Here is a 125,210-nt window from a genome sequence, read left to right on the forward strand (position 1 = left end):
CTGACTTTCAAATTAATAAGTCAAATAAATAAATAAGTAAGAAAATTCCCCACTTGGATTGCACAACTTCACCTCGTGGATGAGTTAGTATAGTGGTTGGTTATTCGATGACCCTGAGCACCTGTTCAGGGTCAGGCCCTGCTGTGAGAGCTGGAGACACAACAGCAAGTTAGACACAGTGTCCCTGGGGTGCACATAGACACAGAAGGCAGGGCGGGGGCTGGGTCACCTTGGGGAGAGGGGAGGGGAGTAGGAAGGAGGTGGCAGTCAGAGACCAGAGGGCCAGGACAGCATCTGGGAGACCAGTGTCTGAGCCAAGTGAGCAAGGTCCACAAGGAAAGGGCTCTCTGGGTGCTGAGACCACCAGTGCCAAGGCCTGGGGCACGGCTGCCCTTGCCAGGCTGAGCGCAACCTGTAGGGGTAACTCAGGTGTTCCCGTGGAAAGCTGTATTTATGGAGGGGACTCTTCCTGCTGTAAATGCACACTTGCTCTCCACCTGTGACCTTCACTGCATTCCTGACACACTCCTGTCTCCTCACCCCACCCCGCTCCCACCAGCTCCTTCTCCGGGGGCACTCTGGGGTTGCCTCCAAGCCTCCAACTCAGTTTGTCCCTGTGGCAGTCACCCCCAGGGCTCATGTCAACACTGGGCTGGCATCTCTTTTGGTTGGACAAATGAACTCACAGGCAGGACCCCAGATCGAATCCAGGATGCAGCCGAGTCTGGAGGGCGCCAGCGTGCCCTCGCCTACTCCCCCTCATAGAGAACCTAGGGGGCAAAGGCCACTCTCAGGGTTCCCCACCCGCCACGTGCCTCCTCCCCCCCACCTTGGGCCTGCCTCCCTCCTTTAGGTCACCAGGACACTGAGACAGGGGCCATCTGGAACCCATTAAGATGGCATGTGTCCCACACGGGGATGTTTTGACTGGGCCCTGGGATGGGATTCCATGTACATTAACCGTGTTTATTTTCCAATAAAGCCTCTTAAGTCAGGAATGGCTGCCCAGCCCCTTTAAAAGGGGAGGTGAGGTGGGGAGACCGTGCCTCTGACCCAGGGATCTCAAGTCTCCCAGTGTGGATGGTGGAAGTTTCCAGATGTGGTGTAGGCATGGTCAGATCCCAGGGTTCTCGCATCAAAAACCCTGTCTGTGTTCCATGTAAAAAGAAATGCAACTTTCCTGGTTTTCTTGTAGTAGTGCCTGTGTTCTAGCAGCAGGTGACATGCAATGTGTTGTGGGGAATGACCCGCTCATTCGTCCCACCAGTCACTGGGGTAAGGATGGTGGTTAGCTCTGTGGGGTCATGGCAGAGTCCTTGCACTTGATTCTGATTATGGACAGGAAGCCATGGAGAGGTTAGGGAGCAGAGGAGAACACAGCTGACTTCCATCTTTAAAAGACCGCTGCAGGAGTTGGCATTGAATGTGCCAGGGAAGCCGCTGCCTGGACACATGTGCATCCCCTCTCAGGCAGCCTGGTTCAGTTCCCATTTCCACTTCTGAATCCAGCTTCCTGTCAGTGAGCACTCGAAGAGGCAGCACATGGGGCCTGGAGCGATAGCTCAACAGGCTGTTCCTCCGCCTCCAAGCACCAGGATCCCAAATGAGCACCAGTTCTTGTTGTGGCTTTTCACTTCCCATCTAGCTCCCTGCTTGTGACCTGGGAAAGCAGCTGAGGATGGTTCAAAGCCTTGGACCCTGCACCTGCATGGGAGATCCAGAAGAAGCTCCTGGCTCCTGCCTTTAGATCAACTCAGCTCCGGCCATTGTGGCCATTTGGGGAGTGAACCAGCAGATGGAAGATTTTTGTCTCTCCTTCTTTCTGTAAATTTGACCTGCTTTTCTAAATAAATCTTAAGAAAAAAAAAAAAAGGCAGCAGATGATGGCTCAAGACCTCGGGTCTCTACCACCCACAGGAGAGACCTGGCTGAAGTTTGCAGCTCGAAGCCTTTGCTGGCCCAGCCCTGACCACTGCTAGGGTATGAACCTGCAGGAGAGTGCGATTTCTGTCTCATCCATTCTCTGCCTTTCTTTCAAATGATGAATAAAACACATAGAAAATTTTAAAAATTATCCCAGCAACCCAGTGCTTTAACGGCTTTGGGAGCCATGGAGTGAGAGCCGGTATTAGAAAGAACAGTTTGGAGGCCTCCATCACGGCCCAAAGAGGGGACAACGACAGAGCAGAGTTGGGTAGCCGGAGTGGGAGTGATGACAAGTGGGCAGGGGTCTGAATGGTACTGCACACACCTGGCACCGAGGGAGCTGTGCCTAGGGCATAGCAGAGGCCTTGAAGAGATAGCAAGACACCAGAAGACAAGAGGCACTAGGATGGGTGAGTGGTCCAAGCAGCTTGCACCTGTCAGCCTGAGGGGGAGCAGCTGCCAGCTACTTGTGAGGCCAGGAGCAGGGTTCCAACAGAGCTGTGTTTGTAGGTGTCCTGACCACCGGGGAGCCCCGTGACAATGGGGCCAATGACAAAGCTCTAAGAAGGTGGAATTTGAATTCCATTAAGTTCAAGATCTATAAATCTCAACATGGTCTTGCAGGTGTATTTGTCAAAGCAGGAAGAGAAAGAGAAAGCATGTACAGGCTGGTGTTGTGGTGCAGTGGGTTAAGCTGCCTGTAACATGGGCATTCCAAATAAGCATGGGTTCAGGTCCCAGCTGAGCCTTGGGAGAGCAACCTGCAGCCAGGGAGATGTGAAGGCCGAGAGAGCTGGCACAAGGACTCTACACAGACCCCAGCAGCAAGGGCAGCCCTGAATGGTGTGGCAAGCACCACAGAAAGTTAACACTGACTAAACACCTAGTGTATACTATCCTCCATGGTGGGCACTTTTGCTGACCACATATTTTTCTTGAATTATGCTGAGTCCAGGGTTTGCTGCTTTATTTTCATTAAGCATTTTCCTGTGATCTACATCCCACAGGTTGGTAAGCAACTGGGCAAACCACATTCAGTCTTTTTCGAGAATCTCATGCAAGACCAGTGGTCTCACACAAGATCCTGAGGTCTGGGGTAGCTTGAGTCACACAAGGTCATTCTTAGCAATGCATAGTCCCTATTCAGTGGGATGTGTTGCTTCCCTTGGTCCCTTCATGCCTTGGTGGGATTACAGGTGCTCTGACCGGGGCCTGAATTCTGCAAGTACAACACATGGCTATCAACTCTCTGAGTGGAGCCAGGCTACACAGGCTACAAGTTATTAGCTGTGCAAACGTAACAACTTCCTTGTACGCTTCTGTCTATGACAGGAAGACAAATAGCTCCTCTGGGGAGTTAAATGAGCAGAATCAGAGCCTGGCATGGACTCTGTGCTGATTGGACTATCGGCTTGAATGCCCACCAAGGCACTGGTGTTACAGGCTGGGTCCCCAGGTGGCGCTGTCGGGAGCAGGTGCAGTCTGGGGCTGGGGAATTCCTACTCCTGCCAAGGGCCATTTGGATATTTATAGCATCAGTTGCAGGTCACACAAAATGATCAACTTAGACTTTTGCCTACTACTCCTGTACTGAACTTACTGCAATTGCTTTAGCAGGGCCACACCGAATGACCCCCACTCCCTGCCCCCAGGCGTTATTTGGCTGTTATCTGTGGAAGGTGGCTCCCAAGAGCGGGCTGTCCTAAAGTCTGTGCGTGCTGCACTCCATCTCCCTTTGCTTCTGGGCTCCCTACAGCAAGCCTGTACACACGCTCCACATCCCTCCTCAGCCTTTCACTGCAGTTCTCTCACCAGAACCTGTGCCGAACCACTTGGACCTTGAACCTGCAGTTCTGTAAACAAGACAAACTTCTCTTTACTTCAAAGTGGTGCCTCAGATTCTGAAAGCCAACCGCTGTGCTACGCGCCCAGTAAGCGGCAGGTGTCACTAGCCAATTTCCCCGCTTCCCCTTTCCCTTTCTCGCGTCTCTGTGCCACCGGCAATGGGCTGCCCACGCAGGGAGGGGTTGGGGAAAGGGTGTGTAGGGAAGAGGGCGGGGCACGATGCTGCACCCAGTTCAACAGAGGGTTCCGTGCAGGTTTACAGCATTGTCCTGCTGTGAGAACCATGGGCGTTGAGTCCTGTCTGTCCCAGAATTGAGCTAAAAAGCATCTGGTTTCGTGAACCGAGGATGCACGGTGAAAGGGCAGGAGCAACAGAGGGTCGCCTTGAGTGCCCAGCATCCAGAGAGCAGGAAGGGAGGTGTGTCTCCAGCTTTGCTGGCCTCTCAGGTCTTCTGTTGCCTCTCCACCCCTGCAGCTGGCTTGTCCACCCCAAGGCCTCTCTCTGACCTTGTCCACCGACCCCTTACTTCTTGTGGACCAAGGTCTTCAGCCAAGCCGTCATACCCATGAGACGAGCCAGGGGACACAGTCTCTCCAAGGAGCTATCCTGTGTCCTAAGTTGAACAGAGGGCAGGTGCAGAACAAGGACCCGAGTTTCCCTTCTCCTGGGCTCATGCCGTGTACCCTTGCCTGGCCTGAGTTTCTGCCTGGGCTGATGAACCAGTGTGGGGTCTGGGCATGCAGCTGTCCATTCTGGACAAGCGCACAATGCCTGAGGAACACCTGACAGTGTCCTGGCTGGAGGCCAGAGGTGTCCCCATCATCTGCTGGGGGGCAGCCGGGATGCCACTAAACATTACAGCTCCTGCAGAGCAGCCAGCCTTAGCCACAAAGAACCAGGCGGCCTTCAAACTATGGGTTGAAAAGCAGTGGGTTAGAGCCACTACAGCACTGACCTTGGCATCCGTCTCAGAACCAGCTCTCTTCCTGTGAACTGACAGTGAGACCCCAGAAGAGGGCATGGGTGGGGCTGGAGGATTTAACTGTCCAGGGCCGAGGAAGAGCCGAAGCTGGTGGCCGGCGGGAAGTGAGCGGGCAGAGTGGGGAGGGGTCACCTGCAGGTTGCTGTTCCCTCCGGGTCTGCACCTGCAGCCATCCTTCCCCTGTCCCAAACTCCAGCAAGGGCCCTGCCTTTCAAAGCCTGGAGAAGCAGCACCCTCGGTCTAATAGGATTCTGAGCTCCCACCCTGCTCCCTGTCATCAGTGTGGGAGAATTCTAGTGTTAATTTAAAAAGAGAAACTGCATTACCTGTGCCGCACGCAGCACTGAGCTTCCATTTTAATTTGGCTTCATTATCTCTTTCTCTTATTAAGAATGGTAAATCTGTTTTGTGTTTTCATTATTCCATTAGCTCGAGGAAGCTCATCAGGAGCGTGGAGAGGTGCCAACATAAATAGCACAATTTCCATACAAGCAATGCAATAATTGACTTAAATCGCTCTTCAGCGGGGGCCGAGGCTCACAATTAGAGAGAGCGGTGTGATTTGAAAACGAGTTACAATTGATTGGATTTCAGAGGAAACCAGGTTTGGAATGTGTTAATTGCATTCTGCCTAAACACCAGGCCTAAATGAGGCAGCCAGAGATTTAAGGAAATAACAAAATCTGCTCTGGAAACAGCTCCAAATTGCTTAACAGGATAGGAGAGATCTGATTAAGACGCGGGGCTAATGGCCTGCCTGGGTTTCCGGGGTGACGGACTGAACCAATCGGCCTGGCAATTCCTCGAGAGAAGGCGATGACCACTGGTCAACCTGCTCCACAGCCAGGCTGCGCTCTCACGCCACCGAGGGTCTGCTGATAAACCTGACTTCAGAGGCAGCCAGGGGCATCAGTCTCCTCCGCTGGCACCACCATGGTGCCAGCAGGCCACCATCACACAGCCTGGACGGAAGGTGCCAACTGCTTGCGGTCTCCTGGATCTTTTGCTTGCCCCAAAGCTGTCTTCTATAGAACACTCAGAGACTCCCAGAAGAGCCGGTATTCGACAGGGTCCCACCTCTTCTCAGGTCCTGACAGGGACTCCCATCCCGCTCCGAGGGGAGACAAGTCCTCACCATGGCTTGTAAAGCTCCTCTGTGGTCTGATCTACAACCCGGTTCCTCCCTCACCAGGGATGCCCACCGTCCTTCGTGGTCAGCTCGGCTTTCTGTTCTCATCTACTGGCTGTTTTCACCTTTCACTGCAGCCGCCCGGAGCCACTTAGGGTCCCTGCTGATTCCAAGCTGTGCCTTGTCACAGGGCATTTGCACATGCCATCCCAACCTCGCTCACCTCACTAATTTCTAACGTTCATCCAGACTTACTTGGCTAATGCTCCAATTCTTCCTCCTCAAGTTCATAGGAATTTGGAGCAAGTGTAATACATGGGAGGCTGTAGCCTAGGTGCCAACCCCAGTCTCCAGTCACCACACATCTCCTCTCCTCCTCTCAGCTGCACAAAGTGGAAATAGGAAGACTTACATCCAACAAGCCAAGTACAAACTTCCTGGGCACAGGTGATTGGTCCAAAGTGCACAAAAGTTTTCCCTAGGAGCTTGGAAAGTGACAATGATGCCTGTTCCCATCTCACTGATTTTTTTTCTATCTCTCCTTTGCTTAATCTCCTTTTCCTTTTCTGAGATTTATTTATTTTTATTGGAAAAGCAGATCAGATTTACAAAGAGAAGAAGAGACAGAGAAAAAGATCTTCCATCCACTAGTTCACTCCCCAAATGACCGCAACAGCCGGAACTGAACTGATCAGGAGCCAGGAGCCAGGAGCTTCTTTCAGGGTACTGAGATCCCTGGCAGCCTCTGGGTCATCTCAGCCTGCTGTGTGACTGGGGCCAGGTGCGGCTCTTGCTCTGTGGCCATGGAGTCATCAGGCTCTGGAGAATGGCTTGGTCAAGAGTGCTCAGGAGCTCGGAGCATTTGCTGCCATGTCCCCCCGCGTGCAGGCAGAACCTTTGTATGCCCTCATTCCTACATTAACCCAGCACCCACTAGAGTTGCTGAGCCGTGACCATGAACAGAACCAGCCCTTTTCCTGGGCCCTACCCAAGAACTCGCCTAGGTAGCTGCAGGCACTCTGGGGGCTGCTGCCAAGGTGCCTGAGCAGGCAGGAACTGGGGAGAAGCCACAACCCCCAAGGTGAATCTGACTTGTTCCCACCACAGTCATGACAAAGCAGGTGGCCCTTGGCTGGATAATACCAGTGTGCTGGCTGCACCTCTCAATCCCTCGCCCGGGGAGGGTCCCTGGTCCCTGGAAAAGAAGCCAGAGTCCTCAGCAGGGTGGCACTGGGTGCCACCCCTGTCCCTGCCCCCAAGAATGTGTCACTCAGTTTCATCAAGCCTTGCTTGTAGAAGTGGCCACAGAAGAGCCAGGCGGAACTGGCAGGTGGCACAGGCTCCTTGCCGAAGCCTTCGGAGACAGAGCAACACTCAGAGAGCTTGTGCAAATGGGGTGTGTGCTGAGAAATGCGGGGTGTGGGTGGCCAGGCCTCGGCCGCCACTGCCCGGTGAGAACTTGGCTACTGTGAGCAGCACCTGGCTCACAGACAAGGAAAAGGAGCTCAGAAGGGTCTCCTCGCCCATTGAAGGCACCTGTGCTCACAATCGGGCGGGGCTTGAGTTCGTCAGATGTCAATGATAAGAATCACTTTATATAGCGAAGACTCCCCAAGGGGCTTACAAAATGGAACTTTCTCTGGATTAACCCAGTGACAATATCCTGGGTGGCAGCTCAGGGCTTCTGGGATGAGCACTCCACTTAGACTTGAGGTGCTTGGCTGAACAGTCTCCACCACCACGCCCTGCCCACTATGCCTGTGTGCGTGTGTATCCACCACCACGCCCTGCCCACTGTGTGTTCATGTGTGTATACACATGTGTGTGTACATTGTGTGTGTGTATGTATGCACAGTGGGACCTTCTCAGAAAGCTTTCTTAGCTTTTTTGATAACGGAGGTGCTCTAAGTTGAACTCTGCCAGTTGGTCAGTGTCTGTTAGTAACCTTGATCAACAAACTGGGATGAAACGTGTAGCACCAATTCCCTAAAAGGCCAAGGGCTCGGCCGCCTCTCTCTTGCCCGCTCCCCAGAGCTGCTTTGGGTGGGAACTGGCAGAGGTGGCCATGGGTCCTGGAGCCTCTGGTCCCTGAGAGGGACCTCAGGTCATCAAACAACTTTCCTGCTCCCTGTCAACTCCCACCACGGATAATTAGCAAGGCTGCTATGGGACTAGCTCCACTCATTTTTGCAGTTTTCTCTAAGGAATTCTTCAGAAGATTTATTTTATTGATTTGAAAGGCAGAGTGACAGAAAGAACAAGATCCCTCTGCTGGTCCACTCCCCAAATGGCCACAACACCAGGGCTGGCCAGGCTAAAGCCAGATCCAGGAACTCCATCCACGTTGCCCACGTGGGTGGCAGCAGCCTAGCACTTGGACTATCTGCTGTTGCTTTCCCAGGAGAACAAGCAAGCTGGATCAGAACTCAACCCCTTCTCTGGTATGGGACCACAAGCAAAGGCTTAATCCACAACGCTACCCCTCTATTTACAATCTAACCCATCCAGAAGTAAAACAGAAAAGCTCAAATTTAGAAACAAAGGTAGCAGGTAAATGTACTAAATGCGACCATGGTTGAAGATAAAGGAGAAGTAAGACTTCTGCTGCCCCTCCTATATGCTTATTGACAAATCTCTGTCAAGCTAGGCCTACTGTGTGCCTGGTGCTGTTCTGTGCCCTGAAGACAGAGCAATGAGCTGAAAATGCCCAACACACCAGTGGGTGCTGGCAGATTGGGGACTTTGCTGGGTTCAGGGCATCAGTGGTGGTGGGCAACTGCAGGTGCAGGTGGGTGGGGTGGGGAAGGCCTCCTTGGGAAGTTGAGGCTGAGCACAGATTGGCGGGAGGAGAAAGGGCTCGGGCATCTGGGGGAGCAGCCGGGGGTGTGGCTGGAGCATGGAACATGGGCAGCTCAGCTGTGCTTCCTTGGGGCCCCACATTATCTTGGAGGGATGTGGGATGGGTAGGCAGCGGGGCATGAAACCTTCTCTCATATGATGGCTTTTCTCTCCTCACTCAGCTCCACCACAGCAGGTAGCTCCCATACCCGGGCGGGGTGCTTGCAGGCACCCCAAGCTTCCCCTCTGTCTATCGGTCCGTGCCTCCGTGGTCCCGTGAGAGCCACTATTGTCCATGGGTTGAAAGCAGTGTGGTCTGTGGTGTGGGGGCACTGCGTGACAATGCATAGTTCTTCCTCCCAAGCCCCGCCCATCACCCACCACCCCAAGCTGACCCCCGGGGCCCCCGGGTGGTGGCTGAGGCCAGCCTAAGAAAGATTCACCCAGAGATGCAAGACTCCAGCAAGGAAGTGTCAAGCTGTTACCTTTCCTCAGAGAGAAGGAAAACCCGATGACTCAATTACTCGGTAAGGTGAAACGGAAGAATGGAGGAGTCGCAAAGGACAATCTTTTTAAGACAGCTTAGGGGCCGCTTCCAGCTGACCCCATGCATTAGTCAGGCAGGGAAGTCTTTTCCTCAGCTTTTCCCTCCTGTGTCCTTAATAGCATCAAATAAAAAGATTTTAGATAAGATTTCATTCTGTGAATCAATTGGCAAACCACTGGAGGCTTCGCAGGGCAGTCTGGCCTCAATCTAATGGAAATTATTATTTTTTTAAAATGAGAATATCAATACCAAATTGGACCCTGTGGCAGAAAGCATATACAAAGATTTTATTTTCACTGACTTCCCCGGCTGCTTCCGAGCTCTGCTTAACTCAGCACCTACCAGTGTCTCCGGCAAAGCTCGGGAAAGTGGCTGGGATGAGAACTGGACCCGGAGTCCTTGCAAGGACCCCACGGCCAATTCCAGCCCTTTGCATCTTCCAGGCTTCCCGGTTTGCCCTGGTCCTGGTCCCCTAGGGACCATGCTGCAGCTCACCCCAAGACCATGCACCAGCAACACTTCTTCCGTGGCCTTCCCTGCACCCTCCCTTTCCTGGATATGGAGTCAAACTGCCCTTGAGCTCACACCCTGTCCCCTGTATTTCCTCCTTCTGAACCCTTGGTAACCCAGAGTTGTGGCTGTCATTACTGACAATTTCTTTCATGTTTCTGCTAAATTCTGCATAGTCCGGGGACAATGATGTATTTGATTTATTTGAAAGCAGAATGAGAGACAGAAAGAGGTAGAATCTCTGATCTGCTGAAGTCAGGAGCCCATGTCGGGTCTCCCACACAGGCGACAGAGACCCAGTCAGTGAAGCCATCACTGGCTGCCTGGCAGGGTGCCATCAGCAGGAAGCTGCAACCAGCAGGGGGACCCAGGCTTCTCTCTGACACAGGATGGAATAAAGACCCCAGTCCGGGCCAGCATGATGGCTCAACTGGCTAATCCTCCTTCTGCAAGCATCAGGATTCCTTATGCACACTGGCTCATGTTCCAGCTGTTCCACTTCCCATCCAGCTCCCTGCCTGTGGCCTAGGAAAGCAGTGGAGGATGGCCCAAAACCTCACGACCCTATACCTTCTTGGGAGATCTGGAAGAAGCTCCTGGTGCTTGGCTTCAGATCGGCTCAGCTCCAGCTATTGCAACTACTTGGGAAATGAATCAGCAGAAGGAATATCTTTGTCTTTGTCTCTCCTTCGCTCTGTGAATCTGCCTTACCAATAAAAATAAATAAATATTTAAAAAAAGGAAAAGATCCCATCCAGCAGGACAGCTCTGCTAGCCAGAGGGCCCACTACCAGGCATGATGAATGCTGGAACCTAGGGGTCGCTGGTGGCATTTGTGGCTGAAGACTGGCAAAGCAGATGTCAGAAATGGTTTCTCCTCAGTGCCATCTGTGCCATCTGGGGGAGAAGAGTAGGAAGCACTCCCTGCCCTGGCATGAGCAGTGGATGGGAATCCAGGCTGGGCTAGTGCCGTGGCCACCATCACATGGCAGCCACCTCAATGTCAGCAAATTAGAGCCAGCTTGGTCCCTCGGGCTGCATTCGGGACCAGCAGTTTGTGTTCTGAACACGGCCAAGTCCTGGGGGACACAGCTGCTCCAGGGAGCCCCACCCTGAGGGTTGACATCCTCATCCTTGTCCCCCAAAGACCAGGCCCTGCTCCCCACAGATGTTAGACGCATCTGGCTGCTGGGTCCCTCCCTTTGTCCCTTGCCTTGAGCCGTGTGCTGAGCGTTTTCTGAGCCTCAACCTGGACAGAAGTGTGGCAGCCACTGGGTGTCCCATCGGGGCTTACACTGCTTTCTGTTGCCTGCTCGAAGTGTGGCTGGGTGCCGCCCGAGACTTGCCTGCACGAACCCATGGCTGCCTCTGCCCCGATTCCTCTTGTAGTCATTCATCAAACACTCGTGGAACACCCCACTGTGTGTTGTTCACCCCTGGGGGTGTGGGGGCACAAGGCACAGTGCGGGTGGACCCCCTGCTCCCCACACTCTAGATATTTGGTACAACGTTTAGGGCAGGGAGAATGACAGCAGCCCAAAGACAATCAGACAACAGGGTGACAAGCAGGGTGACTAAGGACTGGGTGGAGGGAGCGTTTGGGGGACAGACAGAACACAGCAAAGCCACTGTCCTTCTTGCCGAGATCCCTGCCCCCTCCAAAGGTTCCAGACCGGCAGATGGCAATCTTGGAAGAAAAGGGCGAGTACGTTGTTCTGGCCCTGTGACCTTAGCAAGGGTGGCTAGGTGTGTATGTTCCCATCAAACTCACATTTTTTATTGGGAGCTGCTTCCAAAAGATCTGGAAGTTTCAGTGGGAAGTCACCTGGCCCCTGGGCCTCCAGCGTGAACAAGCTCCCAGTCTCCAGCTCTTGGGCCCACGGGACTGGACAGCTTAACAACATGTGCATGAGCAAGACGGAAATTGACTCAGGCCTCGTGCTCCGAGCAGATGTCATCACATCTTTATTATTCCCACTCTGCAAAAACCACATTAAGGCGGCATTTATGAACCTGGGATACCACGTGCAGCGGCTCCAGCCAGCTCCAAGGCTTGACCTTCGCGACCAATAAGAAAAGCGACGGCGGCGGAGGATCCCTTACGCCCTCTACAGCTCATCATGTGCAACTGCAGCGCAAGGCCCAGGCTCTGCCGAGAGCGGACATTGGGGGTGATGGGGCAGGTGTCTGGTGAGGACACAGGGGATCCTAGTGCCATCAGTGGATGGTAAGAGGGGTCCCAGCAGGCTCCTGCAAGTGCCCCTCACCCTCTGTGGAACGCCCACCTCTCCTCTTTTCCCGATCCCCTCCCTTGCTCTAGGAATGACAGGTGTGTAAGGACTGCAGGGTCAGGTTGTCTGTCCTGGTTCTAGGTGCTGTGTAGCCCTGGACCTGTTAACTGACAGTTGTAACACCGGCCTTTGTCATCTGTACAGTGGGTGAGAACCCGGTTTTCGTAACCTCAGTGCTGCTCCCAGCGTGACTTGAGTCATTCTTTTGGGGGAAGAGGACAGGTGGGCAGCACCCCAACCCAGCCACGACGACCCTGAGTGGCTCCTGGGGACTGATGGCCCCTGGTGCCCTTCGTGTAGAAGGTTCTGAAAGAATACCAAGGTGCACACCCCAGGAGGAAGTCGGGGACTGCATGGCCACCCCTGTCCCTGCTGGAGTGACCCGGGGACCAAGGGGTAGAGTGGGCCTCCCAGGGCCTCCCTGCTGCCTGGCCTGCTGTATTTGGCATGGTCCACGGGCCTCCGCAGCGGCAGGGAGAGGAAAATGCATTCAATTAACCGAAAAAAACAGCAATGCATGGGTGAGGGCCAAGGGGCAGAGGGAAGGTGTTGGCAAGACGCTGGCATGACGCTGGTGCCAGCCGGCTGGGAGCTGGGAACTTGGGATGTTGAGGACGGGGTTAGCCTGGACACTGCAGGTCCAGAACCTCTCAGGGCCCCAAGGACATCCAGTGGGGCCATGTGCCCATGTCCGTGGGTCCCCAGCTGGGAGGTACTCCTTGCCTTCCCTGGGGTCCAGGGCTCAGGCCACCCTGGCCATGGGCTCTCTCTGCCGCTCCCTGCAAGAGCCTGTTTACATGGGTCTTCAGAGCCCCAGAAGCACTCCAGTGCCTATCCGTGGAGCATAAGTTTCTGAATCCCTGCTGTGAGCCAGGCTCCTTGCTGGCGGGCACAGACTCCCTGGGGGAAATTAGAAGCTTATGGGCAAACACCTGGGAAAGCAGTCGAGGACGGCCCAAAGCCTTGGGACCCTGCACCTGCATGGGCAACTGGAAGAAGTTCCTGGCTCCTGGCTTCAGATCGACTCAGCTCCAGCCATTACGACAACCTGGGGAGTGAACCAGCAAATGGAAGATCTTTAACTCTCCTTCTCTCTTTAAAATCTATCTTTCCGATAAAAATAAATAAATCAACAAAAGAGAAAGAGTGACTTTAGGGATGAAGGACAAAAAGACTTTGAAATCCACACACAGGTTTCCTGTGAACTTTATAAAGCACTCTCATATAGAGGGGATACACAAACAACTGTGTGCTGAGCCAGGGTATGCAGCCGAGTAGGACAGATGTGCACAGGTGGGGGGTGGAGGAGGGGATGACCAGGGAGGCAATCAGGGTGGGCTTCATCAAGGAGGCGCCCTGGCCAGAAAGCGGGCAGCCTCGTGGATCTCTGAGGAGGCCTTCACGGGAGCGAGTGTGAGGTAGGTGGGAGACCAGGCCGGGCTGGTAACCATGTCTGAGTTGCTCTCCGCCCGGGTCGCTGTGTGGGAGGCCTGAGGAAGAGCTGACACAGGTTCTTGCTGCTGAAAGGGTGGCACCGCGACACCCACACGTGGGGAGGCCAGGTGTGGGAACCGACTAGCCGAGGTCTCTTGTCCTCCGCAGCTCCACCTGAAGAGGCTGAGGTCAAGTAGGAATGGCTCCCTTGGCCAAGGCCGTGGGCAGGCTGGGATGGAGCTGTGTGTCTGTCTGCCTCCGGCCAGGCCCACCTGCAGGCGCCTGCCCTGAGGAAGGAAGCAGCCAAGTGCAGTGACACACAAAACGAAGCCCCTGAGCTTGCTGGGTTCTGCCCAAGGAGGCCTTTGGCTGAGCCTCATGGTGTTGCTCACAGGCCTGGGGTCATCCATCTAACCGCCAGAGGCAGGGCGTAGAAGCCAGTTGCTGGAAAAGGGAACGACCTAGACTGTCACGTCAACCCCTTGGGGCTAGGAGCCGAAGCCCATCACCGTGAGCTGCTCTGAATACTCTCCTGTAAGATGCCTGGTGCGCCCTCGTGTGTCTCCATGCTGTAATAACACGGTGGCGTTTTCAAACCCACTGGACCAGCTACAGTGATAACAGGTTGCTGACTGAAGTGACAAATCAGGCAGTCCCAGGCAATCCACAGAGAAACTGAAAAGTCAGATTTGAGGGGGCTTTTTCAGCTTTATTTTATTAAAAAAAAGATTGACTTTCATTAGAAAGATCTACAGAAAGATAGAGACAAAGATGTCCCATCTGCTGGTTTATATCCGCAAGAGGCCGCAACGGCCGAAGCTGAGTTTTTCTGAAGCCAGCAGCCAGGAGCCCCCTCTGCATCTCCCACATGGGTGCAGGGTCCCAAGGCTTTGGGCCATCCTCTACTGCTTTCCTGGGCCACGGGCAGGGAGCTGGATGGGAGGTGGAGCTGCTGGGACACGAACACTTGTGGGAGATGCTGGCACTTGCAGGCAGAGGATCAGCCACTTGAGCCATGGTGCTGGTCCCCCAATTTTGTGAACAATTTTATGAAAAATGATAAAATCACAGAAACACCATGCAGGGGTGGAGTGGGCAGGTGGGAGGAACATATTTCTATGTTAACCTTGCGTCCACAGGGTCACAGGGTACGCCTCCCCTCTGCCTGGCTTTTCACAGGTCTGGGCTGGGACGTGGTCACACAATCCCACCCCAAGCCCAAGGTGAGGAGAGTACATCCTGGGGAAGGGGTCATTTGATTGACAAGTGGGCAGACTGTGTCACATAGGACAGGAGAGGTGTGGCTTCCTATTTATGAATTTAAGCTTGCTACCTGCCTGTTCCACTTCCTCCCTAGCTAGGATTTCTGACTCCTCTTTGTAAGAGTTTCTGGAGTATGTAGGTTTATCTCTAGCTGGTTGCTGCTAATTAGGGGCCTGCGCCTTGCATGTCCTGAAATCTCACCAAGGTAGGCGCTGGGCCACAGGCTCCCCAGGGGACCGCTGCCCAGGGATAGCCACCCCCAGCATCACTTAGACTGCTGCACTCAGAGGTGGCCAAACAGGTATGTAGGGGAAGGCGGGGGTTCCTGGAAGGCCGAACTGCCCTGTGCTCAGTGTGGGACAAGTGCATGGGAAAAGTCAGATATCAGCCCCGGGCGCCTTGGGGGAGGCAGTGAGGCCACTGCAACCTGCACAGGCTCCTGGCGTTGTGTCTTGCGGGGGCACCACAGGGTCAGGAATGGAAGAAGCAGGCAGCCCCGTGCAGGGAGAAGGCAGTAACACCGGCAGCTGACCGCATGGGGTTGCCAAGGCCACCTTCTCAAGAGCTGACAGGTGATGGACAGATGGGCCAAGGGAACATGTTTCAGATGGTTTCCCAGCAGGCGCCAACGCTGCCTTAGGAGGGCATCACACCCCAAATCTGGAAGAAGTTAGCAGCTTCATGGAGCCGGATCCAGAGGGAAATACGCACACGGAGAAGCCAGAAAAGCATAGGGTGGTGGAGGGAAGAAAGAAAATGGAAAGGCTCTATTTCCACTGGCAGGGCCAGCCTCTACCAGCAAAGCTGGGATGCCCACGTGGGACGCACGAAATTCAACTTCTGCACTCGGAAAAGGCCAGACGCGGGGAGGAGGGCTGAGAGCGCGCTCAAGGCTGGCACGTTGGGCTTGGGTGAAGAGCTTGGTAAGTCCCTGCCCTGGCTGCTCCGCCCACCCGGGGCATCTCCATGCCTTGGAAACAACTGCATGTCCTGCCGTGTCCTGGCACCAGGGTCCTGGTCAGCCCGGCTGGATGGGTCGACACACGCCAAGCTGTTGGCAGAGCACGGACAGCTCTCATTCTGGGCCTTTCTTATTGTCAGTCCTTTCTAAAGGGTAAAAGTCTTTTGAAGTGATTTGTTAGAGTCTGGCTACTCCCTTCGTTACTGAAGAACTCACATAGGCAAGGGCAGAAAACTATAAATGGGGAGCTAAAGTTCCTGTCTGCCCTCTGGGCACCCCAGACCCCGTGTCCTGGGAGTGCGCTGTCTTTATTTTGCACAGTGTGGGTTGGTGGGGTCGACCCGCCAGACTCTTGGTTGGCATCTCTCATTCACTTGCTGACAGTTAGGTCTGCATGAGGCCTCTCAGGCCTTGCAGGTCCTTGGGCTGGGCTGGGCTGGGCACTGGCATCCCTGGACTATAGGCTACGTCCTATTAGCCAGAGCAAGTCACATGACCCACTGTGGCAAAATGTGCCTAACCTAATCAGGTTGTTGTTTGGAGTGATTTTTATCCTGGTCCCTTTCAATTTTTATCACCCATTGCCCTGAGTTCTGTTGACATTTTGATACCACAGAAAATCATAATCAAAATAAAATTTCATCTCATTTCATAACCTGGGGACAAACACTGCTATTACATGGCCAGATAATGGACAGAGAAGGAAACGGACAGACACGCCAGCAGGTGTGGGCCCCGGTGTTCAGCAGGCATGGCTGCTTGGCTTCGTTAGCCTCGGCTTTTGGAACATCAATGAGACAGGGCCCACTCTGTCGCTCCTTCTACTGTCCTGAAACTGTCAACGGAAAGTGCATCACCCGGCAGGCGTCCACCATGCTAGCAGGCAAAACACACATGCTCCTCACCTCCGGATGCGACATGTAGGCTTGGAAAAGCTCTAACCACTGTAGATGCCCCGAAGTCGGGCACTCTTCTCTTTGCTTTACATGTGGAGAGCCTATTGGGCAGCTACAGTGTAAACATGTGGCAGGTGACAGAGAGTTGGGGACCACAGCTCAGCCTGTCAAACTGGGAGACGTGGGGTGACACTGAACTCCAAAGCTGGAAGAAATTAGCAACTTGGGAGTGCCAGGTCCAGTGAAAACACACATACACTAATCATGAAATCTGTTGATTCACTGTGCAAAAGCGATCGTTAAAGACTCAACATGCTTTAAAAAGAGTTCTAACTACTAAGTGCATTGATTGGGTAATTTTGGAACACCTAAATGTGAATAAATAAATGTGTTCGCTTAGTAAAATCGAGTAAATGTGCAGTACATTTAGTAAAATTAGTAAAGATTTAGTAAATGTGTTCATTTGGCAAAATTAAAGAGAACGAATCATAACTTTGAGATTTGGACACTGTTCTGATGTGCCATCAGCGGTCATGCTGTAATCATTTTGGAGCATGGAGTTGGCATTTCAAGTTAATTCATTTCATTTAGAGTAGGAGATTCGGGGAAAGCGACAACTTTCTTGGGAATCCCCCCCACCATTTCGTGAGAATCAGTTAAAAGCAGAATGTCAGCTTTTCCACCGCAAAACTTCACAAGGAGGAGAAGCTTCTTGTGCCAAGCCCGCCCTAGTAAATTAGTTTCTGTCTTGGCTGGCACCCAGCCTGGGCGGGGCTGCAAATACTTGCCGAGGGCGGCTCTGTGAAACTGGGGTGTCATCAAAATTCCATTCTCCTGCCATGCCACAGATGAAAAAATATTTGAGCTGGAAAGTAAAATGAACAAATATGGAAGCCGAGCCTGGCGCTGGGTCCAAGCCGGAGCTGGGGACAGCCCTTGTGGGCCAGGGCCAGGCTGTGTGGGTGCACCGGCTCCTTCCAGCTGGGAAAGTGATTTTCCTTTCAGAATCTCAACAGATCCTCCCCAGCAGCCTTGGCAAGGATGCATCCTGTGCCCTTGTTCTCATGAATCAGAAACAGAGGCTCAGAGGGGTCATGCTCCTGGTCCAAGATCACAGATCTAGTCAAGGAGCTGAGGTGGGACCCAGTTCTGGGTCTCCAGGCAGCGCAGGCTGGGTAATGTAGAAACAAAAGATGTTTCTTTGGCTCCAGTCCTGGGGGGACCACACTATGTGTAGCCAAAGCCTTAAGTTGCTTCATATGTGGCTTATGGTGGAGTCAAACAGGACCTGAGACTGAGAGCAAAGACACAACAGTCCAGCTGGCTTTCCGGCAGTCTGCTCTTGCGGTAATAAACGCGATGGGGCTGCAAACACCACTGTGAAAATTGACACAGGCTCCAGGGGGTGGCATTCATTCCTCTGAACAACCCATCTTTCCTTAAAGGCCTCTCCCCACAACCCTCCACAGTGAGCCCTCATGGCTCCCATGGTGGGACTGTATGATGGTGAGTGGACAGCCGTGGGAGAGATGGCGGACAGGCCCGTCGTCTTGCTGTGGCCCATGGTGCTCGCTATAAGGAAGCAGCAGCTTCAACAAGACAGGAGTTGCTTCCCTCATGTGCTGCTCTGAGACGTCAACAGTGTTCTGGCTCTGTAGAGCCTGATGCCATGCCATCCCCACGACGTTGTCACTGTCTGAGGGTCCACGGTGGCTTCCCCAACCCAATGAGAATGGGCAGGGCCCAGGGGAGGGCATAGCCTGTCCAACCAGGACTAAGACTGTGGAACCAAAAGGGACCTGTGTCAGATACCAGCAGTCTAGGGACAGCAGGTACATTAACTCCAGACACCCTCCTCATGGTGACAGCTGACCACCATGGGCCATTGCTAGAACCTCCACCTGGTGGGCTGACCACAATGGGCCCCTGCTGGACCGTCCACATGGTGAGCTGACCACGGTGGGTTCCTGCTGGGACCCTTGGCGTGGTGGACTGACCACAGTGGGCTCCTGCTGGCCTGCAGCAGGGGAAGGAGCCATCACACAGCATAAACAACTCCCAGAAGATGCACTTTCGGCTACTGCTCACCTCCCATTGGCCAGCACTTAGTCAAATGGCCCTGCTACTACAGGCAAAGCTTGGAAATGGAACCATCACCCAATAGGAGCCTTTCACCCAGTAGGCCATGTGTGCAGCCATAGCACAGGGGTGTCTACCTCTAAAAGGAAACGCAGGGGAATGGACCAGTCTTCTCTGCCACAGGGCTTGTCTGGATATGGAACACATAAATTTTACCCACACATAATGGTCTGTACTTGATCACATGGCCATCTGTGACTGCAAAGGAATCTGGGAAATACAGTGCTTAGCGTGGACAGCCACGCACCTAGCACAAAAAGCTTCAGTATTCTCACCAGACAGGGAGAATGATCCAGAAACTGAGGTTGAGAGACCAGGGGCCCACAGAAGTGCAGCAGCACCCACGGGTGTAGGCACAGAAAGTCTGGAGCTACTCAGAGTCTCAAAGCACTCACAGGAAAACGTGATGAAAAATGCTAGGATTTCAACATTGTTTTGCACCAAAATAATCTGGATTTAAAAGAGACAGAGATCTTCCATCCATTGGTTTATTCCCCAAATGCCTACAACAGCCATGTTGGAGCTAGGCTGAAGCCAGGAGCCAGAAACTCCATCTGGGACGCCCACATGGGACTCACACACCTAAACCATCACGGCTGCCTCCCAGGGTGAACATTAGTAGGAAGCTGGACTCCCACCAGGCATGCCACACAGCATCCTCACTGCTGCTCCAAATGCCCACCCAGGTTGCCTTCCATGTTCCCACTGCTTTTTTCAAATACCCTTATCTGTTAGTTCTTTGCTGTGCTCAGCCTCCAGGGGTACATTTCTTCTCAGGGTGTGACCTGTGAACCTTGGCTACTGCCTCGTATCCCCCAGGTCACCCCTTGAGACTAACCCTGCCCAGTGTCCCAAAGGTAGAGTGTCTAGGACCTGGCCAGCTGATCATAACCAGCTGGCCATCCTCCTGAAGGGAGAATGGGTTACCCATAATTATCCTCTTCTGCTGATAGTGAAAGTGAGGCTTGAGGGGACAGGTGATACTGAGAGCCCCAGGCCCATGCCCTGCCTGCACTGCTCTGGCTCCTGCTGCTTCCTCACACACTGGATGGTTCCAGAGGTTATCATCTGCACAACTCTAGGATCCTGTCTTTCTTTTCAACAAATCAAAACTGCACAGAGGAGCCTCGTGGGCTCCTGAGAATGCATGTCCTGTCCCCAGCCTTGGGGATTCTACCCCACAGGAGTCAGAACACACCTTGGCAATAAGCTGGTCCAGTCCTCCCCTCATACAGACAGGGGATGCTGAGGCCCTGGGTCACCCAGCAATGACCCCCATGGGATCAGGACTAGAGTCTCCCAGCCTTCAGAGTTGCTGGTGATACATAAATAAATCCTGGCAAGAGAATGTGAGGGGCTGGGCAACGCGGAGACATAAGAGTTGTGCCGCAATCTGATCTAAATGTCCCACCTTCGGGCAGGAAGAGCTGAAGGTGCCTTCAGCTGGATTTTGTGGTGACCTCAAAAATTATGTCCTGCCAGGATCGGTCCCTCCAGGCTGGTAGGGAAAGCAGTGGATCTATGGAATGGGCCCATTATCAATACCGCAGAGGTGTGCCAGGTCTGTGGGCAACCAAGGTAAGATGTCAGGGTCTCAAACTTGCATCCTTTCTCCTCCTGTGAGGCAGAGGCAACTCCCAAAGGACCCTGCTCCCCAGGACTAGAACTCTGGGAAGCGGCAGTCTGCAGGCAGGGATGGTTAGCTGTGTCCTGGGAGGCAGACCCCTCAGGAGGCTACATGGGCCTCGATGCGCCTGTACTGGATGCTGGTGGAGTTCTGCCAGGGGCGGGAGCTCAGGGTGAACCTGCCAAACAGAGAAGGGAGGGGTGAGACAGTGCAAGCCTGAGAGAGGGGAGATGGCAGGGGTCCACCCCGGGCCCTTCCCCAGTCGCATCCTCACTCCCAGCCAGACTCCTCCAACTTCTTGGTGTCAGGTACACTTCTACACTCTCTGGAGCCCAGGGGCTGGCCCATGCTCCCCCATGGGATCCTGTTCCCCTAGAGCCAGCCTGATACACTCCAAGTTGGCTTCCACCTGTCTCTCTGTTCCTTGGTCCCAAAGGCTGGGTCTGGAATCTTCTTCCGAGAAAACCAGCAGCTGGGCAGCTGTCCACTAATGGAGCCCTCAATAGTTAGTCAGACAAGTGGTTGCCCAGCTGATGTTTTTCAGCTGCCCTGGTAGGCAGGTGGGCGAGGCCAGGTTCTGTCCAAAGGGATGTGGTGGCCACCAGCTTAAGGAAGACATCTTCTCCTTGCTCCCCTCTCCTCCTGCAGGAACATGGTGGGTGGGGCCCTTGCGGGCCCCCATCTAGAGTGTCCACTGGCCCACAGAGCACTCTGGCTGGAGGTAGGGCAGCTCAGAGGCTTTCACAACGGACAAGTCCCACGTGGCTTTAGGGGCCAGATTGGTGTGGGGGCAGGAAGCTGTAAGAGTAGTTCCAACTCGGTGCATCTTCTGGAGCTTTCAAGGAGGAGACCAGGCAGTCGGGAGGCGGTGCCTGCACTTACACAGGAGGCAGCCAGAGACTCCTTCCAAGCATGCATCGGACGGAGCACCGGCAGTCCCTTCACCTCCGTCTCCTCGCCCATGTTGTGGACAGCCTGAGGCCTCGGGATGCTGTGAGCTCCCGGCTGCCACTCAGCTGCTCTAATCTCTTACCAAGCCTTCTCCCTGCTTCCTCTGTCCCAGCCGCACTGGGTTCCTTTCTGGTCTGTTGTTAGAATGTTGTGCTTCTCCAAGGTTCTATGGCTTTTAGATTCTGTGGTTTAAGAATCTACCATTGGAGGCCCAGTGCAGTAGTCTAGTGGCTAAAGTCCTCACCTTGCATGTGCTGGGATCCCATATGGGTGCTGGTTCACATCCCGGCTGCTCCACTTCTCACCCAGTTCCCTGCTTATGGCCTGGGAAAGCAGTAGAGGATGGCCCAAAGCCTTGGGACCCTGCACTTGCAGGGGAGACCCAGAAGAAGCTACTGGCTGCTGGCTTCAGATTGGCTCAGCTCTAGCTGTTGGAGCCATTTAGGGAGTAAACCAGCAAATGGAAGATCTTTCTCTCTGTCTCTCCTTCTCTCTGTAAATCTGCCTTTCCAGGAAGAATAAATCTTAACAAACTTCTATTCTAACCTTCCATGATTCCATAATCAAGCAATTCAAGAGTCCCTGTGAGCTGGGCCTTGCAGTCTGTTGTGAAGCTACTGTAGGAAGATGCGAAGTAACTTGAAGAAAGCAGCGTGTGTGTAAAGCCAGCACAGAGCTCACGGGCTCAGGGGGAGGCAGGGAGGCAGGAAGGGAGAGAGGCAGGAGGGGAGAGAGGCAGGAAGGCAGGAAGGATGCTCTTACAAAGCCAGGGAGAACTAAGCTGCTGAGGTGCTATGCCTGGGTTTGATGTGACTGGTTTCCCCCACCCCCGGCCCACGCTGGCCACCCAGTACCGTCTCTTCTGGAACTGCTGGTCTATCTCTGCCAATGACTGGCCTTTTGTCTCAGGAACGAATACGTAGATGAAGCCCAAGCTGAGGACAGCTGTCAGTCCATAGAGCAGGAAGGTCCAGGACAAGCCGATGGCAGCTGGGGAGAGGAGAGTGGGCGTGTGAGTGGGGCCAGGGGCAGGGTCTAGGTCCAGCACTGCAAGTCAGCCCATGGGGACCTGGCACTGCAGCACAGCACATAAAACTGCCACCTGCAACCCCATCATCCCACACAGGCAACTGTTCGAGTCCCAGCTGTTCCACCTTTGATCCAGCTCTCTGCTAAGGTGCCTGGTAAAAGCCGCGGAAGATAACCCAAGTGTTTGGTCTCCTGCACCCACGTGGGAGACCTGGGTGAAGCTCCTGGCTCCTGGCTTCAGCCTGAGCCACTGCTGCTGGAACCACCAAATGGAAGATCTCTCTTTCTGTTCCCCATCTCCCTACAACTCTGAATTGCCAATAAGTAAATAATGCTTTTGAGAGGAGGGTCACCCCACCTGAAGTCCAGACTCTAACCGTTCAACTTGCAGAATGACCAAGATAATCATTTGTAGGAAAGACCATGTGCAATACTCCAAAATCACCCTGAAAATCCCTGAGTGGGTCCTTGGGTGAGCTGGCCGGGGCCTGCCTGGTGTGGTCTCAGTGGTCAGCCCTTAACAAGGGAACAGGTGGACACGCCTATGACCAGTCAGAACACTCCTCTTCAGGTCTTACTAATTCACTGAGAGAAATGTTTCAATTCCGAGAATCTGAAGCTTAAATTTCCTAGGACTGCAGGTGGGACACAGTCATGGCAGGGGAAGTTCTACTACCTACTTGCCCATGGTGTCCCAGGGGTGGCTGTACCTGTGTGGAAGACACTTAGCCACAGTAGGCAATGGCCAATGCCCCCGAGAGTCATGCCCTCGGGCCCTTGTGAATTAGTGTATCTGTCTAGCCCAGCCTCCAGGCACTGTGATTGGCCCTTGGATGGGTCATAAGATCTTGCTGAACCATCTCTGCCAGCTGGGGTGGAAATGAAACCGCCGCATGGGAGGCAGAGTTGAGGGAGTGAGAGATGGCAGCCACGGTGTCGGTGAGTCTGGGGAGGTGGAAGGAACTCAGGGTCAGAACGCGAGGACTTACCGATGAGGTGGAGGAAGGAGAGGCTGATGAGGAGGTTGGTGGCCCAGTTGAAACTGCTGCAGAAGGCAAAGGCTCGGCCCCGGATCTGGGCTGGGTAGATCTCGCTGAGGACAAGCCAGGTCACTAAGATGGAGGGTGGGAGGAGGCTCCTGGGCTCAGGCCGGGCCCTGGGGCCCTACACCAGCCACCCACGACATATAAGCCAGCCCAAGTGTCAGGCTCCTGAGCCCAAGTGCCGCTCTGCTGCTTCCCTAACCATCTGAGGAGTCCCGTAGGCTCCCTCAGGCTTGCTGTGCCCGAGACTGGGGGCCTGCTGAGATGGAACAGTTGCGGGCCAATGGGATGGCTGCTCCCTCCTTCCTTATTACTCTCCTGTGCCTTGAGCCCTCCTGGGGCAGATCCAGGTGTTATGAATCTTAGAGGATTTGAGAGGGTGGGCCTCCTTTGGAGGGAAAAAAAAATGACAGACATAATGCTGGGCCCTGGCCCCAGGAGGCACACAGGCAAGGGTGAAAGTCTTGCAGACTTCAAGGCCCACTACCCAACTTTGGTGCCTTGGTGACCCTGGCTGACCCAGCCCCCCACCACCCTACCAAGCAAAGCAGTAAGCTTTAATGTTACCCGCAGGAAACTTCACTTAGGGGTGGATGCTGCTGAGCAGGCAGCTAAACAACCTCTTAGGAAACCTGCGCCCAATTTCAGAATGCCGGCTTGAGTCCCAGCTGCTCTGCTTCCAAACCAGCTCCCTATCAACCAGTGTGCCTGGGAGGCAGCAGGTGCAACCACATGCGAGGCCCACATGGAGTTCCTGGCCACTGGCCTTGACCTGGCCCAGCCCCAGCTGTTGTAGGCATTCAGGGAGTGAACTAGTGGCTGGAAGAGTGTTCTCTCTCTCTCTCTCTCTTGCTACAATTGTGCATTTTAAATAAGTCTTTAAGAAACAAATGTCAAAGGAAGGAAAAAGAAACCTCACTTACCCGGTCCAAATCCAAACGAGAAGGCGCTCACGAAGGTCATCAGGCAGAACAGCGCCGCCCAGCGGAGCAGTGCGCTCCCTGGGGCGGGGACAGGGGGCGCCAGAGAGGCGGTGCCCACGGCCTGCATGGGCTTGGCTGTGGAGTCCCCAGCACCTGCTCCCAGCTTGGTTTCCTCAATCCTTAGCAGCACTGACTCCCTTTCTGCCTCCTTGGTCCTTGGCAGTGGAGGGGGAGCGGAACCCTGGAGCAGGTCTGAGTCTTCAGGGAGGCTGGTGTGCCTGCTGGCATTGGGCCTGTCCAGGCAGCTTGGGCCCGAGTCCATGGGCACGGCAAAGCTGACAAAACCTATGCCGCTGACCGACAGGGCCATGAGGGCACAGCCAGCGAGCAGCAGGGTCCTGCGGCCGGCACGGTCCACCAGGCCCATGGCAGCAAGGGTCGCTACCACCTTCACCACGCCCAGCCCCACAGAGGCCAACACAGCTGAAGACCCTGCACGGAAGCCGACTGAGTGGAAGATGGTGGAAGCGTAGTATAGCACGTTGGGCTGGCCTGTGAGCTGCTGGAACAGCACCAACCCCAGCCCCACTACGGTCCGGCCTCGCATGTTATCCCGTGCCCTGAAGAGGTCCAGACAGGAGTAGTGAGGCCTCCCCAGCTCCGGCTTGGTGGCCTCCCTTCCTTGGAGTGGGATGAGTGCTTTGTGAGCTGTGGTCTCATTTGTAGCCGCAGCGGGGAGGAAGAGGAGGCTGAGGGACTGTAGGAGAGCGGGTGCCACGGCCCAGCCAAACATGTGCCTCCACCCCCAGGGGGCTCCAGCCAGGGCATAGTTGAGGGCATAGGAGAGCAGGATACCCACGGTGATACCTGCTTCATAGAGAGACACCAGAACCCCCCGCTGCCGCGGCCCCACCAGTTCGGACACATAGATACAGCAGGCCATGGAGGAGAGGGAGATGGCAAAACCCACCGCCGAGCGGCCCAGGACCAGCCAGGCCAGGGAGCGTGCCAGGCCTAGGCTCAGGCTCCCTGCCAGCAGCACCAGGTTGCCTCCAAGGATGGCCTGCTTCCTGCCGTAGCAGTCAATGAAGAAGCCCCCGACCAGCGAGGCGAGCAGAGCGCCTAGGAGCAGACTGCCCACCAGGAGCTCCTGTTCCGCGCAGCTCAGCCCGAAGGCAAGCTGCAGTGGCAGTAGAGCACCCGAGATGACCGCCAGCTCATAGCCAAAGGTCAGGCCGCCCAGCACAGACACGGAGGCACACAGGGGCAGGACGGGTCTGGGACAGGCTGGAAAACAAAAGTGACAGCGGCAGAATTCAGAATGGTTCCTTGTCAGTGTCCTCATCCACCCAGCATCCCATCTGTCCACCCCTCCCTCTGCCTGTCCCTCTATCAACCACTCATCTCTCCATCCATCATGCAACTATACCTATTGAGAGCTGAGCCAGGTCAAAGCCAGGAGCCCAGAATCTAACCTGGGTCTCGCACATGGAAACAGACGCCCAGTTACTGCAGCTTCCCAGGAAAGCTGGGTTAGAAGCGCAGCCAGGACTCAGACCCACGCACCTGCTTCAATATGGGACATGGGTACAACAGTCTTCAGGAATAGATGATTCTGGGTAGAATGAACATTTGCCATTTTTTTTTCTGCCGACCTAAAAATTTTCCTTGTGGGAAGAGTCCCTTTTTCACTGGTAGGGCTGCCACATGTCCTCAGCACCCACACGGAGTATTGGACAGTGGCAAAGCTCTGTAAGCCCCCAGGGAGATCTTGAATCTCAGAGTAGGATCTGTTCCGCCAACGGAGGTGAATTCATTCACGTTTAATGCGATTAAGGGTAAAACTGCTTCTGTCCCTGATCTAGGGGTCTTCCCTTCACTGTCCTCTCAAAATATCTTTTCTCTCCATTTTTGCTTTTGATGGGCCAATGAAGCGTCCTTGGTTCCACTTGGTCCTGCCGATTCGAGTATCACTATCATTTCCGCAGTGACAGAAATTCCTGTGTCTCAGTATAGCATACACAGTCGCTAAGCACTTGTGGATATTTCACGTTGTTCCCACGTAGGTACTTTATTTGAAAGGGAGAGAGATAGAAATATGTACTGTCCATTGATTCAGTCGCCCAGGTGCCGGCAGCACCTGGGAACTCAGTCTCTCATGGGGGTAGAAGGGCCTCAAGTATCTGTATCCTCCCAGGATACACATCAGCAGGAAACTACTTCAGAAGCCGAGCCGGGACTTGAACCCAGGCACTCTGACATGGGATGCCGTCATCACCAGCAGCATCTTAACCCCTGTGCCAAATGCCAGTCCCGCATGTTTCTGGAAGCTTCTAGAATAATCCAGAGCAGCATCTAGCTCAAGAACGCCTGAGATATGTGTTAGATTTACAGAGTGCTTTCTCTAGACCTAGTTCTGCTTTGAGCGCTCAGCTTAATAACTCATTTCATGCTCAGCACAACGCGCAAACCTCTGTGTTATTTACAGATGAGTGAACTGATAAGCCTAGAGGTGCAGATGCCCAAGGTCAAGAGCCGTCTGGGGCTGAATTCAAAGCCAGGCAGCCGGCAACCACAGCTCCCACTGCTCCCCGCTGATTGCGAAACTTGGCACAAGGTGATTTCTCTCCTGAAATTGCTTCTTTCCAAACCTGTTGGGCCATTTTAGTTACAATTTTAGTACATGTGCTACCCACAGGAGCAACACAGGGGCCGTTTTGGTGTGGAGGGAGGAGTTTCAGGACTCATCCTCGCACCTCTGCCTGCCCTTCCTCCCCACACTCCTACCCCGGCATTCTCTGGCAGGTTGGTCTTTCCCTCCTGGCGCTGTCTTCCCTCCGTCAGCCCCACCTCCCTTGGTCCCTGGGTCAAGGGCAAGACGGGATGGAAAGCACAGCATTTGCCTTTTCTTGGGGGTCACCCAACATGACCAAGAGTCCAACCAGGGGTTCAGGTTCTCCAGGAAAACATCCCCAGCAGGCTTGGGCTGCACTGATTTGAGAGAACAACAAAAATGATAGTGAAAGGATGTGGTTGTGGCGACAAGTGTCGCTGACAGAGCACATGCTCCGTGCGCTTCCTGTGCCCTTCTGCCATTCGTCTCCATCATGACCTTAAGGGAAGGGAGTCCTGCCTCCAACAGCCCATTTTACAGATGGGAAAGCCAAGGCACAGTGTATTCTAACAGCCAGGAGGCAACAGGCTTGGGGCTGTGAGGCTGGCCTGCCTGACCCCCAAAGCCCTGTGCTTTGAAGCTTGGCTGCACAGACATTCCAGCCTGAAGGGCCACCTCCTCTTTCCAATAAAAATAAAAGAATAAATCTTAAAAAAAAAAAAAGAAAAGAAAAGAATCCCAGCGTCTCCACTTCCCATCCCATCCAGTTCCCCACTAATACTGTTTGGAAAGCAGGGGAAGATGGCTGGCTCAGGTGCTTGGACCCCTGTCACCCAAGCAGGAGACCCAAACGGAGTTCCAGGCTCTCGGCTTTACTCTGGCCCACACCTGGTTGCTGTGGCTGTTTGAGGAATGAACCAATGCATGGAGGAGCTCTAAGTCAGGGGTGGAGACTACAGCCAGAGTTCCGGGTTTCACCCCAGTTTCTCCTCTTTATAGTTGGTGATCTTGGGGGAACTCACAGGCTCCCCAGGTCAATAATAACTGTTCCTAACACCTCTCTGGGCCAATACCTATTTCACGTCCAGCGCTAGCTCTCACGGGAACACCTAGGGATTCACAAGCACAACTCAAGTCACGCCTCCCACCCACCTCAGCTAAAAGTGCATGTAGCTTTCCCGTCCTTTGCAACAAGGTGTCACCACACCCGCAAAGGCCCCCACAATGACCTGGCCCCTGCTCACCTGTCCGATACTCCTTCGTCCCACTGCCTTGGTCTGGACCATACCTGCTCATTCCTGCCCCAGGACCTTGGCACTGGCTGTTTCTGCCTGCTGGGCACCCTTCCCCCCAGATCTCAGCTAATCGAGACTCTAGCTTGGATGCCTCCTGCCCTCCTTCCTGGAGAACCTCCGCCTGCTAGCCCGGCGCCCTTGCCTTATCAACCTCTGAAATGACCTGATTCATTTGCTTGTTTATCCAGCTCTCAACTGGAATGCCAGCTCCATGAGTGAGAAGATTCTGATTATTTTGTTCACCGCTGAGTCCCCAGCTCCTAAACCAAGAACTGGTGTACAATAGGTGCTTAATAAACAACAGCTGGATCATCCAATCAGGCTTCTGAATCCAGAGAGGAAAGCTGAAGCCCCGGTCCCCTGTGTTAACACACCAGTCTGAGCCCCTCCCGCCGGTCTGGCCTGGGGTCTCCTCAGCCCCTGGCCTGCGCCCCCAGAGACTGGAGTTTTGTGCCTTAAATTCTGGGTTGCCTCCTGGGGCAGGAGAGGTGCCTGGGGCAGCCGCGCCTTTTCTCCAATTCTTCCCGGGAGGAGTCGGGAATGCTTCCCCGCGGTGAAGGCAGGAAGACCTGGCCCTGGGCTGGCGCTCATAAGCGCGGGGACCCAGCCGCACCCACCGGGCGCCACTTCTCTCCAGCAGAACCGAGGGGAAGTGGGTGCCGGCCTCGCATTCCCAGACCCAGGGCCGCTACCCACGGGGCCAGCGCCACTCCATGGCGGATCCTGTCCCGGGCCGTGCGGAGGCCAGGGGTGGCGGGGGCTCCCCGCGGGCAACCCTGAGCGTTCCGGACTTACCCGTGGCACGCATCGTCGGGCCGGAGTCCCCGCCGGGGCCGTGCCACAAACTTTGCTGCCCGCCTCTGCCCTGCGTCCGGATCTCCGCGCCAGCGGCGCCGCTGCCACGTCCGCCGGCCCAGGCCCCCGGTGCCTGGAGGCGGGACGCCAGGAGCGGGGACCGCCCCGCAGGCCCTGGTCTGGCCCGGACCCGCCCGCTACCCTCCCCTGTCCCCGCGGGCCGTTTTGCAGAGCCGTTAACCTCGCCCCAAGCGCGGGATGCCGCACCCTGGTCTCTTCGCGGGGAGCAGACCCCTAGTTCTCCGGTTCCTGGGGTCCAATACTCCTTCGGGCCTCCCCAGCCTGAGTACCCTCGCCTGCGGGCGCCCGCGCTCACACACCCACATCTAACCTGCTTGAGCCGCTCATACACGGTCCAACACATTCAGCCTCCGTTTGTTCCACGTGCCAGGGGCCACGCTAGGCTTGAGGTTGACCAGAGAGCAGGTCAGACGGGTTTTTTGTTTTTTTTTTTTTTCATTCTTGTGGAGGTTTCCTTCTGGAAGAGGTGAGCAGAACGATGCCAAGCAGGCTGTGCTCTGACAGCAGAGGGACAAGGGGGTGGCCTGGGGTGAGGGGCTCAGCTCCAGAACCACAGAAGAGAAGCCAAAGTTGGGGGGGCTTTAGGGCAGACAGGCGAAGGGGGTCCCAGGAGGGGCTGGCAAGGGTGGGCTCACATCAGATCTCGGGAGGCCAGAGTGGGGGAGGTGGGTTTCACTGCAGGTGACTGGAGAAGTTAGGTAAGGATGGTGCAGCGGGTCTCCGGGGAAGGGAAGGAGATCAGAGCTAGAAAGGATCTAGACATCTGACTTGGCCTGGGGCATAGGAGATGTTCAGTGAGCGCCCCGCGGACGAGCGCCCCGCGGACGAGCGCCCCGTGGACAAGCGCCCCGCGGACGTACTTGGGCAGATGGACACGAGCCTGGGCTTCTGCTGTGACTCAGCCAAAACACGTGTGTGTGCAAGCGCAGCACCCACACAGGCACAGGCTTATTCAGCCGCTCAGCTCAGTGTGCACCTATGGCCATTCCACCCCACAGCGTTACCGATGCCACCATGCTCACCCCAGTCCCACAGGTGGAAACACTGCATCATCATGCCAGCAGGGCTGGTGGGTCGTGGACCCAGACAGGCATTTCAGCAAAGAGGCAGCGTCAACCAGCCCTCAGAACAAGGCACTCCAGAACAGCTTGGAAAGGAACAGCAGGCTTACATGATGGACTTGTGACTGCTGTTGAAGGACCACGTTATTGTAAAAATGTAGGCAGAAATGGTGAGGGGTAGTTATGGGGAGGGTGGAAGGGGAACTCCCTGAGCTTATGGAACTGTATCATGAAAAATCAAAATTTAAAAAAACTTAGGATCTTTCTCTCAGCCCACCTTACACCCCTTTGTCTAATTTCTATCTGTTGCATGTATCACTGATTCGATATATGAATATCTTTTTCAAGACAAAAGCAACAATAAAACTCTTCATTAACATTGCAATGCATGGCACCTTTAAGAAAAACATTTGTTAAAATGATACATATTTGGAGCAAGAAACCTAAAAAAACCCAAAAATATCTATATTTTGGTATCTTCCTACACTAGCTTTGATTTCTTCATTTCTTTTCATAAACCTTTACTGAGGTATACAATTAGTAAATGAAATATCGCACATAAAGTGCACAGTTGATCCATTTCACATATGAATATATCTGCCAAGCTGTCATCACTCCAGAATAAGAAATGTCTATTATCACTAATGTGTTATACGTCCAATTTATCCCATCTTCCCCATTAAGACGAAGCTCTGTAAATGTGGATGTTTTCAGTCTCTTTCCTGCTCTTCTGCATCTCTCGTCTTGGGGATCTGGATCAAGGTTTAGAACCACCCCCAGCACACAGCAGTTGCTCTGTCAGCACCCGCTGTTGAAGGAGATTTGCTTTCCGCTCATCTGCCCAAGCAGCCAGCGAATAAGGTCTCCTGAGTTTTGTTTCTCAAACTCTGCCATTAAAAAGAACTTAAATCAGGGGCTGCAGATTCAGATGCCAAGAGGTCCCAGTACCAAACAGCCGTCACACATGATCATAAATGTGAGGGGAACGGGGCATAGGCAGAGTGCTCTGGTGAGGTCTGTGGCAAAGCCAAGGCTGGACAGGCAGAGCTGGAGCCAGCGAGCCACAGCCAGCTGCCTGGGTCGCCTGGGCCGCCTGAGCCGCTGCTGGATCACAGCCATGCCTGCTCATGAACAGGAATTCACACTGACCTTTGTACCGCAGGAGCAGAGTTGAGGGGCTGGCGGTGTGGCACAGTGAGTAAGGTTGCCGCCTGCAGTGCCAGCATCCCATATGGATGCCGGTTTAGGTCCTGGCCACTCTGCTTCTGATCCAGTTCCCTGCTAATGCGTTTGGGAAAGCAGCAAAAGATTGTTAACACAGAGGTTCTGGATGACGCTCTGGGCTCTGGGCTCCTGGCTTTGGATCAGCTCAGCTCTGGCTGTGGTAGTCATTTGGGGAGTGAACCAGCAGATGAAAAACTTCTCCCTCTCTCCCTCTCTTTCCTTCTGTAATTCTGCCTTTCAAATAAATAAGTAAATCTCTCTTTTAAAAAATACAGAGCAGAGTTGAGTTGTAAACAGGAAGAGGCAAAGTCTGAAATACATGCCGCCTGGAAGTTGACTTATCTGAACTAGAGGAAGCTGCCCTCTGCTGTCTGCTCCCCAGCTGCAGGCGGAGGCTGCTGGACCCTGTCCTGACCTTCTGTGTAGGCACGGGCAGCAACTTGAGCCATGCTTGCTGCCTGTCAGGGTCTGCACAGTGGAGTCCAGGCACTCCATCTTAACTGCAGGCTCACAGGTTCACCACCTGCTCCCTGTCTTCCCCTCTCCCCTGCACCGCTGGGATCTGTAGAGTGGAGTGTGGCAATCATTGCTCTAAAGGAACACATACAACTGAGGCAGAGCTCAGCAACTTGTCTCCAGGTAGTTCCTGGGTTTGTTTTGTTTTAATTGAAGATAGGGCCTGGGGCAATGGCTCAACTGGCCAATCCTCCCCTTGCCAGGATCCCATATGGGCGCTGTTCATGTCTCAGCTGCTCCACTTCCCATCCAGCTCCCTGCTTCTGGCCTGGGAAAGCAGTCGAGGATGGCCCAAAGCCTTGGGACCCTGCACCCACATGGGAGACCTGGAAGAGGCTCCTGGCTCCTGTCTTTAGATCATCTCAGTTCCCTCCATTGTGGCCATTTGGGGAGTGAACCAGCAGATGGAAGATGTTTCTCTCTGTCTTTCCTTCTCTCTGTAAATCTGCCTTTCCAATAAAAATAAATCCTTTTTAAAATTGAAGATAGACATCACTTAAGAAAAAAAACAAGAGTGTTGGCAAAAACACCTCTGAAATTGGCTGCATTCCAGAAGTCACCAGGATCCATATTAGACTGAGCACATGGGGAACAGGCAGCCTTGGCAAAGCTTCCAAGTATACTCAGACGTCAGAGAGACCAGGGTGTTGGAAGGAGAGACTTCCGTTCCCCTCTATGTTTGCACCAGTTAGCTGGTGACAATTGTAAAGGAACCCCACACAACCTCAGGAGCATACAATGCTGTTTATCTATTTCTCAGGGGCTATGGGGTTTGCGCACATTTCTGCAGGGTGGCTGCTTCACTCACTTACATACAAATTGGCTATGTCCCACGTATCTATTACCCTGGTGGCCAGGATACTTTGAGTTGCAAGAACCGGAGGTCTATGGCAAAGTGTTGTAAGTGGAAAAGAAACAGATGCTTCATATGTATTAAAAGTTCCTTCAGGCACGGCTGGATCCATGCTAGTGACACCACTAGCACTCTGGAATCCTCTCTCTCCATCAAGGGCCACCTGGCATTCAATTTTAATAAGTACTTGCTAGGAATTGTGTTATAGGGACTATCATATCCAGATGTGAGGATACAATGCAGTGTGCATCTCTACTTCCACATCAAAGATGAACTCCCAATGAAATAGTTAAATATATCTTGACAGTAGGATGCTAGACTCTGCCTTTGTCCATGCCTACAATATCAGGATACATTTAAATGGCAGAATGATAGACTTATGACTGTTTTTGAAGGACCATAATATTGTGACAATATAGGAAAAATCAGTGGGAGGAGGGGAGATGGGAAAACCCAGAGCCTATGGAACTGTATCATTAAATTAATAATAATAATTTTAAAAAGTACTTGCTAAACTAGTGCTGACCCCTTCTGAAACTCAGAGAAATGTGATGGGTTGATGCATCACACAGCATCCCGGGCGCTTGTGGTCCCTTCCCCAGAGCTGAGCCCAGGTCTATCCTCCTCGCTTCATTAATCGAGTCTGAAAATGCCAGCTTGCTCAGTCCTCCAGCTTCTTGCACAGCTCACACAGACATCCAGGCCAGCTGTGGCCAGGATCCTGCAGGAGTTGGTAGAAAGGGGGTTCCAACAAGGGGCTGTCTCCCAAACACAGGGAGGTGTGCAAGGAGTCATGCCTCTCCCCTTCAGCTAGATACCTTTATGCCATCATAGAATAAGGGAGCTCTGGCAGCCACTTTGTGACCACCAGGAAACAGACATAGGCCTGGCATGGCTTGCTGAGGCTGGTGGGTGGATGGATGGACAGAGCCTGGACCCCGGGTCTACCTCTGAAAATCATGAGATAGCAAATGAGTTTACTGTTCATTCTAATTGATTCAATAGGCTAATGAATTACTTACAGCTAAAAATATCAAACTGTACCTATTAATTGTCCCCCAAATTCATCCTATTCTGCTTCCTGTTGTGGCAACATGCCCCCCTCCTTCAAAAGCCCCATTCCTCCCCAAGCTTCCGGCTGAGCCCAGGTTTGCCCTGTCAGATTCCCCCGCCTCCTTTGTGGTGGGGACCGTAAGACCAAACTCTGCCCACGGGATCAAGGTCTGGCCAGTAGGATGTGAGTGGGAACGATGTGTGCCATGCCAGGTCAAGTCCTTCGCTCCCTGGTCCTTACTTATTGTCTGCCCCCCTTCTTCTCACTGAGTGGAGAGGTTGACAGGTGCTACGGGCTCAAAGAAGGAAGCAGTGCTAGTGGGAGAGTATGACTGTCGTTGCCATTACTTGACAGACACTCATGTTTAAGCCACTCTGTTTCAGTCGCTTCGTTACAGTAGCTTATCAATGTCTCCTGCACACAGCAGTTCCCTGGAGGTTTAAGTCACCTGGCCGAGCTGCTGGCCCTTGTCCAGGCCAGCCTTGCTGTGTGTTTGTGCACCTGACCATGCCTCCCAGTGAGCTGAAGCCTTTCCAAGCCTGGGAAAGTCAGTCAGGGCTAAGGTGTAGGGAGGCGGGATATATTTGCACAGAACTGTAAGAAGGCACAAGACTGAAAAGCTGGTTTGGCTGGTGAACCAAATGTTAAAGAAAGATGCTTCCAGAAGCACACGGACTGCAGCAACGCCTGGATCAGCCTGTTTCCTGCAGTGCTTTATAGCAGAAAGCAAGGCAACTGCAAAAAGAAATAAAAACGTAGCAACAAGGAACTGGCCCTGTAGGATGTGCTAGCTCTAGGTGTTCCAATAAGGAAGACTGTCCAAGCAAAATAACACGTTATCATCTCATTTCTGTTGGGGAACCACTTCACAATGACATGTGTTTGTGTGCACATTGTATAAAAACGCCTGGAGGGGCCAGCAAGGGGGCTGTACAGGTAAAGCCGGCATCACATATGGGCACCGTTCCACTTCCAAACCGGCTCGCTGCAAGTGAGCCTGCGAAAACAGCAGAAAACGGCCCAAGTCCCTGGGTCCCTGCCACTTATGTGGGAGGCTAGAAGAACTTCCTGGCTCCTGGCATCAGCCTGGCCTAGCCCTGGCCATTGCTGCCATTTGGGGAATAGATCAGTAGATCGAAGATCTCTCTGTGTCGCTTTCTTTCCCTGTTCCGAAAAGACGCTGCCGCCTGGCGGCAAAGCTTTCCAGGTTTCTCCACAGCGACTCCGGAGAGGAGCCAAAAAAAAAAAAAGTTGTTGTTTTTTTCTCTTTTCCCGAATGTAGCAGAACTTTTCCAGAAAGAGTCGCATAACTGGGAGATAGACACCCACCTTCCCTCCTCCTTCTACCTCTAAGACGCCCAAGGTTTCCGGAAAGAGCCGTGGAGTTGGAAGACCAGCTTCCCGAGACTTGCCGAGCGTTTACGGAGATAGCCGAAGGGCTGGGGGCGGAGTCATAAGAACTGATCTCGACCGGCCCCAGAGAGGAGGAGCCAGAAGGCGGAACTGTTTCCTCGTGGCGGAAGTTTTGGAGGTGGGGTCGCCAGGGTGGCGGAAGACACCGGAGGGTTTTCGGGCCGAAAGGAAGGAAGCAAGCATCGCAGGCATTTCCGGAGGGAGCGGAAGTGCCGGCCGGTGTGTCATGGCGGCGCCCGTCTCGGAGAGTGCCGAGGAACCGGCGGCGGAAGCCGAGGCGCTGGCCGCGGCCCAGGAGCGGAGCCGCCGGTTCCTGAGCGGCCTGGAGCTGGTGAAGCAGGGCGCCGAGGCGCGCGTGTTCCGCGGCCGCTTCCAGGGCCGCGCGGCCGTGGTGAAGCAGCGCTTCCCCAAGGGCTACCGACACCCGGCGCTGGAGGCGCGGCTCGGCCGGCGGCGGACGGTGCAGGAGGCCCGCGCGCTGCTGCGCTGCCGCCGGGCAGGTGAGACGGGCGCCGGCCGGGCCTCGGGGGCCGCGAGGTGGGCACGTCCGGCTCAGGCTCGGTTCGCCGCCTGTGCGGCCATCAGCTCCGAGTCCGTGCGGTTGCTGACCTCGCTGCTGCCTGCGCGGCGAGTGGCAGGTTGCACGACCTCGCTCAGTTATGTGGTCGTCAGAGCGTCCTGTGTGCCACCACGGGCCGGGAGAGGGGAAGTGGCCTTGGCCGAGGTTGCCCGGCTTGTGAGGGCTCGCCCCCTATCAACGTCTGCCTTTCTCCGCACCAGCTGAGGACCCAGCCCATGGCCAGGTGCTGGGCCAGGTGGAGCGCTTGTGGGGCACGAGCTGGTCTGGAGTTACCCGTGTCCTCGAGTTCTCGGTGATGCAGGTTCCGCGCGGCCGGGATCTCGGCTGCCTTGTGTACTGGCCAGTCCCAAAGGATAGCTGGGGGAGGAAGCCTTGGTTGGGGTTCCCACCCTGAGCTGTGCGGTGGTCTCAGGCATGAGCCAGAGAATATTTCAGAGTTTACCATTTCCTGTAGCATTCCGAAGGTTCCCCCCACCTCCAAAATAAGTAGGTAGAGGCTGAGAAATTTGGTCAGTCTTTTAAAATCAAGTCTATGTTTCAAAAAAAAAAAAAAAAGGAATCCAGCCCAGTAAGCACTTTGTTGGTTGCAGGCATATCTGCCCCCGTTGTTTTCTTTGTGGACTATGCATCCAACATCCTGTATATGGAAGAAATCGAAGGCTCAGTGACCGTTCGAGATTATATCCAGGCCACCATGGACGCTGAGAAGGCCCCTGAGAGCCTCTCCGGCTTAGCCAGAACCATGGGGCAGGTTCTGGCTCGGATGCACGACCAAGACCTCATCCACGGGGACCTCACCACCTCCAACATGCTCCTGAAGCCGCCGGTGGAGCAGCTGCGCGTGGTGCTCATAGACTTCGGTCTGAGTTTCGTTTCGGGGCTTCCGGAGGACAAGGGGGTCGACCTGTACGTGCTGGAGAAGGCCTTCCTGAGCACGCACCCCCACACCGAGGCCGTGTTCGACGCTTTCCTCAAGAGCTACTCGGCCTCCTCCCGCAAGGCCGGGCCGGTGCTGCGGAAGCTGGATGAAGTGCGCCTGAGGGGCAGAAAGAGGTCCATGGTCGGGTAGAAGCGCGGGGGCGGCAGCCGCACGCAGCAAAGGCTTTTTTAAAGATGAATTTGACTTGTACAAATAGGTGATAAGACCTAAATAAATATGTTGAGATATTTTTAAGCAGTGTGTGTGATCCTGCTTGTGACGCGTGGTTACCTGCAGCTGACTCTTCCCAAGAGCCTCGATAACCTGTTCCAGGCAGAGCTTTTTTTAAGATGTGTGTTGGAAAGGCAGTTACAGGGAAAAGGAGAGACAGAGATCTTCCATCCGCTGGTTCCCTCCTCAAACGGCTGCAATGGCCGGAGCTGGGCTGATCCAAAGCCAAGAGTTTCTTCCAGGTTTCCCATAAGGATTTGGGGTCCTGAGGACTTAGACTAGCTTCCGCTGCATTCCCAGGCCATGAGCAGGGAGCTAGATGGGAAGTGGTGTGCCCGGACTAGAGTCGGCACCCAGATAGAATGCCAGTCCCAAAGGGGAGGTTTATCTGGCTTTGCCATGCCAGCCCCAGGCCTGGGTGTTGCATGTGTATCTAGGAATGGGCATAAAGACAGCTGCCTCCTTCAGTGGCGTGCCAGCTCCAGTTGCTTGCCAGGGTTGCTCCTAGGAGCCAGTGGTGGTGGCTCCAGTCCTGGGCTCTGACCTCTGTTGGAAACCTGGCCTGTCTTCCTGGCTGTGGCCCCTGTGCCTGAGACGTGAGCCAGTGCATGGCAGTGCACCAGCTGTTTGACTCCAGCTCTCCGCTGCTCAAAAAATTTAAAATCAACCTTGGGCCGGCACTGTGACGTTGCAGACGTAAGCCTCTGCCTACCCTGCCAACATCCCAAAAGGGATGCTCATTCAAGGCGCAGCAACTTCATTTCTGATCCAGCTACCTGCTTATGGCCTGGGAAAGTCCCTGGGCCCTTGCACCTGTGTGGGAGAAACAGAAGAAGCTCCTGGCTTCAGGCCAGCTCAGCTCTGGCCATTGCAGCTATGTGGGCTGTGAACCTATAGTTGAAAGTTGCAGCCTTTCCAATAATAAAAAAAAAAAAATTAAGAAGAATTCCAGTTTGTTTGATTCAGCATATATCCATCAGTGCAAATGCTACGTAACTTCCATTTTCTGTTTTTAAAAAAGAACCACTAATGAAATTGACAGCATTTCAGAACTATCCAGGCCACTTGGACAGAACCCTTGTACACACTGAGACTCTGGGTTGATATGGGTGGCGGGTCCTTGTACCTGGGTGCTGGAACATGTGGAAAGTTGTGATTTCCCCCTTTGTCTCTCCCCTCCCCCCAGGAACAACAAGAAAAAATAGCAAATTTGGAAGCAATGACTTCACTCAATTTTCCCTAAACCCCGATCTCTCACACCCTAATCTGCCATGTAATCATAATTTTAAAAAGAAAATTTATTAAAAAAAAAAAAAACCACCTTGCTCTAGTGGATTGAGCATTCTAGTGGGATCAGGGCCACTTCTGTTTTCTTTCACCACAGTCTGCTCAGCTGCCCTGCCCACGTGTGCCCAGTGGCCAGGAAGGCATGGAAGCGTCCCTCCCTGGTAGGGTGACTGGTAAAGGAGAGAATTCAGTTGCCTCTCGCTGTGTTAGCGCGCTGGGTCTGATGGTTCTAAGGTGGGTACTGTCTTCAGCAGATGGGGAACCTGGCTGGAAGGGAGTCCGCCTGCCCCGGCTGAGCAGGACGAAGCTTTATGAGGCACCCGCTCCCCAGTTCCTGTGCTGATCTTTATGGATGCTGGGCATGACCCATCTCTGTGTTAGGATAATGTGGATGCACTTATGGTATTCCTGAATAACTCTTAAGGGCCAGAGGAATTGGAAATCATTATTATTATTATTTTAGATTTATTTTATAAATCAGAAATACAGAGAGGAGGAAAGACAGAGAAGATCTCATGTCTGTTGATTACTCCGCAACAGTCAGAACTGCGCTGATACAAAGCCAGGAGCCTCTTCCAGGTCTCCCACATGGGTGCAGGGTCCCAAGGCTTTGGGCTGTTCTTGACTGCTTTCCCAGGCCACAAGCAGGGAGCTGGATGGGAAGCGGGGACACCGAGATTAGAACCTGTGCCCATATGGGATCCCGGCATGTGTGAGGCAAGGACTTCAGCCACTAGGCTACTGCACTGGGCCCTAATTTTTTCTTTTTCATAAATTTACTTTTATTAGAAGAGCAGAGTTACAGAGAAAGGAAAGGCAGAAGGCTTCCATCTGAAGGTTTACTCCCCAGATGGCCACTATAGCCAGACCTGAGCTTCCTTCAGGCCTCCCCAGGACCTGGGCCATCCTCCACTGCCAGCAGGGAGCTGGATGTGGAGCAGCCAGGACTTGAACCAGCACCCCTGGCAGTGATTTTTTTCAGTTGATAGGCTCAACTTGACTGAGAAGGCGCATGCTTCAGTTTCTTCATTTGCCCTGTAAGCCTTAATACCTCATGGGACAATTGACTGGTGGATCCGTGCGTGTGGGCATAAGTCAGCAAGTCCCTACCGCACTGTGCCTGGCACTGCCAATCACCTGATGGGTGTCGTGAGTCCCCTTCCTGCAGTGGTGAGTACAGCTATGAAGGAGAACCAGAAACACAAGAGATGGGGGAGGGAGGTTGTGCCCTGCAGAAGGAGGAGCATCCTTGCAGGGCAGCTCCTGGGCTCCGAGCTCCTGGCTTCTGATCAGCGCAGTTCTGGCCATTTCATCCGCTTGGGGAGTGACTCATTGAATGGAACATCTTCCTCTCTGTCTCTCCTTCTTTCTGTACATCTGACTTTTCAAAATAAATAAATAAATCTTTAAAAAAAAGTGCCCGGCGAGTGCCATCCAGGGCACTCAGCTGCTGGGTGGATTTGGGAACACCTGTGTTAGTGAAGGTATGCAGGGTGTAATCTATTGAAGGTAGAAAAGTGAACCCTACTCTTAATCTTGGTTACAGTAAGATTGTTTTTACTGAAGCAGCCTTTCCACTGCAGTTTGCGAATTGACTTTGAAGTGGTTACATTGAAACCTTCACCTTGATCTTTGAGTTGCCTGGTGCTCTCTCACGTTGTTATAGTTGCTGGCCTCACCCTGGTCCTAACCTAGCTGTCTCCTCTGGCCGGGGCTGATACAGGACCCTGTGCTCTACCAGGCGTCTGCCCAGATCTGCTCTTGGGAAGCTAGGCGTCTGTCTGCTGCAGTCCAGGCTCTGTGCCGCCCGGGACTGTGGCTCTGCTTCTCCACCAGAGGTCGCAAGTGACCATCATTGGCTGGGCAAGCCGCTAAAGGGGGAGCTCGCCATCTCCTTTTCTTCTCTTCCCATTCCTCTCCTTTCTCCTCCCTCAGTTTCTTCTCAACTCCCTGCCCCCCTTCATTCCCTCCCTTCTTCTCTCACAGCTTTGAAGTTGCCCTTGAAGTTGCCCCTACGTGAGCGGAGCAGACATTGTATCCACCACTCTCCAGCAATGAACCAGATGTGTCTTACTTTCTTCATTCTGCTCTCTCAATTCTTCACTTGTTCCCTGGCTAGGTCCTGTGTGCAGCTCTGTGCTGGAGGGGACCACCCTGGGCCCCTGTGTCCTCCCCATTCACTACCACCACCACACCCCCCTGAGCTCAGCCAAGCTGCTCTTAAAGCGGCCTGCTTGCTCAATTTCCCGCGTCTTCCCTGGAGGGCCGCTTTCACAGCCAGATCGTGTTAATTCTCAGAAGTGCGATGGCCTCCATCCCACACCATGTTGCTTACAGCGGCAGGGTCCGGGGCTCCTTCCCCAGCCCTCAGAGCCTCTGCGTTGTGCCTGTGAAATGCAGTGACTGTGGCACCCGCCTTAGGGAGCTGCTGTAACTATTTATCCAGCTCAGCTGGTGTGAGGAGCGCAGGTGCTTGTCCAGGTGTTTATTCGCAGAAAGGAAACAGCAGGAGACCTGAGAGGCAGCCCCAGCAGAGCTGTATGCAGCTTTCATGTCCCTTCCGGGATGTCAGCCCTGATGGGCCACCCCTGGAAGGAACAGTGCCGAACCCTGGAGGTATATCGCGGATGGCTCTCGCTGCCTCTGAGGCAGGCCGTCCTTTGGGAAGGGCATATGGGTCCTGTATCCGCGAGCTGAGTAGCCTAGCCCATGTATGGAGTGGACCCCAGTGCCTGGCATCTCAGAACAATGAGATTGTTATTGTTAGAGACTGGCAAATGGGCAATTATAACACAGCATCCTTTGTTCCACTTGTCAGCTGGGGATGGAAGTGCATGGCTGGGCTGTGAACCTGCTTTTCTATCACGTTCCCAGGTGATGCGATACTGCCATTGTGAGCAGGTGCATCACGAGGAAGGTGGGACAGTGATGCGGGGAGGACAAGGCACAGCAGCTATCTGCTGCAAGCACACACCCATTTCACAGAGGCAGGAATCAAGGCTCCGAGACTCCAGGCAGCTGTCCCAGGATTGTAGCCCACAGTGTGGCTTCCAGAGCCTTCATTTGTACAGGTGTTTGTTGGGGGAAAGATTGCTCTATCTTGGGGAAGGCCAGAATAGTCCCTCAGTGGCAAGACAGCGAGGATGACATTGGTGAAAGAGCTTGCTTCTTGGAGAAGGCTTGAGGGCTGTGTGAGCCTACCCCCTGCCCTGATCGCAGTGCCTCCCTCTTGACTGTTTCTGCTTCTCAGTGCCATGGTGGAACTAGAGTCAGCAGCCACCTAGACACCGAGGCCACCTCTCAAGGGAGAGTGGATGGGAGGAAGAGGCAGGGAGAGAAGGGAACAGAGATGAGTTGTCCTCAGTCTTACTGCCCCCCACCCTGCTTCCCACCCAAGTTTCTTTAAAGCCTAAGCCATGGGCCCGGCATGATAGACTAGAGGCTAAATTCTCACCATGTGTGCGCCAGGATTCCGTATAGGCACCGGTTCATGTCCTAGCTGCTCCACTTCCCACCCAGCTCCCTGCTTGTGGTGCAGGAAAGCAGTGGAGGATGGCCTAAAGCCTTGGGACCCTGCACCCACGTGGGCGACCTGGACAGGCTCTATTTCTTGAACTTGGTGCAGTTTCCACGGGTGGGGTCGGGCTGTTTCGTCAGACTTCACACACGTGCATTGGTGTACTTTGCTGTCTGTGTGCCACACTGCCACCACGAGCTCTTGAATATGTGATAGAAGCCAGCAGTCAGCGCCGGGCTCAGGCCACGTGGTCCTTGGCCTGTGCTGAAGCCATGCAGCTGTCTCTTCACTCCCTGCCGTCCCTCTTCCCCAAGCAGCCTGAGGAGTCCTATTTCATCTCAATTCAGATCCTGTCCTTCCTACATTCCAAGCACTCCAGGGCTCCCCAGCTCACTCACAGATCCACTTGTCCTCCTGTGGAAACTTCCTGACCCCTCTACACTTGAGGTCAGCCACACGGGGCCTGCGTGGGAAGAGGGGACTAACCTCCTTCCAGCACTCCACTCACTCATGCATGCAGCTCAGGCCTTCCCTTTGGCTCTTCCCTCTCCCATGGATTCACACATGGCTCCCTCCATTGCTTCCACCTTACCTGGGAAACCTCTCGTGAACCTCCCATGGAGGAGGTAATACCCACCCCCAGCCCCCATCTGCCTCCCCAACTTTATTCTTCTCGGTTGGCCATCAGGGCCACCTGTTACCATTCAGATGCAGTGGCTTGTGTGATTGTCATCTGTGGGCAGGGGACCAGACAGGGCCCTGTGATGGTGCCTGGGAGGGAGTTGGGGCTCCATGGACAGTTCTGGACTGAGTTGAAGTCCCTCTCACAAACCCAGCTTCTCTGTGTGAACTTTGCTCCCCCTGCCCTACATACACACATGCATTCATTCTCTTTCCCTTTCCTTCTCCTAGCCCTGTCTCTTCTCTCTATCATCTCTGTTCACCTTCTTGCCTGCCCACACTCTTCCCTGCTGGGGGCCAGGCCGACTTCAGCCCTGGCTTGCGGTTTGGAACAAAAAACAATGAGAACGCTGGGGATCTGATGGCGATCAAAGACCTCTGTGTGTTTATAAACCTTTCCCCCTTTGCTGGAATAGAGGGGGTTAGGGATGACCCAGAAGCCAGAGCTGATCCTAGCTGAAGGCCAGGGGTATCCGGGGGCATCCAGGGGTGTCCAGGGCCAAGCTGCTTGATGGGTCCCCTCCAGGGGAAGCCACAGGGGAGGCTGTTTCCCAGCTCTGGTCTGAGGGCTCTTCTGGGACCTGCTCAAAGCCAATATTGCTCTTGGAGCTGCCAAGCCTCACACGAAATGGCACGCTGAAAGATGCTGAGAGTGGTGCAGGGCCGAGAGTAGGGGGCTGGAGGAAGGGGGACACAGCATCCAGAGAGGGAAGGCCACAGTTTGGGGGCAGTGCCCTCCTCCGGCTCTGTTCCTCTCTGCTTCGTTTTTCTTCGCAGCACTGAGCACCATGGGCTGTGCGGTCTCCTACACACCAGAGACTGTGTTGGGTTTGAACACTGCTGTCCTCCAGCACCCAAAACGTTGTCCGGTGCATCATGGGCTTTCCGTTAACCCTTGTTGAGGGATCAATAACCATGCTTTTGACTGATGTTTACAACAATCAAAGACAATGTTAGGAAGCAGGTTCAATCCACCAATATTTATCAATCCACACTGTGTTCCAGGCGCTGTTTCTGGCACTGGGAATGTGGCTGGGGACAATTGGAACTCCCTATTCTTGTGGCGTTTACTCTAGTAGGGAATAATTTCAAATGCTGAATTATACTTTGCAGGCAATAACCCGGGGGTGATTTTACATAGGGGGTGAAAGGGCGTTGGAGAAGGCTGATTCCATTAATTAGGTGGTCACGGGGACTGCTCAGGAAGTGATGTTTGAGTTGAGACCTGCGTGAGGAGAAGGGCAGCCCCTGCAGTGGTGGGGGTGGGGAGCAGAAGACAAGTCCAAGGGGCAGGCAAGCTAAGACAGGCCGGCATACAGCAACTGCAGAGGGCAGAGGGCAGGGACTGTCAACAAAGGCCATCAGTAACTGGGCTGATGTCTTTGATCAGTTATCCAGTTCTGTCTGACGCAGCTTGTCACTTCCCAGTGAAGAATCAATACCGTTTAGTGGAGGATTGATATACACTTGGCCCCTTGCCTTGGCTTTTCCTCCTCCCAACCTTGCTGCTAACCTCAGGACCTCATTTTGACTATGCTTCTTTTAGCTGAAGCCGCAAGGTGATGCTGTCAGGCGCAGTGCCGCCATGTGAAGTATCAGCTGTTGCCTGATGAGCTATTCCCCAAAAGCAATGACTTGAACAGTGTATGATGATGCATCATGGTTTTGTGGGTGAGCCGTCGGAGTTGGGCTCTGCTGGATGGATCTTCTGTTCCATGCAGCATTAAAGAAAGTCACGCAGCAGTACTCAGCCATCAGATATGTTTGTGTGGAGGGTCTAGGATGGCTTCACTGACACATCTTGAACCTTAGTGGGGATGGCTGTCCATGAGAGCAAGGGCCTATGACTCTATCAGAGCAGTGGTCCAGCACTCCAGTGCTGAGTGTGTTAGAAACAAGGCAGAAGGCCCAGCATGGTAGCCTAGCTGCTGGAGTCCTCACCTTGCACGTGCTGGGATCGCGTATGGTCGCTGGTTCATGTCCTGGTGGCCTGGTTCATGCCTGTGTTCTGGGAAAGCAGTTAAGGATGGCCCAAGACTTTGGAACCCTGCACCTGTGTGGAAGATCCAGAAGAAGCTCCTGGTTCCTCGCTTCAGATCAACTCAGCACTGGCCATAGCGACCACTTGGGGAGTAAATCAACAGACAATCTTCCTTCCTCTCTGTATATCTAACTTTCCAATAAAAATAAAATAAATCTTAGGGGGAAAAAAACGAAACAAGGCAGAAAGTGCGACCTTTTAGGACCATGCCCAGGGAAGCCTTGTAGTGTCACTAGCACTATAAGCTGCTGAACCAGGAAGTCAGAAGCTCACCCAGGTTCCAGGGAGGGGACATAGAACCTCACCCCTCCCTGGAAAAGCCATCATAGGATCTGGCAAACCACCATAACCACATGCAGGGACTGCTATTAGAATTCCTGCCCCATGAAATTGGGAGTCGTGAGCGGACGGGCACAGACAGCCTCAATCCCAGTCCCTAGCACGGTGGCCTGGTGCGGCCTGGTGCACACTGGCGCTGGAATTCTGTATGTGGTCAGTGAATGAATAGTGGATTCCAAAATCCAGGCTCCTCCTGTGGCGCTGGGCTCGATAGCGCTTGTACATGAAGGACCACAGCCCAGGGCTGTGAGCTGCAGGAACCCTGGAAGCCCCTTCCTGAGGGGGTTGTAAATCAGTTCAGGTCCATATAACTAGGATTTAGTTCCTACTCATTGTGTGCCACGCACTTTGTGCCAGCGCAGAAATGGCCGTGTGGGCAGACCCAGAGTTTGTCAGCAGGAAACTCCACTCAGGGCTGGAAGGTGGCCAGAGCGCAGACCTTGACTTCTCTGTGACACCAGATCTAGTGCTGTGACCCTGTGTCTGTTGATCTATTAAGTAATGCAGGTGCACCAGAATAAATGCCTGTAAAGAAACAACTCCTTGCCATAGCCCCCAACTAGTGATTGTCTGCGACGCTTACTGTCCAGCTTCTCAGGGCATGTCTCAGTGTTTAAGTTAAGGTCATGTCCTTCTGTGAAAGACCTCAGCCCCTAGATAAAAAGGATGTTGGTTCAATTGATGTTGCTACTGTTGACGGACATTGGTGCCATCGGTGCAGGACTCCGATGGGCAGGCTTCTGCTGAGCCCTCGTTGGGACCACCCATGATCTGGATGCTCCCTCTGCCCAATCCTGCGGCTCCCCGTACCTTTTCCGGCTAACAGGTTTTACTTTAGTAAAGCCTTTGCTCTCCTAACTCCTCCCTCTCACAGAACCCACACAGTGACATGGTGCAACTTTGGAACTCTGTCTTTTTACAGCGAAAAATTTGAAACATGTTTTAAAAAGCTCCTAGCAGGTTGGGTCCCCTCAAGACTTGAACATCAGCCTACAGGAAATGCACCAGGGCACCCCCTCAGGCTGTATGCTCGTGGAAGGGGGCAGAAGGGCACAGCTTGGGCAGAAGGAGGAGCTGAGCTGCGGCACAGCCCCTCAGACGCCTTGCTGACCATGAGGCACCCTCAGCGGGAGAAGTCCCTCAAAGTTATGTCTGGCTGGGTGAGCCTGCATGCATGTCCGCTCCCAGGAGAGGAAGCTGCATGGGCTGAGCTGGCCCTTTGTCCACCGCAAGGGCTGATGACCAGGGCCAGCTGCCACAAGCCTTCTGGCAGGTGACAGTCTCATTCCTAAAGGGGTCCTGGGCAGTACATCGTGGGGTCCACCCAGGGTAGGGTGTGACAGTCAGTCTCTCTCATGACCCTAATGGAGCCGCTTCAGGTGAAGTTAAAGGAAAGCAGGCGCAGAAAGGCCCAGCATGTGGAGTTTATACAACCTTGGCAGTGACGTACAGGAGTTCCCTGCCCCCATCTTTCTGCGGCACCGCATTACCCTGAACCTTCCACACTCAAGACCACCACATGTTCTTCCACAAGTCCCCGCCTGCCACCTGAAACATCATCCATTTTGGTATTTCTCAGGGCATTTGCTGGGCTCAGTTGGAAATGATTTGGGCACTGCGTGTAGCTGGGAGCAAGGCTGGGACATCCAAGATGGTTTCCCAGCTTCCAGGGCTCTTTCTGCAGTCTTCCCTTAAGTAGGAGTCCAGCCTAGGTCTCTGTATAATATGCTCTGGCTGCATTTGAATAGGACAAGCCCATGGGGCAAGCAGTTTACATCACACTCACTGCTGTCCCATTGGCCAAAGCAAGTTACATGACCAAGGACAGGGTCACCATGCAGAGGAGTCCGCATAGGTGTGAATACCATGAGGTACAGCTTACTGATGGGTGGGTGGAGTGCCAGTTTACCATGTTGTCCACACCTTCTGATCCAAGGTGGATTCTGGAACTCAAGCACTGTGCCAATACCCTAGGAGTTATGGAGGAGAAAGGGAGAGGATAAATGGATATGCTCCTTTAAAGACCTAAACATCTCTCATAACTTTTTAAAATTTCTTATTGGCCATATCTTAATCACATGGGTAAACCTAGCTACAAGAAAGTCTGGGAATATTCTTTAAAAGCCTGTCTCGTATTCCAGGTGAATGTTATGGAGGACAGAGGAAAGCTGGACATAGGTGGTGCCTGCTATACCCAGCTCTCAGCATCCCTCCCAGAAGGTATGTCCTGTAACAGGTCTTGTTGACCCTTCTGTGTTGTCAAGCAAGGGGGGTGCCTCTTCCCCATGTCCATTGGCTGCTATGAAGTTTTATTGGCATTTCTCTATCAAGTTCTTAGCTCAGTGTTAGAACACAGCTCACTCACTCACACACCAGGTACCTGTTGCCTGATCCTTTGAGAGCCTTGGTTTCTTTTCCCCTCTGGCTGCCTCCCACTGGATTTTCTGTCCTGGTTCAGTTTGGACTTCGGATGTGGCGGCTGAGGTATGGACATTTAGTGTGGCAGATAAGACACTACTTGGGATGCCCACACCCCCACACTGTGGTATCTGGGAGCCAGCTTCCTGCTAATGTGCACTCAGAGAGATAAGGGGTAGTGGCCCAAGGTAGCTGGGCCCCTGCTACCCATCTGGGAGACCCAGATGGAGTCGCAGGTTCTTGGTTTGGGCCTGGACCCGGCCCTGGCTATTGCGGGCATTTGGGAACTGAAACCATGGATGGGAGATATCTCTGCCTTTCAAAGAAATTAAAATATTTAAAAAACTAAAAAACCCATGTGGCATCTGGGTGTCAAGAGTGATGGTTGCATGAGTGACTGAATTAGACAGAAGCTGGATTTTCCATAACTTAGCCCTGTAAGTCTCACCACTTTGCTTCTACCATGTTCCACATACGCCCCACTGCATATCCAAGAGGTGGGAACACAGACCCTTCTGATTCCCAGGGAGTAACTGCTCCCCTGTACTGTCACTCTGTGCTTGGGAAGTGTCCCTTCTCCACCAGTCTCTGTGAGTCAGGTGCTGTGACTGTCCTCGTTTCAGACGGAAATCTCAGGTCTAGTGAAGTTAAGCAAGCAAGTGGCCTTGCCAGAATGTGGATATAACTTGGTCTAAGGCATGGGCAAGTGGGTTTTGCAAGGATACAAGAAGTAAAAACACAAAGTGCTGAGAGTGGTGCTGAGGGTATAGTCAGTGGGTCCCCCAGGCTTGCTGTCACTACTGTCATTATCACACTTGAGTCTCTCAGACTCTCCTGCAGATCTCTCAGTGGGATGTGGAAGAGGGAGCCGACTTGAGGCCCTCTTTACACAGTGGATGTAGACTCCACGATGCTAGCAGATCCAGATCTCTAGGAATAGTTTTTTTGGAACACTCATGCCCATGTCTCAGAGGTCCAAAGGGCTCCTGGGGGGCCTCACCCATCCAGCCCAGGCTGTCAGAAGCCTTTGATGAGGCCGGTTACTGGGCTGGCTCAGGGTCAGCTCCTAAGCTGAAAGGCCATGGGGGCAGGTTTCATCACAGCTTGGGATGAGTCCAGCGGGAAGTAGCTTGTCCCCGGGGGTTACGGGAATGATGGCAATGCGACCTGGACAGGGATTGAGCACTGTACCCCTCCCAGCCCTTCTCTCACTATCTCCCAGCTTCCCAAATTGCAGATCCAGGCAGTTTTTGGAATATTGCTATCACCACTGTACTGTGTGTTACTTGGTACTTTTTATTTGCATTACTTCCCATTGTAAACTTAAGTAGATTTCATTTAATGAGAGGTTTAACTTTTGCTAAAAGTTGTGGGCTTTAGTGAAAAACAGCCATCACCTGCCTGAAGTTAAAAGTAAAGCAACGTTGTCCTGTTTCGGTGAGGTACCGGAGTCTCTGCCCGGTGCCTTCTGTGTCTGCTGCAAGTGCAGAGGCGGCTAAGGGAGGAGGACACCCAAGAGAGGCTCTCTCCGGGGTATAGCAAAGCGTTAAGGAGAGGAGCCGCAGGGAGCCGCCTTCCCTTTATGCAACTCAGTGTTATTATTTAAACCTTCATACTACACCTGTCCCACTTGTAGAAACATTTCCCCATCTCACTGGATCCTGGTGTCAGTTCTCTGCTGGCTTTCGGCGACATCTGTCAGCTTCACTGGCAATGTCCATCTGGGACTGAGCCATTCTCAGCACTTGCACCAGTGTGACTTTGGTTCAGGCCACCCTCAGCGCAGCCAGAGGACTCTTTCCAGCAGAAAGAAAGCACCCACACCCTGAGATCCCATTGTCAAAAAAAGTGATTACACGTACTGTTAGGATGTGGAGACAGTGGGCGTCATCCCACAGCGCTGACAGTTGAGGGAATGAAGTAGGCACCTGGGGAAACAGCCCGGCGGGCTCTCCGAAGGCTGGGCACAGCATTCTCCCATGGGTCAGAAGCGCACTCTTCCATCTCTGCCCTGTGAGAAATGAAAACAAATGTGGAGCCTTCAGAACATCCATGGAAAATGCAAATGATCAAACAATGTGAGTTCCAGTTTTTTTTTTCACAATAAACAACTACTTAGAAATGATTTTTACATGTTTGTTTTAAAAATTTGTTCAAAGGAACAGTGAGATGTCATTCATCCTCCAGTGCCCACGACAGCCAGGGCTGAAAGCAGGAGCCCGGATCCCCATCCAGGTTTCCCATGCAAATGGCCGTCACCTGCTGCCTCCCAGGATGTGTTTATCCTGGAAAGAGGACTTCACTGCAGGAAGTTGGCTGTGTGTAAGGACTTCATTGTGCCTAAGAGCTAACTTATAAAGTATGACAAATTAAGATTTAGGTCTGGTGGTGTCTTTCCCACTCTCCATTTGAGAGGTGCCCCGCCTCCCGGCTTGCTCTCTCAGGAGGTGCTTCCTCCTCTCTGTTCTTTCCCGCTCACCCTGGTTCCTTCACAGATAAACTTCTCTGAAATAAATAAATAAATAAGGTTTAGATCTGAAGCAGGACACACACAGTGAAGATGAAGATACGAAATGCAAAATCCCCCCCAACTGGAATTAAGGAGAAGTGAAAAACGATGAGGACAGAATCTGAGACTTGTGATGACAATGAATGCTTTAACAGAACTGTAGTTGGAGTCCTGAGCCCGGGGAATGGCCAGAGGCAGTCATCTGAAGGGACAACTTGGAACATTACAAGGCTGGTGAAAGACGCCATCACACATAGCCGAGAGGCCCAGAAAATCCCAAGGAAGCAAATACAAGGGAGATTGTAGAGTTGAAAACAAATGGAGTAGACATGGCTCATTGCTAACTGCAATTCTTTTCGCTTTTGTAACTTCTGCTTTACTTGCTCAGCTAAGAAACTGGGAGCTTGCAGGCCAGTGGCCTATGTGACCTTCAGCACAGATGGACCTAAATTTCCATGAATCCAAGCTAGGCAGGAATGTGGCATTTACTCTCACCTTACAAGCTATTGTAAATTGTCCCTAAGAAACACCCTGTAAATGTACTGTTCTGGGCCACACTCTGGTAAGGGGTGTGTTCCTGGCCAACTGGTCGGTCCGGTCAGTAGGTCAGTCGCCTTACCTCTCATTGTAATAAAGCTTGATGTGACTGTCACTGGTGTATGTAACACTCTGTCAAGTGGATACAACAGAAACCACACAAAGTGCATTGGGATCAGCCTGCTGTGAAGCAGAGGCAGGGAGGACTCAGGAGAGTGCAGAGGGCACGTCGCACACATGTGGGCAGCGATGACCCGATGACCCGGCAGCTCACTCCTCAGCAGAAACAATGTAAATGTTAAGAGCTTGGAAAGATGATTTTGCATTGCTGAAAGAAGTCACAACAGTCAGCCTAGATTTTTACCCCTGGTGCGAATAACTTCAAAACAAAGGCAAGGGGAAGGATGCTTTCAGATAAACGGAAGGTAAGAGAATGCATTTTCAGCAGACCAGCAAGTAAGAAATGGGCTGGGCGTAAGAAGGGCTGGGCGTAATGGCTTGATCGGCTAATTCTCCCCTTAGAGGTGACAGGATCCTTAAGGGTGTGAGTTCATTTCCTGGCTCTTTTACTTCCCATCCAGCTTTCTGCTTAAAACAGCAGAGGATGGCCCAAAAGTCTTGGGACCATGCACCTACAAGGGAGACCTGGAGGAAACTCCATGTTTCTGGCTTTGGATGGACTCAGCTCTGACCATAGTGGTCAACTAGGAATAAATCAGTGGATGGAAGCTTGTATATCTGCCTTTCCAACCAAAAAATCCAAATCTTTTTTAAAAAGTATTTTTATTGGACCCAGAGCGGTGGCCTAGCTGCTAAAGTCCTCGCCTTGAATGCGCCAGGATCCAAATATGGACGCTGGTTCTGATCCTGCCAGTCCCGCTTTCCTTCCAGCTCCCTGCTTGTGCCCTGGGAAAGCAGTTGAGTAGTCCGAGGATGACCCAAAGCCTTGGGACCCTGCACTGGCATGGGAGGCCCAGAAGGGGCTCCTGGCTCCTGGCTTTGGATCGGCACAACTCCAGCTACTGCAAGCACTTAGAGTGAATCATTGGATGGAAGATCTTCCTTTCTGTCTCTCCTCTGCCTTTTCAATAAAAATAAATAAACCTTTTTAAAAAGTATTTTTATTTATATACATGTAAAATATTTATTCATTTTCCATGTCTTTAAAAGACAGAGATACAGAGATAGGAGAAAACCTCCCTTCTATAGATACACCCCACAAACATCTACAATAGCTCAGAGTAGGCCACGCCGAAGCTGGAAACCTGAAGCTCTGCCTGGGTCTCCCCTGCGGGCCACAAGTCGAGTACTTTGAGCCGTTACGACTGTTTCCAAAGCTGCACATCCACAAGCAGCTCGAACTGGAAGCAAAGCTGGGACTTGAACTCAGACCTTGTGACCAAGGAGGCAAGTGTGTCTACCACCATGCCACGTGCCCTCCCCAACTTAAATACCTGGTTATAAGTCCTTAAAAGATTATTCACTTGAACATTATAACAGTGTCTTTTGGGATTATCCAGTGGGATTCTGATAATATATTTTTTTAAAGATTTGTTTATTTTATTGGAAAGTCAGATATACAGAGAGGAGGAGGAGAGACAGAGAGGAAGATCTTCCGTCCGATGATTCACTCCCCAAGTGAGCGCAACAGTCGATGCTATGCCGATCCAAAGCCAGGATCCAGGAACTTCTTCCAGGTCTCCCACGTGGGTGCAGGGTCCCAAGGCTTTGGGCCGTCCTCGACTGCTTTCCCAGGCCATAAGCAGGAAGCTGGATGGGAAGTGGAGCTGCCGGGATTAGAACCAGCACCCATATGGAATCCCGGCGCATTCAAAGCGAGGACTTTAGCTGTTAGGCCATGCCACCGGGCCCCCTGATAATATTTTATAGTGGAATCTCTGAGGCAAATTTCTCTAGTTTAGAGCATTTTATTCTTTCTATGATGTAAATGTCCCTACTATGGATAATTCCAACCTACCAATCACAGGTTTTCTGGAAATTTAAGCTATCTCTCATGACTTAGAATGAGTTAGCTTTACTATTCCATTGGATTTACAGAATGTGTAAGTTTAGAGATGTGGGGTGAGTGTTGCATCTCAGTGGTTTAAGCAGCTGCTTTGGCTGTTGTCCCAGTTACTTGCTCCTGATCCAGCTTCTGGCTAACACACCTGGGAGGCAGCGATGCTGGCTCAAGTGTTTTGGTCCCTGCCTCTTGGTGTCAGACCGGCTCAGCCCCCAGCTTTGGTGGGTGTTTAGGAAGTAAACAAGAGGACAGAAGATTTTCTCTCTCTCTTCTCTCTCCCACTCTGCCTTTCAAATAAGCAATTAATAATAATAATAAAAGACAGTAAGAGGCCAAATGATGAGAGGAATGAGATAAATGGAATTATGCTACTGGAAGGTAAATGGAATTTACTTCTCCTGAAGTACTATACCGTCCCTCCAAAGGAGGTCACAAAGAAGAGCTGTGTCGTGATCTCTAATCACTAACACAAAAATCAATATAGGAAATAAAATGCAATTCTAAAAATATATTTAGTTGGTACAAAAAAGGCAAGAGAGGAAGAGCAATGGAAAAGATAAACAGAAACAAATAGTAAAAGACACTTGAACTAGATAGATGATTATAGTAATTATAAATGGGCTGAATTAAAAATCAGAGAATGTCCAGTTGAACAAAGAAGCCACCCCCCAGTTATGCTATATACAGCAAATCTATTATAAGCCTAGACACATTTGAGGTAACTTTTTAAGATAATAGGATAATAAAAAATAAAATGAAAAATATATATACCATGCAAGTATTAAGAAAGCTAGGACCTGGCATGATAGCCTAGTGGCTAAAATCCTCACTTTGCACATGCCGGGATCCCAGATGAGGGCTGGTTCATATCCCAGCCGCTGTACTTCCCTTCCAGTTCCCTGTTTGTGGCCTGGGAAAGCAATCCAGGACGGCCCAAGGTCTTGGGACCCTGCACCTGCATGGGAGACCAGGAAGAAGCTCTTGGCTCCTGGCTTCAGACCAGCTCAGCTCCAGATATTGCGGCCACTTGGGGAGTGAATCAGCAGATGGAAGATTATCTTCTTCTGCCTTTCTAATAAAAATAAACCTTTAAAAATAAGAAAGCCAGTGTGATTATAATGCAATTAGACATTAATATCTTGAGTTTTCTAAATTATGTTTGACAGTTACTGCTAAAACAATAGCACTGCATGTGGTCCTAAATGGATGTGGAGGGAACATTGAAAAACAATAAGGCAAAGGGCCATAAAAGTAAAGTGTCTATCCTACACTGGAAGTAGCATCCTATCAGTAAACACTGTCTGGTAAAACAACATGAGTAGACTATGATAAGCTCTGTGTATATGAGGTTATGCCCAGAGCAAGCAATAAGGGACCACACAAACACCCGAGAGCAAATATCTCCATTTAAATATGGACAAAGGTCTTGGATGAACATTTCTCCAAACAAGCCACATACGATGACCCAAAAACATGAGAGATTGCTCAACACCAGCAGTCAACAAGGAAATAGATGTACATCAAAACTACAATGAGAGGCCCCTGTATGCCCACTACAATGGCCATCATCCCCTCCCCACCCAAACACTCAGAGTCAGTGTTAGTGAGCGTGCGTGAAGTTGGGACCTTGGCTACTACTGGTGGGAATGTCAGTGTCCAAGGGAAGCAAGGCCATTCTTCAAAAACAAAATGAAACAAAGCATTCAGTTGGCCCATGATCCAGCTCCCCCGGTTCTGGAAAGCAGGGACTCCGGCAAGTGTTTGAACCTCCGTATTGGTGGTAGTGTTAGCCACAACTGCCACAGGATGGATACCACCCAGTGTTAACCAACTAGTGAATAGATAAGGAAATCACAGTACCATGGAATATCATTCAGGCTTAACAAAGAAGAGAATTCTGACATTGGACACAGCATGGAGGAACACTGAAGACACGTTAAATAAGCTAATTCCAAAAGGACAAATGCTGCCTGACACCACTTATATAAGGTACCTAGATTATTCAGATTCCCAGAGGCAGCAGGTAGCAGGCGGGTTGCCAGAGGCCGTGGGAGGAGGGAATGGGGAGTTATTGTTTAATGGGAACAGAATTCTGAAACCATGAAACGTCCAGAAAAAGAAATTTAAAAAGCCAGATACTCTCTTGTATTGGGGGGCTGCTCAAGAGTTTGAGACCAAAAGAATAATCCAAAGATAGGTTTAAATTTGACTGGATCGAAATTCGAAAGTGTCTCTCTCAACGGCTCTGATAAGAGAATGGAGCAACACGCTACAGACTGGGCAGAATTATTTGCAAACCATGACGGCTAGATAGGCATAAAAAACTTCGAAAATTCAACAGCCAAGTGCCAAACAAAGCAAAGAACAGGAAGAGATCATTCACCAAAGAGGATACACAGGTGGCAAATTAGCCCACAAGCAGGCTTTCCACATCCTTCAACATCGGGGAATTAAGAATTAGAAGCCACAGGAAGATGTCACTGCATCCCTGTCAAAACAGCTAAAATAAAAAGTGGCTGCGACCCTCACCCCACCCCTACTCCCGCCCCGTGCCGTTAAGGATGCGGTTAGGATATTATATATCACTGCTGGACACGCAAGGGACACAGCCCAGGGAGTGCACACCCGTTCATTTGTGCAAGAGGAACGAGAACGTTTCCCTGGGATCCATGGACGACTCACTGCCCTGTGCACCTGCTTTGGCTCGAACTGCGCTGAGCACGTCCCGCGCAAGCCTCGCGTCAGGCAGGTACATCGAGGCACAGTCGGCACAGCTGATCTGCGTCGGCAGAGCCAGATTTTGAATCCAGGAGATCCTAACAGAAGCCTTAATCCTCCCATAGTCCTTATGGCCCATTTCACAAGCGAGTAAACATTGGCGGGGAGAGGTTAAGCCAGCTGCCCCAGGCCGCCGCGATGCTTGACCCCAAGGCCACACCGCTTGGGTGGCTGTCTGGTCCTGGCCCCCTGGTTCCTGCGCTGAACTTTTCCCAGCCTCCCTGGCCTCCGGCACATGGTCCCAGGGAGGAGCGACCCCGAGGGCGGGCTTCACAGCGCAGTCCCCTCCCCGGACCCTCCTCCGGGCTTTAAGCCCACGCCAGCCCGGGAAGGCCAGTCCCGGGCGCGCTGCGCGGGCGATCGCGCTGATGGCGGCGCTGGCAGCGCTGGCAGCGCTGGCTAAGAAGGTGTGGAGCGTGCGGCGGCCGCTGGTGCTGCTGCTGGCGCCGCTCGCACTGCTGCCGGTGGTCTTCGCGCTCCCGCCCAAGGTAACGCCTCCTCTGCCGCTGCGCCGATCCCCGCGGAACCCTCTCTTCCTCCTAAGCCCCCGGTGCCAGATCGCCAAAGACCCAATCTACCCGGGTCCCACCATACCCCCTCCACCCTCTCTGCCTGTGCCTGCTCCCTCTTGCCCATTCCCTGCGACGCTGGGGACCCAGTGTCCCATCCTGCCTCACTTCTGCCAGAACGACTGCCCTTCAGAACTACTGTCTGTGTGCTTGGTGTCACAGCGACCGAATTCAATGAGTGCAGAGCTGTATGGCCTGGGTCAGGTCACTGGAGCTCTCTAAGGGTTGCTCATGAAAACCAGGGCTACTATAGTGCCTGCCCTAGCGGAACGAGGCAGTATATGTCCACATCCTGAACCAGGAAAGCAGGTGCAATGTGTAATGCACTTGAGCTGGTCTTCCCACCAGCTTCTCACGGGGAGGGGACAGCTGGAGCTTCCTCTGGGACACCACTGCATCCCATGTGCACCACTGGCCTTAACCCCTTTGGAGCCTTCTCCTCTTTGGGAAGCTCAGAGAAAGGAGTGACACAGTGAGTACTGGCAGAAGAACTGGATCCTAGACCCCTTGGAATCTGAAACCCTAACTTCTTTTGGACTCTCCAAAAAAAGCCACCTGCAGATCAGAGGGCTGCAGGCTGAGGTCGGGAAGATTGAGATGGAAGGAGTTGGAGTTGTAGGTTCCCCTTGGGGCTCTCACCTGTGCCCAGCCCCGTCTGGGCATTGAGGGCGGGCGCTAAGCTGGCAGAAACCTGCTGCAGCAGCTGGCGGGGAGGTAGTGAATGTCCACGAAAATAGAATAGGAGGTGTGATTGAGTGGCACATCATTCAGCATGGGGTCAGCTGAGACCAGGGCGAGCTGCCTGGAGGAAGGGTCCACCTGGGCCCAGGGAGGGAGTGAGGAGGCGGGAACAGCTAGTGTCAGGGACACCCAGAGCTGGGACACAGAAGTTTTATTACTATTTTTTCTTTCCTTCTTTTTGGTGTGACTTTATCCAAACTACTAGACTTTCTTGATATGAGAAAAACTATGAGTGCTAGAATGAGGCATTGGCCACCTTTCCAAAACTCCAGCTCCTCCCAGGCCGCTTACCAACCTCAGGACCTTGGACCTCTGTTCTTCTAGTCTCACGTTGTTGTCTGTAAACTGGGACAATCACTGTGCTGGCTTCTGGGAGTTGGTGAGAGAGGTGGATCAAAGTCGTCTGTCTGGAGGATGGATGGATGAGACTAGGCGGATTTGCTGTCCTCTGCCAGAGCTAGGCCTCATTCGAAGCATTGCTGTAGAACCACCCCCCAAACCGGGTCAGCTCAACTAATACACAGAAGACCAATCTCTGACATGGGGGTGGTGGAAGGAAGGAGGTGTTTGTTATAAGAGCTGGGCAGCTTCTACTTAATTCCCGGCCTTCCTGGGGAGTGAGGGTAATGGTTCTAATAGATTGAGAGGTGTGTGCTCCATTCACATCCAAGTTCCTGGTCGGTCTGTGGAGCTCGTGACCTTTCTCTGAGTGGTCAGGGATGCCCTGTTCATGGGGGAATGCACAATGGCCAGGTGGGCACCTGTGCGTCTGGAGCTACGTGCAGGTGGCAGTTATGTGCTACCTGGACCTGGAATTTGCCTACCCACACCAGCCCAGGACCACTCTGGCTATCAAGGTTCCTGTTGGAAAAGCAAAGGACTCCTTGAATCTGGTGATGAGGGCCAGCTGGGTCACTCCTTCAAGTCAGTGAATTCCTCTTGGTAGCGGACCAGCAAGAACATTGTGGTTTAAGGAGAACAGGCAAGAGGCTGGGTCCTGCTTTTATATCATGAGGGTGTGGTTTCTGTTCGGAAAGTGCCACAGAAAATGGGGTTCCCAAATGTTGAGAAAGAGGTACCAAAATATAAAAAGCAGTTAAGATGGCAGAAAAGATAGCCAAATGAGGCGGGGCTATATGGGTACATGTTTTGTGTGGGGTTTTTTTGTCGGTTTATTTATTTATTTTTAGGATGAAAGGGGAAAAGCAAATCTTTGTCCAGTTAGTAGGAATTTAGATGTATGCTTGATTATGGCAGAGGGGGAATAAATGACCCTCCTTGTTAGGTTGGGAGACATGTTTGAGAGGCTGTTAGTCCAGCCAAGGGTTTCCATCAGTCAGGGGAGAGCGTCTAATAGATCATTTCGATGGCCAGAGACCACCACATCCACTTGGGGGTGACTATGTATATGTGAGTGGTCACCTAGGGTCTACAGCACTGGGGTTTTAGACATCTTAGGGTGGAGGCTGGGAGAAAATGAGGTAAGGCAGAAGCTCCTTGCTCCTAGCATGTGTTAGACGTGTAACACAAGGCGCTCATCATGGCGGGTGTCAATGACTTCTGCTGCCTGGGTCAAGGTCAGGGTGGTCCAGGCAGTGCATTCCAAACATTCCTGGATGGGAGTGTCTGCTTGAGAAGGCAGGACTTCTGCAGGGTGGTCCTCACGGGAATCACTTCTGCTCCACCCAGCCAACACTCTTCTGCTCAGTGTACTGGCTGAGAGCTATGGGATGGAGTTAGTCTGGCCTGCTTCTAGTCCTGGACCCCCTTGGTCCTCCCTCTGCCTATGGAAACTCTGGTTGCTGTCCGTGCTTAAAGCAACAGTTCTGGCTTCCCAGAGCTGAGTAGGAACAAAGGAGGGACCTGTGGTTAAGCCAAGGTTCTAGCAGAAGGTGGCCTCTCGAAGGGACCGCAGCACCAGCTAGCTGACACTGCCTCTGAAATTTCATGTGTATGGCCACCTGGAATTTTATCACTTCCGGTCTGGAGAAAAGAGATGTAAGCAACTGATCACATGTAGGGGAGTCCAAAATAAAAGAATCTTCAGAGGACTCAGAAAAGCTATGTAAATTCAGAGGAGGTTTTCTAATTGAGAGGTAAACACAAGTTTGATAGAAAGGGTTTGACCATTAGGAGGGTGGGAAGGCCTGGCCAGGTGTATACAAGGCCCATCTGTTTCTTCTTGTGGGGGTACTGGAAGAACCATCACAAAGCAAGTGTGAACCTCCTTAGGGGAGTCATCCTGTTGACTCCCAATACCTGGCTAGACTAAGAATAGGGCTGGTCTGAATAGAACAGTGCAGAACAGGCAGTGTCTTTAGTGGAAGTTCACCTGTGATGTTACTGAACCTAAGCCCTCTCCCCTTCCATAACAATGGTTGTTTTGCATGCTGGGCAGAGTGAAGGGTGTTTTAGCTTGTGGCTTACAGCAGTCCCAGTCCAGGAGTCCTTCGACCCCCGGGGGGTTCCATTTCTAGTGGGGCCTGGCTCTTGGCGGAGCTGGCAGTGGTTTTTGAAAGCCGCTTCTCACGGGAAACTGTTCACAAACAGGTGCACTCTGAGGGTGCGCTGGCCTTGCTGCAGCTCCTCGATGACAGAATACGGGGTAAAGCCACATTCATGGGCCTCCTGCTGCCTACCTCACTCTTTTTCCTCCTGGTCTCTGGATAAGTGGACCCCAGAGGCAGCCTATAGAACATCAGCCAAGGGGATGCTCACTTCTACCCCTGAGTCTTCAGTGGACTGAGCTAGAAATCTGTGGCCATGGGCATCTTCTGCCAGCTTCACTGTGAGATAGGGCAGTGCTCATGGGGAGAGAGCCGTGTCCTTCCAGGTAGTATAAGGCTAGGTTGATCATCTAACCCGACCTATCTTTAGGTCTATAACTGTGAAATCAGATTGTAATGTAAGCTCTCACTTTGGCTATGCTGATAGTCTTCCATAATGTGGCCAGGCTAGTTGGTCTTTTACATTGTGACCTTGTATACATATAAGGCTAGCCATGCCTTTTATAAGATCTGGAAATCAAACTGTACATCCTGAGAGTTCTTCAGAGTAGATCACTTCCCATCTTAGAGTAAAGGAGAAATGAAGGAACAAGTCAAAACCCCATATTGCTAGGCCTCACCTCTCCTGGAACTCTTGAAAGTACGCAAATTAGAACTGCAAAACATCTTAGCATTACCATCTTCACTGATTCACCCAAGCAATGAACAGAGGGTGAAGAATACAGACACAGGGGCCATGCTCAGGGGCTACTTGTCCTCAGAGTCTGTCCACAGCAAGCCAGAGAGCAAGCAAGGTGTTGGGAGGCAAAGAGTGGGAGTGCTAAAGCAGCAGAAGCATGCACCTCCCTACCATGGGCCTTTATGGGGGCTTGTGAGGGGTGTGGTTACACAACAACATAATACCGCCCCCTCTCAGGTTCCAGGTGATGATAGGTGAACAGCACAGGAGGGAAGAAAGGACCAGGTAGGTGGGGGAAGTGTGGCTTTTAAGCTCCTGACCCTGAACTAGCTGCCCAAGACCACAGTGTTGTTAAGGCCAAGTTTTAGTACAAAGATAAATTCATTGCTTTTATCTCCCCCTTTGGGACTAACTTGTGTAAGGTTTTTAAGAGACTGGCCGGGGGCCAAGGAGGGAGTCTACTGAAATGACAAAATAGGAACCCGTGCCTTCACAAGGCGTCCCTCAAGAAAAGATGCACCCCAAGGTAGAACCCAGCTACAAGTCCTCTGAGAGAAGAACCAGTGGGCTAGTGAGAGGGAGTCCCCGGCTTAGACCAGCGTCCTGGGGCCCAGTCAGGACTTAGACCAGCATCCGGGGGCCTAGTCAGGACTTAGACCAGTGTCCCGGGGCCAAGTCATGGTGGACAAGGCCTTCCCCACACTGAGAAACTGAACAGTGCAATTGAGATGAACTGGCCCAACTGGATACCTAAAGAGAGGTGACCCAGAATGATCCCACAAAACTCAGGCCCTGCAAGGGGAGGGAAACTGACCACCAGTGTCACCCCAGTCCACTTGGGGTGACAAAGCATTCTCTTACCAATCCAGCGGGCTGAGAATCCAGTCCGGTGTTGCACACAGCTGTGAAATCTGGCAAAAATGCTAACTGTGACAAAGGAGGGGGACTAGTGGCTAAAGTCTGCCTTGCATGTGCCAGAATCCCGTATGGGCTCCACTTCCCATTCAGCTCCCCGCTTGTGGCCTGGAAAAGCAGTAGAGAAGGACCCAAAGCTTTGGGATCCTGTACCCACATGGGAAACCTGGAAGAAGCGCCTGGCTCTTGGCTTTGGATTGGTTCAATTCTGGGGGTTACAGCCACTTGGGGAGTGAATTAGGAAATGGAAAATCTTTCTCTCTATGTCTCCTTCTCTCTGTAAATCTTCATTTCCAATGGGAAAAAAAAAATCTTTAAAGAAAGGACTGGGAGTAAGGAGGTGAGAGAGCCCAAGGTGGTTCTCAACTCACTTGGGGAGTGGAGAGGCATTTCCAAGGTCCCATGTCCTTCTGATCACTGGCAAATCACCACCTCTCCACAAGGAGAGGCACTCGGTCAGAAATGATAGACAGAATACAGGGACAACAATGCCAGAGCAGCAGGTCAGGCAGTTAGCATCTGATGCCCACCTTGGGAGTTCTGAATCCCACCGAAATGTGGCCTTGGCCAGCGGTTCGCAGTCCTCACCAGACGTCCGTGGTCACAAGCTTTCATGGTCTCCTTCCAGAAAACCTGGAGATTGTAGGAAAGAAAAAGGCAAGAGATGGACAGGGTCCAACCATGTGAAATGACTTAGCTGGGGAGTCCTCCAGGAAGGTACAGGACACTTAGCAGTGGCCTTCACCCTGTTTGCCAGAACAACGAGGAAGGGTTCCCAGGAGGGATCTGCAGGTGGCTGGCCAAACATGAGGCCAGTCTTTCGCACCCTTCCCCACACGGGACACCAGATGTTGGGAAAGAGCCACAGAAACGGAAGAAGACACAGGCAGGGGATTCCCAGTGAAATGAAATTTATTAGAGATACATCCAAAGAGGGTGGCCATCTGCCCAGGCACGGATGGCGTGACCACGTGGCAAGGGGCCCAGACCTTCAGCAGCTGAGCTTTTTTATAGTTTGGGGTCTTAGGATGCCAAGATGATGGAGGAGTGAGTGAGGACAGGGACCGGCGTTTCCCTGAGGACAAGGAAATGCAGACTGGGGTGGGGCAGGTTGGACTGGTCTTCTGAGATGCAGTGTGTCGCTGCGTGAGCTTCTCTGTTTAGGATAGTAAGGGCACACGTTTCAGTTTCATTCCCAATACTCTGGCCCCTAGTGAGATGGTAAAAATGCAGCTTGAACCATCTACTGGCTAAGGGGGTCTCCTTAAGATAAATGATAGCACCAACTCCCTGCTCATGGCCTGGGAAAGCAGTGGAGGATGGCCCAAAGCCTTGGGACCCTGCACCTGTGTGGGAGCTCCTAGCTCCTGGATGCTAGCTCCTGGCTTCAGATCAGTTCTCCTCCCACCGATACAAGCACTTGGAGAGTGACAGCAGATGGAAGATCTTTCCCTCTGTCTTTCCTCTCTGTAAATCTGTCTTTCTGATACAAATAAATAAAAACAGAAGATACAGAGTTCAGCACAGGACTTGGGGAGGCTTGGAACCTTAACTTTCACTAGCTGCAGAGAACTGCGTATGTGCCACCTGGGGGGTGGTCAGGTAGAGGTGGGTGAGCCTACTGGCTCCATGCTTGACTCTTGCCCCTGCTAGGCACCATGCTAAGACTGAACCATCGTCCACTAGCTTAGGGGACTTGCACAAGGTCATAGCTGACCCAGCCGGAAGGCAGTCTGCGTTCCTGGCCACTGGATTGGCCCTGCTCTGGGAGAAGCATTCCTCTTCCCTCATTGTCCCTTGAAGTGGCTGACTCGCTGGAAGCCCCTCCCAGGAGCCTCAGGACTGCTCAGCATTCTCACCTGACACTGCCATGTGGCAGCAAGATGGCTGGGTCTGGGGCACTTTGTTCCCAGCCCCAAAGACAGCCCCCACTAAGGAGCTGTGTGGAAGTTCTGAAGCCACAGTGCAAGTCATTGGGTAACTTTAGGCTCCTAGATTCTTCTTGTGAAGTTGTAAATTACAGAAGAAGTTGGAGGTGTCAGTGCACCTGCCATTGGCCAGGTAGTTCTGCATGAGGGGCTGGCTTTCCAGCAAGGGGACATCTGCAGGCCACTGACACCTCCACCACTGAGATTCTAGGTGTCTGTGTGGCTGAGAGGGTCAGCTCCCTGGTACCTGTGCCAGGGCTGCTTGGCAAGCTGCTGTGTGGGGACGTTGGAGTCAGTGTGCAGAGCGGCCATGTGAGAAACAATCTTCGCATTATGTCCTCTGGCTCGGGAATGCTGTCAGCGGGATGCAGGGACACGGGATGCAGCCCTGGAATGCAGCTGCTGGAATTTCCACCCCAGCTCAGGCTCTCAAGAGCGCCTGATGCTCAGAAAGGCAGGACACAGAGGGACAGCCTCAGTGTCTTCCAAGGAGGGCCATGAAGGGGAATGGCCGTGGGCGGCCCCTGGGTGGGACTGGTATAACAGCCACATAAAGCTTACCCACCCCGTGTATGTGTGCAGAGGAGTCTTGGCCCCTCTCCTGTCTGTATCCACAGGGGCCCTGGGAGCCACAGTGGCCATCTGGCCAAGATGTTGTCTGGACTGTGGGTGTCCACGGGTGACTCTGGAGGAGGGAGAGTCAGGTGGCACTCTGGGCAGGGCAGCTCTGCCGTGGAATGCAGAGGATTTGCATTGCCCAAGGGGTCTGGAAGGGGTAAGGGCGGCCGTGTGCCCTTTTGCAGGACTGCATCAAGCCAAGCAGGGGTCCCTTTTGCTAACTTGCATAAAGACGTCCTTGCTGTGTTGGGGGCCTCCCAAGGGGTTGCTGATGGCATGGCTGTAAGGTCGGGGACTCAATGCCTTAAATGTGCCTACTTACTGAACAGGTGGTCATTGCAGGCTTGAATTCAAAGCTTTGGAGCCAAAACTGGATTCTCACTCCTCCTACTTTCTCTACTTGTGACCATGTGGGAGGCTCTGTACCTCTTTGGGCCTCCACAGCCACCACGGCCTTGGTATCATCCCCCTTCCTGGTCGCTGTCTGGGCTCAGTGGCATCACCCTGCCCTATGCTTACCCCAGTTCTTGTCAGCAAACTTCAGCATTCAAGGTGCGTCTCAGCTCTTCCATTTCACAAATGGGAGCACTCATTGCACCTCCTGGGCCCAGCCTGGACCTTGAGACCTGGGTCTGACTCTAGGTTGGAGGCTGAATTTCTGGGGCTCAGTATCCCCACCTGTGAAATGAACAGGAGTTGGGGGTGAACTCTCAGGCTTTCACAGAAGCCGTGAAGAGAATTGGGAAGCAGGAACCATGTGGAGCACAGCATATAGTTCATGTTTACTGTGATCATAGAGGGGCAGTATCTGCCCATGTCGACCCATGCTGCCCTCCGTGTCTTGGTCCCTGCGTGTCAGGATGCTTGCCACGGAGGGAGGTGGGGCACAGGGATGTTGAGCTGTGCTCACAGAGTCATTCAGCTGCTAACTCCCACTGCGGGCATCTACATCCTATTTTTACAACCCCTGCCCCTTGTTGGGAAGCCAGGGTGTCCAAGGCCCTGTGAATCTTCCTTGCTGGCAAGGGTTTCCCAGAACAAGCAGGAGGGTGGGTCCAATGCAGAGGATGGAGCGCCCCCTTTGGCCATGCACTGCCTGCAGCTTTCTGCTTGTGTGGTCTCACTGTGGATATGAGCTCCCCTCTGGCCTCTAGCCCAGCCAGCCATGTGGTTTGGAAAGAGCATCAACACTCGGCACCTGTTCCCCTGAATGAAAAGTGGACGTATCCGCAGTCCTTCCCTGGATGTTGTAATGATGTATGCATCACAGCATGCAGCTCAGAACAGGCGATGCCTGACAATCTGACCTTGGCACACTTTTTCCCCCTCTGGAGAGAAGTCTTTGGAGCTGATTTGGAGAGCAGGGGAGATACTTGTGGCATTTGTTGAGATGGGCAGCTCTGGGCCTCCGTGTCTGGATCTCGGTCAGCATTGCTGGGATAAAAGGAGTTGGTCTGTTGGAGGTTCCTAGTAGGCCCTGTGTGAGTGAGTGAGCAGTTGCAGTTACATCTCAAAGTGCAACAATTGCACTCGTTCGGGTTTCGCTCCCCCAATGAGGCACCAAGGCCCAGGAAGGGTGTGATTGGCTGAGGCCACACAGCACTGAGGTTGGAGCGGAAGTTTAGGATAGAGTGGGGGTGAGGATGGAGCAGGGGTGAGGCCACATGAGGATGAGGCCAGAGCACGGGTAAGGTCGTGTGGGGGTGAGGCCATGCATGGGTGAGGTTGTGCAGGGGTGAGGTTGTAGTGGGGATAAGGATGGAGCAAGGTGAGGACAGACAAGGTGGTCTTCCATGCTGCTGCTTTGGGCAGTGAACACCTGAGCCGAGGGCCCCTCATCAGGGCTGTCTTCTGGCAGTAGCTCATTTCCTCTCTGATTGGGGTAAGGGGTCAAGTTCTGATCCCAGCAGGCCCTCCACAAGGGATAAAGATGGATCCTACTTACTGAAGGCTGATTAGCAGCTCGGGGCCCTGCCAGGGCTGTCCCCACTCTCTGTCCCTGTTCCTGCCACTCTGGCCTTCCTGCTGGAACTTTAACATCCAAGCTGTGCTCATCCCAGGGCCTTTGCACTTGTGGGTTGCCCCCTGCCTGATTTATTGTTCCCTCAGACTTAATCCTTCACTTCCTCTTGATTCACTTCTCTCTTTCAAGTTCTTTCCTGTTCCGATTTGTACTTTTAGTTTAAAGCAAAAAATAGTAAACCTTTACGTGTTTTCTTCTTTAATATCTGACTTCTGCATCAGCATGATCACATCTGGCAATGCGTGTTCTGAGTTACACCTCTGTCAGTGTGCACAGTGTCCACAGGGGTGGGATTCCATTTTGGTCTTGCACGTGGTTGAATCCTTAGTGCCTGGCTTGTAGCAGGCTCTAGATAGGCATGTGTGAAGTGACAAAGTGCTCCCATCACCTGCTAAGTTCCTGGCGTGCACTTTGGCCTCCATTCTCGCCGTGCCCAACAAGGAGTTCTGTGATCACCCTAGCCTGCCCAGACAGGAGCCCAGTGCGAGGCAAGGAGACCCCTCCCTGCTCAGGTGACACTGGCAGATGTTGGCCCGGGGCCAGGCTCCAAAGCTGATTCCCAAACTCCTACTCTCTGTCGCCTCCCCTAGGTTCTTCGCCTCCTCCATAAAGATGCTGGTTCTGGGACTCATGTTGTGGTGCAGTGGGTTAAGCCTCAGCCTCTAATGCTGGCATTCCACATGAACACTGATTCGAGTCCCGACTGCTCTGCTTTGACTCCTGCTTCCTGCTAATGCACCTGGGAAAGCTGTGGAAGATGCTACAAGCACCTGCACCCACGTGGGAATAGATAAGGCCACTCTCCAAATCGGTTTCCTGTTTTATTTCCTTTGTGGCACTCACCCAAGTCTGCAGTGGTCATTTCTTTATTCAGTATCTGCCCATGAGGTTGTTAACCCCAGGGGGTCAGGGCCCCTGGCTCTGTCATCTTCCCTGCTCTGTCACAGAACAGATGCTCAGAACACACACCAAGTGAATGAATCCATCAGAACCTGGGTTCAGATTTTCTCTGAACTCAACATGCACTGTCACACTCTCGGTTTGTGTAATGTTTGCACTGGAATCTGCATCTCTAGTTCTTTTTTCAGCTGAAAGAATGGGGCCAGGGAGGGGGCCAGCAGACCAGGGAGGACCCTTCCCGGCCTCTCTCACCCAGGTGGCCCCAGGCCCTTCCCTGTGCCCCTCTGCACTCTCCTGCCCCCACCCCCGAGGGGGCACACAGACCCCTTGGCCTTAGACCTGTTTTATCTGAAGCCCAGCCAAGTTTCCACTTCACTGGACTTCCCGCCAGGTGTGCAAACAGGCCTGGGGTGTGGTGGGGAGCGGGCTTGAGTTTCCTGACCCAACCCCACAGGACAGCACCCTCTAACTGAGCCACAGTACCCTAGCTGGGGTCGGGGGGTGGCAGGAGGTCTGCAAGGAAGAGTCGCCCTTTGCATCCATGAGCAAGGCACCAAGGGTCACCCGTCCCTCTCTAAGCCTTCATTTCCTCTTCTGTAAAATGGGCCCAAAGGGGTACCTCCTGGGGGCTGCTACCCAGCAAGTGCACAGTAATGGTTCGTGTTCTTGCTCTCAGCTGCCAACAGGGATACCACCTTTCTGCTTCATCGAAGTTCACGTGTAGGGCAACCACTAGGGATGTGCCCGTGGCAGTGGGGCACCCCCACATGGAGCCTCCTTATGATCCCAGCTGTATAAACACTGGAAGAGGACTGGGAGGGTAGCACACCCCTGTCCTGCTGACCAGCTGCAGGAGAGGGAGTGCTGTGTGTCCCTTAGGCAGTGTTCTTCATGGGAACCCTAGAGGCAGAGAGGAGTCTGATTTCCAGCATCCTCAGATCCCCTTCAGCAAACTGAAGTTTGCAGGGGAAGGTGTCAAGTTTGTTAATATCCCAGGCTGTGTGCCTTCTCCATGGCCTCACCTCTTCCCCTGAGAGATCCCAAGGGACAACTATAGCCTGCACCTCTCAGGGGCTTCCTTGGGGGCGGGCGTGGTTCTAAGTGCTGAACACACACAAGTTAGCTTGCTGATGCACAGCACAACTTGGGGGAGTGGGGAGCAGTGGTGCTATTAGTTATGTGTTTGTGGAGGGAGAAACTGAGGCACAGCTGTGCTTCTGCCCCATGTAAGCCCCCAGGAACTGAAAGTAACAGAGTTGAGATAGAAGTACCAAGGTCTGTGTTCTCAGCCAGGCTACAGAACCTGGGGTGATGGGCCCATTTTACAGATGAGGAGGCTGAAGCTCAGAGAGGGGATGCTGTGCTCAGTATTGCACAGCCATTGAGAACCCAGGGCTGCCTTGAGGGAAAACCTCTGCTCCATGGTGGTTCCAAGGCAGCCAAGGAGGAAGGGAATGTTTGCACTGCACTGATCAGGAGGGCATCCGGGAAGGCTTCCCAGAGTGGGGACCACTGGTCCAGATGCAGCAGGAGGAGGAGAGAGAGTGTCCCAGGAGCCTCCTCTGAAGGTTGGGTTTGAGGGAGACTTGAGGCAACGTGAGCCAGTGGGGGGCAGGAGTTTAGGCTGGGCTGCCTGGCTTCCAGTCCAGGTTTTTTAATCCTCTGTGTGACTCTGGGATGGTTGCATAGCTCTTCGTCCCTCAGTGTCTGCATCCGATGAAAGGGGTTTGACGATGACAGACGCAGCTCATGCAAAGCTGGAAATCGGACTGGTGGCTCCCTGTGGCTCAGTCTGTGGAGCTCCTGCCGGGGTCAGGGGCTCCCAAGCAGTCTTGCTCCCCGCCAGAACTCAGCATTATCTGGGAAGGATTCTTTTAAATGCTTATTTATTTTTGTTTTTAAGTGGCAGAAAAAGAGACAGGCAGCAAGCTCTTACATTCAGTCCCAAATACTTGCAACAACCTGGACTGGGCTGAGGAGAAGCCAGGAGCCAGGAGCCAGGCGCCAGGTGCCAGGAGCTCCATTCAGGTCTTCACGAGGGTGACAGGGACCCAAGTTCCCGAGCCTCCACCTGCAGAGAGCTGGATCAGAAGCAGAGCAGCCTGGACTGGAACCTCGCTCTGACATGGGATGTGGGAGTCCCAAGAGGCAGCTTAACACACTGCGCCACAGCACCTGCCTCTGGGGATAATTCTGATCCTTATACCTGGGTAGGAAGTCGTTTCCTTTGACCTCAATCCCAATCCTCAGAAGCCCCATGGGGCAACTATGGTCAGGAGTCCCATTTTACTGTGTGGGGAAACTTAGGCCAAGATGGAGGAGGGGCTAGCACATGGCCAGGCAGCCGAGGGTCTTGCTGGCAGGAGATGCTTTGGAAATGGTAGATGGGTCTCCTGCGTTCCCCAAGAGCCCTGGTCACTGCAAGGCCAGCCCCAGGCCCTGTTGCCCGAGCTCTGCCCTTGGCCTCATGCACTGGACACTGCCTCCCTCTCTCTCTCTCTCTGCTGGGAAATAAAAGCAGGCCTTGTTTGTTGCCACCCACTGCCCTGCTGGTCCCTGTGGCTCTGACCAGGCTTCTGCACCTTCCTCTCTTGTCTGCCTCCCCACAAACCCCCGACCCTGGCTCTGGGGAGGGAAGAAAATTTCTCCTGCTCCTTAACTACTTCCTGCCCCTTTCTGGAGCAAGCTGGAAGCAGCAGATACCTGAGGAGGAAGGTGATGGACAGACAGCACGGGGTCCAGGAGCAAAGTACAGGGGTTCACTGAGGGTAGGCTGGGGTGAGGGGCGCTGCTGACACTAATGATTGTAGTCATGGGATGTCCTGGCCCGAGGGACCCTGCTGGGGTGCCCAGCCTGTGGCCCGTCTCTTCCTCCAGCTGGGGTTTGGGTGGCGAGCATGAAAGACCCAATGCTGTGTCTTGCTCCTGACACTGTGAAACCTGCATGCCCTCCTGGCCTTGGCTTAACTTCTCAAGGAGATGCCTGCTTCGCCTGGGCCAATGACCACACCCTCCCCCAGAGTCACTCTTTGGGGTGAGGGCGTTGTGAGAGCAGCTCCCTGAGCGCTAGTCTCCTACTTCCTGCCTGTGAAACCTCGGGCTAGGAACTTATCCTCTGTGTCTCAAAATGAGAACACAGCCCTGACGTATTTGTCTTACCTGGGTTGTGAAGACTGGTTTGTGTACTTAGTGCCTAGGGTTGTGCCTGATGCACGGTAGGTGCTGGGTGTCTATGGGTTCCTGCTGTTGGCAGGCCTAGCACTGTCACTTGCATTGTGGGTGAGCCTAGGAGGCTGGGAGTGGGCACAGGCTTGGTGGGGGATGAGAGTGGGCACATGCTTGGGATGGGCCTCCTCTTCCCCTCAGTCTCTGTGTGGTTGCCAGGGCCTGGAATCCCTACTTTATCCCATTAAATGGAATAAAATTTGTTTGGGGGCTGCAGGGGAGGCTAATTGAGACCAAGCTGTTCATAGGAAGCCCCCAGGAAGTGCCCCTCTTATTCCTGAGCTTGGCTCGGCTCCTGGAGTCCCAGCGTCCTGAGAAGTGAGGGGCTGGGGGCCCTGACGGGGGCTTCTCGGGGCGGGTCAGCTTCCTCTCATTCAACTCACCAGGCTCTCAAGATGCCTGGGGAGAGGTTGGTAGGATCGCACCAGCGGAGAATTGAGATATTAGGGGCAGGCAGACCCCCTCGCCACCCCCCAGAAGCAGTGGCACCATGAAATGTGGGCTTGGGTGACCCAGGAGGGACCCAGGCTTGGCCACAAAGCCGCTGTGGGAGGGGAGGCCAGCGATTTCCTAAGCCTACCTCGGTCTCCTCGTCTGTCCCTGGGCCCCATGGGCTGGAGTGAGGAGCTGCGGAAACCAAGTGCTTTGTAAACCACATAGTGCCCAATAAAGTCAGGTGCACACAGGGACCTGCACGTCTCGTTCACCAGTGTCCTGGCACTTAACACTCAGCAGGTACCTAATAATCCCAAATGAAAATGTGATAAAAAAGAATGCATTTCTTCAAGTTTCCTGCGTGCCAAGCATACTCTATAACTACACTGAAAAGTTTGCAGACAAATGTAATTTTTAAAGTTTTTTTTGATGCAAATAAGGTTTGAAATCCCCACAGAATTTGTTCATGGTACATATTGCCACAAAGAATCTTTACATAGTCAATCAACAAGTGTTCCCTGACTGCTTGCTAGGCACAGCCCCTCTACTGGGGCACCTGGCAGCCAGCCAGTCTCACATCCCTGCGGAATTGACAGTGTAGAGGGGGAGACAGGAGCAGAAATATTGCACTGAACCCCACGAATAGGCACAACTGTCATGTGCCCATTAAAATATATAAAAGACAAAATAAGGACTCCAAAGCCAAAGACACCATCTGGATAAGTGTGTGGGAGCTACAGTGTCCCGTGATAATAGATGCCATGGGGAAAGAAGAGAAGGGGATTGAGGATGGGGGTGCTGCAGGCAGGAAGGAGTCACTGGAAAGGGAGCGTTTGAACCCACACGTGGAAGAGATGCCATGGAGGCAGGGCAGAAGCAGGCGGATGAGCCCTGAGCATCATTAAGGGCAGAGCCTTCCAGGTTGAGGGATGCAGGTGCAGTGATCCTCCCGTGGGAGGATGGCAGGCAGGTGCTCTTCCTCAGGAGGCTGAGCCCTTGTCCTGGGTCGCAGAGGAACTAAGTCACAGGGCTAAGATGGGATTTAAAGGCACAGCCCACCCCACTGTCTGCTTGCTGGGGTCCCCTCAACCCGAGCAAGGCATCGTTTGTTCAGGCGTCCCAAGGTGTGCAAGGGGCTGTCAGGTGAATGGAGAGGCGGAGGCCTGGGAGGGGAAGGAGCAGCCTGCCCAAGGTCACACAGTGAGTTAGCGTCTTTTCCCCCACCTGACCACGTGTTTTGCCTGCCCTCCTTGGGGTGGCTCAGGACACTGGGAGCTCAGGTCCAGGATAGCTCTCCTCCCTCCCCACCTGCCCACCTGGCTTGTGAATGATTAGTGAGGCCTGAGCACTCACGGGGTGTGAGCCGCCCCAGGAATACTTTTAATGAATGGCTCTGAGAACTTGAACTTGTTACAACATCCACTAATGAGTCCAGGAGTCTAAGGCACCCCACTCTGGAGGAGGGATGGGAGGATGGGGTTGGCTGGGCTGAGAGGTTTCCTGGGCCAAATTCCCTTTATCCTCTTTGTCTCCCCTGCCCTATCATGGAGTCAGGTCTGTGGGGCCGTGGGTGGCCCCCAACCACTTTCCTGAGTGTTTTACAGGCACAGGAGGTAGCAGGGCTGGGCTGATTGAGTGTGTATCTTTCCGGTTACTCTGAGAGAACCTCCTGGAATGTGGAAGGAACTAATGACACACCAGCTGTAGAGGAGGGCTTAGGTCTGCACCTGCACCTAGTGAGTGCTCAGGCAACATTGGCTGAGAGCTTTGCTGCAATCTTCACCCGGAGCCCGAGACCAGGGTCCTGGGCAGATCCCACAGGGCAGCCTGGTTGCATCCCTGGTTACCAGTTGCCAGCAATTGTTTCTTAGCTTTCTTGTTTCTAAACAGAGTCACTGTGGCAAGTAGGGTGAGGCAACATGAGTGACAAGGAGTGTGCTAGTGGCTGGCATGTCATGGGATTCACCATTCCTGTTGGCTGTTCACACTGCAGCAGAGCCACTTTCAGCAAGTCCCTGGAACATCCTGTGAACAGGAGGGCTGGAGTCCCAGCAACCGCCAGGGGTCCCGCATGCAGCTTCCCTAGCGCTTTTGCAGATCCATGCCTGGTAGATCGCAAGGGCTGAGGTGCATCTTCTAGGGCTGAGCACCTGCTAAGGCGCTGCCACCTCCCTGTGCTTCTTCTTCTCCCTTCTGCCTGCTCCAGAGATGGCCCAGTGCCTGGGTGAGACACATCCCTGTCCCGCACAAAGAGAGGTGTTCAGAGTCCCCAGATGCACCCCAACTCTGTGACTGCACGTGGTATCAGCAGGGCTCATTCACCCCTTCTAGAGCACAGATTGGAGTGTCAATCCTCCCCAACCTTGGGCTCTCTGCTGCTTGCCAGGCTGGATCCTTTGCCTGGGCCTGCCGTGTGTGCCTGTGTGTATACTGGAATCACGGCAGTGGTGGAAAGAGAATGGGGCACAACCGGGCCGGGATTGCACACCCCAGGGGCTCTGGCCACAGCGCAAGACCCAGCTCTGGCTGCAGATGAGGCCAAGAGACTAGGAGGTGCAGGACTTGGTCCCAGCCTTACTAGGGTCAAGGTTTAGGGCTTCACAGTACAACCCTCCCTGTCCCCTCCCACCCCACCCCAACAGCCCTGTGTAGCAGCCTCTGCCAGCAACAGGAGAGCGTAGTGTGGGCCGCTGGCACAGGTCCTGCTCCCTGAAGGGGGGCAGCCAGCCCACTCTGCCTGGCACGCTGCTCTCAGTTCCTACCAAGAGCACAAGCGCAGCCCAGGGCCCTGCCAGAAATGACTAGAGCATCCCTGTGGGGGCTGGGGCTGCAGACTGTACTAGATTCTCCATCCTGACAGCTCCTGGAACTAGAGAATGGGCCATTTCTCTTCTTTCCCTTTCTGGGTGGAAGGGGCCAGCAAACTTGGGGGCAGTAGGGGAAAGGCTGCCCGCTGTCTGCCTGGAAATCATTCTCCAGCTCAAAAATTAACCACCTGACACGGCATTTTCCCGTTCTTCTCCCCGCCTCCCCCAGCCACCTCTGCGCACTCTGGCTTCAGACTTTAATCCCTGAGGTGATGCACTGGCTAAGCCAGAGCTGCGGGAATTTCTTGGGCTTGGGGGCTGGGTGGGAAGGTAGGTTATGAGGCTTCCTGTAAGAAATCCGGGCCCTGCTGAGCGTGTCTGGCTGAGTTGTTGTGAGTGGGTCTGGGTCAGGGACTGTGCCCAACTTCTCATGCCTTCCCTTTGCTTGCTGCCAACTGGGGACAGAACCAGATGGGCCAAGGCAGTGAGAGAGAGAGCAGGATTTACTGCCAATGTCCTGCACTTGCCTTGCCTGAGAGCCAGCCCTGTTCCCAACCCCTGCTGGCTCACAGAGCTCAGGACATCGGGACCTGCCAATGAAGTCAAACCCTTAGTGGACACGACCTACCCTGGACTTGCTGTGTGTGCCCTCAGACAAGCTGCTTTCTTTCTCTGGGCAACCGTCTCCTTTAACAGGAGAGTCAGTCAGGCTGGACCAGGTCTTCTGGACGTTGGAACTGTTGACATGGACACATGGTGAGGGTGTCCTTCCTCGTGCCCACCAGAGGTCAGCAGCACCTCCCCCAGGGGTGACAGTGAAATTCCACAGGGGCCCCTCCTCCACAGCCACCCCTGCTGGTAATCATTGCGTTTGCAATGATCTCAGGTCCAATCTGGCTCCCATCTGTTAAGACTTAAGATCAGTGGCTTTGAAACTCAGCCTTTAAGGCATTAAGCTGCTACCACTAATCATATTAAAACATGATTCTAAGTCATTTAATGTGACACATTGACAGTTTGTGTTTATTAAGTGTGTCCCATGTACCAATCCAGTTACTTTGCATTGAATAAGCCGCTCGCTGAGGCACGTGCCATCCTGCACCCACAGCGCATGGGTGCGGCCCTACACAATTTGAAGGGGGAGTCTCCGAAACAGATATGACCATGCAAAGTGAAAGGAACCGAGTCAGGAGACTCAGGGCTCCATGGCAGGATGCAGGGTGTCATGGTGACACGGGCAAGGGATGGGTAAGAGTCAGCCATATCGCTGTAGCATTTTAATTTTCCCTCTTAGTCAAAGACAAATGCCTTAAAGAGACACCCAAGGGCTCTGGCTGTGGGTCACAGAAACTGGATCTTTGCACTGCGTAAAGCTAATTAACACTGATTTGTACTGTGATAACTTCAAAGGATTTGAAGGTTAAGCTAAAAATCTGGTGGCTATTCAGGCCAAAAAAGCCTGGTGAGGGGAAGAAATCAAACTGGCCTCAAATTTCTGGAGTGCAATAATAAGTACGTGTCAATGTTCTAAGGCAGCAGAGCCTGAGCGATTCTTATCCCTATCCCTTTTGTGTTCAGCCATGGTCTGCTGTCAACCACACCCATCTGATGTGAAAAGAGGCGAAAGATGAAGAGGCAACGGTGAAGTTAGACAAAGGGTTAGAAGAATGTCAGTGTTGAAATCTGGAAAACAAAGTGTACAAAGAAGAAATCAAAACACATTTCTAGCTTCACACCCAAGATGGTTCGCATCCAATATAGTTTTCAAAATGCCTTGGCTCGCGTTTGCTCTGGTGCCGGGGACGTCCCAGTGTGGTTGTTCGCCACTCTGCAGGGGAACCAGCTCCGGCTCAGAATCCTCAGTGGCTTGTCACAGGAATTTGGTGGCAGAATCACCAGGCTCAGCATTCCTGGTCCCCTGCCAGAATTCTCCAAACCCGCACTGTCCAGGGAACGTCCTCTGGTGGTGAAAGTGTCCTGTGTCTCTTCTGCTTGTCCCACGTGGCTGTTGAGCATTTGCAGTGTGGCTAATGTTGCTGGGAAACTGGAAAGTTTCATTTCATTTGCATGAATCTGAACAGTCACTTGTGGCTACAGCCTCCTGTGTTTGGGCAGCCCAGCCCTAGAGGGTCCTTCAGCGTTCTCCTCCTCCTGGCTCAGCTGACCACTTTGCATCTCGGCCGACCCCCAACGCCATTCATGTCAAGTTCCCCCAAACACAGTCTCTGGGGTCAGCCTTGGTCGTTAGGGGCACACTTCATGCTCATGGCGCCTGCTCCTTGAGATGCACTTGCACGAGGTCTAATTCTGGGTTCTCCAACTCTCCGTACCCTGCACCCTCAGAGGTTTTAGCTGAGTCATGGCAGAGGGAACAGGCTGCGGCAGTGCGGGTCATTTCATCTGGTGCTGCTGCATCTCCTGCCCTGCCTGGACCCCCTCCCCCCCCCGCCAGATCCTCAGCCTCACCCTGAAGTGGAGCCTCTGGGCTGGACAAAGACACAAGAGGACAAAGGGCTTACCCCAAGACGACCCAGAAAACAGGTCGGCGCCACCTCTCCCAACCTCTGAACTGCACAAGTTAAAATTCAAAGGAACAGAGCTTGGGATCATGTGAGCCCATGCTCAGAGTTTGATCGGCTCCCCAAAGGACTGCCGCACAATGACGACCAGAAGCACTGATGCTGAGGCCCCATCAGAAGCACTGAGCTCACAGAATGGGACCCAGAGGCATGGGGCAGGGACTGCTCTGCTGCTGTGGGGAGCAAAATTCTGGAACATCCCCCTCGCCCCTCCACCCACCAGGCTCCCTTCCATGGTTCTGCTGGAGCCCCAAGATCTTTTGTGCTCTCCATGGTCCTGAAGAATCTTCTCCTCCAGACCTCAGTATTTGCTTCTGTAAAATGGGGGGTTGCAAAGTGGAGCAGGGATGTCTAACTCTGCCAGGCTGTCCACACTTTCAGTATTGTGTGTGAGCATATTGGTAAGGGTTCTCCTGAGTAGAGGTGCCCATGACTGCACCAACTAAGATCATTTAGACAGGAGGTCACAGACTGGTGACTGAGGGGGCAGGATCCTCCTTGTAGATGTGATGTTCTGGCTCATGCTTTACTCTTTATGAACAAAATCACGGGGAATTGTGAGATTTCACCTAAAAGCCAAAGATCAAACCTCTTTTGAAAAACCAGGAGATCTGATATTATGGGGCTGACATTATGCCATCCCCAAAATTACAGGTGCCCAGCAACTGTTGTCCTGGAGACAGGGGTTGTGCTTCTCACCTCACCACAGTCCCCACCCTGCCCTATTGCCCCACAAGCCTGAAACCCGTCGTCAGCTCTAGGTAATCACCAAGCTTGGATGTTCCTTTTCTTTAAGTAGTGACCTTCTATACTCACAGCACTGTCAAAAGTGCAAATTAGGTCCGAGAAAAGGATCTGATTTTTCTTTCAGCAATCCTCTTTGCTCATTAAAGTATTCCTTGCATTTGAATGTGTAACACCCAGTTAATATCATTTGTCTAGCAAATATATATTGAAGCACCAAGGTCAGAGGTGAACAGAGACCAGGCCCTGTTGCATGCAGCTCACGGCTGGAGGAGAGAAATAAGTAAGGAAGCAAACAATGGACTTTAGCCTGTGGTTGGCAGCATTGTGACAATGAAGCCAGAGAACGTGGAGCGGGGCACACCACAGTGGACAGTGCAACAGGAAGGGCCTCTGAAGAGGGGCCAGGGGAGAGAGGCTGAACAGCCGGGAGTCAGCAAGGCCAAGGTGATCAGGGTAACACGTGCAAACCCCGAGAGCCCACTGCTGAGTGTCCGCGGAGCCTCTGCGCCCTAGTCCCTGCCTGCAGAGCTCCTGGGAGGTGTTTCCTGTCCGGAAGCCAGCGCTGTCCCAAGGCCCAGCAGGGTTTCACTTATTAATTCCTCACCAGATGCCTGGCACCCAGCTGGCAAGTCTGAACCCATTTGTCCACAGGAAGCTCAGCCAGGCAAGGGAAGCCGTTTGGGGTCACTTGGACCCCATTTCAATCCCTGTGCCAACAAGCTCGTGGCCCACACTCCTGCCCCACTTACCAGCAAAGCCCACAAGGCCAGGGGCACCACCAAATCCCCAGCCCCTGACCTCTGCCCAGTTCACCTGTCATGTGGGCCTGCGGACATGTGGACGTGAGGACACGTGCTGCACCTGTTTTCCGTCGCGGCTGAGGGCTGCTGCTAGCATCCAGGTGGGGGCTGTGGGAGGGGGATGGGGCAGGAAGAAAGGGAGAGGGAAGAGAGGAGAAGCAGAGTTAGGAGGAAGAGAGGGCAGCAATGAGAGGATGCAAAGAGAAAGAGGAAGAAAATGAAGTGAAGGGACGTATAGGCCCAGGACTCTGAGCCTTTGAAAGGCAGCCCTAGCAGCCATATTTTAACAACATGCCTGCCCTGGCCCATTTGTATGATGTATGGAATGGACCTGTGCATGAAAGAACCCATACTGTCACCCCCAAAGCAGATCTATTGGACCACTGGCAGAAGGTACACATCAATCGCTGAGTTGTCGTGGCATGGAGAAGCACTCAGCTGTCGGAGAACCGATGACCACGGCCGCGGCCACATGGATGTGTGTCTCCCAGACACTAGCCAAGGCAACACAGCCCGACCCACACCTGTGCCTCGTAGGACTCTAAAGCCATGGGTCTGCCCAAGCACTGGGCAAAGAACTTGCCCCACTGAAGACATTCTAGAACAACAGCTAGAGAGCAAAACAAACTGAGGGGATTTTTTTAAAAGCAGCTTAATAAGTTTTCATACAATAAAACACGCCCCTTGTAAATGTCGCACAAACAACTGTGCTGTTAAAGCCGCTGTCCCAACCAAGAGGCAGGACATGTCCCTTGCCGCCTGCGGGTCGGTCCCCATGCCCCTTCCAAACACTGCTGGGATTTCTAACTCCATTGATTAGCTTCACCTGGTCTTGGATTTGATGTGCCCCATGTGCCTCAGTTGTCCCACCAGCAAACAGGATGTAATAATCCCTGCCTTGAAGGGCTGTTGTGGGGTTAGAATGAGTTCATGGGCATAACATAGAGTCCATCATTTAAAAAAAAAAGATTTTATTTATTTTTATTGGAAAGTCAGATATACAGAGAGGAGGAGAGACAGAGAGGAAGATCTTTCTGCTGATTTACTCCCCAAGCGGCCGCAATGGGCAGAGCTGAGCCAATCCAAAACCAACAGCCAGGAGCCTCTTCTGGGTCTCCCAGGCGGTGCAGGGTCCCAAGGCTTTGGGCCATCCTCGACTGCTTTCCCAGGCCACAAGCGGGGAGCTGGATGGGAAGTGAGGCCTTTAGGACACAAATTGGTGCCCATATGGGATCCTGGCGAATGCAAGACAAGGATGTCAGCTGCTAGGCTATCATGCCGGGCTCGAGTCCATCTCTTGGTGTGGCCCTGACCACAGAGGGGCATCGGTTGCAGGACCCCTACAGATACCCATGTCCTCAGATATGCAGGTCCTTATGTAAGCCCGGCATAGGATTGACATGTAAGTGTCACAATCATCCCACATACTTCATGTCGTTACTGATGGCTCTAAACGGAGTACAAGTGCTGTGGAACCAGTTGGACTACATCATTTAGGACACAGCGACAAGCAAACATTTGCCCATGCTCAGGGCAGACATACATATTTTTAAAATGTTTTCAATCCACAGTTGGATGGATCTGGTGGGGAATCCCCAGGCACAAGGATATCCTTGGAGAGGTGCCACCCAGTATGGCTCTACGTCCCACTTGAAGGACAACCCAACTTCCCAGCTGGGAGCTGGTCCTAGAAGTCTTATTTCCCTGACAGATTTGATCAAGCAGGTAGTTACTGTTGTAACCAGGATGGTGCCAGTTGTAGGAGGTGGCGGGGGGAGGCATTGGGGTTGGTGGGACAGAAGAGTGTCTCGGTCTGGTTGGACTGCCATAATAAAGTGCCCCAGGCTGGGCTGTGCAGAAACAACACAAAGTTATCGCTCCGGGGTGGGGCCTAGTGTGTACACAATGAAGGGACAGCCTGGCACAGTGTCCGGTGAGGGCCTCTCGCCCTCTTCCAAGCTGGCGCCTCATTGCTCTGTCCCCATGGGGCAGAAGGAAGCCTTCACTCATTTTGAGAAGGATAATAACCACGGCCAGGAAGGCAGACCCTCCCAAAGCTGGTACCTCTTATTGCCACCATGAGGGGGATGAGGTCTGAAGGGGACCCGGCAGCTAGCAGGCGCAGAATCTTCTAGTTGACTTAGCTCCTTCCTCCTCTGCCCCTGGGCTTGCTGTGCTGAACTGTGCTCTAGTCTTGGCCTGTCAGGGGTGAACAATTTGTCTGCATGTCTATCTGCTTGAGCAGGAGGAGCAGGCGAGCTGGGGCTGTGGTTCGATGCCAAACCTTGAATGCCAAGTGGGGGAGTTCATCCTAGCTCTGGAGGCTCATGTCTTAGATCCAAGAGGAAGATGCAGCATCTTACACACACGGTCTTCAAAGCTCAGAGAGGCAAAGCTGTTGAAGGCGCTCACTACGTCCAGGCTCATGGTCTCTACTGAGGACCCATATTCTCCAGAATGGAATACCAATAACTCAGCTATACAGAACCGGGACAGTGTGGCACCTAGTAGCCCTGCAACTGTCGGTGACTGTCATTGTTGGTGGAGTGTGTGCTGCGTGCGTTGCTGTGCCGAGCGCTGTATATGGATGGAGCGGTCACTGCTGGTGCTCCCTCTGTATGCCCTTCGATGCTCACACACACACCTGCTACTGAATCTGCTTCCTCTGTCTGCACAGCTATGTTCCACCTGCAAGTGGATAGGCTAGAAGTTCTGAGAGTTAATGGTCCCAGGAGCTGCTCTCAACCACTGATGGCCAAGTGTGGCAGTCAAGTCTCCCAGCTTCTTTTGCCTCCCAGTGTGGGGTTGGTCTAAGGCAGGTTCTTTCCTAGCGCTTCCCATCAAGAACCGAGCTCCAGTCCCACATGAACACACGTTGCATTGGTCTTCTGCTCTTTCTAGAACTTTCTGGAACTTGAACACACGTTGCATTGGTCTTCTGCTCTTTCTAGAACTTTCTGGAACTTTCTATCAAGTAAACTGTTTCCGTTCTCATCTTCATCTCAGGCTTTACTTCTAAGACAGTGGACTTGTTCACTCCATTTTCCAACATCCTAGGAGGTGGATGGGAAGAGCTTTTCCTTTTTGCAGTTGAGCAAATGGAGGCCCAGGAAGGTGAGGGCACTTGCTGAGGGCTCCGGTGGAGGGGGGCCATGCAGGGCTTCTCCTCCCCAGCCCCTGAGCCTCTCTGACGCTCTCAGTCTGCATCTCCCCTTACCCACAGGAAGGCCGCTGCCTGTATGTCATCCTGCTCATGGCCGTGTACTGGTGCACGGAGGCCCTGCCCCTGTCGGTGACAGCGCTGCTACCCATCATCCTGTTTCCCTTCATGGGCATCCTGCCCTCCCACAAGGTCTGCCCCCAGTACTTCCTCGACACCAACTTCCTCTTCCTCAGCGGCCTGATCATGGCCACCGCCATCGAGGAGTGGAACCTGCACCGCAGAATCGCTCTCAAGATCCTGATGTTAGTGGGGGTCCAACCAGCCAGGTAAGGCCAGGTCACGGGACCTGCAGCGTGGAGGGAGGGACCACCGTGCGACAGCCTGTCGTTCTGGCTTCTTACCGTCCAGTTTCTTTTCTTCAGCTCCGTAGTTAGTACCAGCTGTGTGCCAAGCACTGTGCTGTGGGGTAAGCCCACCTCTGGGCAAGGGTCCCCTCAGGTACATATAGGATCCCAGGAGGAGAGTGGAAATGCTGACAACCCCCACCCATCCGGGGCTTCGTAGAGATTCAGGTCCCCTCATGTTAGAGGGGGCTGCATTAGTAGTAAAAGGCTCCCAACTCAGAGCTGAATCCCAGACTGTGTGTCCTGAAGAATGACTTAACCATCTCTGCCTATACAATGGCCATGTTGTTGCACCTGCTTTCAAGGGTCATTATGGAGAATGAGTGAAGGTGGGTGACTCGCATAGACCTGAGCAGCAAATGCCAGCCACACTGCCCCTGCTCGCCATTTACCTGCCCGGGTGATGGAGGCAGAGGGAGGCAGGTGAACAGGTGAGGGACGGAGAGGGGATGGGAAGATGGTCTTATCTGAGAAGGAGGGAGGAGGGAGGCAGGGTCTAATCCTGCCTGGGGTCCTGGGGAATTCAGAGGGTTAAGGGAGGGCACTTAAAATGGGGTGTTTGAAGACTTTTGTTTCTTATTCTTTTTTTTTTTTGTTTGTTCCATTAACCCTTTTGGTTATTTATTAAATCTTAAGGTCTTCCCAGAATCTCTGTTAATACATAAAATACAACCTCAGGATTTTCAACAACCTCCATCCTATCATAAATGCAGTTTTTTTACAGAACACATAAACACACATACACACTACACACAACACATACATCATACCACATACACACACCACACACATCACACACACACACACACACACACACACACACACACACACACACACACACACACACACACCACATGCTGCTGCGGTAGTGCCCCTGCATCCCTTTGTTAGCAGGTGGCAATAACGGGCAGGGCCCTCACAGCAGCCAGCACCTGTGGCAGTTTGGAGTGTCTGTGAGAGTCCTGGATGGCTGCAGCCGTTGTGACGTGGCTCAGACATATCTTTGACCCTTTATGGTCCCAGGCCCCGCTCCTACTACTGAATTCTGTTCCCTGTTCCTACTCTGTTGTGATGAAGGGTTAGCAAAATGAAGCTGCAAACTTTCTCCTTCCAGTCTTGCTCTGCAACTGTGGGACCTCTGGTGAAGCGTCTGCTCTAAGGGCCCTAAGCTGGGAAGTGATGTGGCTGCAGATGCAGCTTTAAACTAGATTTTGTTTATTTATTCAAAAGGCAGGGAGAAATCTCCCATCTGCTGGGTCACTCCCCACATGCCTGCAATAGATGGGTCTGAGCCAGGCTACATCGTCCTCCCGTGTGAAGGGCCCCAAGTCCTTGAGCCGTCTCCTGCTGCCCCCAGGGTGTGCGTTGGTGGGGCGGGGCAGAGTCAGGAGTGGGTCTGGGACTTGAACTAGGTGCTCCGGATGGGAAGAAGGTGTCCCAAGCAATCTTCTAACTGCTGGGCTATGCACCTTCCTCTTGCATTTTTAAAATCATCAGGGCTACTGTGTGGCAGTTGTCTTGGAGGAATGCAGGATCGGGAGGAGGCTGTTGGGGTTCCTTGCCGGATGGTGGCAGTGGAGATGGACTGGTGGGGATGTTAGGGAGCTCTTGGGGTGGTAGGACTTGTCTGGAGGAGGGCATCGGAGAAGCAGGTCTGTTGGGCACTGTAGATGTCTCCTGGATAGAACCCACACCAAAGCTCAGGGACCCATCCTGGCCCAGGGTGCCCTTCTACACCCACTCCCTCTTCTGGGGACTTCAGAGAGGAGGTTGCCCAGGAGCTCAGCTCTGAAGAACAGAGGGGCTGCTTGCAAGTAGGAAACAGAACGATGCTCATCAAGAAACACATTCATCAGACACAGAACTGATGATATCCACCTCTATGGGAATTCTAATAATAGGTTCAGTCCAGGAGAAAGATCTATCCACATCTTATTCCCTCTTGCACATCTAAGTAAATTCCGCGAGGATTAAGAGGGTGATACAGGACCAGCACTGTGGTACACCAGGTTAAGCCTCTGTGTGTGATGCCAGCATTCCATATCAGAGCGTAGGTTTGAGTCCCACCTGCTCCACTTACAATCCAGCTTCCTGCTAATGTGCCTGGGAAGGCAACAGAAGGTGGTTTAAGTTCTTGAGCCCCTGCCACCCATGTGGGAAAGTGGATGGAGTTCCAGCTGGGGGCTTTGTCCTGGCCGGGGCCTTGCTGTTGTGGTCATTTGGGGAATGAACCACTGGGTGGAAGTTCTATTTCTCTCCCTCTCTCTTTGTAACTTTGCCTTTAAAATAAATAAATAAATCCTAACAAAGACTGCAAAAACAGCAATATATATATATATATAATATATATATAATAAATATATATATATATAATAAAACACCTTAGATCTGTTGGAGGGAAGGGATCGAGTAAGGGCAGGGAGTGTAGGGGTACGGGGGTGGGGGGTGTTGCTGAGAGGTTTGGTAGAATAAAAGTAGGTGCTGGGGCCAATGGGAGAGGAGGCTGGGTGGTATGCGGGCGAGATGGCAGAGTCTCAGTGCACAAGCAGCCATCTTCTGGCACAGCACCATTGAAGGTTTAAGACCAGGAGAGAAGATGTTCTCAGAGCGGTGAGCCCCTGTGGGTGGTACACGGGAGCACAATGATCCTAGCTTTGCTGAGGCGTAACAAAGGCCTGTGTACGCAGCCGTGGATGCCTCCTCTGAGCTCCAGCTTCCTGTCTGGGGCAAGGCAGATGGCTGGGTTGCTTGGAAATGGCAAGGCGGGGCCAGAGGCCCTGCTGGGCCTGGGCTTCCTCACTCACCTGCTATGGGCCTCTGTTTTCCAGGCTTATCCTGGGAATGATGGTGACCACCTCATTCCTGTCTATGTGGCTGAGCAACACGGCCTCCACCGCCATGATGCTGCCCATCGCCAACGCTATCCTCAAGAGTCTCTTTGGCAACAGGGAGGCACCAAAGGACCCCGGCCAGGAGAGTGGGGAGAACACAGGTACTGTGGCAGGGTGGGGGCAGGGAGGGCCTGGGGCCGTTGCATTGCTGGGAAGGAGCAGGCGGGGACCGATAAAGAATGCAGGGGACAGCCTGGCACCCATGGAGCACCTACTGTGTGCTAGGTATTTTAATAGTCACTGGGAATGAGGTCAATCAAATCCTGCAACCTTGGCTTTTTCCAAATTTGCCCTGCCTGAGTGCTTCTGTGCAAACTGAGAGTTCACCACTCGCGAATGTTGCATTTCGTTAGTGCCATGAAGTAGGCACTATTTTGTGGAGTTTGAAAATCGTATGGGCAGTTCTGGCTTCTGCCCCTCCTGCTGGGTGGAATGCAAGGATGCGAGCCAGAAGCAGGGATGAACCTCAGTTCTGAAGGTGAAGTTGAACCTTAAGAGATAGAAGGTGGATTTGCCCCAGGAGTTTTGAATAATCGACTTCACACGAACAAAGCATGGGTTATCCACTGATGGGTGGATTTTGTTGCCTGGCCATGTTTGTGGTGCATGCATCAAAATAAACAAGTATCCATTAAAGTATAAGCTTTAGCTCACCAACATCTAAACCAACCCCACTCACTGACAGTAGCCGGTAGATTTTCCCATCATGCAGTTAGGGGTCCTGCTCATTTTATTTCCACAAGAGGCCCTGAAGGCTAGAGGTGATTCTTAGGTCCTTACAGACATAGTTCCAGGACGTGAGACTGCAGTCCAGGATCTCATTGTTCGTGAAGCAGCTGAGCCAGAGTCTGTGCCGGGGCAGAGCTTTCCACATGGAAGGGAGGATGAGCCATAGCCAGGCCAGCAGACCCTGCCCATCACTGCTTCAGGCTCCGCAGCCTTGCAGTTGCAACTGCTCAGCTCAGCCCTTAAAGAGAGTGGAAGAGTGCTGATGGGTGGGGCCATGTGCCAGTAGAATTTTATTGATGGCTGTTTCAGTTGAAACTTCATACGATTTCCACATCACAACCTGTGAGTAGTAATCTGCTGATCTTTTCCACCATGAACAAATGTAAGAACCATGCTGCGTTGATGGACAGGGTGGGTGCAGCCTTGTCTACCACCAGCTACCCATCTGTTTTTGAGCTGTTTCCTCCAAGTCTTGGGGCTCTGCTTGTCTCCCATGTCTCCCCCACTGTATCTTGTGCAATGCACTGGCCTTCTACACTACCCTGAGAGCTGATGGCTGAGCACTTTATGCCAGGAACCTCCTGGAGGCCTTGACTGAGAGGTGGAGCTTGCCTTGACCTCATGTTGATGCACGGAAGTTGACAGTTGACGATCAGCGGTATTGGTGCTTTCAATCAGGGCAAGCTGGCTTCAGAGCCTGCATACACACACACCCTCTGCTGTGGAGTCCCCTGCAAATGATGATTGCTTTTTTTTTTTTTTTTCTTATTCTAAGTAGCCAAGCAAATACTTGGAAGCCAAGTCCTTCATGGTAGACATGAGAAACAGCAGGACCAGGAAGGAGAGGAGGGCGTTGTCACACTGAGGGGCAGTTGTGTTCTGAATTTACGCTTTCCTCCTGCCCTGCAGGGTAGAAGAGGGCAGAGCAGCCTGGGAGTCTGGGGCAGACACCTGCTTCCACAGGCCAGGATCGGAGAACAGGGCAGCCTGTGAGTGATAAGCCTCCTTAACCTCAAACAAGGTTGATTCCCATGCCCAGATTTCCCTAGTTCCTGTGTGGTACCCAGGAGGTGAGGGCTGGCATGGAGATGGTGTTTGTGGACTGGGGTGCCCTGCACTGAATCTGGCACAAGAGTCATCTGTGCGCTAAACTCACTCCTGATGAACCCAGCTCAGCCACTAACCTAAGGTCCTCTGGATCTTTACCACAACCACCTTCTGAGCCTCAGTTTCCCCAGATGTGAGGGCGAGGGGAACCGACCTAACCTGGCCTTCCTGTGCTGCTCAAAACTGCAAACCTACAGACAAGAAAGCTGCCTGCTCTCTCTCCCGGCCCCCTTATTGGGGACTTGGTGTTAAATGGAGCAGTCTCCTGGGAGGGTAGACCTTGCCACCTGTGTGCAAGGGGTCTCCTGGACCTGGGGGAATGATTAAATATGTTGTTCATGCCTTGGTTTTTTCCTCTTTTTTTTGTTTTTTTGTTTTTTTCAATTTCATCTTCTTTTGTTATCATGAGCAGAAAAATCATGCCTGCTAAAAAATGTCTTCACATGAGAAATCTGCATAAAGGAAAAGCAAGACTCCCTCCCTGGCAGCCTTACTGGTCAGGTTCACGGGCGCCATCAGCCCTGGTGCACCTTGCCCTCTGCTGCCCTGGCCAGAGTACACATAGCCTCACCACAGGGCGCTCAGCTCAAGTGCTGGCCGTGGGTGGCAGGCTCTGCAAGGGAGGCAAAGAGGCCCAGGGGAGACTGTGGCAAACGGGGTCGGGGGGGGGCGGGCACTCAGGCCCTGCCCCGTGCAAGCACCTAGCAGCCCTCGGAGGCCGGAGTTCTCCAAATCTCACCCCATGCCAACTGCGATGTCCCCTCCTCTGATGCAAAGCCAGGAAACAACTGCATCTGGGATTCTGGGGCTGGATGCTGAAGGAGGCCATGGCCAGGGTCCAGGGAGGGCAGGTACAGAGTGTGCGGGCTGGGGAGCGGTGTGATGGGAGGGGTGGAGAAGCTGGGGGCACTGGGTCAGGCTCCTCCTCTTGCCTGTGGGTCCCCTGTGGAGTGACTTTGCTCCTACCCTTTTAGGTGTCCGGTTAATATCCCCCTACTCCCTGCTTCAGTGCCCTGGCTCAGCTGCGAGCCTGGTACATGCAGAGCAGGTGTTCCCATCAGCATGCCTGACCTGAGGCCTTCGTCCCCACCGCCCAGGGCTATCCCAGCTGACTTTCAACCTTCAGACCCCTGCTGGGGGTCGGCAGTGTACAAAGGGGGTCAGCCACCCCTCGTGATGCACACAGGCAGGGCAGGCAGGGGAAGGGGCCCCACTAGGGTCCACCTGCAGAGCCTGTGGCCTCACTTGCATTGTGAAAGGCTTCTTCTTCCGGCCAAAGGTCCCTTAGGTGACCCCAGGCCCTCTAGCCAAGGCTGCTGGGTGCCTCTAAACAAATTGAAGAAGGGTAGCTGACCCCAGAGATTCCCCAAGGGTCCAAGTCAGAGGGAGTGGCCAAGGGGGCGCATTCATGTGGGGTCACGTGAGAGCAAGCCCAAGGAAGCCCCGCTGGTGCCGGGCTGGGAGCTGGAGGAGGTTCTGGCACTGAGCTGAAGGCAAGCAAGAGGCTGCCCGTGTCTCGGTGGGCGGAGGGACTGTGCACTCAGACGAGATGGCCACACGGCCTTGCTTTGCTGGTGATCTCACAGTCACAGCGAGCCCCTGCCCGAGGTGGGTGCCCTGGTAGACAGTGGAGCCCCACCCAGAGGACCCCAGGGTCTGGCCACACAGGTTACCCCAGTGCCCTGTGGCAGCGACTGCCTTTGAATGAACACATTTCCCCACTCTTTGCTGGCCCTGAGTTCCCTGCTAAGTTCTTTGCCGCCCCACGGCCACCAACAATGGGCTTTTGTGCCTTTTGCGAGCTAAAGCTACGGCTGTCAAGTAAATGGCTGACCTAGATCCCAAGAAGCCGTGGGTCAGAGCTCAGTGTTGTAGGGAAGTAGCAGCGTGGTCACAACTGGCCGCACTCCCGTGATAGCCAGGGCAGAGCTGCGGGGCACCACCCGGACCCCTCTGTCCGGCTTCTCGCAGAGGAGGCACTGCTCCCTGACTGCAGGTAGCCCCTCCGTTCCCATGACAGCCCCAGAACCTGCACTTCCATTTTGTGAAGTAAGGAGTCGAGGTACAAAGGAATGAAGAGTTTCTCTACATTTCCCTAGGCATCTCGGCTGGGGCCCTTCCAGCAGGCTCCCAGGAGAAGCCCAAATCCTGATGGTGCACCCCGCCACCTGGGGGTGGGAGGGACCCAACCTGGGGCCATTACCTACTGCCTGCCAGGGTGCACACGAACCGGAAGCCATAACCAACGTGGAGCTGGAAATCAAACCCAAGCACTCTGATATGGCATCTGCTGAAATGCTTTCCCAGGCAGCGTCTCAACTGCGCCAGCTCATGCCTGCCTGCTCTCCACCCGCCAGGAGCTTCCATTTTTGTCTCCTGCAGCCCACCACCCCCTGCCAGGTTCCAAATGCAAATCCTGCCATTCCTCTTAGGAACCAAATCTGGCAGGGCTCCACTGACTAGCTGCACCAGCACACTGCATTTCCATGGCTCCTCGGCTCTGCCAAGTTCCTCCTGACCACAGGGCCCTTGCACATGCTCTCTTGCCCTGGAGCACACTTCCCAGGGCTCCTGTGTGACTGGCTCTCAACTCAGAGTCCTCCACCCACTCCCCTTTATTCTCACCTCCTTCACATTGCCCAGCATTAACCCCTTCATCATTGCTTGAAATGGTCTTGTTTCTAGAACTTAATCTCAGGGGAAGAAAAGCCTTTGTTCTACATGGTCCCCTGAGTGCCTTGAGCTCATGGCTTCCTAGCACATAGTAGGTGCTCACCAAATAGGGTTTGGGGAAGTGAGTGGGTGGGTGGCCATGGTCACCCACCCTCTTGCTAACCTGTTACCCAGTCACCTGCTGGCCAAGGCTACTCATACCATCCCAGGGTGGAGGTATGGGTTGTCAAGCTGCCTCGAAGCCAACTCCCCACCCACGGGCCTGCGACCATCTGTAGCTAGGGGTGATGGGATAGCAGGGTGGAGTGCTGAGAGAGCCTGCCTGCCTTCTTTAGCCCACCCTGCTCTACCCTTCCCTTTCTCTCCACTCCTCTCCCCTTCCTTGCTTTTCCTGGCTATGATGCTGTGGGCCCTGCTGTCCTACTTGCCACCTGAACTAAAGACCCCGTACTCTTCCCCCTAGTGGCGGTGCGGAGAAACGGCCTGCACACCGTGCCCACAGAAATGCAATTTCTTGCCAGCACCGAAGAGTAAGTTCTCCAGGGACCTTCCTCTGGTATCCACGAGGCAGCGACCAAGCACCCAGGGCTGTAAGCCGGCCCCTGCTAACCCTCAAGTCTCTGTCCCCACCCCAAATGACCCAGTGCCCTTACCCCATTTCCTCCCTTGGCTTTGGTGTGAGCTTTGAAAGGGCAGAGGTGGGAGGGGCGGGGGTGCATGTTGAACCCCTAGGGTCTGCAGTCTAAGCATTGTCCTCCAAATTTAATATTTTTTAAAAAAGATTTTATTTTTATTGGAAAGGCAGATTTATAAAGAGAAGGAGAGTCAGAAAGAAAGATCCTCCATCCACTGGTTCACTCCTCAAATGGCCACAACGGCCGGAGCTGAGCCCATCCAAGGCCAGGAGCCAGGAGCTTCTTCCGGGTCTCCCACGTGAGTGCTGGGTCCCGAGGCTTTGGGCCCCCCTCCATTGCTTTCCCAGGCCACAAACAGGGAATTGGATGGGGAATGGAGCATATAGGATGCTGGTGCTTGGAGGCAGAGGGTTAGCCAGTTGAGCCAATACGTTGGTCCCTGAAATTCAATACTTTTAAAAACAAAATTAGGGCTGGTATCATGGAGGGCTGCCTTTTGGGAAGCGCCGAGCTCCTCACCCCAGCCCTGTGTGTCCCAGCAGCTCTGCTCTGCCTTTGTTTGCAGCAAGGATCGGCCGGAAGAGACAGAGGCCCCGCTGGAGCTGCCAGCTGACACCAAGAGGGAGGAGGAGTACCGCAGAAACATCTGGAAAGGTTTTCTCATCTCCATCCCCTACTCAGCCAGCATCGGAGGCACCACCACCCTCACCGGCACTGCCCCCAACCTCATCCTGCTTGGCCAGCTCAAGAGGTAAGTCCGAGCTTCCCACAGGGTCTGCAGCGCCCCCCTCACTCAGCTGCCACCACCAGGCTGTGGGACCCGGGGGAGGCACACGTTCCAGTCAACCCCCTGCCCTGAGTTGGCGCCGGAGAAGGAAATGCCCTGGAGTGCGCATGTGCGCTTCAAGGCAGCCATGGGCAACGCAGCTCAAAGGTCAGCCTGTCCCAATTTTACAGTGTTAAAGACACATCCGAGGACACCTGAAGCCACAGAGGGAAGGTGGAAATTTTGCAAGTCCGCGGTTAACATGTTCACAGCCTTCCTTCTGTCTTTTCTATGCCCATGCATTAAATGCATGCATTTTACATTAGTATTACTCTGTTTGTGTATTTTATGGTTTGCCTTTTTTAAGGAAAACCAGCCTTCTGCTTTTAATTTTTAAAAAGATCTATTTAAGTTTATTTGAAAACCAGAATTACAGAAAGAGACAGAGGGATCTTCCATCTACTGGTTCACTCCCCAAATGACTGTGATGGCCAGTGCTAGCCTGGTCTGAAACCAGGAGCCAGGAGCTTTTTCTGGGGTCTCCCACATGGGAACAGGGGTCCAAGGACTTGGGGCATCTTTTGCCTCTGTCCGAGGCACATCAGCAGGGAGCTGGATGAGAGGTGAAGCAGCTGGGACTCAAACAAGCACCCATATGGATGTCAACACTGCACGTGGAGGTTTAGCCTACTGTGCTGTGGGACCAGCCTCTATATCCGATTTTATCATGATCCGTTTTTAGCAAGCACCATTTGGAATAACCATGGATGAGTCTCTTGGGGATGTCACATTTTATCGAATCACAGACATATTAAATAATTTCCATTTGAAGACTTGGATTTTGCTGTTGTAAGTGATGTGATTGGCCACCTAATAATAATCCAATATTTTGAAAACAGTATCCAAATATATGTCTCTTGTAGAATACAGAAGCGCAGTTATTTGTTGTAAAAGAAAAACAAAAAGTAAAATTCATCTGAGAGCCTCACTCATCTGCTCATTTATGATGCGATGGCTGTCCGCGTCTTAGTGATTTTGGAATGTCTGGGAGTGGATTTGTCCACATGCTCTTTTAGGCATCATTTTGAAAGTCACCATCCCCTCCCCTCAGCCTAGCACTTGCATCCCTGACTGTATTTCCAGTTGGAGTTTCTTTAGAGGCATATTTTCTTGTGGTAGAATTTCTAGAAGCCACAACGGCCAGAGCTGCATCAATCCGAAGCCAGGAGCCCAGAGCCTCTTCCGGGTCTTCCACACAGGTGCAGGGTCCCGAGGCTTTGGGCCGTCCTCAACTAGAAAGCAGGGTCGCCAGGATTAGAACCAGCACCCGTATGGGATCCCAGTGCATGCAAGGCAAGGACTTGAGCCAGTAGGCTACTGCACCAGGCCCTTTAAACAAATGCTTACAAACATGTAAGAATTCCACAATTGCAGGTGAAGAAAAAGCCGGTCCTGGGGTTGCTGTGCTTGCATTCTTGCAGGGTGACCACCAGGGAGCCAATGTGTAAGCGGGTGCATGTCCCTGGTGGTCGTCCAGCTTGGCTGACTGCACACAGGTGCTCATATGACCCCCAGGGGGCGCTATGGAGACAGTACAGTCCACCCTGCCCAGCTCCACCACTAGCATCCCACAAGGGAGAGAAGGAACTTAGGAAACTGGCCTTGTGTCCCAGGGGACAATGTCATTCCTGCTTTGATTCAAGCTACTAGTATCACCGACCCTACTCCCTAGATGGTCGTGGCTGACCTTGACCCTCCTCCCCATTCCTCCACCTCTCCCACCCTGTCCGTTCTCCAGTTTCTTTCCACAGTGCGACGTGGTGAACTTTGGCTCCTGGTTCATCTTCGCCTTCCCTCTCATGCTGCTGTTCCTGCTGCTCGGCTGGCTCTGGATCTCCTTCCTGTATGGGGGACTGAGCTTCAGGTACCCTGCAGTTTCTTCTTGGCAGGCTGTGGGAGGGGGCTGCAGCGGGGGTGGCGGGGAGGAAGGGATGAGCTACAGCCAGCTTGGAGGCTAAGAGAGGGAGGGCCAGTCCCCAGGCCAGGGGTTTAACTCCCCTGTTTTGGTTTCTGGCCTTCAAGGAGGCTGTGAGAAAGGAAGTGCAGGTCAGGGAGAGCCAGGAGCAGGTGTTTCTGGTTGGGGTCACTGCGATGTCTCTCCAGCGGTAACTTCATCTTCACTCTAGTGTTTAGAGAGCAGGCTGGACACCCCGCAGCTCACAGGACAGCCCCCACAAACCCAAGCTTCTCCCGCCTTAGATGGCAATGGTGCCGACGGTGGGAGACCCAGAGCCTGAAAGTGGAGGGGCTTGTGGGGGTGGGGGAGGGTGGCTAGATCTTTATGCAAAAGCCATCACAAGCTTGGAAAAACTGCTGCCTTTGTCTCTTTCATTGGAACACACCGTGCAGACACATGGCCCCCCAAGTCAGAGCAAGGTAGAGATGCCAGCAGCAGGAACTCCCCTTGGCAACCGTGCCCACGTTGGCCCACTCACCCAACAGAACTGCCAAACAAACCTCCACGTCTCTTGCCTTCTTTCCCCCATCAAGTGGGTTTTTCAGAGTTTTCTTGAGCAGAGAGCATTAGACAGCAGTGTGTTTCACTGGCAACTGGTCTCCCAGCAGACAATAGTATATAACACCTCCAGGAACAGACCTTCAAATCAGAGAAGAATCATACTTTCATTGTGATAGAAGTTGTCAAACCATTCTCCATAGGAACTGTACTCGTCTGTTCTCCCATTCACGATGGATGAGTGTCTGTTTTCTTTGCCTGTCTGACAAGGAAACATCACCAATGTGATCTATTTTATTTAAGAGTGATTTTAATAAATTCCCCATATGTTATAGAGCCTTTGGTATCTCATTTGCTGTGAAATGTTAATTTCCTTTGTGTATTTCCCTGATGGATTGCCGTCCTTGTTTTATCCGTTCCTAGTCTCTTTGTCCTTTAGAGAGGTTAGTACATATTCTGCAATATGAGTTAGAGATTTCCTAGCCAGATTGGCCTGGCAGAAGTCTTCTACGCATTTTTATGTAGGTGAAATTACCTTTTTTGGTTCTCATCTGACTTCTGAAATTACACTTTGAAAAGATTTCCCTGTTATAAGAGTATGAACACCACATGATTTCATTCTAGCATTTTTGTGTCATTGGATTTCATCCTTGGGTGAGATGTGACCTAAGGGACATTTTCTCTTCTAGATGGTCACACAATAATCCAATAATGCTATTTGTTCATACAGTGTTGTAAAGTTTGGGGAGTCCAGTGTGCTTGTCTCGAGGTGCCTGTGCCTTGGATGGTGTATCTCAGCAAACTGCTGCCTCCTCCCGAGACCTCATTGCTTCCGGAGCTTGTGTCTCCTCTGACCATGCTAGGAGTTAGCTTTGCCATGGCCATCCTCAATCGATTTTGAGTGAAATGTTGGGTATGCTATGAGGCCAGAGTCCAAATTCATTCTTGCACAAAGATACCCAGTTGTCCTAGCCCCATTTGTTGGAAGATTATTCCCTTGTCATCGAATGGCCTTGGTGTCTGATCAAACATCGACTTGGGGTGTAGGTTTGTCTGGGACTCTCAGCAATCCGTGTGTCCGTCATTCACTGAACAGGCCATTTTCCCCACAACAATCCCACTGTATCATAGCCAAAATTCCCATCTGTGATTGAAACTACTCCTGGGCTTTCCATTTTATTTATTTGATCTGTCTGTCTGGTCAGGTGCCTGTTTGAACCCCAAAAGGATTTTAAGCAGGGAATTCCTGTGGCTGATCCCACTGCCATCTTACCAGGTGTGCCAGGCTATCGGTGGGAGAGCAGCAGAACCAGGCTGTAGGAAGGAGGCAGAGCCAGGGGGCAGGGCCTCAGTCTATCGCGCGGACCAGAGAGGAGCTGACGTGGCTCTGCTGGGGTGGTGGTGGCGGCACTGGTGGTAAATGAGAAGTTAGCCACGGCTGCAATGGCCACTCCTGACTTCCTGCCTTCTACTTTAGGAGCTGCAGGAAGAAATCCGACATAAGGGCTGATGCCGAGGATAAGGCTCGAGCTGTGATCCGGGAAGAATTCCAGAACCTGGGACCCATCAAGTGTGTGGGGAGTTTGGGGCTTGGGGGGATAGCTACCTGCTGGCTTTCGCCTCGGACCCTCAAGGGTTGACTCCCAGGGAACTCTCAGGACCAGTGGTCCGAGAGCCTGGAGACGGAGGGTGGGGTGGTGGGGACAGAGACCTGAATGTTAAAAAGTTCCTCTGAGAACAATACAGCTCTCTTGTGGGTGTCCCTGGGGTGGAGACCTGCCGTGGTCCCATCCAAGGCGGCCTGTGGGTGCGGGCTCACAGGCTCCCAACAGCACCTCTAGTGGCTGCTGGGACACAATAAAGATCCAGGCTTCAGCCCACCTGTGATCAAGTACTGGCTCTGCCACCGACCTCCTTGGTGGCCTTAGGCAAGCCTCTGTGGGCCTCTGTCAGTCTACAGAACGGGGGCAGGAGGTGCTTGGGGTGGCTACTCCCTCCATCAGGTTACCTCATATGCATGGCTGTCCCTCTCAGCGTGGTCTCTGTTGTGTGTGTGTGTGTGTGTGTGTGTGTGTGTGTGTGTGTGTGCCTCCCTCTGTCTTTCTTGATTTTCCTGGAAAATGCCTGGGGAAGGGGATGGCTCAGGGCTAAGGAAGAAGGGTCCTGGGGCTAGGGGAGAACCCAGTCTGCTGCTTCACGTCCCCCCACCCACCCCTAACTGCTCTGGATATTCAGGAGCCCCTGGCTAAGCCCTGTGTCTGCGTGGAACCCCCACTAACACCTGTGCTTTTGTCGCAGGTTTGCTGAGCAGGCTGTCTTCACGCTGTTCTGCATGTTCGCCATTCTCCTCTTCTCCCGGGACCCGAAGTTCATCCCCGGCTGGGCCAGCTTCTTCACGCCCGGGTGAGACTGGCAGAAGGGGCTCCTGCCGAATGGCTTGGGGGAAGGGGAGATCCAGCCCCTGGAACACGGGTGGCAGTGCAGCGGGAGGGAGCCCTGTGTCCTGGCCCCTGGCACCACGCCGTGCTCAGCAGCGCCCTCTGCCTCGCACAGCATTCAGGTTAGGTTTCCAGCTCTGCCCCTTACCAGTTGCAGGGCTGAGACAGTCATGTCCTCCTGCCAGCATTGAGGGGAGCCAGCTAGAAGCATCGTCAAGCTAGAGGCATGATCACAAGTGGAAAATCAGGAAGTAAAGTACCTGCAAAGTGTAGAGGGTGACAGAGAGGGAGAGGAGGGCCGTGTCACAGACAGTGGAGCAGGGAGGTGGAGAGTTGAGGGAGGAGAGTGGCAGGCGAGGGCTGGGCACACAGTCCCATGGGGCATGGGAAGTGTTCAGTCTTTTCATTGGTTGATGGGTTGCTCCAGAGGGCACAGGGCCCTTGTGGTAACTCTAGGATTCCCAGCTGTTTAATCTCTCCATGCCTCTATGTCCTTTCCCTAAACCAAAACTCAGATAATCTCTGAAATCTGAAAGTTCTTGCCCTCTGTCAGGACAGCTGGCCTCTGTGGCAGCCCACGGGCACAGCACGGGCACACGGAACGTCACATGAACCTGTTTTCCAGCCACGCATGTGTGGTGTGCGTGAAACAGCAGTGACTTTCGTGTTCAGACTTGTGCCCCATGCTCAAGATGCTTCATTATGAACATGTGAATATTCCAAAATCTGAAAAACAACGTAAAATCCAGCACACCTCTGGTCCTGTGTGTTGTTTGGGTAAGGAATCTCAACGTGCAGCACATGTCTTAGACACTGAGGATAAGTGAATTAATATGGATCAAGTGGTCAGAACAGCACACAAGAGGAAATCAATACTTATGGGATACAGCCTGGGACAATGGATACCGGGGTACAAAAATACAGATGGGGGGACAGCTAGGATTCCCACTGGCATCCAGATGGCCTGCCAGCAGCCAAACCTAACCCACAACCTGTGTCTTTGATCACTCTGTGACACATGAGACTTTCATGGAATCTGAAGTGTCTGAATCAAATGTGACTGGGACACAGCCACACCTGTCATTTGTATACAATCTCTGGCTGCTGTCACATTCAACATTAATGCCAGGTCGTGGCAGAGCTCATGCAGCCTGCAAGACTAAAGCTACCTACTGTGTGCCTCCCTACAGGCCTGGCTGGCTGAGCTCTGCTCCAGGGCAAGACGGTGATGGCTTAAGTGAAGGTGGAGCCAGGGCAGTGGCACTGTGGGCATCTCCCACAGTTAGCTGGGGCGGGCAGTGAGGGGGCGTGAGGAAGGAGACAGCCTGCACAGCTGGAGATTAGCTGGAAAGAACAGCCTTCTGAGGGCTCGGGCTGGGTTATGCCTTAGACTTGCCAAGTCAAAAAAGCAAAAAACAAACAAACAAAAAATCCTTGCAAATCTGGCAGCAGGTGGATGGTTGGGTATGCAGGACAAGACCTGGGGAGCCATTGAGACCACAGACATGAATTTGGGAGTCACCCTATGGATTTCCATAGGCACTGATGGGCCAGTGGGGAAAGCGCAGGGGGCAGAGCCTTGACTGCGGCCTTTGGTTTGGAGGGGAGCGCAGGATCACATTTGTGGCACAGATGGAGATGCAGTCAGTGGGGGAGGAGTAGGCCAAGGGGAGGAGGAGTTAAAAAGTTAGTGGGCAGCGTGTCGAATTCCGCTGTGAGTTGCACTGGGATTTGATGGATGATACGTAACTGTTGGACTCGTCCAGGTCTGGGTTTCCCTGCACGCACCAGTCAACAGAAGTACAGTGTGGACTGCATGTGGATTTAGACATAGTTTTCATGGCCACATTGAAAGAGTTGAAAAATGGACAGGTGATGTGGTACGAAGGGTTAAGCCGCCGCACCTGGGCCCCCCACATTCCAGATTAGAGTGCAGGTTTCAGGATCAGCTCATCTGCTTCGATTCCAGCATCCTGTTACTGCGTCCTGGGAGGCAGCAAGCCGTATCAAGGACTCGGGCCCCTATGACCACATGGGAGAGCCTGCTTGAGCTCTGGGCTCCTGGCTTCGGGCTGGAGTCCTAGATGTGGGCATTTGGAGTGAAGTGGCAGAATGATCTTTTTGTCTCTTTCTCTGTCACTCTACCTTTCAAATAGATGGCAAAATCTTTTTAAAGGTAAAAGATGAAGCAGATGTCAATAATCTGTTTTATGTATAAATTGTGAAATTGACAGACACAGCTACGTTTTATTGCATGTAAGCTCAATAGAATGCATACAAAATAGCTAAAAAAAGAGCCCCATCGAAACACCAATTTTTAAACATGTAGCAAAGAGTTAGAAAACACAGTAAGTGGTCACAGGCAATTTGCTATTTCTGATTTCATTTCTTTCCAAAACCAAATTGTTTCTGTGGAATGGCAGCACATGAACTGATTTAGCCAGTTCCTGAAGGGAATCGCCCTATGAGGACTTATCCAGGAGTGCGAATAAGACTTACTGCTGAAAGCCTTATGCTATATCTAGGTCAGAGTTCCACGTCTTTGCAGAAAAAGAGTGAGATGATCCTTTATCTTTTTTTTTTTTAAAAAAAGCAGATGCCAGGTGCTTCATAACATGAACAGGACGGAGTTCCATTAAACACCCCTAAAAACCCTCTTTGCCCCTCTTTTTCACCCTCCTTGTTGGGTCATGTCGCTGCACATAATCTATGACCAGAGTCGCTGATTTCGGAGAGTACGTTTCTCTGGACCAGGAGCATCGGCAGGTGGTTCTGACACCTGTTGCCAGGTGCAGTGCAGGTTAAACCCTGATCTCCCAGCATTCACACTGGGTGTGTCTCCTTTTCACGAGTGCTGTCCCACGTGGGCTGGATCTGTCCTCTGAGAATGGTGACCTCTGCCATCCTTTCTAATTGCTTGGTTCTTTGGAGGTTCTTCTCTCCAAATGTGTGAGCTGATGGAGCCTTTGTTAGTGCTGGGCTCCAGGCTTCATTGAACTTGGAGCCAGAATGCTGGGTTCAAGGTCTGGCCCTGAGCAGTTTGTTTTGGCTCTCTGACCCTCCCAATCACTCATCTAAACTGGGAGGTGCCTGCCCTGAGGGCTTCTTACTGAGCAAGTTCCCTCAGGGGCCACATAAGTGGATGAGGCTGGTGGGAGGTGTGGGCTCTGCTGGCACCTATAGGCTCCAGGTAGTGAGCTGCCCAACCCAGGAGGGATCCAAGCTGAGCCAGCAGTTGGGGGGTGGGGGGAAGGTGAGGTCTTGCAAATCTCGTTAAGGCGACTCATGGAGGTGGCATGAGCCTGAAAGTTAAGGTTTTCATTTCTTTCTTGTCCGGAGGATGAGTATGTGATGGGCTCGAGCAGTCCCTGAATGCCCCAGGAGCTTGCGGGTCAGGGCTTTGCACCATTGGGCTGGGAGTGGACTTGGACCGAATGTGTCAGCTCTCAAGCTCCAACAATGCCCTTCACCGTGGACCTAATCCCTGTCCCCATAGTCTGATTTGCAAATCCGCCAGAGCACAGCCTGCCGGGATGCCCAGTGTCACATGCTCTGGGGCCTTCTCATTGTAGGTTTCTTTCGGACGCTGTCACTGGTGTGGCCATTGTCACCATCTTGTTCTTCTTCCCGTCCCAAAAGCCCTCCCTCAAGTGGTGGTTTGACTTCAAAGGTAAGAGGGGCAGGCCTGGGCCCTGGATTCTTGTGACATCTCAGCCAGTGGCCTGGGCAGTGACCTACCTGCTCGGAAGGACTGAAGGCTGCCCCAGGTTAGCCACTGCCGCCTGTGGGTCCAAGGCAGCCGTGCAACCACGATGCACGGTCCAGAAGCCAAGGGTGGTTTGCACGTTCTTACAAAAGAAAAGAAATCCCCAAAGAAAATCTTTATTTCATGAGTCTTGAAAAGTTCATGAAATTCAAATTTCAGCATCCATAAATAGTGTTTTGCATTTCCTTAAGAAGTTGGATGAAAATGCATTTTTTTTTTTTAGTTATGTAAGTACATACACAATAGCCTCCATTTCACATCCTGGCCCAAAAATTGGAGATTACTTTCTGGGTTTTCTCAGAAAAATCTGAATGAGCCCTTGGCCCACAGCAGGGGTTGTGACTCAGTTGCCCAAAAAACCATTCCTGCAAAGACCACCCCAGGCTTAAGCAGAACAGGAAGTGGGGAGGGAGGCAAAACTGCCCAAGGCACCCAAGGACCATTGTTGTTGTTGTTGTTAATATCTGAGCGTCCCAGGCTGGCCTCCAGATGGCGCCCATCAGGATCCAGCGGGGACCTGCCAGAAGGCAGCGGCCAGAGCTGCTCTGGCTCCCATGAACCTGTCACTTCCCTTCTGCACCGGGCTCTGGGATGTGGCCTGGGCCAGGGGCAGAAATCAAACTGTTCTGTACCACAGGAAAGACAGGAGGAGTCAAGCGGAGGGGTGCAGAGGGAGGAGCCACTGGGAAGCAAGGAGAGCTTGGATGCCAATCACAGCCCTTGTGTCTGAGCTGACCCTGGCCCGTGTACACCTGCTCTCTGCTTGTCCCACCGGCCTCCACTCTGTCCCGTCTCATTTTCGTTTCTGTGGTTTTGGCTCCAGTGCCTCAAGGGGTCTTGTCCCTGGTGACACCTGCTTCCTCTCTGCCCCTCACTCCGACCCTGCAGCCTGCTCCTTGCTCCCCTCCCCACCTGCCATCCTGGTGGAGGGTCACTTCCACCTCTTTCTGCAGCACCGGTCCACTTCCTTGGAGCCTGGGTCTCCTTGCGGATTTGTCTCCTCACACTTCGGCTGCTGCTCATGGTCAAAGTTAAAGAGAAGCCTCGTCCCTGATTTTCTTAGGGTAGCTTTCCCACCATCTTCCATCTCTCTGTGGGCTAAATTGCACCTGCCTCTCTGTCCCTTTGCGGTCACTCCGTGGGCTTGATCTGGGCCCTGCTGTGGTTGACAAGTGTCTGATGAGGAGGATGATAACGACTCCCATCCCCTCTCCACCCAACCAGACCTTCCTCCAGCTATCAGCATGGCTTGCTCCGTCACCTCATTCAGGGTGTCCGAACGCCACTCCCCAGCGTAGCCCTCCAATATCCCTCCCTGTCCTCATGCGCACGCATCCCCTGACTTTGTGCATGTTTCATGATCCCCTGCCGGGAGGTAGTTTCTCCTTGGAGAGGACCTGTCCCTCATTTGGCCTCTTGGTCATTCCCAATGCCACGTGACAGGTACTGCATGCCCCTGTGTCCAGTGCATATCCATGTACCAGCTCCAGGCAGTGCCCTGTTTGGAGTTCTGTGTACGCATGGGCCTGTCTCTTGCTACCAAAACCCTTGGAGGGGGGTGGTTGGGGATTGCTGTGACCCCATTTCTTAGAGGAGGTGAATGAGGTCCAGAGAGGGAGTCCCTGACCCCAGGCATGCAGTCGGTGGGCAGCCGAACTGGGATCAGATCTAGAGAGCTCGTGCTTATAGCCACTCCCGTGCCGTGCCACAGCCCTCCCGCGCTTGTAGCCACTGAGTGACAGCGGGCCTGGGAGAGGGTGGATCCCACAGACAAGGGCTGGGGTTTAAAGAAACAGAGGCAAGGGGCGTGGCTAGGTGAGAAAATAATGAAAGCCCACAACACCCAACAGCTTAGGACAAGTGTGTGGTGGGCAGGATGACATGCACTCCCAATCAGTCAGTGCCCCACGAGTGGCACAGTCAGGGCCTTCCTCTGCGCCCAGCCTCACCTGCTACGTGTGGAGTCATCTGACTCTCAGACCTGCCCTGTTGTCTCTCCTGATAGAAGCTTTGCTGCCCAGAGGCTGAGGCCTGGGCCACCTGCCCTTCTTCCCTTGAATGCCCTCTCTGGGTTAGGGTTGTACTGTAAGCTGCATTTGATCCAGGAATCCCTTCAGCACCCGCACCGCGTGTGTGCACCTGTGGGCTGTGCGCTGGCATGTGCCAGCCAAGGATCCCTTGTTCGCCATGTTGGAACCAAGCAAACATTTCAGGTTTTGGAGCTTCCCTCCCCGGTGACAGGGGAAGTACTATTTGAGAAGTTTGTGATGTGTGCTTAGCATTGGGCCCAGTGTGGCGTGAATGGTGATGGACCAGCATTCATGTCACAACATGCCAGGCACCAGGTTGGACCCTGGGGATGCACCTGCCAGATATACAGGGGTCCAAGCCTCCCACGTCCCTCAGGCATGGTTCCCAGGGGAACTCTGCTGTGCCACGTGTCCCCGAGGGAGTGTGGCTCAGAGAGGCCAGGCCACTTTTCAGGGGCACAGCTCAGGAGGTCTGGCTCTGGCATGAGTTCACAGTCACAGGATGAGTCGCTGCCCTTGCATCACACTGGCCCACCACCTGCCTTTATAAATAAAGCTTTCTTGGGACACCACAATGGCCCTTGTTTCTGGGTCATGTCCCTCCTTTTGCCCTCTCTGCATACACTCAAAACCAAAGAAATCCTTTAACTGGCAAATGAGATGCAAATGAGTAGAGGCCAGTGGAGGGCTTCAGTTGTCCAACATGCGCAATGCCTGGTTCCAGAACCTTCTCACCTGCTGGTAGGAGCTGTGGGCATGACTTTGACCCTGAGTTGAGCATGTGTGAAGGTCTCCCCAAGCTCCAAAAGCCAATGTTGGCAGGTAGGCCTTGACTTCCTGGGGCCGTGAGAGTGCCCCTCTCCCATCAATGGCGCTATCACCTGGTGATCCCCTTACCCTGGGCTGGGCGGCCTTGACTGGGTGTCGGGTCTCCCTCTCTGCTCAGCTCCCAACACGGAGATGGAGCCGCTGCTGACCTGGAAGAAGGCGCAGGAGACCGTGCCCTGGAACATCATCCTACTGCTGGGTGGCGGCTTCGCCATGGCCAAAGGCTGCGAGGTAAGAGCCGCTGGCGCTGAGGGAGCCACAGGCAGGCCCGGGCCTCAGCCAGTATGGAGGTCAGGACCCCCCACGTGCCAGCCTCCTTGGGTGCCAGGTGGGGACAGCCCCCTTTCTGGAGGCCCACGCTCCACTTGTGCATCCTATGTCCTCAGCGCCTGACTGTAGGGAAGGGTCGTGTGCTGAGGTCATGCAGTCCTGTAGCTAGTTTGGTTCTGAGTCCGTGTTCCTGGCCCTGTGACACGAAGGTGGCACACTGGGGCTGTGCATTCACATGATTGCCAGTATAAACCCGGAGGGAGCTCTGGGCTCCGTGGTGGGGCAGGGATGCGGCAGGCCGACACTGCTGACCCTGCCCCGCCTCATCATTCACCTGCATCATGATGCGTCATCTCATCTAATCCTCACATGACCCACCAGAGCAGGGCGCTGGTACCCATTTCACAGGTAGGAAGACTGAGGCCTGAGCCAATCCAGCAGTGCTCTTGAGGTGCCCGACTCAGGGCCATCTCTGACATTTGAGTCCAGGTTCCTTGAAGTTCACCTTGGAGGATGCTGACCCAAAGGAGTCTACCACCTCCCCCCATACCAATGCAGCTGCCCACACTGTCCCAGCTTCAGAGCATAGGATATGGAGACAGAGGAGAGAGCTAGCCCAGTGCCACTCACGCCACCAGAAGTCAGGAGACCCGGAACCTGAGCCAGAGCTCATGGCACTGGTCTCCAGCCACTCCAAAACCTCCCTACGGTAAACCCAGGCATGTCAGGTTACAGCCAGCGGAGGGCCGATGGGAGAGCAAGGACTGGGGGGTCTGAAAGTACTTCTCTTACTGATTTATCTTGCTAATGCTCTCTGGTGGCCAGCTGCAGGCACAATTGCAATGTCACCTTAATGTAACCGTGCCAACCACAGAGACTGTGTGATGCCCGCGATGCCAGGGGCAGGGATCTGGGCTCCTCGCTGGGGCACCTGGGCAGCTTCTCTGTGAACCGAGGACTGAGCAGGGGGGTGACCATAGCAAACAAGAAGCACTAAAAACACCACAAACATGACAGCCTAAGGTAGAAATGAGCCAGCAGCAACTGTTGGGTTGTGACCTGGGGTCACCATGGTGGCATGGAGAAGAGGAGGAGCAGGGCAGAGGGAGAAGGGGGCCTCCAGGAGCCCCGGGGGCACTGCAGCCGAGTTGGCCCTGACCCTCCCAGGCCAGCGGCGTCAGTCCATCTGTCAGTTGCTCTCTGAGCAGCTGAAAGGGCCTGACACCAAAGCCTCTGCCAGGGGCGAGCTGGGCGACCATTCAGCTCTGCGGACAGACACACTTTTCATAGGAAGTGTGTTTTAAAACAGTGTGGCCAAGAGCGCAGACGTGAAGGCAGTGGAGGAGAGATGGCCGGAGTACCCCTTTTTGTGTCAAGGACTCTGGCCCAGAGAGGCTCAGTGACATTCCAGGCAGCACAGCGTGTAAGCTGCAGAGGCATCATTGGAGTTCTGACCTTGCAGGCTGCTGCCTCTGACTGGGAGCAGAGCAGGGAAGACTTCCTGGAGGTAGTGTCTGTTCTCAAGTCAAAGAGGCCGAGCAAGCCAGTGGAACAGGACATCTAAGGTGGAATCCAGACCTCTCTGGGCCTCATGTTGCACACCTGTGACACGGGAATGGCAGCGGCCCCTCCGGGCAGACTTGTCAAACCAGTGTATGGGTGCATGGAGGTCCCAGTTCCACACGGGGTTATGACTGCATGTTGGGGACATGGAAAATCAGCACCAAGAATGACATGTAGGGTCACAGCCCAGGCAACTCTTTGCAAATGGTCCGAGGTCGGGGAGGGAAGGGTGGGTCCAGCTGCTGTCATTAGGGGCTGGGCTGCAGGGCCACCAACCATGCTGGGAGGCAGCCTGGCTCTCAACCCAGCCTGGGGTGGCCAGCTGGGCCACCGCTGGGTCCAGCCTCTCGGGGTCATCTCCTGCCCAGGCAGCCGACCAGGATGCTCACAGCAGTCTGGTGCCCGGCCCGTGCCAGGACTCAGCAGCCTTCCTGTAGTCCAGGTGCTTGTACGAGGCTCCCCGGTTGGTCCCGGGCACTGGAAGTCCAGCTCTGTGCCTACTGAAGCCCTTGGGTCCTCCTGCCATGGGGCCCTCTACTCACAACACCCACGCCCTTCACTCTGATCCGGAGGCTTCTGTGGGCCTGCACACACAGCCACGCTCAGCTGAGCCCCTGCCAACCTTCATGACCACGGGCCCTTTGTGATTCCTCAGCAAGCTCACTTGTAGCCCAGGACCCTGGCAGCTGCCCGTCAGCTCTTCCCGGGGCTCCCTGAGTGCTCACTCTACAGATCTCAGCTCTTCAGCGCCAGCGGGCCAGAGGCTGCCCAACCCCAACCCCGTCATTGTCCACCCAGTTCAGCCCCTTCACTCCACATTGGCCTCCCCTCCCCCACGGCACTCCCCTGCATCTGTGTATCGATTGTCAGGGAGCCCCACTGTCTTTTCCACGAGAGTTTCAACCCCCGGAAGAGTCCTGGGGCATAGTGGCACTTCAGAGACACCTGTTGGCATGACCCAGGGGTGGGCAGTGTGGGGCACGTGTGACAGCTAGCAGGTGCTGCAGCTGGGAGCTGCTTTGCCTCCACCTTGCACCTGCTAGGTATTCTGCCATGAATCGGATCAAAGGCCGGTCCGATGCTGTTGCCCTCCAATTGACGCAGGGTGCTGTGCAGGGTCCTCCAGCCCCACCACAGGCTTACCTCTACGCCTGCGCACTGAGCCCATTGGTGCTCCTTATCCAGGCAGAGTGGGTGGATCCGACCTGGAGGGCACAGTGTAGCTCCGCCAGTGAGCGCACCTTGTCGCCACTGCTGGGCTGGGGGCGCCTAGTGATGTGGTCCAGCCGCAGGTCCCCACAGCAGCAGGACAAAGTCAGAAGACTCTTTGGGGGAGATTTGGCAAGTTGCTGGGCTCTCTGTGCCCCTTCTCCAGCCACCACCCACCACTGCCCCTTCGCAGCGCGACACCGAGGAAGGAGAAATCTGTGAATGCCATGAGGGCCTTAGAGGGGGTCCCAGCACAGAACAAATGCATACCAGGTTGAGTTTACCTTGAAGAAACTAGGAAATCAGACCAAATGCTGACACCTCAAGGCAGTCTCTTAGAAATGTCAAGGAACAGAGAAGTTCATTATTGTGTCCAAGGTTGCACAGCTTGTGTGGGTTTGAGTGCTCACCTGTGATCCTAAAGCATTTTCCTCTCCCTTAGCCAGTCCGCCTGTCGTCCGCCCCGAAGACAGTTGTACGGCGGCGCCCACACAGCCCAGCGTCCCCCACCCCATGCTACATGTGTGTGTCCCCAGAGGGAGTTCTCAGGGCGTTTTGGCCACAGCAGATTGTCATTTCAGAAGCAGACCTGACCCTACAATGTAACAAAGCAGCAGGGATGTGGGAGGGGAGGGAGAGGTAGGGGGAGCTTGCTGCCTCCTCTCCCTGTGCTTCCAATTCTCCACCTCCCTGCCTGCTGTTCCCACCCCCAACCGTCCCGGTGCTCCACAGCCAACGCTTCCATAGGATGCGAGTGTGTTGTCAGAGCCTCTGCCTCTGGCATCCTGCTGGGCCCTGATGCTGCGCCTTGCAGTTGGCACATGCTGGGCACACAGCAGGAGCTCAGCTGTGTTTCTAGATACCTTGTGGGTTAGTGTCCCTCCCTCGGCAAGGGGAGGGGGTTACTGGTCAGGATGCAGAGGCAATGTGAGAGCCACCAGCCCAGCTCGGGGTAACAAGGTGAGAAGGGATTAAGCCTGACACCAGAGCCCTTCCTCAGCCACACATGCTGCCCTGACCTTGGCTGTGACTGGTCCCGAGCCTCCCTGGGAACTTCCAGAGGCTGTGTGCTCACAAGGAGACTTCTGATGTCTCCCAGAAATAGGAAAGAACAGATTTAGTGTCTTCAATGGGACCCCCGGGGGCTGGGCTGTTCTTGGTAAAACCCAGAGTCTCCCACCCAGGGGCTGCCAAGCCCATGCCCCCAGTGACTTCCGGGCCAAGGAGGGAGGCGCGGCACACCGAGGCCCAGCAACAGGACCACAGGGAACTGGCAGCAGTGGGGAGCTGCCCTGCAGTGCCACCCTGCTTGCCAGGCATCCTGGGGGGAGGGGAGCAGGCGACACCTCTACAGTAGCATGCATTACATTTCACCATCGAATCTCAGGTTGATAAACAGATCCTGGTTTATGCTTTAGGGGACTCGGGCCATCCTGCACTAGATCAGCGCTTGAACATTTGCTATCCTTGTTTTTGTTGTTGTTGTTGTTGTTTTAAGGGGGGAGCAATTATAGAATACGCCACCAGGGGGGCAGCATGGCGGCTAGAGATGTGACACCCTCAGTTTAACTGTTGGGACAGGGACCTGAAGGGCGCCCCTGGTGGCAGAAGTGTAGACATGGGGGACTCTGTAATGTCAACGAAGGGCTACAGTTAACAAAGACAGCTCCTGCTAGTTCTGCAGCGTCTCTGTCCTGGTTGAGTGTCCTGCCTGTCCCTGTAGTGGAGAGTTGAGGTGGGCTCCGGGCTCAGAGGAGGGCAGCCAGGAGCCCATGCATGGGAGGCACGCGGGACTGTTCAAGCTGACGCGGGTCTCAGCCGTTGCTTTGGGGGCCTCGGGAATGTCATAGAGACATCCCCAGGTCCAGCGCCTCCTCGATGAGAGGGTACCAACTGATGTGCCACACACAGGATGGCTGGAGGGAGAAAGCGGGGTGACGTGGGCAGGCGTCTGGCCCCAGGAGGCCTCAGGAAGGGACGCTCTCATGACCATAGCTGATAGTCAGTAGTGGTAACATTGGCATTACTCCTTGACAAGTCATCAGTAATTTTTTGTTAATGTCCCAGTGATGCATAACTGATACGTGTTTTCTGTTGAGTATGAGATACTGTATGTAAAATGCACGGGGATCTATCCTATGATGTTGAGTGTGTTTATAACTGCAGATTTTCTACAGGGGCAACTCCCCCGACCCACACAAGCAGAGCTGCAGGGTGCTAAAGCCAGGGGCTGCCGCGGGGGCGGGAGCGTTGTGAGGACCCTGAGTATGTGCGCCCGACCTGCTCCTTGGCCCCTGGGGACACCATGCGAAGGAGGGCAGCTGTGCCCGTGGGCTCAGCATCCAACTGTCCCCCCAACCCGGCACCAGCAGGCATCTGGAGCTGGGCTGGGCTGTGAAGGGTCAACCCTCCTCTCCGCAGGAGTCGGGGTTGTCGGTGTGGATTGGGGGGCAGCTGCACCCCCTGGAGAACGTGCCCCCCGTCCTGGCTGTACTTCTCGTCACCGTGGTCATCGCCTTCTTCACCGAGTTCGCCAGTAACACGGCCACCATCATCATCTTCCTGCCTGTCCTGGCAGAGCTGGTGAGAGTCCCTGGGCGGGGAGGGGTTGGACCACTCCCCGGGGACCCAGGACCAGAGACTCCTCCCCGGGGGCCGGGGCTGCACCTCCCCCACACACTTCCCAGATGTGCCAAGTGTCAGGACTACTGTGCAGTGTTTTTCTTAAATGCTTGGTTTGTTTCTTTATAGACATATTTGTTCTTATTGGAAAGGCAGATTTACAGAGAGGAGAAACAGGGAGGAAGATCCTCCATCTGCAGGTTCACTCCCCAGGTGGCCACAATGGCTGGAACTGAATTGACCCAAAGCAAGGAGCCTTGTCTGAGTCTCCCAAGCAAGTGCAGGGTCCCAAGGCTTTGGGCCATCCTGTATGCTTTCCAAGGCCACTGGCAAAGAACAAGATGAGAAATAGAACCACCAAGACACGAACTGGTGGCCATATGGGTACATCCGCTTGCAGCAGAGAATTAACCAACTGAGCCATAATGGTGGCTTCTGGGTTTGTCTCTTTAAGAAACACTCAACAGGGCCCAGCACGGTAGCTTAGCAACTAAAGTCCTCATCCCATATGGGCACCAGTTCTAATCCTGACAGCCCTACTTCCCATCCAGCTCCCTGCTGTGGCAATTGAGGATGGTCCAAAGCTTTGGGACCCTGTATCCATGTGGGAGACCCAGAAGAGGCTCCTGGTTCCTGGCTTCAGATCAGCTTAGCTCCAGCCATTGTGGCTACTTGGGGAGTCAATCAACATATGGAAGATCTTCTCTTTCCTCCTTCCCGTATATCTGACTTTCCAGTAAAAATAAATCTAAAAAAGAAAGAAAAGAAAAAGAAACACATGGACAGAGAGTAAGTCTTCTGAAAATTCACCGCTGGTGATCAGCAGTTAGACTTTTCTAGCAAAACAGGGATCATCAAGCTTGGACAGGAGCAGAACAAAGCACGGGAGAGGTCCCAGGGTGGGCAGAACACAGTCCCTCTCAGACAGGTACTGGGCACTGGTGACATCTGGGGCCACAGCTCCTTGAGGCCGGGGCATTCTTGCCTTGTAGGGTGCTCAACAGCCCCCACACGGTGACCTGTAGCACTGAAGCGCCCCCACAGGGTGACCTGTAGCACTGAAGCCAGGAGTGCCCCCACATGGTGACAATCAAAATGCCTCCCCAGGAGCAACTGGGCTTGATGGAGAACCACACCCCCCCACATCAGCCCAGGTGAGGGTGAGGAAACCTCTAAGGGATAGAGGGCACCCCCCCTTTACCCAAAGTTTCCCCAGGCACAAAGAGAGACAACTGTCAATCACTGGATGAGGTCAACAACATCAGCAGAAGGAAAGCAAAGGAAGAGAATGAGTTCAAAGTCACCTGTGAACACCAGTGCCAATAGCAGAGGGAGCCCAGGGCTGCGGGGTCCAGGGCTGCAGGGGTCCAGGGCTGCGGGGGCCCAGGGCTGTGGGGGCACAGGGCGTGGAGGTCCAGGGCTGCGGGGGTCCAGGGCTGCGGGGGCCCAGGGCTGTGGGGGCCCAGGGCTGCGGGGGCACAGGGCGTGGAGGTCCAGGGCTGCGGGGGCCCAGGGCTGCGGGGGCACAGGGCGTGGAGGTCCAGGGCTGCGGGGGCCCAGGGCTGTGGGGGCACAGGGCGTGGAGGTCCAGGGCTGCGGGGGTCCAGGGCTGTGAGAGGCGAAGGATGTGTCACAATCAAGTAGATTTTATCCCAAGAAGTTTATGAATTTTCCGTACAGCATTACACTTGATCAGATTGGAGACAGCCAAAACCTCTGGTGATTTTAATGTAACCCCTCACCTTGGTAGACCCGAGTCAGCGGTACAAGTGTGCATTTCATGATCCCACGGGACATCCCCCTCTGCTTGCTTACGCATTGGCAGTGTGCAGAGATGGCATGGCTGGCATACGTGCAAATGCCATCTGATGCTTTGTCAGTCACTGGGGAACATTCTCTCGTACGTTGCGGCTGACCGGCCCGGCTGTGTGGATTTGCACAAGGCCTGCAGGCGCCTCGGGAGCAGGTGCACGTCAGGGATCAAATCATGGCTAATAGAATAGCAGCGTGGCCCTGGAATGTCGCTAACCAGATGATTCTCTCTGTCCCCTCTGGGTCCTGCTCCTCTTCTTGCCTCACTCCCCCTCTGCGTCTCTCTATCACCCTGCCCACTTCTCTGTCTCTGTCTCTCGTGTCGTCTGTGCGCATGCCCGTGTCTGACTCGGTCGCTCTGGCTGCCCTGGGTCCAGGCCATCCGCCTGCAAGTGCACCCGCTCTACCTCATGATCCCGGGCACGGTGGGCTGCTCGTATGCCTTCATGCTCCCGGTCTCCACGCCCCCCAACTCTATCGCCTTCTCCTCCGGACACCTGTTGGTCAAGGACATGGTGAGTGTGGGCATGGCTGGCATCAGCCTGGAGGGGCCAATGGGCACTGGGTTGGGGGCCTCTTCCCGGTGGGCCCCCAGCATCCTCAGCCTTTCCCCAGTTCTGCCAACATACAGGGATAATTCTGATCAAGTTGTAGAAATTCTGACTTTGCCAAGTGGCCGCGGGGCCAACAGCCTCCCCAGTCTCTGAGTCCTAATCCTTTCTCTTCCTGCTTAGTTGGTTAACTGCTCCTTATCCAGGAATTCAAGACAAAGGAGCAGCAGGGACATCTGGCCACTGCCAGGTCCCAGCAGGGTGAGCAAGGCCAGGTATCCCCTCTCCTGACCCTGCTTGCTAGGGGTTCCTCCAGCCAGCCTCTTCCTGCCTCACTGGTCACTTAAGGAGAATCGTTCAGAGGACGCTTGGGGAACAAATGCCTAGAACTCCCCTTCGAGACAGCAGGTGCCATGAGAAGGGTGCCGGCTGTGCCAAGTCCCATAGGGGCACGAGAACCCAGCAGGATAGATGGCGGCAAAGAGCAAGAACGAGAGAAGGGGAGAGAGAGGCGCTCAGGGTAGTCAGAGGGGGCGAGGACAAAGCAGCCGACACTGGCTCATTCACTCCTATGTTCCCTGTGTGCCCCCTGTCCCAGCACAAGGAAGACAGCAGCTGGGAGGGCGAGAGGGGCGCCCTCTGCTGCCGGAAACAAATAGTGAGCAAGTTGTGCCGCCTTTACAAAGTAGTGTTAACTTCAGCCTACCAAGGGCTAAGCAGAAAAGAAAACCTGGAGAAGTGGAAGCAGAGGACAGCATGGGGGCCCTGGAGGTGTGGTGGGCACCCACCCACAAGGTTTGTGCCTTTAATAAGACAAATGAGGAGCAGCAGCCGTGTCAAGTCAGGCACCCTGGCTCCCGGGGTGGGTCTTGGCCCTCAGCAAGCTGCAAGGCCAGTGGGCGAGGAGACGAGAGTGGGGCCTGGGAAGGAAGCAGCTTCCTCCTAGTGGGGTCAAGGCTGGGCAGGGATGAGCTGACAGAGAGGCCAGAAGGGGAAAGGGGTCAGCCATGGCAGAAGGAGAAGTCCTGCCAACGGGCAGGGGCAGACTTCATCGAACCTGCAGTGGGGTGGGGTGAGCTTGGGTTCTATGACCACCAGATCACCTGCACCTGCATGACCTTGGGCAATCCAACTTCACTGAACCCGGCTTCCCTCCTCTGTAAAATGGGTCTGAATGAGATAAACTTCAGTGCAGCTGCAGTCAGGGTTAAACACCATCTTCCCATGACAGTCTCAGAGCACAGGGTCCAGTGCCCATGAGGACATCTGGGTGGTGGGCAGGGACCAGCCTGTTAGGTTATTCCACCAGCAGAGGAAGTGACCTGGAGGGCCCTGGGTCACCCTGTCTGGGTGCCACCCTGGGCCTGGGTCTCCCCATCTGGCTGCCACCCTGGGCCTGGGTCTCCCTGTCTGGGTGCCACCCTGGGCCTGGCACTATCCCCCACTCAACCGGGGCTTCTTTGCAGGTGCGCACCGGATTCCTGATGAACATCATGGGTGTCCTGCTGCTCAGTCTGGCCATGAACACCTGGGCACAGACCATCTTCCAGCTGGGCACCTTCCCAGAATGGGCCAACACCCATGTAGCCAACGCCACGGCACTGCCCACCACTTTGGCCAACAATACCTTTCGGACCCTTTGAGCTGTTCTGAGGGCAGGCATCGCCTTGGGGCCAGGCCCTTCCAGAGGGCTGTCCCCGTCCCTTGCTGCTGGGACCCTCCCAGGTGATCACGAAACTCGATCCCCTGGTCCAGCGTACAGCCAGAGGGGGATGACCTGCAGTGGGCCACTTGGGCCCACAGGCTCGTAGTGTGTGACACCTTCTCCCAGAGCTGCTGCCCGAGAAGCCAGCACCTGCAGCGGCGGGCTCTGTGTGCCCTGGAGCCTGGCAGCAGCAACAACAAGCAACTCTGGGACAGGAGGCCACCTGCGCTGGTGGGCACGGCTCACCAGGTCTCCGACTGACCACCTTAGGGTGCCTTGTGGAGAAGCCATCTGCTCTCCTCCTGGGGGGAGGTGCGGGGTGGGATGCCCCTGTGCAGCAGCTCCACCTGTCCCCACTGCTTGAACTGTATCCACTGTACACCGGCCGAGCGACTCTCCCCCACCCGCCCCCCACTCCCCTGGACAGCAAGAGTTTCCATCTGCAGAAGCTGGGCAGGGGACAAATGGCGTCCTGGGGTCACGGAGTCCCTGCCAAGCCTTGTTGCCACATCCCCGGGCTGCAACGCACGCTGGCCGACACCTCCACCCCAGTAGTTAGCATCCTCCTGTGCCACCTGCTACTGCGTGGACTGTAACAAAGGTGTCTGGTCAGGTCAGGGCCCTGCTGCATTGCAAGTGACCCAGGGCTCCTGCAGCGAGGGTCCCTCCTGCACATGGCCTTCAGAGGGGGTGCTGTCACTTGTTTCCTGTACCAGCAGTTGGCCTTCAACTCGCCCCTTGCCCTCACTCCCAGTGTGAGACGTATGCGGTCAGCAAGGGCTACATACTGAGATGCCCAGGGCTGGAGCAGGGCACACCTGCAGGGCTCGGGGCTCCAACCAGCACCACACCTGGCCCAGCAGGGAAGTCACCAGGATCTGGAAGGCACCTGTTGAGCCCCTTGTCACCCCCCATGCCTCCTCCCTTGGCCCCTGGGAAGAAATTCAAGCTGAAATTCCTTGAGCAGGTGGGCACAGTGGGGCGGGGGGCAGAAGGCAGCACCCCGGGGAGAACAAAGCCAAGGCCCCAGGGGACTGGAGGAGCCGTGTCTTGGGTATGGGAGCAAAGCCGCCTTGGCCCCACTTCCTGTTGGGTCATAGCATTCTCGTGTGCCCCTGGGGCGGGGGTGGGGGGTGGGGGGGAGGGAGTATTCGCTCGCAGAGGAAGCCACGGGGCCTGCACCCAGCTGAATCGTGATTGCACACTTGTGATCCAAGATGCCCCGAAATAAAGATTATTGATCAACCTTGGCCCTGGAGAATACTCACTTCAAAGCTCCCCCCCAAGCTCCTGGGCTGTAACTTCACACTGCTCCCCCCACCCCCACACCAGGCGCATCCCCAAGCCCTCAGCTAGGGCCTCTGCGCATGCCTCGCCTGCTGCCCAGAACTGACTCGCACCTGCGGTCTGTTGGCTCGCTAGGAGTGGCTTCCACAGGCATCCTCCCAAAGCATCCCCCCCTTACTCTCCAGCCCCCGTATGTCGCTCTGTCCGTAGGCCTCGGGGGTCCTTGATTTTCCGAGTTGTCTTCCTTCTCTCTCTCTAGAATCTATGCTTATGCAAACACAAATGATATTTGTAAGTCCAGGACCTAGAACAACCCTGGGCACGGGGCAGATGCACAGAGAAGCAGTCTGGCTGAGCTCTGTAGGGCCCAGGTCCTTGCTCCCTTCATCCCTTCATCTAAAAACCTGCTCCCTGCCGGTCACCGTCCCCACCCACATGCAGCAGACATTCTCACAGCAGACACAGGGCCGTGGGTGGGAAGTGGGCAAACACTAACTCTGAGTCAGTTGCAGGCTGTAAGAGGGCCCAACCAAGCCATGGGATCTGATGATTCAGAGGCTAGCCCGAGGTGTGGTCAGGAGGGACTCCCCGGAGGAGGCGGTCCTGGGCAGCGTGGGTGGCCAGCAGGGGTAGGCATGGGTCTATGGGGAGCCTCTTGGGAAGCAGCAGCCCTTACCCTCCCCGAGCCCTGACCTGACTGGTGTGTAGGTGTTCTGCTCAGTCCTGGGGCCTGGAGGACTTTGTTCTCAGGGAAGATCGGTGGGCGTGAGGCAGGAGCAGCCCGGTGGGGCACTCCTGGAAGCCAGAAGGGAGGGAGACACCAGCAGAGGGGCAGGAGTGCAGGTGTCTGCAGCGAGGGAGGCCTGTCTGTCACATCCACAGCCATGGTCAAGTTTAACGTATGGATTACCCACAGAGGAGATGAACAACAGTGGATCACAAAATGGAACAAGATGCGGAATAAAAAGCTGCTTAGAACTCATCATTGTCGGCTTCCAGAAATGTTCACGTACTACTTTCAGATCTGGGTGAACACCACAGGAGTGACACTGTGAGTGAGCAAGTTGGCGTCTGCCGCTCACGGAAAGCGAAAGAGAAAGAGCCCGAGCTGGGCACTGGGCTTGTGCAATCGCAGACACTTGCTGGGTCCCAGGGTTTGCAGGGCAGAGGCTGGCAGGCTGGAGGCTCAGGGCTGGGCTGGGCTCGGGTCAGCGAGGGGGAGAGTCGGCCTTCCGTCACCCCTGGCTGCCAGCCGATGGGTTGAGCCCCACACCTCAGGACGCTGCCTAGTTCCACTTCCTCTTCCTCTCGGGTCGCATGGTTCTGAGTCTGGTCACCCAGGAATCCCCCTCAGCCGGCTTCTCTGATGCGGCATGATTCAGAAGCTCCTTTGAGGGCTGCCTGGCCTTGTATGGGCAGAGAAAACTCTCCTGTGTGCTGGGACACAGGGCAGCACGGCCTAGGGACATCTCAGGGGGCCTGGGTCATCCACTCTGAACAGTCACTTGGGCAGTGCTGACGGCCCAGCGGGGTGGACTTCCATCTGTTGCCTTACTGAACACTGCAGACACTGTCTCCTGAAACTCCCCCAAAGAGCCCTAAAAGCAGACATCATGTTCTTGCCCTGATGGCTTAGGCTGCACAGGTTCAGAAAGGGACAGTATCTTGCCTGAAGTCACACAGCACAGCAGGCGGCAAAGCTGACACTGGAGTGCAGGTCCACTGCCTCCAGCCATGGCCACTGCAGTTCTGGGGAACAGCCAGACCAGCCCTTGCTGGCACAGAGGCCTTGCTGGCTCCAGAGGCGAGTCTTTAGCCCAGAACCCATGTCACACTCCTCCGGCTCCTGACTGCGACTTCCTGTCGATGGAGACCCTGGGAGGTAGCAGGTAATGGCTCAAGTTGCTGGGACCCTGACATCCTGTGGGCAACTCAGGCCAAGTTCCAGGCTCCTGGCTCCAGTCCAGTCCCGCCCAGACTTCCCGGGCCTGTGGGGAGTGACCCAGCGGGTGGAAGTGTTCTTTCTCCCCGTCCTTCAATGCTTCCAAATAAATGTAAACATCAAACACTGGCTTTAAAAACTTGAATATTCTACATTAAAAGGGAAAACAGCTACCGTCTTTGGAGACCCTGGAGGACTCCGTAACATGGGGCCAGGGCCGAGGGGCAGTGTCCAGCAGCCTGCGGAGGTGCCCACTGGCCCTACGGTTTCATTGCCTTGGCAGGCGGGTTTCGCAGGCAGCTGCCACCTGCTCCGTTGTGGGCCTGATTTCTAGTTCCAGGTGACGCCTGGAGGCCTGGGAAGCCTAAGTTACATGTCCTGATGAGGTGGGATGCCAGGAGTCTGGAGTGCCACTTGATGTGTGCCCTCCCTGGTCCAGAGGCCAAGGGAGATCTTGTGGGAGGGGAAAGCCCGTGGGCAGTGCTAGGATGCAGAGATGCTGGGGAGGAGGGGCTGCTGTCCAGGACAGCGGATACGTCCTTCTGCAGCGCCTCCTGTGCCATGGCAGGTGCATCTGAGGGAAGGTCTGTGAGTGTTCCCCTCCCACGCTGAGCAGAGGGCCTCAGGGGTTACCCGGTGTCCCCTGGAACAAGACTGGGACATGGCTGTGCCACTTACCAGGGCAGGGGCTAGGCGGGAGGCTCCACCCTCTGGCTTGGTTTTCTAGGTTGCAGAAGGCACGCTGGAGGAAAGGATTCTGTGACTCCCATAGCAACCTGGTTGTATACCATAAGTGCTCAATAAATGCTCACGGCCATCGTCGCTGATCTGTAGATAAGTTGTAGATTGGGATTTTATTTGAAAGACAGGAGGCTGGGTGGAGGGCACAGGGTTTGGGGATCTGTCACCAGAGATGAGTGGAGGAGAGATTCTTTTCTCTATGTGCAAGAATGAGTCAAGGAGAGAGCGTGCCTGGGGTAGGGCATCTGGCAGACCGTCAGAATGAGGGGCCGCTCTCCAGTGGGGAGACCAAGCACTTCCAACCATTCAGACAGGGGCAAGCAAGGTTGCCCGGTTTCGTGGAGAGAACACACACCTGGCAGGGCCGAGGGCACCTTGCTTGCTGGGGGACCCTGGCCCCCTGTAAGAGCATCAGATCCGGCCAGGTCTTTGCAGCGCAAAAGGCCGGCAGGCATCCCAACCCAGGTGTGGCTCCTAGGCGGCTCTGGTCCTTCCCACAGGGCCCTTCTGGTCCTACTCACCACCCGCCTTGTGTCAACATGGAAGATACAGACTGGCAGCTGAGGCCCCCTGGCCAAGCGGTTGGGACAGGGCTGTCCCGGGAAGACAGATCCACCTCCAGCTAAAGAACAGGAAACCAGCTGGGAAGAGAAGCCTGAGCTACGGCCCCCACACCCTGTGGTCAGGGGTCAGGAGCCAGGAGCCAGGGGTCAGGGGTCAGGCTCCCTGGGGGCACAGAGCTTGGAGCAGAAGATCAGGACAGCAGCCCCACAGGACTACCACTGAGCTCACAGGCTCTTGGGCATCAGTTGTCCGCTCCATACAATGGGTGAAGTCTCCCTCCCTGCGAACACAATTGAGAAAGGTTGCTTGGAAAAAGCTCTTTCCTCCCACACCTTCCTCCTGGGAAAGGAGGCAGCTTGCTCAACCCTCTGGGAGGTGGCCCCACGCTGGGCGGGACAGGCAGTCAGCACAGCTCCATTAAAGGACAGAAAGCCAGAAGTGACAAGCAGGGAAGTCCCAGGTCTCCACCCGCCCAAACCCCCAACACACACACACACATGCACACACACCTTGCCACTTCTCCAACTGCTGCAGCCGCCGGAGCCCACCTGCCTGGAGTCACTGCTACTCCAGGGCCATGAGGACTGCGTGGGGTGTGGCTGAGCGCCTCGTCAGGACCGGGTAGGTCTGGGTGAGGGAGGTACTAGGGTACCAAGGGCCACAGGTGAGAGATGAGCCGTGTGTGTGGCCTTGGCTCATCCTCACCTCTCCCAGCCTCACTTTCCACACCTGTGAAATGGGAGTACCAGTCCCCTCTCGTGAGAAGTGAATGAGAAAACGCTCGCACGGGGCCGTGCTTGGCGCTCAGCCCCCCGGGGAAGCGGCTGCTCTGGTCATTCAGTGGCCAGGCAAGAACCTGCCCCCTAACAAGATGCAGGACTGACTCATGCTTCTCGAAGTCGTTTCTATTCTGTTCTGTCAGCTCCCTTGTTGCACTCACTGTGCAACAGGAGTTCAGCCCCAAACTCATATGCTGCGGGAGGCAGGAAGGAAAGGTTTTATGTGAGGACCCAGGGGCACGCACGCAGACCCTCCCAGTCTTGAAGGAGCAGTGGGAACCCAGCTCTGACTGCCTGTGAAGAAGTGAGACCTTGTACTCAGATTTCAAGTTTTTCTCACATTTCTCAAGGGAACTTGGGTTTCAGTGTGAAGCTTCCTTATTTTCAAGTGGAGAAAGGTCGCACGCACACGCACACATGCACGCACACACACGCACGCACACACACGCACACACACACGCACGCACACACACGCACGCACGCACACACAGGCACAGCAAACCAAAGCGCACTGGGTCCAGCATTGGGGGCCCCTACATCTGTGAAGCATGGCTTCTCCACGTGCCCCAAGCCCTCCCCAAAGCCCTGCCCCTGCTGAGCCAGCCATTGCTGGGGATCTTGCACAACCTGTGCTCTCACCACAACTGCCCAAACCGCTTTCCTTAGCACAGAACTTCTATGTATCCTGCCATTCTCAATCCCAATGTTATCTCTTCCAGGAAGCCCTCCATGTATTCTCAGACAAGATGTCACTCCCGAGTCCAGGCCCATACGTGCCGTTCTCCCCAGGGAGGCTGGGAGCTACATCAGGGTGGGTGGGGGACAGGACTTGAGTCATCTTGGTATCACAGGGGTCAGCAGGGAGCCCAGGAATGGGGACATCCCTGTCACTGATTTCCAAAGCCATGGTCTCTGCCATCATGCTGCGAGTGCAGAGCTCACGGCTCTGAATCGGCACCTGCGGGCTCACGCGGGGATCCTCACGGTCATCTGAGGGTTTCTCCCTCTCCTGCACCCCACGTACCCCACCCACCCCACCCACCTGAAGGTTCCTAACAGGGCCTTGAGCCCAGCTCTGAGAAAGTAGTGATTGCTGTGTGATTGTTCCGTCTCCCCAGTGGCTGATCCTCAACACCTGCTCACACAAACTACATGAAAGACCTCAGCCAAAGATGCGAGACCAACTGGTCTACCCCCGCTACCCTACAATCACAGAGGTCTGCAGTCATGAATCAAGATCATGGATTCCACTGAAATAGTTCCACACCCTCCTTGTATCTATGCTTCTGATTCTTTCCTTCTCTTAGTCCTGCTGCTCTCATGGGGCTGTAGCTACGTATTCCAACACTATCCTTAGGAACTGCTTGGAAATGGGGCTCTGGCAGGGACAACTCCAGGGAAAACAAAACCCTGGGGAAGGCTCTGATTGGCTCCCTTATGTCACATGAGTATGGAATAGCTGGCTCTGATTGGTCTACCTGGGAAATGTGCCTGCCCTTTGGCTGAAAGGGCAGAGTTTGTGGGCAGACACCATCTGCCCCACCTCCTGACGGGTGATCTCCTTGCGTGCAGGTGCAGATTCTGGCTCTTGGGACTCTGCAAGGTCCTCGCCCCACTGCAAGCTGCCTGGGATGCCTTCTCCCGGCCTGTTCCAGCCAGCTGTGGCCAGCTGCTGACCCAGCTCCTCCTGTGTTGCTCCCTCGCTGTGGCTGTCGCTGGTCTGGCCCATCACTGGCTAGTGACCTTGTTGTTTTACCCTGTGAGACCCTCAGCTATTGTGGCTACTGTGTGTGGCCTCCTGATTTTCCTGATCTTGAGTCTGCTACACCCAGTCCGCTGCCTGTTTGCTCTCGGTATACCCACACTTGGCACAGAGCAGGGCCGCCGGCTGCTCTTGTCCTACAGTGCAGCCACCCTGGCCACTGCTGTGGTGCCAAATGTCTTGGCCAACGTGGGTGCAGTTGGGCAGGTGTTAAGGTGCATCACTGAGGGCTCCCTGGAGAGTCTGCTCAATACCACCTACCAGCTGCATGTAGCATCCAAGGACCTGGGCTCTGTGGGTCACGCGGACAGCCGGGGCCTGACCTTGGAGGTCCAGGGCAGGGACTCTGTCTTCTGGCTTCACGTGCTCAGGGTCACTCAGCAACTCCTGGATGACTTCTCTGGCCTCGAGTCCCTGGCCCGCAGGATAACGCTGGGGATCCAGCGGGCAGTCACCGGGCTGTTCGTTCTCGGCCTTCTGGTGGACTCAGCCTGGTATCTCCATCATTACCTGACTGACCTGCGGTTCGACAACATCTACGCCACCCGGCAGCTGACTCGCCAGCTGGCACAGACCGGGGCCATGCACCTGCTAAGCCCTGCACCCAGCTGGCTGCTGTGGGCCGTGAGACCGAAGTTGTCACAGGAGGAACTACTGCGCTGTGTTCTGAGGCTGGGACTCCTCGCCCTGCTCCTGGTGGCTACAGCCGTGACGGTGGCCACCGACTATGTGGCCTTCCTCCTGGCACAGGTGGCTGTGGAATGGGCCCAGAAATTGCCCCCTGTGCCCATCACACTCTCAGTCAACTACGATGTAAGTGTTGCGAAGGGAGGCTCAGGATCGAGGCATCGCTTGGCGGAGAGGGGTGGGGTTTGTTGAATCCTGGGATATGGATTGTACAAGTTCACTAATTTCCAGAACAGCCCTGTGCTTTTATTATTTATTTATTTATTTATTTAAAGATTTAATTATTTTTAATGGAAAGGCAGATTTACAGAGAAAGACAGAGGAAACTCTTCCAACTGCTGGTTCACTCCTCAAATGGCCACAGTGGTCAGAACTGAGCTAATCCAAAGCCAGAAGCCTCTTTCAGGTCTCCCATGCAGGTGCAGGGTCCCGAGGCTTTGGGCCGTCCTTGACTGCTTCCCCAGGCCACAAGGAGGGAGCTGGATAGTAGCAGAGCAGCCAGGACACGAACCAGTGCTCATATGAGATGCTAGTGCTTGCTAGGTTAGGATTAGCTGCTTGTGCCAACATGCCAGGCTCACAGCCCTGGGCTTTTTCCCCCCTACTGCTGGTGGGGATGCTTAAGTCACTCCCTACTCAAGGGGCATCTTCCTAACCTCACATTCCTCATTACTACACATTAGCCCAATTCTTCTTACCCCAAGAGGCTCTGATGGGTCTCAAAATGGGATGGGATCTCTAAAATGTGAAAAATGACACACGGTAACACGCGGTGGCCGTTCCTAATGGCCCCCGTCTGTACCTGTCAGGCTGTAAGAGACCTAGACATGGTCTCCACCACGATTCAGCCGCCTTTGACCCTCCGCTGACTCCCTGGCTTTGTAAATAAAGTTTTATTGCAACACAGCCTTACCGTTTATGTATTGTTCGTGGCACCTCTATAAGGGCAACAGAGACTGTGTCCCACCCCTGTAATTCTAAAAGGGTCATCATTTTAATAATAATACAATAAAAATATTTGCTGCTTTAATTCTGGATGTATCTACTCACAGAGCAACACTGGTGTGTTTCAACGTGTTGTCTGGCCACACCTCCTCATTAACAGTGAGCTTGTGGGTCCGCTGCAAAGGTGAGCCCTCAGCTTCCTAGGTTGACATGCAAGTGCTTCTTACATACTAGGAAAGTGGTTCTCAAAGCACACAAAATTCATCACAGCCAGATTTTTTTTTCTTCTTTCATGAAACATGGTAGAAAATTGTCAGAGTATATTGTAGGGGGTGAGGGTCTCTTGGGATTTTTAAATATCTCCAGCCATCTTCAATCTATGCTTGGAGGGGGCCGTGAGGAGCAGCACGTGTTATGGCTACTAAGCCTTTGTCTCGCCGCGCAGGGAGTGGCCAGCGTGGCCATCTTCTGACACTGCCTTTGCTCCTTTTTGAAGGCAGCCTACACCATCCTGAGCTTCATCCCCTTCCTCTTGGACCGACGGTCTCCGGAGAGCCCCTGGTACTCCACCCACCGCGCCTACCGCTGGGAGCTGCGCCTCACCTCGCGCACCTGTCGCCTGCTGCCCGCGCAGCGGCCCCGCGTGGCTGGCGCTCTGGCGGCGGGGACGCTGCAGCTGCTGGCCGGCTGCACGGTGCTGCTGGACGCCTACGCGCGGCGCCTGCGGCACTCCACGGCCGCGGCCTTCTACGCCGGACAGGAGGCCAAGAGGGCCCGTCACCTCCACGCCCGCCTACAGCGCAGCTACGACCGGCGCCGAGGCCAGAACCTGCCCCCGCAGCCTGCTTCCGACTCCTGACAGATTCCCAGGCGTGGGTAGATGGGGCCGACCTGGAGCTGCCCCAGACCCTGTGTGTGTGACTTTGGGTAGGTGCCTTCACCTTTCCGGGCCTCAGTCTGTGTCCCGGGGGAGAACTTTGTAGGCACAATCGGAATAAGCCGCTGTCACTGTCCCCAGGGGCTTGTGGTGTGAAAGGCGTCGGGGACCGGTAAAGACCAAGCCAAGTGGAGGCGGCGCACGGATTCCACCTGCTGGCCACTGTCTTCCCACGGCCGGTCTTACTCCCAGTTGCAGGCTCTGCTGGCAGATCTACCTGGAATTTGTCTATATGCCTTGGAGCCCTTCGGAGTTGTTGATAATCATCTAAAAAAATCGATTTTTTTAAAAAAATAAATAAACGTATTTATTTGCTGAATCTGAAATCTGATTATATTGCTGCTCGCCTTCAAGCTCCTCCAGGTTTCCCATCTGGGACAGCCAGGGTTTACAAAGGAAGAGGTGGGAGGCCACGGTCCCTTTCGTCTCGGATCACAATGGACACGCTGAGTGTGCGTGTCACCTGACCCCCCACCCCCGGCCACACAAAGCCCACTGCGTACCCAGGCTTCCACATCTGTCATTTCTTCATTTGTTGTTCATTTTCAGTTTACTGGAGAGCTCTGTCTTCCAGTCATTAATTCACTCCCTGTAAACCCCACAACAGCCAGGGCTAGGCCAGATTGAGCTGGGAACCCAGAATCCCACGCGGTCCTGATCCCACGCAGGTGGCAGGAACTCAGGGCCTGGATGGTACACATGGGCGGGAAAGCAGGTTGGAAGTGGAGGGGCCAGGACTTGAACCTGGCCCTCTGATTTGGGAAGTGAAAGTCTCCAGGGGGTGTTGTAGATGGCCAACCTTTCTCATGTTACTCTGGTTTCAAGTCCCAGGACTTGACTATCTTCCGATTATATGTACTATGTAAGTGTGCACCACTGACTGAAGTTATCAAAGTCTGATTTGGAAATCGAAGAGTTCGCTGCGCTCATCACCTGGGGCAGTCCGCGACGGCTGCCGGCACGTTTCCTGCAGGGTAAGTGCATCCTTGCACCACAACAAGACAGCTAACTGAAAGCTCCAGTCATTACTGACTAAGGAGGTACTGAGTAACCCTCCACTCCGTCTTGCCCACAGGCATACAGAAGCAGGCACTGGGACTGGACATCCTACGGACTACGGACTCATGGGTCGTTTCGCCTAGAACGGTCCTAAGTTGACTTCTTAGGGTACAACACGTATTTCGTTTTTCACTTCCACTTTCCTTTTGTCTAACAGGTCTAATACTAAAGACATGCTGACGGGAAGATTCTCTAATGCACAAGCACTCCAATGTTCAATCTTTTTTTAAAAAATTGTATTTGTACATGCATTTTCAAAATATGGCTCAAATTTCTGCAGAAGAGCGAGGATTTGACAGAAGACATGACCATGTTTATCTCTTGGGTCTAAATTTCCCATTTCGTTCTTTTAAAAAAGATTTCATTTATTTTTATTGGAAAGGCAGATTTACAGAGAGGAGAGAGAGAAAGACCTTCCAGCCACTGGTTGATTCCTCAAGTAGCCGCAATAGCCAGAGCCAGGAGCCAGGAGCTTCTTCTGGGTCTCCCATGTGGGTACAGGGTCCCAAAGCCTTGGGCCGTCCTTGACTGCTTTCCCAGACCACAAGCAGGGAGCTAGATGGGAAGTAGAGCAGCCGGGATTAGAACCAGCACCCATATCACATCCTGGGCATGCAGGGGGAGGATTTAGCCACCGAGCCATTGCACTAGACCCTAAATTTCCTATTTCTATTAAACCACAAGTGATTTCTACATGCCTTTCTGCATATTTTCTGTTTGTTTAACTTCTTTTTCATCATAAATTCTGGAGTACTGAGAAGAAAATCTTCATTTGAGGCTGAAAGTGTTCACATTGATTTTATGTAAAAGATTTATCTCCAGTATGGATTCTCTTGTGTTTATTAAGATTTGGCTTCTTAGTAGAACACTGGCCGCATTTGCTGCATTCATAGAGTTTCTGTCCGGTATGGATCCCTGAGTATTAATGCACCAACTGTCATTAAAATGCTTCCCACAGTCGCTACCTTCCTAGGCTTGCGCTGCAGTATGGATTTTCTCATGTTTATGAAGATTTGGCTTCTTGTTAAAATGCTTCCCCCACTGCACTGCATTCGTACGGTTTCTCTCCTCAATGAGATCTTTCATAGAAAGTTTTGAGGTCAGTCCAAAAGCTTGTCTGAATTGATCGCATACAAAGAGTTTTTCTCCTGTATGGATTTTTGAGGTTGACTAAGCCTTGAGTTATAAAGGTCTTTTCACATTCACAGTGTATAAAGGAAAGCTCTTCTGTACAGAAAGTTTTCTGATGCTTATGAGTTTGACTAAAATTTAAAGTATTTTTCACAACTATCACTCTTAGAGGGTCTCTCTCTCTCTCTCTCTCAAATGAATTATTTAAAAGATTTATTTATTTATTTTTATTGGAAAGTCAGCTATAGAGAGAAGAGGAGAAGCAGAAAGAAAGATCCTCCATCTGCTTATTCACTCCCCAAATGGCTACAATGGGTAGAGCTGAGCCAAACCGAAGCCAGGGGCCCGGAGCTTCTTCCGGATCTCCCACATGGGTGCAGGGTCCCGAGGATTTGGGCCATCCTTGACTGCTTTCCCAAGCCATGAGCATGGTGCTGGATTGGAAGCTGGATTAGAACTGGTGCCCACATGGGATTAGAACTGGTACCCACATGGGGTCCTGCACATGCAAGACAAAGACTTTAGCCACTAGGCAGCGTGCTGGGCACTCAAGTCAATTTTTTTAATGTAGGATAAACTGAGTGTTGAGTGGATTTGTTTTTTTGCAATAATCACATGCATATTTTTAATATAAATTTCTGAGAACTGGTGGGAAGGTCATTGGCAAAGGGCTGGTTTGGAACATGACATTTTGGATGCTAAGACAGGTGTAATCTCCTGCCAACACAACACCTCTAATTGTGTTAGAGATGGGAGACACCTCAAGGCCCTTTGACACATGTCACAGTTGTGTGAGTTCAGTCCACTGTGCATACTCTGATGGGGAACACCCTTGGAATCTTCATTGAAGGGATTGTCAGTTCTACTCAGAGGGTTTACCCGGAATGCGCCTTCTCAGGGGCATCACCAATGACGAGCAGTGCCCAAGAGCCTTTGCATTTCCACCATATTTGCTGGGATTCCTCAAATATGCAAAATCTCCAATGTCCAACCAGCTGTGAGCTCTGGCTAAAAGCCAAGCCACTGCTGTCACATTTCTTGACGCTGGGCAGAAGTACGGAGGTTTTCAGATTCAACAAAGCCGAGTTTTGCCTGGAGGCATCCGCACATTCATTGAGGGCAGGACAAGTCACCATGTGGACACGCTGCTGGGAAAACAAGAGGAGAAAAAGCAAAATTGAAACTGAGCACTGGAACATACATCCAAGTCATTAGCGAGGCAGGAAACCAGGAGACTCAGTTACTGAGAAGTCCGAGGCAAGGTCAAGGTCATGCACACGCTGGACTGCCGTGTCATTTTCACTTCTGAATTGCTGCGGACAACTCAGAGGCCCACACAGATGAGAGCGGCCTGCGTGAACAACTCGCCCATCACACAGCACCTTTGTAGGGCTGAGCGCAGGCCCTCTGTGCGTGCTGCCGTGGGGATGTCCCCAAAATAAAGGTTAATTACAGAATGTGGGCACAACGTCATTCACTTATGTAAACCAGAGGAAATCAGTTGCGTGAAGACGAAAGCTGTGAGGGCCACAGTGAGTAGTGTTAGGACCCAATGGAATCTGTTTTGTGCTTCTGAATGTGTCTTGATAAACTTTGAAAGACTCAGCAATGGGCTGGTGCGGGGATACAACCTCTGCTTGCAGTGCCAGCATTTCGGATGTAATTTTACGTTCTTCTTAGCTTACTGGTATCAATAGGAGACCCTGAAGAGCGCATTGGCTTGGTTAGACCAAGTTCTAGGTAGGATTTGAAACACCAAATAATCTACACTGTAAATGTAACAGATGTGACAACATTTCAAAACTTGCTAGACATTAGGCACGGGATATTGAACCAATACAATCAATGCGAAATGTTGTCACATCTGTTACATTTACAATGTAGATTATTTGGTGTTTCAAGATTGCCTCTGGGCTAACGATGTTTTTGCACTGATTTCAGAGGGAGGGTCTCTCTTCGGTACGAACTCCCTCATGTTTAGTAAGGAGTCAGATGTGAGGGCCATGGCACATGCACCGCATTTGGGTAGTGTTGGTCCCGTGTGAATTTTCTGATTTTTGCAGCTGTAGATAAAGTATTGCTACAGCCCTCACATTCAAAGGATTTCTCGAAGGCATGACTGTTTGGGTGAGTAGCACTAAAGGTCTCAGATACACTGGTACACTTAGAATCAATTCTCAGCTCTAGCTTCCTGCCCCTGGGAAGTAGCAGGTGATGGTGCAAGCAGCCAGGATCCTACCGCCCAATGGAGGACACCTGGTTTGCATCCTCGACTCCTAGTTTCAACTCCAGCCGTTTGAGTGAGTCAACAGAGCAGATCTGTCTTGCATTCCCCCTCCCTGACCTCTAAAAGAAACTTTAAAAACAAGGTGATAAGAAATTAACTCACCTGGAGCATCACTTGAGACAGACTTTTCAAAAGGGACTCATTTTTCTCTCCTTCCTCTTCTGAGTTTCCTCACTAGAAAATTGTGGAACTCTGAGCATTCACACTTCAGAATTGAAGACAGACTCCCGAGAGAGCAGTTCCACGGAGGAGGCACCGAGCTCTGTCACAGCTCTGTCACAGCGGTCTCTCGACCCTCCTCTTTGCCCAGTTCTCATGCCAACCCCCCTTGGCAGCTAAGATCGGGGATGCGGAGGACTTACTCAATGATGCAGCGTGAAGTGGTCCTCACCGGACCTGCCACCTCTGGGACCTCAGATGAAGGCAGGCCCCTCACCTCCCAGAGGAGGAGTTTCAATCATTGCTCAGCTCACACTGAAAACAGCTTAATCACTTCTGAGCCTTTGGCTAAAATCGAGTGAAAACAGCTTCAATTACTCAGGAAATATGGGTTGCTTTCTAATGTGTTAGGAGAATGCTCACCCAAGAGGAAACGACGTGTTCTGGGGGCTGCGTGTTTGTGGCTGATGTTTGTTCTCATCTGTAGACCGTAACCTATTTCTCATTCATCTCTACTTCTCTATTTTGTGTGTGTTACAAAAATCCACACATCTGAGCATATTTTCAGACTGAAATCCCACGGGCTATGTCCCATTCTGGAAACGGGCCTCTGGATTCCATTGCTTGTATTCCATTTCAGTTTCTCATCTACGTGGAAAAGTGAAACTTCTCTGAATCA

The 125,210-nt window shown here is 53.5% G+C and overlaps 4 protein-coding genes across 9 annotated transcripts; 3 read left to right on the top strand and 1 right to left on the bottom strand.

Annotated features, from left to right (window-relative positions):
- Nucleotides 1–20,488: 20,488 nt before the first annotated feature.
- Nucleotides 20,489–30,173, bottom strand: SLC2A10 (solute carrier family 2 member 10). The gene is made up of 6 exons (XM_040981230.1): nucleotides 30,125–30,173; nucleotides 29,040–29,172; nucleotides 24,336–25,612; nucleotides 23,359–23,481; nucleotides 22,195–22,330; nucleotides 20,489–20,567 (listed from the first exon to the last, which is right to left on the bottom strand). Exons 1-6 carry the CDS (start codon nucleotides 30,171–30,173, stop codon nucleotides 20,489–20,491), a joined length of 1,797 nt encoding a protein of 598 aa, XP_040837164.1.
- A 5,201-nt stretch (nucleotides 30,174–35,374) lies between these two features.
- On the top strand, nucleotides 35,375–36,995 carry TP53RK (TP53 regulating kinase). The gene is made up of 2 exons (XM_040981368.1): nucleotides 35,375–35,741; nucleotides 36,412–36,995. Exons 1-2 carry the CDS (start codon nucleotides 35,468–35,470, stop codon nucleotides 36,888–36,890), a joined length of 753 nt encoding a protein of 250 aa, XP_040837302.1. The 5' UTR covers nucleotides 35,375–35,467; the 3' UTR covers nucleotides 36,891–36,995.
- Nucleotides 36,996–55,442: 18,447 nt separating this feature from the next.
- On the top strand, nucleotides 55,443–113,680 carry SLC13A3 (solute carrier family 13 member 3). 6 transcript variants are annotated; one of them, XM_040981370.1, is made up of 13 exons: nucleotides 55,443–55,589; nucleotides 79,798–80,063; nucleotides 82,970–83,133; nucleotides 88,005–88,071; nucleotides 88,742–88,927; nucleotides 90,741–90,866; nucleotides 92,935–93,027; nucleotides 93,756–93,860; nucleotides 97,468–97,565; nucleotides 100,638–100,750; nucleotides 105,983–106,144; nucleotides 108,373–108,510; nucleotides 110,013–110,219. In XM_040981370.1, the coding sequence occupies exons 1-13, from the start codon at nucleotides 55,470–55,472 to the stop codon at nucleotides 110,187–110,189; spliced, it is 1,815 nt and encodes a 604-aa protein (XP_040837304.1). In that variant the 5' UTR covers nucleotides 55,443–55,469; the 3' UTR covers nucleotides 110,190–110,219. The 6 variants fall into 6 exon arrangements, with proteins under 6 accessions (XP_040837304.1, XP_040837303.1, XP_040837305.1 ...); XM_040981371.1 differs by lacking the exon at nucleotides 55,443–55,589 and adding an exon at nucleotides 113,666–113,680 and having other exon boundaries at nucleotides 79,760–80,063; nucleotides 110,013–110,192; XM_040981369.1 differs by lacking the exon at nucleotides 110,013–110,219 and having other exon boundaries at nucleotides 108,373–109,368.
- Nucleotides 113,681–115,362: 1,682 nt separating this feature from the next.
- LOC121157195 (osteoclast stimulatory transmembrane protein) lies at nucleotides 115,363–119,817 on the top strand. The gene is made up of 3 exons (XM_040981232.1): nucleotides 115,363–115,406; nucleotides 117,137–118,139; nucleotides 119,455–119,817. Exons 1-3 carry the CDS (start codon nucleotides 115,363–115,365, stop codon nucleotides 119,815–119,817), a joined length of 1,410 nt encoding a protein of 469 aa, XP_040837166.1.
- Nucleotides 119,818–125,210: the final 5,393 nt, after the last annotated feature.

The sequence above is a fragment of the Ochotona curzoniae genome, unplaced genomic scaffold (assembly GCF_017591425.1).
Source record: "Ochotona curzoniae isolate NIBS_2020 unplaced genomic scaffold, NIBS_Ocur_1.0 contig_3520, whole genome shotgun sequence".
Lineage (NCBI taxonomy): Eukaryota > Metazoa > Chordata > Mammalia > Lagomorpha > Ochotonidae > Ochotona > Ochotona curzoniae.

Coding starts and splice junctions, on each gene's coding strand:
- SLC2A10 (XM_040981230.1), bottom strand. CDS start 30,173: ATGATGCAGTGTTTCCACCTGTGGGACTGGGGTGAGCATGGTGGCATC. Junction 23,482..24,335: donor CTCGTTTGGATTTGGACCGG/GTAAGTGAGGTT, acceptor CCTCCATCTTAG/TGACCTGGCTTGTCCTCAGC. Junction 22,331..23,358: donor CTCCTTCCTCCACCTCATCG/GTAAGTCCTCGC, acceptor TCCTCTCCCCAG/CTGCCATCGGCTTGTCCTGG.
- TP53RK (XM_040981368.1), top strand. CDS start 35,468: ATGGCGGCGCCCGTCTCGGAGAGTGCCGAGGAACCGGCGGCGGAAGCC. Junction 35,742..36,411: donor GCTGCGCTGCCGCCGGGCAG/GTGAGACGGGCG, acceptor TGTTGGTTGCAG/GCATATCTGCCCCCGTTGTT.
- SLC13A3 (XM_040981369.1), top strand. CDS start 55,470: ATGGCGGCGCTGGCAGCGCTGGCAGCGCTGGCTAAGAAGGTGTGGAGC. Junction 97,566..100,637: donor GTGGTGGTTTGACTTCAAAG/GTAAGAGGGGCA, acceptor CTCTCTGCTCAG/CTCCCAACACGGAGATGGAG. Junction 100,751..105,982: donor CCATGGCCAAAGGCTGCGAG/GTAAGAGCCGCT, acceptor TCCTCTCCGCAG/GAGTCGGGGTTGTCGGTGTG.
- LOC121157195 (XM_040981232.1), top strand. CDS start 115,363: ATGAGGACTGCGTGGGGTGTGGCTGAGCGCCTCGTCAGGACCGG. Junction 115,407..117,136: donor GAGCGCCTCGTCAGGACCGG/GTAGGTCTGGGT, acceptor CCTTGCGTGCAG/GTGCAGATTCTGGCTCTTGG. Junction 118,140..119,454: donor CACTCTCAGTCAACTACGAT/GTAAGTGTTGCG, acceptor TCCTTTTTGAAG/GCAGCCTACACCATCCTGAG.